This window comes from Rhinolophus hipposideros, assembly GCF_964194185.1.
Source record: "Rhinolophus hipposideros genome assembly, chromosome: 8".
Taxonomy (NCBI): Eukaryota; Metazoa; Chordata; class Mammalia; order Chiroptera; family Rhinolophidae; genus Rhinolophus; species Rhinolophus hipposideros.
In genome coordinates this window covers 25,735,371-25,873,818 of record NC_138054.1, presented here as the reverse complement: position 1 = coordinate 25,873,818, position 138,448 = coordinate 25,735,371, and the positions used below count along the sequence as shown (strand labels likewise).

Here is a 138,448-nt window from a genome sequence, read left to right as displayed (position 1 = left end):
TGCATGCTTGAGGCAGAATTTCTTCGCCAGGAAACTTCTGTTTTTGCTCATATTAAGTAAGGCCTTCAACTGATTAGATGAGGCCTACTCACATTCTCAAGGGTTATCTCCTTTACTCCTTTGTAGATGTTAACACTTCTACAAAATACCTTCACAGCAACAGCTACATTAGCGTTTGATTAAATAATTGGATACCATAGCCTCACCAAGTTGACACATAAGACAAACTATCATACCCCAATATAAAAATAATTACAAAATAGCCATACTTTATTAGGCATTTACTATAAGCCAAGTATAATGCTAGGCACTTCCCAGGAACTGTATTATTTAATACTCAAAACCACTCCAGGAGGTATTACTAATCCTATTATACACATGAAGAAACTGAGGTTCAGAGCAGTGAAGCAATTTGTTTAAAGTCACACAATGAGTAAGCCACGTGGGGCCTCAAACCTAAGCCTGGCTAACTCCTGACAAGTCTATGTTCTAGGAAATCCCTTTGGTCTCTAACAGATCTCCTGTGCTTGCTTAGCTCCGGAGTCTCTAGTGATCATGGAAACTACCTCAAAGCTGCGAGCCACAGGTCTGAACTGGCCAGCACACTCGCTGTGATCCTCAGTTCTAGCTCCCAGTTTCCAAGGCCACACAAATTTCCAAAGAATTCCAGCAGTGAGGTTAAGCAACTTAAGAGTGAGAGGCAGGTCGGCAAGCCTAACCACTCATTCTGGTTTGGAAGGCAACAGCCACACCTGAAGTTTGCTCTTTCCATGTTGGTTTGTCTCACATTGCCCCGATTCAGAGTCCACTACAATATTAGGATTTTGCGGATGAACTCTCTTCACTACTATTTCAATCACTAACTCCTTCAAGTTGGGGACCCACCTCGTCTCAATTTTCTAACCTTTTCCTCTTTTTTTGATTATCAGAAGTCCATTACTCCCATAGTTTATCCTTCACAATCTCTTTCAAAATCCCTCTTCTGAGGAGAAAAATGTTTAAAATTACTCACTTTCTAAGGTTATCTTTCCTAGCAGTATTGATATTTACATTTGAGTAAATCCTTTATATAAATAATTAGATTTCTAATCATGGAATATTGGCCAACAGCTGAAGTGGCATTTACAGTAGTAGCTACGGAGCCTCTCAGTTGCGGTTGTTCTCAATAATTGCTTGTTATCGCTTGCCTGCCTTGTCTAAGTCTAGCTCTATTCAGAAGAAACTCCCTTTGTGTTCAGGTCCTAACCTTTCCCCATATCCATTTCAAGAGATCAACCTGAAAACCAAGAAGATTATAAAACATTAATGTAAGAATGAGGCTTATGTGTATTTCCACCAATACTGCTAATAAGAATGAACATCGAGTATTTCTTTAATTCTCACAGTAACTACTGTTATTATTGCCATTTTACAGATAAAGAATTTGGGGCTCGGAGAGGTAGTGAGTTGTGGAGCTATGTTGAAATCTAGAACTTATTCACTGTAAAATCCAGGACTTCACAAGTACAGCTAAACATCCATCCCAGAGAAACAGGGTACACAGGAATAGAGCATGAAAGCAACATAAATTAGCTATGGAGAGATTTTTCAAAGTTGACTATAAGGTGCGTCAAAATTCCAGTCTTACACAGTCTTTCTAACAGTTACCTACTTTAAAAATGAGATATGTTTCTGCAAAATTCTGGGGACAGGAGAGGGAGTTAAAAAACAAAACAAAACAAAACAAAAAACCCAACCAGTAGATTCTTTAAGGTAATACAAAAAGGCCAACTCTTGTCATATGGATCTTAAATTTCCAAATTATAAAGTTAGGCAGTAGTTACTCTTCCTTTCAAGGCTTGAAAATTTGGGTCAGGCAGTGCTTTACCCTCCACAAAGAACTCTCATTGAGGACTATTTCAGATATCCACTGGGGAGCCCCCTTTCCCCTCAGATAACTCAATTCCCAATTTCTAAGATCTGTAAAATCCAATGTTCCGATCAGGACTTCTGTTAATTCCCAGGAGCTTATGATATCGTGGTCATCTCTGCCTTTGGTTTCTATTTTTGAGCTGTTTTTTTTCCTCTTTCATTAATGCCTTCCCAGAACTCAGCCCTTCATTAGTTTTCACAAGCAATTCACTTCCACCAACATTTTGTGAATTTGAGTAGACCTCACTGAAGATACCATTGTCATGGAGAAGGCCACTTCAATGGCTTCACTCTCCTCTCTTTCCTTTCCCCTTTCTCTCAAGCACCCTACTTCTTTTCAGAAGCAAAAAAAAATTCTTCGCTTGGTTTTCTGAATAATAATTTAGCAAGCTTGGTGCTTGAATCCTTCACACCAGCACCTTATCTAATTATTCCCTCAGGTGTAAAGAAAAGAGCTAGAGTTCTGTCCTGGTTCAAATCCCTTTTGAAGAATAGTTATAAAAGCTGGAGAAGAATTGCAGGAGGCAGTACCAGAGATAAAGTCCAGAAAAAAATTGAATTGTTTTTCTGAGACCCTCTAAGCATAACTTTTTAACATGAGCCCAAAAAAGTGTTTATCATGTAGCACAGTTTAATACTCACCAATGTTATAATTATTTTACAGTTTCTCAAAGATTGGTTTAATTAGTAGAGCAGGTTATATTCTTAAAAGATGGCTACAACAGTCTGTCCCATTCTACATGTGCTTCTAGAACCACGCCACTCTCCTATTAAGAGGTGAGATCCATGTCTCTTCTGTTCTTGAGTGAGCCATTGTGACTTCCTTGAACAGTAGAAATCACACTATGCCCTGCACGTCCACCTTGTTCTCTTGGAACACTCAGTCTTGGAACCTCGCCACCACTCTGTGAAGAAGCCCAAGATGTCACAGCGTCTCACATGGAGAAGAACCAAGCTCCTAACCAATAGCAAGCTCCAATTTATCAGCCATGTGAATGAGCTGTCTCGAATGTGGATCCTTGCAGCCCCAGGTGAGATGGTTTAGTTGATGCCAAATGGAGCAGAGATAAGCTGTCCAAATTGAGCCCTGCTCAAATTGCACATTCGTGAGCAAAACAAGTGAGTGTTATTATTTTAAGACACTGTTTGGAGGTAGATTGTTATATACCAATTGATAAATGGAATGATTAGAATAAATGATCAGAGATTATAGTGTGACTACCATATCATACTCATTTCACTTACTCATTCAATTTATTTCATACCAAGCTCTGTTCTTCATGCAGGGGATATGACATTATACAACATAATGTCCCTTTTCCTGCTTGAAGTAGGGAGGGCAGACCATAAAGAAATTAACAAATAAATTTGTAATTGTTAGGTGGTAGAAAAAGCAGGATATGGGGACTATAGAGTGACGGGGTGTTCTATTTCAGATAGAATGGTTGAAAAGGCATTTCTAAAAAGAATATCATTGAATACAGACTTGAAAGAAGGCAGGCAGCACACCACATGAGTATCTAGGGGATGAGCAGTCATGGCAGAGGGAATCCTTAGTGCAAAAGCTCTGAGACAGAAGTGGCTTAGAGGCCACTGCATTGGAGTAGAATGAGGAAGGGATAGAATGAGAAGAGATGAAGTCAGAGAAGCATGGGAGGGGGCAGAACAAGTGGAGAATAGATTGTAGGAGTCAAGGTTCAAAGCACAGAGACCTGTTAAGAGGTTAATGCAATGATCCAGGTAACAGATGGTGGTAGCTTGGACTAGGGCATGGGAAATGATCATATATATATATGTATATTTATATATGCACATATTGTGGTCACCAGGATGTGGATGTGGAACTTGATTAAAATACAGGCATCAAGTATATCAAGCATGACTCTAATGTTTTCTTGTTATTTGCTCTATAGCAAGTACATTTTATGTTTGTCCTGTTTTCCCCATTAGAAGTCCTGGAATTACTCTGTGTATTCAAACATTCATCTAATGCCTACGATGTCAGTACCAAGTGCCATTTACGACAGACACTGTATCTTTAAGTACAGCCTCTCTGAGGTGCTGACCCCACACAGAAATGCGGAATGACTCAGAGGATTATGACTATCACTTTGAAGTTATCTTTAACAGATATAATTACACCTCTTTTGTGTGCAATATTTCATTGAGGAAGTTGACCCGAGACACAGGGAGAATCTAGAAGTTTTTTGTTTGCTTTCAATAATGTTGGTAAATTGTTCAAGATCCAAACAGCTTTGCTATTATGTGCTAGGGGGAGAATCAGCCACAATACTTTATGGGTTTTTTTCCCCCAAAATACCTTGGTGGGCTTTCATATATCTTGGATCCTCCCTTTATACCCAAAGTAACTGAAGATGGAGACAGATATTATTAGTGTCATTTAACAAGTGGACTCTCAAAAGGATTTATGGAGTTTGTCATTAGTCATTTATTTTAAGCCTTAAAGAACTGGCAAAATAAGACTGGTCATTTTTGATGATTCCAGGAAAGATGTAGACACATAATTTAAATTTCCAGGTAGGTTTCTTACCACCTAAAATACTCCTAGCCTGCTACTCGTTTCCCCTCATTTCATACCCCCTTAATCTTGTGGCAATGAGATTTTTTTTTGATTTTTTTTTTAGGCAAGCAGGATGGATGATAATTACCCTTAAAGCAGCTCTGACCTCTAAAGTTTAGCAATCCCTGGACTTTTCTACCTTTCTCTTAATGACTTGCTATGAACCTAGTCTCCAGGAAACCACCTAAATATTATTGAATCATTTAAGTATTTTCACTTTCATATATAAACTAACCCTCTGATAAAGTGGTGCTTAACTTCCCACATTTGTCCTGAGACTGCCTTCTTTAGGCTTCAAGGGCTTTCCTCCTATTTCTAGTAATATGGGCTTCATCTGGTGAGCAAACTATGTGCCTTAGTTCATACTGATCAGAGTATCGTAAGTCTTCATTTTCTGGAAGTTTGTAATGCTTCAGGTTCAGCCTGACGGTTTAGGAGATGACAATCAATTTACTAGCTGCAATTTCACCTTTATTGTTAAATACAGTTTATTGTAGTTAGTTTAAGCCAAAGAATGTTTACACCCCAAACAAAAATGCATCATGGAATATTCCAAAGTCAAATACACGCACTTAGAAATTTTTAGTCTGAGGTCCATCTTTTAACACAATTTTAAGGCAGGCTCAGATCTGAAAAACAGCACTGATGATAGCCGCCTGTTCCACTGTGATCAGCTGTGGTATCCATGTTTTCATCTGTAAAATTAAGATAATAATCCTATCTACTAGAGTAGCTTTGAGGTAATGTAATAAATGCTTAGTGTAGACTCTGGTACATAGTAAATTCTAGACAGGTATTGCTATTTCTAATATATAGAAATCCTGACACTCCCTTTCTTTCTCCCACTCACTACCTCTCTGGTCAAGTCTAAGTCATCGAGAGGAGGCCAGCAGAGCAGCCCCACTGGGAGGGGCTCGGACATATGGGTCCTGTGATTTTGGATGGGTATGAAGTTTCCAGGTCACTTCCCTTTGACCCAGGCGAGAGGGGTCCTTGCTGTGGCCCTGCACTGGATAACACCCGGCATATCACAAACACACAGAAAAGTAAATTTATTAAAGAATGCATGGCTGTGGCTGCCTTTGTCACAGGAGTTGGCAGCTCTGACAAGAGAGCCTAAGCATCTGCCCTGGTAATCAACACCTTCTAGGCCCCAGGGAAATACTATTCCACATTTCTTGTGTTGAGTCCTGGGAAAAAAAAGGCAATTGTGTCTCAGTGTCATGAAGATTGTGGGTTTGTGCTGTTGGTGGCGTTTGAAATGGACACTGCTGAGAAGTGCAGGAGGCTTTGAGCAATAGAAACTTTTTAGGTAGAAGGCAAAACCAAATTGACTTGTCAAATACTTTCTTTCTGATAATGTGAATGCAAAAGATTTTTGGATAATAAAGTTTCATGTTCGAGAAGAGCCAAGTCTCCATTTTCTTGTTTATCTTTACGTTCCAGGTCCTGGTTCCAGAGGTATTCACCATGTTAAAACAGATTTGATTTAGACATGAGATGCTGTAGAAAAGTAAAGGAAAACAACAGAAGATACTCAAAGAGTAAATCAAAATCTGGAAGGAAAATGAATTTGAATCTGTGCTAGCCAGTTATTTGATATAATATTGCTTGCTTTTAATAATGTTAGTATGTGCTCAAAACCCAAACAGATCTAAATTTTTAAAGGATGAAAATTTTAGACAAAATAATTTTTCTAAATTGAATGAAACCTCATGAGAAATAGTCAACAAATGTAACATTCTAATTAAATGTAAGAAAATTAGAACAAGGAAACAAAAAAGTTTGAATGGCTGTGAAGAAAACTCAGGTAAAAATAAACCTAAAATTTAGAGGTAAGCATCATGGTGGAGTGAGAAAACCCCTTAAAGTTACAACAAGTTGGTCAAGTATAATTCAACAAAGGATTCCCTGCTCAACACACAAACACGTCTAAGAGATCTGGGCATTCAGACATCTGAAGGTGGGTGTATCAGAGCAAACAGAGGAGGCAGGACAGGAAAGGACAGAGACGGAGCCATACACGCAGTGCAATGCTCACTGTGGCTCCAGTGGTAGCAGTGGAAGGTCTGGTTGCAACCCCACTTGGCAGCCTGGAGAAGGACAGAGGGGCTGAGCCAGCATTCTGGCCTGAGTGGCCAGTACACATTGTGGCTGAGCCCAACGACAGTGCACAGAAGCAATGGAAAGGGTGGCAGTTGCAGTTGAGCAGCCGTCTTTACCAGGGGGGAAAAAATCAAAGCCACAAATGTGCAAACCCAACCCCCACCCCCATCCTCCCAGTGCCCATCTGACTCTAGCTGATGTAGCAGCAATGGAGGTATCAGATTACAGTCCTCATTTGACAGCCTAGAGAAGGCCAGAGAGACAGAAGCAATATTCCAACCTAAGTGGCCGGTACACATTGCAGGTAAACCCAACAGCAAAAACAAAGCCGCAAATGCACAAACCTGCCTTCCCTCCCCGCCCCACAAACACACACACCCCTCCCAAACCATAAGTGGAATCGGGCAGAGGCAACAGGGACACCTCAGATAGTACACCAAGGCTGGCAGCCTCTGGTTACAGGGTAGCAGTGCTGGAAACTTACAGTGCCAGAAAGTGAATTTTGAATTTGTGCTATCTAGTTATTTGATATGTATTATTGTTTGTTTTTAATAACGTTAGTACAAGTGTTCAAAACCCAAACAGATCTAAATTTTTAAAGGATGAAAATTTTAGACAAAATACTTTTTCTAAATTGAATAAAACTGCCTGAGAAATGGTCAACAAATGTGACATTCTAATGAAATATAAGAAAATTAGAACAAGGAAACAAAAAAGTTTGAATGTCTGTGAAGAAACTCATGTAAACAGCTGCCACATCCCACTACAAGGATGGTGCCCTGAGACTGAGGTGACCTGGGTCATAGAGATGATGCCCACCCCCTCAGGAAATATGGGACATTTTCCATGGCTGAGGCAAGACCATTGCACTGAGATCCTGGAAGTTCCAGTAGTTCAAGGAAGAGAAAACAAAACTTGTACTATATCACCATCTACTGGAAAACAAGAGAAAGACCTTTACTTAACAACCTACTAACAGTCAAAAGCAATCAAAAAGATTTCAATTCTTCAATGCTCAGGGAGAGAAATAATCCATCAAGTATCATGAACAACCAAGATAATAAGGTAGCTCAGAAAGAAAATGAAAAGTTTCCAGAAGATAAATTCAAAGATATGGAAGACTGAGATTTAAATGATAGAGAATTCAAAATTGCAGTTCCGAAAAAAACTCAACAAGATATAAGAAAACTCATAAAGGCAGTTCAATGAGCTCAGGAATAAAATCAATGAACAAAAGAAGTATTTTATCAAAGAGACTGAAACTATAAAGAAGAACCAAACATAAATTCTGGAACAGAAGAGTTCAATATATGAGATGAAGAATGAATTAGAGAGCTTAGGACTTGTAGCAAACCAGATGGAAGAAAGAATTAGTGATCTTGTAGATAGAAACCTAGAAATGATTCAGAAGGAAAAAGAGAGAGAACTGAGAGTTAAAAAAAAAAAATTAAAGAACTCTATGAGAACTATCTCACTCCATTAGAAAGATCTATGTAAAAATAATGGGTACCAGAAGGCAAAGAGCAAGAGAAGGGAACAGAGAGTCTAATTAAATAAATAATTGATGAGAACTTCCCGAACGTATGGAAAGAGCTGGATCCTTGAATCCAAGAAGCTAACAGAATACCTAATTATCTCAATGCAAAAAGACCTTCTCCAAGGTACATTGTATTAAAACTTTCAAAAGTTAACGACAAATAAAGAATTCTCAAGACATCCGGTGAAAAGAAGACCTATAAAGGAAACCCGATTCAGTTATTATCAGATTTTTCAGCAGAAAACCTACAAGTTAGGAGAGAGTGGAATCAAATATTCAAATACTGAAAGAGACAAATCACCCGCTAAAAATCATATATCCAGCAAAGTTATCCTTTAGATATGAAGGAGAATAAAAGGATTTTCCGGGGGGCCGGGGGGGAGTGAGAGAGAGAGAGAGAAAGAGAGAGAGAGAAAACTGAGGGAATTTACCACCACAAGACCTGCATTATCAGAAATATTGAAAGGAGCTCTTCTATCAGAAACAAAAAGACAAAAGATTACAAAATGGTAAGATGACAGACAGAAGTAAGAAATTGCAACTCGTTTTCAGAAGACAGTATTAAACACTTAAGTATAACATAAAGGTTAAAGAGGGTAAAAGCAATTTTTAAAAAGATTATAGCTTCTGCAATATGGAAACAAAGGCAGGGCATAAAAAGGGATAATTTGTGGCAATAAAAACATAAAAGGGGAGAGGGAAAAGGACTGAACTTACACAGGTGAATGAAGATAAGATGAAATCAAAGAAAAAGGATTATTGTATATATGAAACTTTTTTTTGCATAAAACTAATGGTAACCACAAAACAAAAATTCAGAACTGAGACATGTAACATAAAAAAAAGAGTAAACAGAGAAAAAAAGTAATAAAATGCCACCAAATTAAAACAGCAGACAGAAACACAAGGGAAAAGAAACAATGGAGATACAGAGCAACCAGAAAACAAAAGATAAAATGGCTGTAGGAAGTCCTCATACATAAAATTACCCTAAATGTAAATGGACTGAACTCACCAACTAAAAGGCACAGAGTAGGATTAAAAAATAAGACCCAACTATATATTACCTCTAGGAGGTACTAACCTACTAAGACAAATATAGATTCAAAGAGAAGTGGTGGAAGATGATACTCTAAGCAAATGGCATGATACGCCAAGCAAAAATAGAGAAGAGTAGCTACTTATATCAGACAAAATAAATTTCAAGATAAAAGAAGTAAAAAGAAACAAAGATGGACATGTTATAATGATAAAGGGGAACATCAAGACTACATCACACTTATCAATACATAAGTACCCAACTGGGAGGACCAAAATACATAAAACTATTACTAATAGATATTAATATAAAGGAGAAACCAAAAAAATACAATTATAGTAGGAGACCTATATACCCCATTGACAGCAATGGTTAGATCATACAAACAGAAAATCAATAAGGAAATATCAGTCTTAGATAACACATTTGACCATGGGGACGTAGTTAATATTTACAGAGCTTTCAATCCCCATAAAACAGAATATACATTCTTCTCAAATGCACATGACACATTCCCAAGGATAGACCATATGTTGGGTACAAAACTAATCTCAATAAATTTAAGAAGATTAAAATCACACCAAGCATATTCTCTGAATACAGCTGTATGAAACTGGAAATTAACTGTAAAAAGAAAACTGGGAAAATCTTCCAAAATGTGGAGATTAAACAACATGCTACTGAAAAACTATTGTGTCAAAGAAGAACTAAAAGATAAAAAGATACATAGACTCAAATGAAAATGACAGTATGACATATCAAAATGTTTTGGATGCAGCAAAAATGGTAATAAGCAGGAAGTTTATAGCATTACAGACCTATCTCAAGAAATAAGAAAAATCTCAAATAATCTAACATTTCACTGTAAAGAAGAACAAAGCATGAAATAAGTAGAAGGAAAGAAAAGTTAAAGTACAATTAAACAAAATAGAGGACAAAAAAGACAATAGAAAAAAATTAATGAAACAAAGAGCTGCTTTGAAAAGATAAATAAAACTGACAAACCTCTGGCTAGACTCACTAAGGAAAAGAGAAAAAAACTCAAATAAATAAAATCAGAGATGAAAGAAGAGACGTTACAATGGACACTACAGAAAAACAAAGGATTATACAAGAACACTATGAAAGGCTACATACCACCAAATTCAATAACCTAGAAGAAATGGACAAATTCTTAGAAATACATAACCTTCTTAGACTGAACCATGAACTGGAAAACCTAAATAGACCAATCAACAGTAAGGAAATTGAAACAGTAATAAAAACCTCCCCAAAATACAAAAGTCCAGAACCAGATGGCTTCACTGTTCAATTTTACCAAACTTTCAAAAAAGATTTAACTTCTATCCTTATCAAACTTTTCCAAAAATTGAAGAAGAGGGAATACTTCTTAACTCATTTTTTGAGGTCAACATTACCCTGATGCCAAAACCAGGCAAGAATAAACAAAAAAGGAAATTATATATAAACCAATACCTTTGATGAACATAGATGCAAAAATCCTAAACAAAATACTAGCAAATCAAACACAAGAATACGTTAAAAAGATAATACATCACGATCAAGTGGGGTTCATTCTAGGGACGCAAGAATAATTTAACATATACAAATCAATGTGATACACCACATTAACAAAATAAAAGATAAAGATCATATGATCATATCAATAGGTGCAGAAAAAGCATTTGACAAGATACAACGTCCATTTATCATTCAAACACTCAATAAAATGTGTATAGAAGGAAAGTACTGTAATATAGTAAAAGCTATATATGAAAGACTCTAAGCTAATATCATAGTTGATGGTGAAAAACTGGAAGTTTTTCCTCTATGATCAGGAACAAGACAAGGAGGCCCACTTTTGCCACTGTTATTCAACATAGTACTGGAAGTCCTATATATGATTCCATATATAGAAAACCCTAAAGACTCCACTAGAAGACTATTAAAAACAATGAACAAATATAGTAAAATTGCAGGATTCAGAATCAATGTACAAAAATCCATTGCATTCTTATATACTAACAATGAAATATCAGAAAAAGATAAAGGAAACAATTCCATTTGCAACTGCAACAAAAACAATAAAATACGTAGGAACAAACTTAAAGGAGGTAAAGGACCTATACACTGAAAACTACAAGACATTATTGAAAGAAATTGAAGAAGACACAAAGAAATATAAAGATATGCTGTGTGCAAAGATTGGAAGAATCAACACAGTTAAAATGGCCATATTACTTAAAGTAATACATAGATTTAATGCAATCCTCATCAAATTCCCAATGGCATTTTTCAAAGAAATAGAACAAAAAAAAATCTTCAAATTTGTATGGAACCACAAAAGAACCTGAATGGCGAAAGAAATCCTGAGAAAAAAAGAACCAAGCAGAGGTATTACACTGCCTAACTTCAAATTATATTACAAAGCTACAATAATCAAAACAGTACAGTATTGGCAGAAAAATAGACACAGACCTATGGAACATAATTGACAGCCCAGAAATAAACCCACACATATATGGACAACTAATTTTTAACAAAGGAGCCAAAAACATACAATGGAGAAAGGAAAGCCTCTTCAATAAATGGTGTTGGGGAAATTGGAAAGCCACATGCAAAAGAATGAATCTAGACTGCTTTCTGACACCATATACAAAAATTAACTTGAAATGGATTAAAGATTTGAACATAAGACCTTAAATAATAAAATACATAGAAGAAAACAAGGCACTAAACTTATGGACCTTGGTCTTAGAGAGGTTTTCATGTATTTGACCCCAAAGGCAAGTGAAATAAAAGCAAAAATAAATGAATGGGACTACATCAAACTAAAAAACTTCTGCACAGCAGAGAAACAATCAACAAAATAAAAAGGCAACCAACTGCATAGGAGAAGATATTTGCAAACGATAACTTGATATGGGGCCAATATCCAAAAATATATAAAGAACTCATACAATTCAACAACAACAACAACAAAACCCCCAAACAATTTAATTAAAAATTAGCAGAAGACCTGAAAGGACACTTTTCCCAAGAAGACATACAGACGGCCAATAGACGTATGAAAAGATGTTCAACTTCACTAGCTATAAGGAAAATGCAAATCAAAACTACAATGAGATACCACCTCATGTCTGTTAGAATGGCTATTACCAATAAGACAAGAAATAACAAGTGTTGGAGAGTGTGGAGTAACAAATGTAGAGAAAAGAGAACTCTCATGCACTGCTGGTGGGAATGTAAATTGGTACAGCCATTATGGAAAACAGTATGGAGGTGCTTCCAAAAATTAAGAATAAAGCTACCATATGACCCAGCAATCCCTCTTCTGAGTATCTACCCCCAAAATTTGAAAACATTTATTTGTAAAGATATATGTACCGCTATGTCCACTGCAACATTATTTACATTAGCTAAGACATGGACACAACCTAAGTGTCCTTTGACAAACAACTGGATAAAGAAAATGTGGGATATATATACAATGGAATACTACTCAGCCATAAAAAATGATGGAGTGTTGCCATTTGCAACAACATGGATGGATATTGAAAGTATTATGCTACATAAGTAAAATAAGTCAGATGAAAAGGACAGCACCATGTGATTTCATTCATATGTGGTTTATAAAACAGAAAGCAACAAACAAACAAAACAAACAAACGTAGACATAGACAACAGTATGTAGTTACCAGAGGGGAGTGGGAATTGGGGGAAGATGAAGAGAGTAAAAGGGTCAAATATATGGTGACAGACGGGGACTAGACTTCGGGTAGTAAGCACACAATACAATATATAGATGATGTCTTATAAAACTATATTACCTGAGGGTGGGCCTGGTGCCTCAGGCAGTTGGAGCTCCGTGCTCCTAATGCCAAAGGCTGCCGGTTGGATTCCCACATGGGAGAGGGCTCTCAACCACAAGGCTGATAATTTGACTCCTTGACTCCTGCAAGGGATGGTGGGCTCCGCCCCCTGCAACTAAGATTGAACACGGCACCTTGAACTGAGTTGCCGCTGAGCTGCCGCTGAGCTCCAGGATGGCTCAGTTGGTTGGAGCACGTCCTCTCAACCACAAGGTTGTAGGTTTGACTCCCACAAGGGATGGTGGGCTGCGCCCCCTGGAACTGGCAATGGCAACTGGACCTGGAGCCGAGCTGCGCCCTCCACAACTAAGATTGAAAGGACAACAACTTGACTTGGAAAATATCCTGGAAGTACACACTGTTCCCCAATAAAGTCTTGCTCCCCTTCCCCAATAAAATCTTTAAAAAAAACCAACTATGTAGCTGAAACTTGTATAATTTTAACAACCAATGTTACCCCAATAAATTTAAATAAAGAAATAAATAAACCTAAGACTAATTTCTATAGAGATGGTTTCCTGACCCTGATAGATCAGTGTATAGTCTGATTAAAAAGACATTTGAAGAAATGGAGCAATATGTTGTTATTTGTGTTTTCCTTTACCATACACCAGCATTTAAATGTTGGAAGAATAACAAAACCTGTGTGTGTGGATACTACACTACTGTAAGAGACCGAGAAAAATCGCAAAAAAAATGACAGTGATTTATATGATAACATCAAAATATCTAGCAATAGTTTCTGTGAAAACAATACTTTATAATATATGACACCATACAGTTTGAATTTGACATGTAAAAATTATGGTTCATTTTCAAATCTAATATTGCTTTATGAATTTTATTTAAAATCCAGTTTCTCTTGCTTCATCCCAGCAAACTTTCTCCTAATTGACATTAATACAAATTATTTAAGAACCACAATGACCCAAAAAAGGTTGTCTAATTTGGCATTACTATCTGTAGAACACAAATGATGTGATATCTTGGTGACAACATAATAGAAATTTTGCTGAAATGAAGATACAAAGAGAAACTTTTATGGAATAAATATAATTTACGAATTGTGTGTTTTTCATCAGTAGCGTAGCAACAGAACACCCAGACACGCTTAATCTTAATTATGGTTGGTTGTCCTGATATTCTGCTGACTCTTGGTCCTATTAAAAACCATAGCTTTACACATTTTTCTTTAAGAAACGAAGATTATTCTTCACTAAGGGCTAATTATTTTTTCCTAGATAAAAGTACAGGTTTAAAAACTTTTAAATGTTTCTAATGGATTAATATCAAAAAAGGGGACCCAACCATAAAGTTGTTTACTCTATTTGCTACCCTTCATGTAGAACCAGAAACTGATGTAAAGCAAAAAACAATTGCAAAGAAAAAGATATGTGTGTGTGTGTGTGTGTGTGTGTGTGTGTATTTTTAGGTTTTCTTTCCCCCCACCCTCAACTCCAGTTCAAACCGTTGTTCTCAGTCTGGTTGTGTAGGATGCAGCTCCCTGGCCCATGTTGGTATTATGAGCCTTGCTAGGCAGTCAGTGGACTGATGGTTGGCAGCTCACAGCAGCCGACCACAGCCCAGCTCTAGGAAGAGCCGTTGTGCACAATCTTAGCTGTAGAGGGTGCAGCTCACTGGCCCATGTAGGAATTGAACCGGTGACCTGGGCATTAGGAGCACAGTGCACCAACCACCTGAGCCACAGGGCCACCCAAGAAAAAGACATTTTGAAATAACAAGATGCTTTTTGATTATAATTAAGAAAGTTGGTGGTTTCAATACAAAACCTGCTGATCAGAGTAGTAAGCAGGTACTTCAAAATCATAATATATTGGTAACATCATAGAAATCTTTTCATATTTTGGTATTGTCATCACTACCAGAACTAAAAATTACTGAATTATTTTCTATTTATGACATATATTTGACATATCTGATAACATTAAGTTGTCTTTCATTTCAAATAATAAAAGAAATATTTCCATTCCAATAGGACTCAGTTTTATTTTCACTTTGAAATAATTTCAAAATCACAAATTGGTTTAAGAACAGCACAAAGAATTTCCATCTACCCTTCTCCCAGATTACTCATTGTTAACTTTTTAACACATTTGCCTTGTTTTCTTTCTTTTTATACACACATATGTAACTTTTATCTGAGTCACTTGTTGAGTGTAAGTTGCAGAAATAATACCCATTACTCCAAAATAGTTCAGAGTGTATTTCCTACAGAGCAGTCTCATACATAACCATAGTGTATCTATCAAAATAAAATTAACATTGATCTATTATTACCATCTAATCTACAGACTCCATTTAGATTTCACTGATTGTTCTGAGAATGTCATTTACACAAAAGAAATAAAAAGCCTTCTTTTTCTCTTTTTCCTTGTTCAGGATGCAATCTAAGGTCACACATTGCATACAGTTGTGATATCACTTCGGTCTCTTTCAATCTGGAGTATTTTTTTGGTCTTTCCTTGTCTATCATGATTTTGCCATAAATACAGACCAATTACTTTGTAGAATGTCCCTCAATTTGGGTTTGTTTGCAGTTTCATCATGTATCAGATTAGCTAGACTACGTAATTAGATTAGATAAGATAAATTTGGCACAAAGTGCTTCTGTGTTCTTCTCAGTGTATCATTTCATGCGGAACACAAAGTTGACTTGTCCCAGTACTGGTGATTTTTAACTTTTACCACTTGAGCAGATTAGTTGGTCGAGGGTGCTGGACAAATTCTCCCTACTACCAACTACACGGGCTGTGTCAGCCATACTAGCCACAACCCCCCAGCTGCAACCAAGGGGACAAGATACATATATTTTTAATTTTGTTGTTATACATATTTATAAGGTAAGAAGAAGCAGGTTAAGGAGAATAAAACATTTAATTCAACAATATGTTACTTGATTCATAACTTCTAAATATTCACATGAATGGTATGTGGGTCTCATACGAGTATGTACTCTTGCCCTAAAACATACAAATTTTAGGGGTGGGCCTATTTCCATACAGACTTTCCTTCCTGATGCTCCCACCTCCAATACAAGCAGTGCCTGACCAAGACATTTGGCACCTTTCATAGGCTAATAACTTGATGAACCACCAAGATGAAGGTCTTTAACTTAAGTATTTTCTGTAAAAACGAATTGTATGCGTTTCTTTACATTTCCAAAAGCCCCTTAACAAAGATTGAACCACACTTGCTTGTGAGAATTATTTTAACATTTCTTTTTGCGGGCTCTGTTGGATTTGGGCAGAGTGGATTCAAGCTACATTTTTCTGGCTATCTAAGGATTTACAAATTTAAATCAGAATAAATTGGCATCATAGTTCTGATTTATTCTAGCAGCAGTTTTTGTTTTGGAACCAGTTAGCCTTGTCATCTTGTTTGGCAGATCCTCCTTCCAGTTCTGACACACTGATTCTTTCCTGTTAAACTCATGCACACCCATTTTCCAACAGCGGGTTTATCATTGGGGTGGGGGTACAGAGTTCAAGTTCATTCTGAGGATGCCAATGTTTTAAACTGCTCTGCTGTTACGTAGTTTGCTTTTCCCAGTAGAATCAGTTAATTCCATTATTGGGCAAAATAGGATTTGTTTTCTACTTTCCCGAGACCTCTTGAATTAAAATTGAGGCCAAATTTAAAATGCAGATTCCCAGTCCCCAGAACAGCGAGTCTGATTCAGTAGAGGAGGCTATTCATATATCTTCATTTTAACCAGCACGCAAATAATTCCCATGCAATAGCCCAAAGACCACCCTTGAAATACTGTTAGGTGAGGGACTACTTTCTCTTGAGTGTTTGTTTGTTTGTTTGGTTGGTTGGTTCTCCCCAGTCTCCATGTGGAGAATAGGAAAATGACTTATTCCCTAATTACAATTAGTTTTAAAAGAATTTTAAAAAGGACTTAAACATGTTTAAAACAGTTAAGCTGACTAGATCAGAGCGATGGAGACAAAAGGAAGGAGATGGTCAGGGATCAGGGAAGAAGATGGCGGTAAAGAAGCAGGAAGGAGAGAGCAATAGTTCTCTTACCATTTAACAAATACCAAGCACTTACTGAGTGTCAGCACCGTGCTATGCAGGTACTGGAGATGCAAAGGCCAACTTGACAGCAGGGCCCATCTTCAGGGAGTTTACAATCTAGAGTGGGCCCAAGCAGGTAGGAAGGTACTAGGGGAAGGCAGAAAACGGGCTTCTAACCCAGGCTTCTAACCCAGGCTGGGAGCACTAAGGCAAGGCTTCCTGGCTTGGGCCCAATGTTCGGCACCAGGATGCGTAGTCCAGGAGGTAGAGGCCTGGAGGGGGCAAAAGAGCTCCAGAACGAATTCATTCTATTTAACTTTTAAGCTTTTTCCTGCTTAAAAAGGATTATATGTTATGAAAAAACTTCCTAGCAAAGGAAAGTGAAAGCCTCCTATACGTAATGCCCCCCGCTATTGCTCAAGGTCCACACCTGTCGGATCATTGAGGATTTGTTCCGGGCAAGGAGAGAGCCGGCATGGGTCCTCCAATCAGCAGGGGGCGGCATGCCTAACGCCCGCCGGCCGGCGGATCTCTCTTTCCCACGTCGCTCGCGTGATCGCCGGCGCTACATACTGCGCCTGCGCATAGTCTACGGTCTTTTCTCCCCCGGAGCCGAGCTGGGCCTGCAGGTCTGTGGTGAGCCGCGGACGCGGTGCTCTGTTCACCAGGATGGTGAGTGGGTATCCCGATCTCGAGGCTACAGATGGACGGGGAGGGTCCCTCTCTTTGTTCTAATGCCAGCCTAGGGTCGGTCTCGCATGGCGCAGGAGGCGGATGGCATTCGATTGCCGGCTCTGCCCTGGTCGGACTGCGGCTCCTAGCGTGGTCTTAATGGCTGCCGCCCGGCGCGCAAGCTTGAGAGGAAGGCGTTTGAAGAAAAGCAGGAGTTGGGGCGGCGGGTTGACGAGGGGGCTGAGTTTAGTAGACAGGCTGCGGGGCTAGTGCCGGCCCGTTCGAGGGGGCCCGGTTCAGGCGAGATTGCATCAGTTGGTCTCATGCTAGCGAGGGGATGCCCGAGTGGAGACGGGCTGCAGTTTCTCGGACCCAGCTCCATCCCTGGCTGCTCCGTGGGTCTTCCGGAAGAGCGTTGCGGTCGGCGGGTGTTTCAGAAAGGCTTGTGTTGTTGAGCTGAAGTCACTTTTAAGCCCAAACCGTCAGTACAGCTTGGAGGCCGTGGCGTCTCTGGGCCCGGAAAGGAAGCTCGTTGAGTTTTTGGTGTGCGCCTCCTGCCTCTTTATAGACTGTCGCTGGCACAGGTTTTAAATGATTCTTGGGGTGGGGTGTTGCTTCGTTGGTGGGGTCGGTGCTGTTTTAATCGGGAGTGATTGCTGAAAATGATACTGGCTAGTTCGGGTTTGTGGCAAGTAATTTAGGTTTTTTAAAAACGTCCGTCCATGGAACGTGAGGGAAATAGGTTAGTTTTTCGAAATGGGAAAGTATTCAGAACGGACGGACGTTTGGCAAGATTGAGTGCTTGTCTGGAGCAGGGCTTTGCAAAAGTTTGGCACAAGGATTGGTGTTGGTCTGTGAGGTACAGAAGTTGAGTTGAGAGGAAGCATTCAAAAATTGAAAAACAATGACAATTTTGGAAAATATAAGACGTTGGCCTGAGTTCCGTTTGTTGGTTCATTTCCATTTTTCCCCAGTGATTCGTTTTTACTCTGTTACCAGCATTGACAGGCAAGTAGGAGAAAAAGTGATTCCTTGACTCCAGATGGTTTGAGAAACACTGGATTCTACGAAAGTGACAGCTGTCTATAGATTCACTTTTGAAGTTTAAATGTTATTGGTTACAGCTCAAATGTCAGAAGCATCATCAGCCAAAACATTTATCAAAGTTTTAATAACATTCTTTTTTTCTTAAAGGGATTTGTTAAAGTCGTCAAGAATAAGGCCTACTTCAAGAGATACCAAGTGAAATTTAGAAGACGCCGTGGTATGGTCAGGTTTTCACATTCACAGTCTTTAAAAGAATCCGCTTTGTAGTGGAGTAGACTTTTAAGTTATTTTCTCTTCTTTCAGAGGGTAAAACTGATTACTATGCCCGGAAACGCTTGGTAATCCAGGATAAAAATAAGTACAACACACCCAAATATAGGATGATTGTACGGGTAACCAACAGAGATATCATTTGTCAGGTAAGTTGCGTTCTAGCCTCGAGCAGTGATGGTAAACCCCACCTCCCTTTAACTCACCTTGCTGGAGAAGTACTTGGGAAACAAAACACATGTATGGATTAGAAGGTCCGTCAACTGTAGTGGCTGGCACTCAGAAACATCTGTTAAGTGAGTAGCTCGTTTCTTTTTTGTGGGTCTTAAATTGGAGCCTGGGAAATTGGTACTTAAAAAAAAAAATCACTGAAAATCAGCTGTATTTAGCAATCTTGACCCAGTTTAATCCCATTCATTTTCTAATTGGGGGGAAGGAGGATTAGAGAAATTTATGGTGCTGTGCTATTTTGTGGGGGTGGGTGGGGTGGAAGGATAAATTTGAGAGCAAGTAGAAGGTTCCTACCCATTCCAATTCTAGGAGAAGAATAGAATTTGCCATGGACTAAGTCCTGACTTGCAGTATGGTCTTACATGCCACATACCCACTGCTCTTTGAAGAGGTTGGTAGTTTTGTGAAGATTAGACTCAGGATTGTTCTTATTCCTGCTTATTATTGAAATGGGTTTTAATTATGTGTGAGGGTCTCCCACATAAAACCTCCAGAAAGTGGCAGTTTTCTCCTAGAACGCAATTTGCTAGGCTTTTTTTTACAAGTAGGGAAAATTGTTATACTTGAGATTTGTTGGGCCTTTGCAAGAGTCAGGCATACCATTTGTTGGTTGTGAAGGCAATGCTGGTTGTGAAGGCAAAGTTATCTGAACTCTGGGTGTTGGAAACATTGGACTTAAATATGCTTAGTTTAAAAGATGTTTGAAATAATTGGGGATTCGTTTGACTTTTCAAAGTACCTCTTTAGTTCAGCAGCTACTCCAGCTAAGAGTCTTCAGTGTTTACAAGTAAGGAGCTACAGTATAATTTATTCCACAGGCATTTTAATATTCAATGTGTATGTGGTAATTTTAGCCTTACATATTGTGTCATCAGTCAAACATTTACAGACTCATAAAGTTACCTGCTATAGTTGACCAAGCCATAAACTAGTTGGGGGTGAGTGGGTTTAACAAAGACGAATTTTAATTGATAGAGATCTACGTCTTTATTTTTTTTTCCAAGTCTTTTGTACAAGAAAGCACTTAGGACAAATAAACAGTGAAAGCAGATTACTAACTGGTTTTTCTCTTATTATAGATTGCTTATGCCCGTATAGAAGGAGATATGATAGTTTGTGCAGCTTATGCTCATGAACTCCCCAAGTACGGTGTGAAGGTTGGCCTGACAAATTATGCTGCAGCATATTGTACTGGCCTGCTGCTGGCACGCAGGGTATGTACCGGATTACTGTAATTTATGTGTTTAGAATTAGTTTAGCTCATAGTTTGGTGTTACCTGCAAGATAGATGTTGACACCTGGATAAGTTACCCTCCACTGTAGAATCAAGAGAGTGCCTGGGGCACTCTTTAGGAATCACGAGGAAAGATGATTTTATAAATAGAAGGTTGTGGTTTTATAAATACAAGGTTGTGATTGAGATGGCAGTGCATTTTCTAATAATTTGGGGAAGCAGTTTTTCTGTTATCCGCCAGTTTGTTGGGTATATCTAGACCAATAGAATTTTCTGCAATGGTGGATATCTGTAATCGATGCTGTCTGATATGGTAGCCAGTAGACATAGGTGTCTAGTGCTACTGGTGAACCGAATTTTTAAATTTGAATAGCCACTGTGGCTAGTTAGTGGCTACCTTGTTGGACAGCTCTACTGAAAAGTGTAGATCTTTTGATCTACAAGCAAACATTAAAATGCAGGCTCTCCTCCAGATACTCAGAATCTATATATTTCAATAGGGTGTCCAAGTGATATATAGGCCAATTCCATTTTGAGAAGTAGTATCTTAAATTTTGGAGGAAGGGCAGGCATTGGTGGGGGTTTTTTGTTTTAATCATCTCTGCCCTCGGGGTGGCAGCATTTCCTGTCATGTAGAAAAGATGAAAATGTGCTTTTGCCTTACTCTTTTCTCAATTACTGACCTGGTTTTGCAGTGGGATTTTTAAGCATGCATCATTGTTGAGGACCCAGTTTGAGTGGGGGTGGGGGACAAGGTCATTATGTATGACAGCAGCTTGGTACAAAGGCACTGCTTGTGAAACCATAGTTAGGTGCTAATGTACTAGCAGAAGAATGGCCCAGGTTAACAGTATAGTTGGAGAATAAAGCCACAAAAAGATCTCTTCAGCTCAGGATCCTACTCAGAACTACATGTAATAATATTTAATATTTAATTGTTGAATTCTAGCCAAATATGACTGAAAATATGTGGAGATCCCTAATTGCTGCATAAATCAAGTATGGACATGTAGCAGATTAAAAAGCTATTAAAGTTGTTACAGTTGGTGAAATGGAATGGAATTTCTTTTTGTAGCATTTAAAAATTGGTATTTTAAAATAGATTGGGATAAAGGTATAAGTGAATTGGAAGGAAAGTGTTTGTCAGGTCATTAGAGTTGTGACTTGTGATACTGTTGTTTGCATATATTCAGACAAGTATTTAGTCTGGCTTCTTTGTTAATAGCTTCTCAATAGGTTTGGCATGGACAAGATCTATGAAGGTCAGGTGGAGGTGACTGGAGATGAATACAATGTGGAAAGCATTGATGGTCAACCTGGTGCCTTCACCTGCTATTTGGATGCAGGGCTTGCCAGAACTACTACCGGAAATAAAGTTTTTGGGGCCCTGAAGGGAGCTGTGGACGGAGGCTTATCTATCCCTCACAGGTAATACAGCATTCAAGGGCTCATTGCCTGGACTCCAGTACTTCACTGTTTCTAACTGTTTGGACTGTGGGGATTACTGAATCAATTAAAGTAATAACAGCTATCTTTATGTGCCTGCCGTATGCTAGGTGCTATGCAAAAGGAACCTGGCAGGGCTGGAGGGAACTGGTAATGCATTTTATAAGTAGTAGTAGTAGTTATGGAAAAATGGACTCCAGGAAAAAAAAAAGTTTGAGAGAAAGGCTTCTGACAGATTTCTATACTTTCAACTGGAAATAAGATTGTAGGCCGTTCATTCTTAGAAGCTAAGTAGGTTGTTTTAATTTGGGTGGTCATTTGAATTAATGATTTTTGTTATTGTTGAGTAGAGCCATCTTAAAGTCAGTTATTAGCTTCTTAAGCATATTTTAGTGGTTGCTGATAGAACTTTACATACGCATTTTAAAATATATTTTATTTATATTTAGAAATAAAATGTAATATGGCTGAAACTTACTCTTACAGTGTGAGGGTGGGTTGAGGATCTTTAGTTCTGTTGAAAGGCACCTTGATCTTGAAACACTCCCGTATATCCCGAGGCACCACTGGAATTGTAGGATTTGGGGGAGCAGTTTTCAATCCCTTTTCTATGATAACGAGAACTAACTTTATGGTAGTGAAAAGCCTTGCTTCATTTAATGGTTTTTAAAGGTGCTTGTGGCATGATTTTCTGTCATGGAATTCAGAGATTATTAGCTGCTGGATGATGATATATCCCACTAACTGAGCAGTCAGTAGTTGGTCCTTTGGTTGCATGTGATGCAATTAATTGTTTCAAGACGGGACTGATGGCAGCTACTGAAATGAATTCCTGCTAGTGAACTGATTTCAATCAATATATACTAAAGTATGAAAAACTTTATTTTAGTACCAAACGATTCCCTGGTTATGATTCAGAAAGCAAAGAATTCAATGCAGAAGTACACCGGAAACACATCATGGGCCAGAACGTTGCAGATTATATGCGTTATCTAATGGAAGAAGATGAAGACGCTTATAAGAAACAGTTTTCTCAATACATAAAGAACAACGTAACTCCAGACATGGTAAAAATTTTAACTAAAAATGCCTGTATTGGTATTTATACCTACAGAACTCAGTTTACTACTTGTTTTTGGTGGGTATGTTTTATAGTTTTAACTCGGGTTAACAGTTAAAAGTTGAATGTGGGTGTGTTCATAGGCATAGACAGATTCAAATAAGCTGTCTTTGGCTTTTAAAATGAAATGACATGAAATTGGGGTGTTAAAGGATAAGGCAGTATAATGATCTGGACTTACCAGCATGCTCTTAGGATGCTGAAGGATATCAGATTTCAGGCCTCCAAGTCTAAAGCCTTTGGTGGGTTTTATGCATTTGACTGTTGTGTAGTTACGGATTTCACTCCTGCCGTCATAGTTACAATCTACCCTGCCTGATAGGAGGTGTTAGTTACTAAACTTCACTCATTTTGAGGCCATAGAGAAGAGGTTCTTTCTTCATAGCAAATACCTGCTATGTTCTGGACTTCCTGAGTGTCTCAGGCATGCACACAGAAAGGGAGATGTACAGATTCTGTCACTGGTTCTGCAGGATGCTGAAGAAATAAAGGGAACCATGTTTGCAAAAATGAGCTCAATGTTGGAAAATTTATCGCCCCCAAAGTTGAGTCTCCAGGGCTCTCTCTCAACACATTGGAGTAATTGAAGATGATAGAACCAGTTTTGGAATTGTAGTGAAAGCGTAGAACACAAATCACTGTTATAAAATTATAACAAATATACAATTATATATAGATGCATAGATTATATATTAAGTAATTGGGGTGTTATTTTTTGTTAGTGCATAGTTTCCATTTTGATACTGCTTTGGCTATGAAAATTAATTTTAAAATAGTTTTAATTGGGAAAGGATTCCTTTGTTATTTACGCTTAGTATAGTCTAGGGCTGGATAAGCAGATGGAGTCTTGAGCAAGGAAAAGGGTAGTGTCAGTAATGTAGATGCATGTTAATTTTTGAAGTCATCAAATGGATTTGTTAAATTACGATGGAGTGCTGCTAATAATAGAGTGCTAAAAGTTGGTAGAGAAATTCAACTTTCCAAAGGGATTTAAGTAGTTGTTTCAAATGCAGTGAAAAATTTTGCATTGCCTTCTTTTGCTAAGCTTTACACAAATACATGTAGTAATTATATGTTCTCCACCTTGAATAATTTGAGAGATCTGGATTACCTAACTCATTCTTTAGGGGGCTGTAATTTTTACTAGATTTTGATTGAACGCTCAGGCATTTTACACCTGTCCTTCAAGACTTGATCTTGCACAGGATCATGTCATTTCCAGTTGACCCTTGGACAGCATAGGGAAAGGGGTGCTAAACCCCGCCCCCCCTCCAGCAGTTGAAAATCCACATACAACTTTTGACTCCCCCAGAACTAGCTACAGTTGTCCCTTGGAATCCAGGGAAGATTGGTTCTAGGTCCCTCTGTAGATTGCAAGTACTGTTTTCAATTCGCAGATGGGAAACGGATGGGGGGAGGGTGGACTAGGGAGGGCCAACTGTATATTTATTGGGGGAAAAAAGTCTGTCAGTGGACCTGGGCAGTTCAAACGTGTTCAAGGGTGGACTATTTGGGGGTGGTAATTGAAACAATTCAGAGTTGCAACATAGTTTTTTGATGAGTTTTAGAACACAATTCTCATGAGAAGATACCTAATTGGATAGCCTTTCAGGGTATTCCAGGGAAATTTGGCCCTCTCTCTGGTTGATATTAGTGATTGGTAGTAGTAGTCGTAGTAGATGGTGTAAGAGGTCCCTGGTATGCAGCACTGGATAGCCTGGAAAGCCCTGTCAGACACCAGTGGAAAATGTAAATGGGGAATGTGGGAGGACAAATTCATTGGGCAATTGCTTCTTGGCCCCATACAGTCTTCATCTTAACATCTTAAAAACGTTGTTTTGGTGTGTGTCCTTACTTGAAAGAATTTAGGTCAGTATTTTAAATGAGTATAAGATGTGTTTCTACATAAATCAATTTGCTCTAAACTTGAGTGACTTAAAGATTATCGACAAAGTCCTCAGAAATGCATGAAAATTTTTCTTGAGGAAATTGAGTTTTGTGAATAATGTCAGCTCATGTTGCCTATGGTAAAAATTGGGAATTTCTTAGGAAAAGAAATGTAGAAATTTAAGTAGGTACCAACACTGACCTAGTTTAGTACCTTTTGAGGATCTGGCTTAGGACAAAATAGAGCAAGTGGTACGTTACAGTATGTTGTATTATTTAGGGCATGTGAAATGAAACCAAGTACTGTTTGCTTTGCTTTGTTTCAGATGGAGGAGATGTATAAGAAAGCTCATGCTGGTATACGAGAGAATCCGGTTTATGAGAAGAAGCCTAAGAAAGAAGTTAAAAAGAAGAGGTACGCATGTTACTCATGTCTTTTCAAGAAATAGCGGTTGGGAGGCGTTCCCTGCCTTGTGTCATCTTACTCAGATTCTTAAGGTTGTGCAAACTCGATCACTAACTCTGCATGGTGTTGCAGAAGTGAGGGGAACCAGGTTTGCTAAAGTAATTGTGGTGATAGAAATGTATTAGCCTCAGAAGCCACTGAGGTGGCCCATTCTATCCTAGTACAGTTACTGCTGATACTTAATGATTATAAGCATTGTATTAACATGTCAATTTGATTTCAGCACCTGTGGGGTAATAGAACAGTATCACAGAAATTTGGGGTTTGGGAATGTTAGCTTAAAAATCATAATAAGTACGTGTATTGGAACTTGGATTACTTGACCTCATCTTATTACAGTGTCTATCCTCGTTAGCTATGGTTTTTAAAAATAACATTTTTTCTTACTTTGTTTCGTAGGTGGAACCGTCCCAAAATGTCGCTTGCCCAGAAGAAAGATCGGGTAGCACAGAAGAAGGCAAGTTTCCTCAGAGCTCAGGAACGGGCTGCTGAGAGCTAATAAACCAAACAGTTTTCTATGAAGATTTTTCATATAGACATAAATAAAGTTATTAAGCAATTATTTCTGTGTTATGCTCTTGTTAATTAATCTGTAGGAAATAGCTTGAAATTAACTGCATTTTTCTTCAAGAAACAAGTATAGCTTTTTCCAGCGAAAGATTTCTTGCATATTGACTCATTGGGCTTCTGTTCTCCCTGACAGGAGTTATCCCTCAAATTGTATGATGTGCATCTCTCCTAACAGTCTGGCAACAGACCAACCTTCTACTAGGAAACACTTCTCTCGTTCATTTATTGTATCGAGATGATTAATGGGGAGAAGTTACTTTCAGAGTATGTAATTTTGAAGGAAACAAAACTGGTGCTAATCCATGGCTTTAATTTTTTGTGAGAAAGTTGTCCAGCGAAGGTCACATAGCTAAGATACCCACTGTAACCAGTTGAAATCTGAGCAGGAAATACTGAGTCTTTATTCTATAACATGTTTAATTTCATGGAGATTGAAAGGTATGTGTGAGATCTGAATAAACGAGAGCTCAGGAGCAGATAACCCTTGCATATCTAATTTACATGTGAAAATACTGGATAAATTTACATGCTTCAAGTAGCCCTTTGGCCAACAGGAAATACTGTTTGAAAATGGAAAATTATCACTAAATTTTAAGATTTCAGAGTGCTGCTCTTAATGTCCCACTTGCCCATAACTCAAATTCAAGGTATGTGGAGGGCGGGTGGTTGGCTCAGTTGATTAGAGCGCAGTGCTCATAACACCAAGGTCGCAGGGTTGATTCCTACATGGGTCAGTGAGCTGCACCCTCCACAACTAGATTGAAAAAAACAACAAACAGATGACTTGGAGCTGATGGGTCCTGGAAAAAAACACTGTTCCCCAATTAAAAATAAAAGATGTGAGTCTGGATTGGATCTATGGTCTTAAGATGTCAGTTTTAAAGGACTTAGTTGGCTAGTTGATAACTACTGTTTCCCCGAAAAAGACTGGGTCTTATACCGTATTTCCCCGAAAATTAAGACCAGATCTTACTTTTTTGCTCCAAAAGACTCATTAGGGCGTATTTTCAGGGGATGTGTTATTTTTTCATGTACAACAATCTACATTTATTCAAATATAGTCATGTCATCTGGAGCATTGTCATAACTAAATGAGTCCGTCTGGCTGACGATCTTAACTGGGACTTCCTTTCAGGGAAACATGGTAAGATGACCGTTTGGATGCTCATCCATTTTCAGCCTCTAAAATTGGCAGGTGCATGTTACCAAATAGAACACTACTTTTAAAAGGCTCAGTAAGAGCCATTCAACATTCTGAAGCCAGGTAACATTTGATGTCTTAAATGAATTAAAATGTATTTATAGTACAACAAACCATACTATTAACTGATATCTGTTTATAAAGGAGTGATTTTAATTTACCTGCTTTGCAGTCAATTTCTGTTAATGTGCAAACTTTACCATGCTAAGACATTAGTAAATTAATGTATAAATTTTCTCTTAAACAGCAGCTTCAATGCAAACAATGTTTCCAGCAATGGTATTCTGGCTAACAAACCTACAAAATACTCCCACTGTTGATGTTTATGGAATGAGGCTTTTCACAGCATTAAGTCAGTCAAAATAGTTACACAGTGAATGTACTGGGAAATGTACCAGGGCTTCTAGAAGAGCAGGAATGAAATCTTGGACGTGTTAATCCTATGAATCTCCTGCCATTACTTCAATCGATACGTATTTTACGATGATGGCCTCTTAGGACCTGGGGAAAGGAGTTTTGTGTAATTGGCAGGGATTTGAATCAGAAGCCAAATTTTTTCTTTTTCAGTGGTAAGTTTTCTACAATGGTCACAATGTCCAAAGGAACTATGAGTCATTTGTGTAGGAAATTTTCTTCCACAGTAATGTTTTTAGGTTATTTAGTATCAAAGAGTGTTCCATTTCCATTTGATTTGCTGTGACTTTGAGAGCAATACAAGAATAAAGTTGCTTTTCTAATTCTTCACGAATTTCACCTGGAGCACCTCGAAGTAGGTAGTCTTTGAGTAACTGACAGGCTTTTGCTAAATTTGGTTGTATCACTTCTGCAGTACATTTCATTGTACTCTGGTCACAGCTAGTTCGACAATCTGTGCCATAGACACAGTCCAAATCAGACTCACAGTGACGATCCTTTATAAGTTCTTTCAGGTTTGTCTCTGGCACAATTTTTCTCATGTCCACCATTTTCAAATCATACTTATCATTATAACCTAGGTTTTTGGCACTAGTATCACACATCAGGAAGTTTCCATAGGGGCCGTGGAAAACATCTTCCACAAATTCTAGAAGTCCTATGGCTATTTTAGCCTTTCTGGGCCACGATGGTGTGAACAACTGATCCATACTTCTTCTGAACCCAGATGGAATAAAAAGTTCAATGACCCATGGAAGGCTTATTCCATAAAGAGAGGTATATTCAACACTTTCCATTACATAAAGATCACCACAGAATCCCATTAATTTGGGTGTATGTTCTTTATCTTGAAGTATCACCATGAGAAGAAATTCATTTAATTGAAGAAGTGCCCATGCTGACTTTGCTTCTCCCAAGGAAACCTGACCATCTTTGTCTCCATCAGCCACCGTCAAGATGAGATTAACCAGTTCAGAGAGGTTTCCTTGGTCACCCAATTTTGCCTGTAAAGATAAGAATTTAGTTAATTATACAGAAGGAATGAAAATATCTCATGTAACATACTAACTTCCTTTATTAGCATGCTTAGTAATAATCTTGCTACTGAATCCCCATAAGGAACTTGAATACATCTCCAAATATTTATATTTGTTAAGTGAGTCTGAACTGTTGTACGTAATGGCCAAATATATTTGCTTATTACGAAATGGCCACCCTGTCTGTAAGCCCCTTACACTCCAGATGAATACAGTTAACCAAGACACAAATTATTCTTTGTCTTATTCATTAACTTGCAAAATTGCAGTGCAATGTGCTCATATCCAAAGTTATAAGAAGGGTCAACTGAATATTGTAGTTATCACATTAACAGTTATTTTGTTCAAGTTGTATTGTTCGAAGAATGAAGGTTAAAAAGTATTTTTCTGTGAAGATTCTCTGGGATAAAAGAGTCTGAAAATATAAACTGTCCAAAGAAAGATTGTGAGTGAAAATAGAAGAGCAATAAAAATGAGAAAGATTCTTTCCAAAAGTGTAACTATTTTCATTTTAATATTTCTATTTAATCTGAGTATTCCGTTAAAAAAATAATTTGTAATCTGGGTGTACTAATTTTATTTCACCTTTTAAAAAATTGTGTATCAGTTACATTGCCAAACTATAGAGCAGCCCATCTATTTAATGAACTCCCCTATCTGGACATTTTTAGCTATTGCAATGTTATACATTTTTACTTTTCTTTGAATTATTTACTCAGGATAGAGTCCCTGACACAGGACAAAACAGCAACATTTTTTGTGGTTTAGGATGAGGTCCTGTCAATTCTTCCAGAAGAGTGTACTGCTTCACACTAGCAACATGTTAATGGATAGACTTACTTTAAAGAGACTGTAGACCATTTCCTTGAATTTCTGTACAGTAGTTCCCCTAGTTGGTTTATCAAATAGCACTATTTCTTTTCGTGGTTCCAATTCAGTTCCAAAATCAAGATGAAGCGCTTGTTCCATTTGACATTTCACAACCCCTGGTAGATTATCCCAAATCCCTAAATACATCTATGTGAAAAAGAATAGCAAGTTATGATTTAGGCTGAACAGAAAACTATCGCTATATTTTTAGTGTCCTCTATCAAAATACAAACAACCAATAAAACATTGAGACTGACTGACTTTCTTTTCAAATTGCAAATTTGAAATCATTACTCAAAAGCTTTTTTCCTTAATTTTTTAAATTATAAAATTAATGTATTCCTAAATATATATTTTTGACCATGATTGTCTATTTTATCCATTATTATGGTAAAATATCAAATACATAAAATTTACCATATTAACCATTTTTAGTGTACAGTTCAGGAGTATTGCATTATTGCATTAATGAAGTGCTACCGTCACCATCCTTCAGAACTCTCTTCATCTTGTAAAACTGAAACTCTATACCTATTAAACAATAACTACATTACCTCTTTGCCCCGAGCCCCTGGCATCACCATTCTACTTTCTATCTTTATGATTTTGACTACTCTAAGTATCTCATATAAGTGGAATCACAGAATTTTTGTGACAGCATTATTTCATTTAGCATTATATCCTCAAGGTTCATCTATATTGTGGCATGTGTCAGAATTCCCTTCCTTTTTAAAGTTGAATAACATTCCATTATAGACATATCACATTTTGCATTTCCATTCATCTGCCAATGCACACTTGGGTTGCTTCCATGTTTTAGCTATTGCAAATACTGTTGACATGAACACAGATATACAAATATCTCTTCAAGACCCTGATTTCAATTCTTTAGATATATGTCCGGAAGTGGAATTGCTGGATCATAAGATCATGCTTTTTGTTGTTTTTGTTTTTGTTTTAGGGACTGCCATACTGTTTTCTGTAGTGTCTGTACCATTTTACGGAATCCACCAATAATGCGCAAGGGTTCCAATTTCTCTTCATCCTCACCACACTTATTATAATAGTCGTGTTTTTTTATAATAGTCATCCTAATGGGTGTGAGATGGTATCTCATTGTGGTTTTAATTTGCATTTCCCTCATGATCAGTGATGTTGATCATCTTTTCATGTACTTACTGTTCATTTGCAGATCTTTTTTGGAGAAACATCTATCCAAGTCCTTTGCCCATTTTTTAATCCAGTTGTTTGTTTTTGTTGTTGTTGTGTTTTTAGTTCTCTATATATTATTAGATATTAATCCTTTATCATATATATGATTAGCAAATATTTTCTCTAATCCTGTGAGTTGCCTTTTTTTTTTCAACTTCCAGTATTATTTATTTATCCTGGAATCTGGATACAATTAACTGTAGCAAGACAGTGCTCAATGCTATTTAAGACTCATTTTAGTTTCTTTGAACTACCTCAGTATTTGTAATTGTGAGAATTCACTTTCCAATAACTGGAAAACTAAAATTTGACATACCAACAAATTTACTTAATATTGATGTAACTATACAAAATTTTATATGCAACATGTGAACTGCATTATAGAATTTGGCCTTTGTAAACTAGCTTACACATCAACAAAGTTAGTCTTTGCTTATCTGTCCTAACCTTTGAAGTGTTGCACCAACAGACCCCTCCCACAGCTTTTTACAATGCAGAGATGATTCCTCTCCTTAAGACAAGGTGAAAAACTCAGTTCCCACCCAGAAAAAAAGTTAACCCAGAATTATGAAATTCTAAAGTTTCAGCAGAAATAGGATATGGGCAACTCTTTTTTGTCTTGTACCTAAGTACTACCAGAGGAATTTACAGTGATGACCAAAAGAACACAGGTTTCTTATTAAACTTTGTTTTCCTTGGTCGCAAAATTCTGTGACAGATTTTTGGTCAAGTTGTTTCCAATAAATAGTACTAATTTTTAAAACTAGTAACTTAAAAATGGCCACATACACGCACAAAAACAAATGGTCCACAAAACATTCTCCTTTCCTTCTGAAGGTTTTACGATGCATTGTAATCATTAACCAGTCTTTTACTACTACTGTTAAATGGCCAATTGAGACAAACAGTTCTGAGACTGTTCCTTTGCCACTAAGACTGGGGTGGCAGGTATTGGGATAATATTCATTTAGCCTTCTGAGCTTTCTGGGCAGACTTGGTACCTTGCCAGCTCCAGCTGTCTTCTTGTCCACTGCTTTGATGACACCTTCAGCAACTGTCTGTCTCATGTCACAAATAGCAAAACAGCCCAGAGGAGGGTCGTCAGAGAAGCTCTCAAAACACACGGGCTTGCCAGGAACCATGTCAATGATGGCAGCATCACCAGATTTCAAAAACTTTGGGCCATCTTCCCTCTTTTTATCAGAACAACGATCAATCTTCTTCAGCTCAGCAAATTTGCAAGAAATGTGAGCTGTGTGACAATCCATCACAGGTGAGTATCTGGCCTGGATGGTTCAGGATAATCACCTGAGCCATGAAGCCAGCTGCCTCCATTAGTGGGTCATTTTTGCTGTCAGCGGCCACATTACCACGACGAACATCTTTGACAGACACATTCTTGACACTGAAGCCCACATTGTCCCCAGGAAGAGCTTCACTCAAAGCTTCACGGTGCATTTCCATAGACTTTATTTCAGTTGTGACATTGACTGGAGCCAACGTGACCACCATGCCAGGTTGGAGATCACCAGTTTCCACTCGGCCCACAGGGACTACCGATACCACCAATTTTGCAGACATGCTGGAGGGGCAGACGCAAAGGTTTCTCAGTTGGACAAGTCAGTGACAGAAGCAATCCAGAGCTTCAAGCAGCATGGTTCCACTGGCACTGCCATCTTTACGGATGACTTTCCATCCTTTGAACCAAGCCATATGGTTGGCACTTGGCTCCAGCATGTTGTCACCATTCCAACCAGAAGTTGGCACAAATTCTACTGTATCAGGGTTGTAGCCAATTTTCTTAATGCAGGTGCTGATTTCCTTAATGATTTCCTAGTTTCTCTTCTGGCTGTAGCGGGGCTCAGTGGAAACTGATTTTGTTAAAACCAACAAGTAGTTGTTTCACACCTACTGTGTAAGAAGCCAGAAGGGCATGCTCACAGGATACCTGCTTCACATTCACCAACATCAGCAGCAACAATCAGGACAGCACAGTTAGCCTGAGATGTGCCTGTAATCTTGTTTTTTAATAAAGTCTCTGTTGTGGGGCATCAATGATGGTCACATAATACTTGCTGGTCTCGAATTTCCACAGGGAGTGGGTTCCCTTTTTATTCTACTAATACTGCCTTTTGATGCGCAAATATTTTTAATTTTCATGAAGTCCCAGTTTCTTTATTTTTTCTTTTGTTGCCTATATCTTTGGTGCCATATTAAAGAAACCAAATCCAAAGTCATGAATGAAACTTTTGCCTTATGTTTTCATCTAAGAGTTTTATAGTTTTAATTCTTACATTTAGATCTTTGATCCATTTTGACCTAAATTTTGCATATGGTGTTAGGTAAGAGTCCAACTTCATTCTTTTGAATGTGATGCCCAGTTTTCCCAGCACCATTTGTTGAAAAGACAATCCTTTCCCTATTAAATGGTCTTAGCACCCTTGTTAAATTATTTGACCATATATGTGAAGCTTATTTCTATGCTCTCTATCCTATTCCATTTGTTTATACTATGTCTGTCTTTATTCTGATACCACACTGTTTTAATTACTGTAGCTTTATAGAAAGATTTGAAATCAGGAAGTGTGAGCCCTCCAGTTTTGTAGTTCTTTTTTCAACATTGTTTTAGCTACTCGGAGTCCCTTGAGATTCCGTATTAATTTTAGGATGGGTTTTTCTATTTCTGGAAAAATTGTCATTGGGATTTTGATAGGGATTGCACTGAATCTGTAGATCACTTTAGGTAATATTAACATCTTAATAATATTAAGTATTCCAACCCATGCACATGGGATGTGTTCTACTTGTTTATGTCTTTAATTTCTTGCAGGACTGATTTGAAGTTTTATGTACAAGTCTTTCACCTGCCTGGTTAATTCCGAAGTATTCTTTTTGATGCTATCGTAAATGGAATGGTTTTCTTAATTTACTTTTTGGATTGTTTATTGTTAGTGTATAGACATGCAACTGATTTTTGTGTGTTGACTTTGTTTCCTGCTACTTTGCTGAATTGGCTTATTAATTCTAATTAGTTTTGGATGGAATCTTTAGGTTTTGCTACATTAGATCATACTGTCTGTCAATAGAGATAATTTTACTAATACTTTTCCAATTTAGATGTATTTTATTTCTTTTTCTTGTCTAATCAATCTATCTAGAACTGCTAGTACTATGTTGAATAGAAGTGGTGAAAGTGGGCATCCTTACCTTGTTCCTGATCTTAGAGGAAAAGCTTTCCATCTTTCACCACTGAGTAGGATGTTAGCTGTGGGTTTTTCACATATATAGGTTTTACTATGTTGAGGTATTAGGTTGGTACAAAAGTAATTGTGGTTTTTGCAATTACTTTTAACCTTTTAAACCACAATTACTTTTGCATCAACCTAAGAGTTTTGTTGAGTGTTCTTCATTTATTTAGTATTTTTATCATGAAAGGGTACTAAATTTTGTTAAATACTTGTTCTGCATCACTTGAGATTTACCCTTCATTCTGTTAATCTGGTATATTACATTGATTGATTTTTGTATGTTAAACCATCCTTGCATTACAGGAATAAATCCTAAGTGGTCATGGTACATGATCCTTTTAATACACTGTTGAATTAGATTTGCTAGTATTTTGTTGAGAATTTTTGCACCAATGTTGATAAGGCATATTGATCTTTTAGTTTTCTTTCCTTGTAGTGTCTTTATGTGGCTTTGGTATCAGGGTAATGTGGGCCTTACAGAATGAGTCAAGAAGTATTCTTTCATCTTCAGTATTTTGGAAAAGCTTGAGATGGATTGGTGTTAGTTCTTTAAATGTTTGATAGAACTCACCAGTGAAGCCAACAGGACCAGGGCTTTTCTTGTTGGGAGACTTTTGATTACTGATTCACTCTCCTTACTACTTATACATATATAAATCTATTCAGGTTTTCTATTTCTTGGTAGGTTTTGTGTTTATAGGAATTTGCCCGTTTCATCTAGGTTATCCAATTTGTTGGTGTACATTTGTTCATCATACTTTTATATAATCCCTTTTTATTTCTGCAGAATTGGTAGTGTTGTCACCACTTCATTTCCAATTTTAGTAATTTGAATTCTCTCTCTCTTTCTCTCTCTCTCTCTCAGTCCAAATAGCTAAAGGATGGTCAATTTTGTTGATATTTTCAAAGAACCAACTTTTGGTTCCATTGATGTTTCTCATGAGGTCAGATGCTTTATCTGTCCTGTCCCCCATGATCTCTCCCAATACCTGAAATAGTGCCTAGCATGTAGTAGGTGTTCAAATGTTGGACTTCGTTTCAGAAATCCTCTTAAATACGGTTAGTATCATCAACTTAAAATGTATTTTAAATTTCTATAATTATAAGAGTAATGCATATTTATACAGAAATTTAGGAATAATATAAAGAAAAAAGATGAATTTAAAAAACATGCAATATTCCATTGTCCAAGGATAATCAGTTTTTCTGTTTTTTTATAAACTTGATTTTTTAAAATAAATTTTATTGGGAATATTGGGGAACAGTGTGTTTCTTCAGGGCCCATCAGCTCCAACTCATTGTCCTTCAGTCTAGTTGTGGAGGGCACAGCTCAGCTCCAAGTCCAGTCGCTGTTTTCAATCTTTATTTGCAGGGGGCACAGCCCACCATCCCATGTGGGAATTGAACCGGCAACCTTGTTGTTGAGAGCTCACGCTCTAACCAACTGAGCCATCCTGCCGCCCCTCTGGAAGCTCAGTGGCAGCTCATTGTCTTCAATCTAGTTGTGGAGGGCGCAGCTCACTGGCCCACGTGGGACTTGAACCGGCAACCCTGTTGTTCAGAGCTCGTGCTCTAACCAACTGAGCCATCTAGCCACCCCAAAGGATAATCAGTTTTGATTATCCTTTTCTTCTAGCCCAATAGTACTCTATTGTTTTAATTTATATTTCTTTGATATGATAAGTGAGGTAGAACATTTTTTTCATTATGTTTGTCAACTATTTACAGTTCTTCTTTTGTGAGTGAGCTCACCCTGTCCTTTGCCCATGCCTGTAGTTTAATTCTTCATTCAGGTATCAGCTGAAACATTACCTTAGAAAGGTCTTCCCCGATCACCTCCTCTAAAGCACATCTCCATCATCCCTATCCCCTGCGTTCTTCATCAACTTGCTCTGTTTATATCCTACATGAAACACACCACATCCTGTAATTATCCTGCTTATTTATTCATCAACTGTTTATATTCCCCGCCCCTTTCAGATAATGTAAGATCTATAAAGGAAGTAATTTTATCTATTATAATAACCACTGTATGCCTAGTAACTAAAACAGTGTCTGGAATATACTGGGAATAGAGGATTAATAAATATCTGTAGGATGAGTGAATCAAAGCATATAAAATTAAAGTATATAAAATGTCTTAAAGCTGTGGTTCAAGAATTCTTTTAATCATGCTTTAGTTTAAGGTAAAATCAGAGCATACCATCAATATGGAATGTTTATTTATAATGTCCATACCTGATTGTTCGGCTTGGTAGATAAGCATTTTCCGAAATAAAGAGTTTCTGTTACACAAAGGCTGTTACATGCAGGCCCATCAATCACTCCAGTCTTGTACTTGTCGCACTAAAAACCATGAAATAAAAAAGTAGTTAACAGAAAAAATGTTCACAAGGAGAAATATAATAAGGACACTGTAAAGAGACATTTACATTCTTCAAGAGAAGGCTCCATGAAAAAAACACAACACCTCAGGGTTTGGATTTGAACAGACTTGGATTTGAATCTAAGCTCTGTTCCTTGCTAGCTATATGACAATGAGATATCTTCTTGAAACTAGGGTGCACATAGAATTTTGAGATTATTTTTCCCACTTATCATGGTCTGAGGTGGTATGGTACCTATTCTCTCCAAGAATAGGACACTCTATTTTTTAAAATGGCTCTGGTTTTAAAATAAATTTAAAAATAAAGTTTAAATTACCAAAATGTTTTTAAATAGCAAAATAAAGTTACCTCTGTCCTCCTTGAGATCACTCAAAAACAAGAAAAAATTTAAAAAAATAAACACAAACTCAAAAAAGAAAAAAAGGAAAGAAACACAAACTCTATTTTTGATAAAGTACCAATGTAACCCTAAGTCACAATAAATGAGTGTGGCCTGCCAAATTCAGTGAAAATTACGCCAGAGCCCAGAAGTATTATGCTGAGATTAAATACCTGTGATGACCTCCATTTTCAAAGTTGGCAGAACATTGAAAAGGTGGTACACCTGAGAAAAGAGTTATCATCCTAGTTTGCAATGCAGGTTTAAGGGGCACAAGCTGTGGGAACTTTCAAGGACTCTCTAGTTAGCATTATGAAGTAGCAGGGCAGTGCTGAGTGATAAAATCCTTAAAAATGTTATCAATGTTGGAGGCATTCTGTTAATGTGAAATAGGGGTTGGGAGAGACTATATTGTGAGCATCTCTGTAGTTGCTAGGGAGATATATATGTACAGGCTAAACCAGTGTGAGTATCCCTCCGTCTCACCTTTTTTCTCTCTTTCGCACATACAACACACAGACACATGTTCACTCTGGGCACAACAGCTTCACTACAAGCTCAGTTCATTGACCAAATTGTTTCCTGGGAATACTCAGTAATGAGTAATAATCAAAAGAAAACAACCAAGAGATCTATACAACAAATCTATAAGAAAAAGGAGGAAAGGAATAGAAAAAGCAAATGTCAGATAAATAAATTTTCCAGAAAACTGTTGCCACAAGGCAGACCAAACATATTGCTATGAATTCAAAGGACTTAATTAAACAGTTTAAAATAAGATGTCAAAGCAGAGGAAATGATGACAAGACAACAGAATAAAATGTAAAATAAGCTAGCAGAACTCAGAAAGGAAGAAAAGAAAAAATCCTAAAAATTAAACCCCCATTATAAACAGGGGACATGAGGGGGCAGGCAAAGACAACACAGTAAGACTTATGAGGACTAAGTTGAGAAAAGTGAGCAAAGTGAAATGGAACTTGAAAAAATAAAAAGAAATTTGAGATAAAATTACAGATATAAAAGACAAATGATATTCAGCATGTCCATATGACGGAGAATGGAAAAAGTGGAAAAGAAAAAAACATACTCAAAGTAGAATTCAAGGAAACTTCACATAAGTGAAAGAACACTTTAATCTACAGACTGAAAGGACACACAGTGTCTTAAGAAAACGAACATAGAATGATCTCTGTGACATATCCAATTGAATTTTACTGGACTTCCAAAAATAAATTAATCTTTGAGAATCAGGCAAAAAGATAAAGATGCCTTTAAGGGGAATTAAATCAGATTTGACTCAGATTTTGCCATAGCCATATTCAATGATAGATAACAGTGGTGTGATGCCAGCAAAGTCTTTAATAAAGGAAATGTAACTTGCTTGTCTCCCAATTTTGTCATTTGTAAAAAGGGATGTGAATAGCACTTGACTTACAGCATTATTATGAGGTATAATGAGTATATATAAGCTGTGATTTAATAAGTGCTCAATAATTGCAATTATTATTTTACATAGCCAAACTTTCATTCAAGTAAATAGGCACCAAATATTTTTTAACATAAAAGGATCAGAAAACATAACACCCATTAGGCATTCTTAGAGAATGAAATTTCAGGCAACCCAGAGATGAAGGGAGAAACTAAACATGGTAGCCAGTTGAAATATAAGACTGGGATGAAAACAACCCTGCGGAATCTATTTCATAATAATTGTTAATACAAATATCTGACACTTCCTAGAAGCTGGCTTGTATCAGGCACTGTCCTAGTGCTATACATTTATTATCATGACAACAACCCTGCTATATCCATAGAACCTATTGTATTCATTGTAAAAATATAGAAATGGAAATATTTGCTAAGTAACTTGCTCAAGGTCACACAGCTACAAAATGATAACGCCAAGATTCCAACCTAGGCAGTCTGGTTCCAGAGCTAATTCTCTTGAGCACTATTCTATATTGTTCAGAATGTTAATATTACAAACTATACCAGTAAAAGTAATAAAATTAACAAAAACCAAGAAGAGGAAATGTAAGGTGGTTGGTAGCAAAAGGATGTTGATTTCGTTATTTTTAATATCCAAGGTCAACAGATAACATTTACATCTAATGTATCAAATAATAGAGAAAAAGTATATTCAAAAGTATAGAGATGATTACTAGAAGAACTAATAGTAATAATGATTAAAATAGGTGGAGTAAAGGAGATGGGATGAATGGAAGCATAATAATTTTATCATTGCTTGTTGTGGGGAATAAAAAGATATGGTCTAAAGAAATAGGGAATAAAGTATATTTTTAAAAGTTATAGTTTAAAGCTAACCACTAGAGGAGCTAAAAACATTTGAATAGAAACCTTCCTAAGTTATCAGAAGGAAAACGCATAAAACAAATTCAAGAAATATATACCCTCTAGAGAATGAAATAATATGAACCCTTAAAAACAGAAAATTGGTCATAAAATGTGATACAAAACTAAATCATATCTATAAATGTCAATGGGATAAGTTCACCTATTGTAAGAAAAAATATCCTCAGAAAACAGTGTCAAAGAAGTCGAAAATAAAAGATGGTACACATATATCAATCAGCCAAATGCAAGGTGAAAAAAAATAAGTCACACTCTTATACCAGATGAAGGTGAATTCAGGGGGTCGGGGGTACAGGTAGAAGCATTAAATAAGGCCAAAAAATAAATAAAAGGCTTTCTATAATTATAAAACATACAATCCACAATGAAGACAGTACAGGCATGAATTTCTATAAAGCAAATAAAGTAGCATTAAAATTTATTAAGTGAAATCTATAAGAAATAGAAAAAGAAATAAATACAAAGACATTAGAAGACCCTAATTCACTTTTCTTAGTTCATGGCAGATAAAGAATTTTCTAGAAAAAGGATATAAAAGAGCTAAATAACCTGACTAATAAGGTAGGTCTAATTGCTCTGAGAACAGAGAATAAACTTTTCAAATGCCCATGGAACCTTTACAAAGTCATACCCAAAACTCAATACATTCCACTTAGTAAAAATGGCAGAAACAATGTTTTCCAATCACAATATAATAAAACTTGACATTAACAGAACTCTATCTGGAATATTTTAAATAGTCTTTTAATTCTTGAATCAAAGAGAAAGTGCAAGTTAAAATTTTAAGTATCTAAGAAATAACAATAATGATATATGTTTTAAAAATGTATCAGAAACTAAAGATAAAGATAAAAATAAAATTGAAGAACTGTTTAGAGAAGAATGTAAAGTCTAAATTACATTAACAAATGGCAAAGGACAAAACAGATGAATTAAAAATTCAAGAAATTAGAAAAAATCTAAAGAAAGCAGAAAGAATGAATTAATCAATATAAAATAAAAACAAAAGGCTATGTTCCTGTAGCTGAGAGAATTCCTCTGATATTCATCTCCCAATTTCTTTAGACCTTCTTGATCTTTTCTGGTTTCTGCAATTACCTTTTGTTTGCTTTTTCCTAGAATTCTCCATATGGTTCCCTCAGTCTGATGACATCATGCTGCTCACAGATCAATCTTGCCCAGCTCTGGCTCTTGGGATCTTACAACCTATCAGAGGGCCAACGCTGGGCTTCCTCTTTTGTGGGATACGAAGTCAAAATAATTTCTTGAGGCCTTCATTTTGGCAGCTTAAATTTTTCCACGATCCCAAGGACACAGCCAAAACATGGTAGACTCTCGTAGGTACTCAATACTTGGAGATGGCAACACAGGCTCCTCAGAGGGGCCCACTGGGACCCCTCCGAAAACTTCCTATAGTTTGCTGTGAGAATAAGGATGGCCCTGAAAGAGATCAAGAGTCCTGCCCATGTGTAAAGGTCAGTGCCAACACCCTGGAGCAATTGCCTTCAGCTAACCAAGAAGTTCCCGCATGAGCCCTCAACCGTGCCAGCTTTCTCCTTCAGACCTGGCTGCAACCAAAAATATTAGGTTTTACCTTTAGAAGAGGAGCAGAACAATAGTTTTCAGACTCGTTTTTTTGGGGGGGCAAGTGCAACCACACGGGGAGATGCTCAATACTTTCTTCCCCAGGTCAACTTCTGGAAATTTTTAGGAAATACAGAACTACCTGTTTGGTATCCCTGCTTGGTAACAGATGGCCATCAATTTCATTGGCATGTTTCCTCACTGAGGCAAGGCGGTTGCAGTTATGAGGCCTTACTCAGGAGTGGGAGTAAAACCTCCTGCAGGTATAGTTTAGGATTTCTGAGGAATTAAGATTGTAGAGACCATATCCTTTGACCAAAAAGAAATAAGAAATCCACAATAAAAATAATGTAAAAATAAACACAGGCATGTATGGAAACTAAAAAGCACATTCCTAACTAATTTGTGGTTAAAGGAGAAATCAGATTGGAAATGCAGAATATCTAGAACGGAACAACAAAGGTATACACATCAAAACATGTGGTATGCAGCTAAAGCAGTTCTTAGAGGGAAATTTTCAGCTTTAAATGCAAGGATGAGAAAACAAGACAATATAAAGAGTAAGCACTCAACTAAAAAGGCTTTTGAAAACCCCATTGTTATGATAACAATAACAGAATAAACCCTCAAAAGAGATTAAAAAATGCAGAAATTAATGCAAAAAAGATCAACAGTACTAAACGCTAGTTCTTTGAAAACTTGAACAAAAGAGATAAACCTTTAACAAGACTGATCATGAGAAAAAAGAGGAGGCAGAAATAAAGATTAGAAAAGAAAAGGGTAGTGATAGTGAATAATATAAACAAATCTATGGCAATACATTTGAAATGAACATTATTTCTAGAAAAATGTAAATAACGAAAAAATGGTAAAAGAAGCAACAGAAAATCTGAGTAAGACTAATAAACATTTTTTTAAAAATTGAATCAGTAATGAAAAATCAGTAACGAAAAATATCAGGTGAAGGTACAGTCTAGGAGAACCTCAGGGTACCATCCAGGATGTTTCTAAGAGTGGAAAATGGGTAACAACATAAACGTCCATCAAGAGAATGGCTGTATAAATTGTGGTATATTCATACAATGAAATACTATACAGTAATTAAAATGAAAGAACTTGGCTTGTATGCATCAATGTGGGAAAATGTTGAAAACATTACGTCAAATGGAAAAAGTTGTAGAATGACACGTGCAGTTTAGTATCATTTATTAAAGTTTAGGAACACGGTATATACTATATATTATGCAACACTATATATTATGGACCCATACCCACATAGCGAAAGTATGAAAACAAGGTGGCAAGGACTCACACCAAACTGAAAATGGTGGTTACCTCTGGGGAGGGGAAGAAGGAAATTATCGAGAAAGATAAAGAGAGCTTCAACCGTACTGTAATTTTTTTTTCTTTTTAAAAATGAAGCAAATATAGCAAAAGGTTAAGATTTGTCAGACATGGTAGGTACACAGGTGTTTGTCATATTGTTTCCTATATGTTAACATTGTTCTAAGAGCTTTTCATATACGTATCTCTCTTTAATCTTCGCAACCTCCCTAGGAAAGAGGTATTACCATTATCTCCATTTTAGTGACAAAGAAACTGAGGCAGGAGAGGTTAAGAAGAGGTGAAGACAGAGCAGGTTAGTGGTGGAACTGAAATCTGACTAACCCTGACAGTCTGCCTCCGAGGCCTGCCTATGCTCTTAACCATAGAGGTAAAAGAACCAGAATTGCTTATCTTGGAGAGGAGCATGCAGAGCAGGTTTAAAAATGGCTGGGCCATGTGCCATCCCGTGCTCCGACTAAGGGGCTCTGGTCACCCTCCCTCCCTCGGCACAAGAAATTCAAAGTAGGGCCAGGGGTTCATCTGTCGTTTTCTTAGGCCACACGATCAACTGCATATAAAAAGCACTTGCTGAATGGATGAATGAATCAAGAGCTCTGGGTTTTTATCCAGAAATAGGGCATTTTATTATGAACAACTTCTGGGACAGAACTCATAGAGCTATCCCCTCCAACTGTCCTGATCTTTGCTCCTGAATCTTGGGAACAGGTTATCCATAACTCTGCCCCAGGTCAAGATTTAAATGTGACTATAATGCAGGGGCTCAGCTCCTACTCCCCACACAAGAACGCAGGGCATGGTGAGGCCAAAAAGGAACAACAACGGGGCTCATATACCACTATATTATCGCTGGCGGCTGGGTTGCAGATACAGGAAGCAGGAGCCGCAATCTGCCGTCCGCTTCTCTGCCAACCAACCAACCACCTTGCCAGCATAGCCATGGCAGTTACATTAGTGGCTAATGGCTAACCAGTAACAGCTGATGGCCATCTGATTACAGCTGATGGCCATCCACCACCCAAGCCAGCACCTTTCCACGTGAGGCCGAGAGCCTGGAAACTCTCCACGTGAAGGAGACAGCAAATGCAACGAACAAAAAATGACACTACAATTAATATCATCAGATAATTGTTTCTCAAAATAACAATAACATAGAAGGGAAAACTCAGAGAAAAATAAAGCCTTTCAATTAATAATAAAAGAACCACAGTTAGAGTAGCATATTGAATTATTTATGGGTAAAATGGCATGAGTAGTCTAAATCAGCTTTAAGAAACTGAAGAGAAAAAAATGAATCAACATAGGCAAAATGTTAATCACTAAACTGGGTGATAGGTACATCATAGTTCATTTTAAGATTCTGTCCCCACAGTGACCCTTTGCACAATACCCATCTTCCCGTGAACAATCTTGAGACTGTGTATTTCCTTCCTGAGCCTATATTCTCCCTTCCTTCTTTCCTTAAATTTCCAAATCTAACATCATTTATGTTCATGTTATCTTCCCTGGTAGAAAGTAACATGATTTGAAGGCAGAGACACTGCCATATTCACCTTTGAGCGTCCCCTTCCCCTCTAGCACATAGCACAGAGTTTGGTTTTTAAGTGTCTGGTAAATGTTTATTAAATATCCACCATAAAGAACATAGTAATTTTGATTTTAAAACTTCACTGAGGATAAAATTAATACTTTTCCATAAAATTTAAAACAAACAAACAAGAGCAAACCAAGTATACTGGTAAGCAGTGAAGACAAGCCTGGCATTCAGCGACAAGAATCGCATTCTTGTTTTGAGCACAGGCCTCCAGCCAACCCTGCATCAAAGAGGCAGTCACACACAACAGGCTCTTCCACTTGTGGCTTCCATCACAAACCCAAAGCAAATTTCCTTCATGCTGGTATAAAAAGGATGGTTGACCACACACTGTTTTGTTTCTCAAGCAGGGCCATACACACAAACTACAACCACTGTCAGTAATCTGATCTTCTAACCAAAAAGACGGAGATTATAAAGAACGTTCGACTTTACAGTAGGAAACTCAGCAGAGAACATCAAAAGTTTTCCCACCTCTAAGATTTTATTACTACGATATTTACTATACCCCCTCCTTTGCTTGCACATACCTCATTGTACCTGAAGATGGCACTCCTGGGCTACATTTTTACAAAATCCATCCAAGCTGAAGGAATAACTTCATCAACTATGGAAACTGTACCACAAGGGGCAATAACAATGAACAGATGCATACCTAGTTTTTAAATAATTTCCCAAGATCCTTGTTCTAAAAATGTATTCGGACAATCTGATCAATTTCTCATTACTTAGGAAAAAACAGAAGAGTTGGGTTCTTAATGTTTGAACGTTCTCCAAGCCTCTAGTCAGTATCCTCTCCCATGCCCTAATCAGCTATTTAAAATCTCCACCATCTCTGCATCTCACTGTGTCTTCAATTTCTCATTCTTTCTCCTGACTTCTTTCTCTCGGCCATTAACAATGGTGCTCATCACACTCTCTTTTCCTCTCCCTACACACACACACAAACACACACACACTTTCCACTTTTCCCTTTCCTTTTGTGATAATGTCTCTAATTTATTTTAAAATTCTTCAGCGTACAGTGTGATGTATGTGTGCGTGCGGGTGAGTTTATAGGCCAGGTGCCTCTAATATCCTAATCAGAAATGCAGGAATGTACAGGTGCTCCGCTAGCATTCCAATCAGGTAACAAGAAACCCCTGCTCTGTATCTTGATCAAAATTGATCCATTTCTAAGATTTTTGTTAATTAGCAAATTAGGATTTTATTGGTGAAAACTGTGGCTTGTTAAATAGCATGGCAATGTTAGAAATGGGCTATTGGTGAAATTAAAGGTATTTAAGATATGTGAATTGGCTAAAATACGGTGAGATATTCCCTATCTTTTCACAAAGAGGGTATAAGAACTATAACCTTTGAAGCTAGAACCTTTATCTTTAGGGAGGTACCCAGGGTAATTGTTTTAAAACAGAGACTCTAAACTTTAGGGAGCTTCAGATCTCCTGGAGGTCTTGTTAAAACACACAGCGCTGAACCTCTGTCTCAAAGTTTCTGACTCATTCGGTTTTAGGTAGGGCTGAAAATTTGTATCTGTAGGAAGTTTCCAGGTGATACTAATGCTGCTGCTCAGAGACCACATTTTGAGAATCACCGGTTCAGAATTTCTAATCACAAGGGTAACAGTCCTCTGGAGAATCACTGCTTCTGCCCCTAGTAAATCTTTCATGCAAGTTAACAGAGCACCCAAAAGGACAGTTAGAACTTGAATGAGTTAACAGACAGATGATATGAAGTGTTTTGTTAATATGAAGTGTTATGTGCTAAATAAATGCCTGTATTTGTAGCAGAAATCATTTTCATTTTAACACAGTAATAGGGTTGTGTGGGAGTAGTTAATACTCACTTATATCAAACATTATCATTGGCTACCATTATCTTCAAAATAGAATCTAGGAGCATGCATGACCAAACGAGATTACTTTAAAGTAATTTCCAACCAAAAGGTAGAAGCAACCCAAGGGTCCATCAACGGATGAATAAACACAATGTGGTATATACATACAATGGAATATTATTCAATCTTAAAAAGTAAGGAAATTCTAACACATGTTACAATATGGATGAAACTTCAGGACATAATGCTAAGTGAAATAAGCCAGTCACAAAAAGACAAACAACACTGTGTGATTCCACTTTTGAGGTTTCTAGAGTAATCAAACTCATAGAAACAGAAAGAAGGGTGGATGCCAGGTCCTAGACTGGGGAGGAGAAATGGGAAGTTGTTTAATGGGTACAGAGTCTCAGTTTTTGCAGGATAGAAATGATATGGAGACTGGCTGCACACAATGTGAATGTACTTAACACTGCTAACTGTATACTAAAAATGATTAAGATGCACTATGGAAAACAGTATGGAGGTTTCTCAAAAAATTAAAAACAGAACGACAATATGAGCCAGCAATCCACTTCTGGGTATTTATCCAAAGAAAATAAAAACACTAACTCGAAAAGATATACGCACTCCCGTGTTCACTGCAGCACTATTTACAATAGCCACGATTCTGGTTCTTTGTTTTGTTTTGTTTGTTTTTCGCTAAATCTAGCAACAGTACTCCCAGTCTCAATTATGTGCTTCTTGTTTATTTTTCCATATTCTCTACTATTCTGTAAGCATCTTCAGGACAGGGACACGTCTTATCTCGTATCTCCAGGTCCCAGCACAGGGCTAACAAGCACGTAACTAAAATAACACGGTGTTTGATTGCTGGCTTGTTTCTTTGAAACTGGCTTTCACCCTTAGTCTCTTTATTGCTTTTCAGGAATGATGCAAATAACAACACACCTAACCTCTCTCAGGATCACGGTGACGTGACCACCACCTGATTGGTGTAAGATGCAGCACAACACAGCCAGGCCACCACGAAGGCTGTTATCATTTAACCAGTCAGGTTATCCTTAGAATAAAGCTTATGGATATTAAGATTGGAAATAAACTTGTTCAGTAAGTATTTTTCTGTAAACTCCCAAAGAAAAGATTGGTAACCTAACTCACTATCCTTTTCTTCAGAGGAAAACATTAAGCTCGTACTTTGAAAACAGTGTGTTCCAATTGGATTGGTTCCGTAAATTTTTAAAATATAGGATAAGAGCACAAAATGAACCTCTGGAGTCAATTTATTGATCGTAAGCAAATGCAAAAACTAAATGAAATTGTTAGTTATGTATTGCTATCTAAATGAAAACATGGTTCTAAATATCTTAAATTTAGTGTATGCGAAGACAGTTGTTTTTAAGCAACAAGCTGTCGTCTCTCGAAATTAAATCCTAAAAGCGACTAATAAAATTGAGAGGCTCTTTTATCTTTTAATACTTCCATTTTAAAGCTCCTGCTCATATCATCGTCACAGAAGTTCACCAGAATGGCACAGGGAGTGAGTGATTCCTTCATTAGTGCCCGGGTAGAACGTCACTCTCGATTATGGAGGAACATGTCAGAAATATCAATATTGAACAATGCTGTCCTGAAAAATGTAGAGAAGGAAAATTTCTCTAACTCTCCCACTTTTTTTCTTTTTTAACAAACCCAGCAAATTACAGAGTCAAACTGTGCAAAATTTCTTTATGATTAGGCTCCAAATAGGACTTGCTGAAATAATGAGTGAATTAGTGATTTCTATGATCAGAGAAAATGTACAGTACAATGAGATATACAACATTATAATTAGGTTGGCGGAAAAAAGAGAAAATCACAACTGGAAAAAAAATGGATCCCTCCAAGCTCATCTAATTAAGGTTAGTTAGTGGTTGCCCTCAGTTTTAGAGAGCTGCCTTTAAACAAAGAGCAGAACACAATTCTCATTCCTTACAACTTCCACAAGTTAAACTTGGCTTCCCAGGGTGCACTGCCTCCACTCCATTTCCCTTCTCCGAAGTTTTAAAAGCCTATTATCATTTCACTAGAATCAAGTTCTAAATAATGGATGTGACAGTGGAAAGTTTCATACTTTTATTAAAAACTGAAAACAAGAAACGATTCAAGTTGCAAATCAATTTATAATGTGCTAAATTAATCTCAGTTTTGGCTCCTAGCTCCCTAGAAACTTAAATAAATTAAGAATCTCATTAACTTTATAACATCTTTCAACAAAAATCATCCATTGATTAGAGAAAACATCTCAGGGAAATAACAGTAATAATCTATAGTGATTTCCAATGTGGAAGAAACAGACGATTACTAAAAGACTAATACACAGAGCACGTAACTTATATGAACTACTTATCTGATTTGTTCCACCTTCTAAGTTTTTTTCTTTTTTTTTACAATAAAAGGACAAAGAGGAAAATATATTAATTTACAGGCAGCCAAAAAGACCCAATGACTAATGCATGATTCTGGGAATTCTCAGATCTAATGTTAATCAGCATCTTGCTCTTTGGGATAAAAGTACTAAGGCAAGCCTGGCTTATAATTGGGAGAAAGATGCTCCTCAATGCCTTTCTAAATTCCTTCTATAAGGCCTGGCAGAAGTTCTCCTCTATGAAGACTGTCTCTCCTATTCTACCCACTGTGATCTCTCTTTCACTGAAGCCATCTTTCTTTAAACTTTTGTAGTACAACTATTTGTAGTACAAACTAAATAATTTTAACCTGATGTGATGGCCTTTGGATGTGTCAACTTGGCTATGCTACAATCCACAGTTAAAGAAGCAAACAATAATCTAGGTGTTGTTATGAAGGGATAAATCCACAAGCAATTGACTTCAAGAGATTATCTTAGATAGTCTGGGTGGGCCTGATTCAATTGGTTGAAGGGCCTGAAGAGAATTGCTGAGGCTTCCCTGATGAAGAAATTCCACCTGTGGATGGATAGCAGAGTCAGCCCGTGTCCAGAAGTTCCAGACTGTCCTTTTTGGCAGCCCACCCCATGGATTTCGGACTTGCCTAGCCAGCCCCCACAATTGGGTAATCCAATTCCTTCTAATAAATCTCACCTTTTAAAATTGAGATATAATTGACACACAGCATTATTTTAGTTTCAGGTGTACAACATAATGATTTGATATTTGTATATAACAGGTGCTTTTCGATTTATGATGGGGTTACATCCCGATAAACCCATCATAAATTGGAAATATCATACATCAAAAACGTATTTAATACACTTACCCTACTGAACATCATAGCTTAGCCTAGTGTACCTTAAATGTGCTCAGAACACCTACAATAGCCTACAGTTGGGCAAAAATCATCTAACACAAAGCCTATTTTTATAATCAAGTATTGAATATTATGTGTATCACTTTCACACCATCATACAGTCAAAAAATCATAAGTCAAACCATCATAAATTGGGGATCATCTATAATGTGAAATAATCAGCACAATAAGTCATAAACATTGATCAATATACATAGTTACAAATTTATTTCTTGTGATAACTTTTAAATCTACTCTCTTAGCAACTTTCAAATATACAATACACTATTATTAACCGTTTAATACATGAGCTTATTTTATCCTCACAACCACTAGGTGAGACATATAGCATTATTAATCCCCATTTACAGAGGCTAAATAACTTGCCCAAACTTATATAGCGAAGGAATGGCAAAGGTGGAACTCGAACGTGAAGCTCTTTTATTCCGATGCTTATGCTCTTAACTACTACCATAGTTAATGACCCCTCACACATGTGGAGAGAAAGGGGAAAAGACAGACATACAGAGAAGAAAGCTATGTAAGCCAAGATAGACTATGATTTTTAAACACAAGTAAACTGCTTATCACACTGTCGATCACCTGCCATCCCTAACTCCTAAACAATGATCTCAGCTTGGAGGCAAAGCTCTAAATGGGACAGCCACAGTAATCGTCTGGGAACTTTAAGTGATAAGAAATGGAAGCAGAACACAATTCTAGCTAATTTAATGCTTATCTTACCAACACTTGAAAATGATGAAAAAGTTTTCTGAGATTTAAAAAAGAAAATTGTACTTGCTTTGCGCTTGGGAATTATGTTCTTGAAACTTACCAGAACTGATAGTACTAAGATTAGCAGTGCTAATATTGCATAGAAATTATTTGATTAGAACTAAAAAGCAAGCAGAAAAATATTTTTAAAGTATATATTAAAGCTTCAAAGAGCTAAGAAGATAGTGAGAAATCTGATCAAGACCTGGGAGAGGATAAGATTTGAGAGGTGAGCCCAGGTGGCTACGTTTGCCTGGAGATGTGTGCCCTGAAATATAGTCTTAAGGAAGACAAAAATCTAGGTCAGCTCCTACCAAGGGGATGGCCTTGGTACACCATTCTTAGTGCTGAGCCCCGGAAGGGCGGAACCCCAAGAGTAAAAGTGAGCTAAAAAAACCTCAGAGATGTGATTTGACTTTTATAGCCTCTTTTTCCCTCAGGCATTTTGCTGATACAGGGCATGTTCAGGGGTCTGAGAACCAGTACTGTGCACTGGTAGAGAGCTGCTGCTGGGGATAAGAAACCAGCGAGCTTTTACAGGAACCTCAGGGAGCCTCAAGCATACAACCAGTTACCCTGTTGGGATATTTGCCAAATCCTGAGGGTAAAAATCTCATTGGAAAGTCTTTGAAAAGCAGCGGAGATATTTTGGTAGTCTCACAAGATACACACTAGAGTTATGAACCTGCCAGAGGAAGAAACCCCAATAGATTCCCAGGCTGTCAGTTAAAATTCCTGGGTGGCTATGTTCTTAGAATGGAGATGAGTCCAAGTAGTTTGAACTTTACTGGAGGTGCAACCCAGAGTCTACGTGGCGTAGCCCCTGATTGGGTGAAGGTGATCAGTCACCATTACATCTTCCTGCTACAGGGAAAGGAAACTCCCTCTGCAGGCATTATGTAAAAACTCACAGGGCATGCCAAAAGACAAAATGACATGACCAAAAACAAGAGATAAACGTGAACAATAGAAACAGACCCACAGATGATCCAGATATTGGAGTTATCCAAAAATGATTTTAAAGTAACTATGTTCATGTTCAAATAAATAAGAAAAAAGGTAGAGAAAATAAGTAAAACAATGGATGGTTTCAACGGAGAACAGAAATGTATTTAAGAGAATCAGAAAGACAATATAGCAGTTCCTCAAACAGTTAAATATAGAATTACCCCATGATTCAGCAATTCCGTTTCTAGGTATATACCCAAAAGAACGGAAAGGGACTCAAACAGATTCTGGCACACCAACGTTCATAGCAACATTATTTACAATAGCCAAAAAGTAGAAACAACTCTGTAGCTGACCATTGAGCAACACGGATTTGAACTGTGGACCACTTATATGTAGTTTCTAAAAAGCTTTATATATAATGTTAATATAATATTTGCTTTATGTTTGTTTAATGTTTGCTTTATGTTTGTGTAATGTTTGCTTTTTAGTTCTAATCAAACAATTCCTATGCAGTATTAGTGCTATCTTAGTACCACTGATCTTAGTACTACCAGTTTTGGTAAGTTTCAAGAATATAATTTCCAAATGTTCAACTACAAAAGCCACCTTTAGGAAAAAGATATATTTTTGTCTCAGAAAACTTTTGCATCACTTTCAAGTTTTAGTAAGATAAAGCATTAAATTATGTTAAAATTATGTTCTGCTTCCATTTCTTATCAATTACAGTGAAATTAAGGAAGAAATAATGAGGTACTTCAACTATAACTCACTCATAACAGAACATGTAGCATTATGCTTTACATTTTGAAGGTTATTGTATTAATGTTAGATAAAAGCATATCCATTTCATTTTGGCTTAATTTCTTAGAACAGTATTTCTAGTATCACCAGATGTTACAGGTCTTCCTTGGAGGGCTGTGGTGGGGATGGAATTTTTCCTAATCAAGTATATTTGCTTTCTCTGGAGATGTACAAAGCACATTAGTATATGAAAGACCTTGAGAAGTCCTCAGTAAAGTCAGAGATTTATCTTTGTTTAACCCTCTGTTTGCAAATATATCTGACCATTGAATTCTTTTATCCATGAAATACCTTTTAATATGCCCTAAGGCACCTACTTTGAGAAAGGTAGCCTAGAAGGGAAATAAACATTTCAAATAGTTTTGGTTATTTATATGTTATTATAGTTGATTATATAACTTCTGCTTCTTTTTTCTTCATTGAAGGTGAGTTTTGTGGTGGGTTTTGTTAGCTTTATTAAGTTAAGAAAGTTAAAGAAAGTTAAAACTTTCTTTGTTAGTCTTTGTTGACATAGAGAAGCAGAAAGAGTATGAGCTTCATATAGAAACAGAATTAGGATCAAATTCTGGCTCCACCAACATGCTTGTAAAGTATCCAATACATTGCCTGGCCCCAGAGCTTCCTCCTATCTTAAAATTCCTCAAGGATCTAGAATGGCCATTTGGAATAGACATAAGATTGATAACTTGAGCTTTGATTTGGTACTCTTTTTTACTAATTCCCCTGCTTCCTATCCTTTTTATATAAGTAATTTCTCCCTTGCCTCGTTAAGAGGCTATAATATTCCTAGGGAATAATTTTTTTTTTTATCCTGACTGATAGAGTACCTACAGTTAAATTGATTTTTATTTTCTTAGAACTTTGGAAAGCTCAGGTCTCCCTGTCTTATGTTCCTATAACACTTGCAATTATAATATTTAACTTATTGCAATTATTCATTTTATTCTCTGCTAGACTATAAGTTTGTAAGGTCAGGCTGTCTTATCCCCTACTATATGCACACAACTAGCACCACTGGCCTGTGATCACTCAGTAGTTACAGAATCTTTAATAAGTTATAACAATTGGGATCCCAACAATCATTATTATCAAAAATATAATTCTCATATGAAATGTTTTCATATTATTTATATCAGAAGATATTAGTAGAAAACAAGGAGTTAAATTTTCTCATCCTCAAACATTTAAAATATAAGTACTATGGAACCATAATTATTACTAGAAATCTTAGAATGGTAAAGTGATTTTCCTGAGATATATCTAATCATTAGGATAGAAATTAAATAAGTGTACTTATATGCTTTTTAAATAAATTTCTGGTATTCAGAAATGACTCCATTTATTCAAAAGATGTGCTCTGGAAAGATTGCCTGTCCACAATACTTTCATACTCTAAACATTAAAAAAACTCATCTGATTAAACTGACTTCAAGTATATTTGAAAAAAAATTGCTCTTTGTAATAAGGATGCTCTCATACTAGTCTGTATTAAATATTTAGATTTCTGAATATTAGATTTTTCAAAGTGGGGAATGGTCCTACTTACTTGGTCTTATCAAAATGCTAAGAGGTTCAGCACAACTTGAAGGTCAAATTAACTTTTACTTTTTGAAAGTAATTATTAGTAAATATATAAGTAATAAACATAATGTGTTATTAATGTAACTTATTAATATAGGTTTTTCCATATATTAGGAAATAAACAATACTTACTATTATTTTCTTACAGTCCTTTCCTCTGCAGAGTTCTGTATAGGTGGAGTATTGCACATATATAATCCAGCTTCCAACAAAAACCACCAACCAGGAAAAGAAAAGATATTTCATCCGCACATATGAGAAGCGAGCCTGTGAGTAAAAGAGCACATAACAATCATTCATTCAGCACCAAGTCAGCATTTATTGTCCTAGAACGTGGTTTTTCCCCCTTCTTGGAAGAACTCAATATATATTCTAGGCTTTCATATTACAATTCCTTAGAACAAAGTGCACTTTCACTGAGTCCAAACAGCACTGGTCTTAGAAAAGGAAGCTCCTTGGTCTTGCCAAGGAAAAAGGGAACAAAATACCCTTTAGAATGTATAACCTTTCAAATACCACCAGCATTGAAAGTTATTTGTTAAACACAAGCACGTGCACTATGCTAGCGTGGGACACTGTCAGATCAGGTAAAGAGAGACAGAATTCCGGTTTATACACGCTCACACACAACTGTTTCAAATAAGAATCATAAATTTCTTCATGGATAATTATGATAATAATAACTGTATTAAAAAAAAAAACAAGAACAGAGAATTTGGCTATTTCTGTAATGTCTCACAGTGAGGTACAACCAGAATAAGAAATTAAACTCCTATTTCCCTATTGTATACACTAAGGCCTTACATTCCTCTATTCAACCGACCAAATGCTTCACCTAGTAGATATTCTGGGAAATTGAGAATGTTACAACTATTAAAGGAGAAATGAGTGGAGAAGAAGGTTTAAGATATAAAGAATGCATTACTCTTTGTATGTCAGCTTGTAAAGCTGAATGGCTCTTCTTTGCATTGTTTTGCTCCCAATGCTGTGGTATCTAATTGCAATTTGGGCTAGTTAGTGCCCTTTCTCCATCAGCCTGTCAATAAAAGGTTGCTGCCACCAATCTAATGCCAACAGATGTCCCCAACAGGGGTGCAGTAAAAGAAGAAACTTTACTCAGGTGAATAGTTTGCAAACCAGAGAATGCACCCTCCAGTGGAAATGGAAAGTGTGCTTCCCCTTCACCCAAAGGAGTCTGGCTTATATAGAGAATATGCCCACCCCGGTCCCTGTTTGGTCCATTTTTACACAAATGAGGAATCCAAATTTGCACAGTTTGATTGGTCCAAATAGTACTGTCCTGATTGGTAGGAATCTCATGTCCTGATTGGTCATTATGAAGCTGCTCTGATGGATCAGTAAAGATACAAATGAGGATATAGCTGTGCAGCTCCAATTGGATGGAGCAGATCTCAGCCCATTCGTCGAAATACAATTCCAGGAACACCTTTATAAAGATTCCTGCTCAGACAGCAGGACATCAGTGCAGGAGGCTGGCAGCTCAGTCTGCAGCTTTTCCCTGATAAGCAATGTGTGTGAGAGGCCTCTGTAAACAATGGCTGCTAGATTCTGTTCATAAATTTGGGCCCTGTTAACTACAAGGAGTCCTTTTTGGTAGGTATATTCCTTCTCGGAGTCAATAAACCACATGCATGTATCAAACACTTTAATGTTCAAAAGTGTCAGTTGGTCAAGATAGTTTGACATTTATTTTTTGAATCTGGAGCTCCAATGGTCTGGTTTTATAAACAATAGAGTTTAGAACTATGGTGAGAAATGAGCAGAATAAATTAAAGATATGTAAACAAAAAACAAAAAGCTAGTTTTGCTTTTACAATCACGAGCTAGTTTCTCACACTGGGCAACAGTAGGATACTGTGAGCACTGTGAGCATACAAAGAAGGCAGAAAGAGATGAAAGAGACATAAAAGTGCACCTGCAGAAGACAATGAGAGCAAAGAAAAGACAGACTCAGGAAATACTCAATTCTGTTGGCCCTATTTATGGTTTAGATATCAGTCTTTGTGAGATTAACAGATGGTGAATCCCAGTACCAAAAAGCAACGAATTCACAGCTAAATGATAGGTCTTTGAGCTTTATTTTTTAATTCGATTACAATACAAAAAATGCCTTTCATGCAAGGTGTTTTTGTCTAGTCTAAATTAATCCAGTGAAAAGAAAGTTTAGACAATTCCGAATTAAATCACACAAATGACAATGGGGATATATGCCAAAGGGTTTGTTTGAAAGATATTTAAGATTACCTGGCCTTAATAAAAGGTCTCATCATCAGATAGGAATGGATATGTAATAGTATTATGAAGCTTAAATAAGAATAAATGACACAGTATCTATAGAATCAAGCACATTGCTAGGCACATAAAAAATACTCAACAAATGTTAGCTAAATCAATATGCAAGGCACAGAGCAAAAAGCCAATAATGCTGTCATTATGATTTGGCCACCACCTTCTTTTTGAACTTGCCAAAAAGAAACTGAATCTGAATATGATCAAGCCTTTAGCTCCAACTACCATTTTACAGAAAATACAGGACACAGGAAGAGAAGTGACACCTAAGTAAGTGACACTATTAGGATACAATCAGTAAACTCTAGGCTGTGGGAAATGCTGCAACACAACCCAGTTTCTTCAAGAAATAACTTACAAGAGAGTAAAGACAAGATGGGAACAACTAAAGATTAAAAATAGTTAAAAAAAACAAATAATCACAATATGTGGATCTTTTTTGAGTCCTGACTCAAATGAAAAAATATGTGTGCGTGCGTGTGTGGGGAATGACATTTATGAGACAATGAAAATTTGAAGACTGACAGGATACCTGACGATATTAAGGCATTATTTTAATATTTTAGATAGTAATAGTCTGTCTTAATGTTTAAAGAGCCCTAATCTTTTAGAGATAGACAATGAAATATTTATCAATAAAATGATATCCAGAATTTGCTTAACAATAATATGGGAAGGGAAAAGTATGTGGGGTACGGTTGAAACAAGATTGATATTATATTATACAATAAGACATACTGCCACACCAGGATATCCCCTTCCCACACATTCAGCAAGTATTTATTAATCGTCTACTATGTGCCAGGTACTGCCTTAGGCACTTTCAGCACGTCTCGGATCAGGGTCAAACACATAATAAATCTACCATACAAGTACCCTTAAAATAGTTAAAAGTGTCACTTGAAGGACCATAGCATGGCATGATTTTACTTTTAGAAATCTAATCTTATATTAACATTTTACATGATATTTTTGAGATAGGGTTTTAAAACAAGATTAATTTCAATTAGTAAAAAACATCAGGGAAGACCTTACACTATTTTCTTTTTTCTCTTTTCTTGCCTTGCCCCACAGTAGGGATGTGTCACCAAGTAAAAGGAAACAAAACAGACCTGGTGAGTAGGGTTCTCACCCAGTGTTCGAGATTTAGTCCTGTCTTACCTTCTACGGGACACCCACCTCAAGAAGTCTAGTGATGTCAACTGCCCTTTAGATTCTCCAACAATAATTTTCTCAGGTTTTTGTACAATGTTCAATAAAACTACCACAAAATGCTTTCAAAAGCTTAACAGGTATTGGAAACTAAGACTTTTGTGTATTTCTCCCTCCTGTGTATCCAATTTAATAAATTTGAAATAATTTTGCTTTTCTATGTTGTTCAAATGGCTACATTTTTCTATTTTCTCTGGCATATGTTTAAACTGAAAAACACCCTGTGAACTGGCTTGCCTGCTGAGTGTTCATCATGATACAGAATGCCAAAAATTTGGAGAGGAAGTTAGATTAATGACGTTCCCAGCAGGGCACTGGGCATCACCTCTTGTAGACATAATGACAAAAGCAGTGAAATACATACTTATTGCAGCATGCCATGGAAAATTACTGTAATTTGGGGGTAACACAAAACAGTACAAGGACCTTCATGTGTCCTTTAATATCTGTATATCCTGCTACTTCATATTTAAAAATAATGATTGAAGAAAAACAGCCATGAATGACATCTACAGCTATTAACTAATTTTATTTCCCTGTGTGGCACTCACTAAAATGTTTCCAGTGGTCTGTTCTGTACCAATTACCTATATAATCTAGTCTTTGATTAAGAAATGTAGTTATTGTTTCTGACCTTTTTATTTATGTTGAACTATAGAACCACCTAAAATACTGCCTAACAGCACCTCTATTCTGCTGATTTTGTGCCAAGCTACTAAAGATAAACTGCTTTATTCTAAATTATTCTGAAAAGCACGATAAATATTTTAGTAAATATACTGTGGCAGTAATCCTCAACTGGAGTCAATTTTGCCCCCGAGAGGGCACCTGGCAATGTCTGGAGACAATGTTTGTTTCACAACTGGGAAGTGCTACTAGAATCTTGGGGGTACAGACCCGAGATGCTGCTAAACATCTTACAATGCACAGAAAAGCATCCCCGCCCCTCCCCACACACAATAATTATCTGGTCCCAAATGACAGTAGTGCTCAGGCTGAGAAACACTGTTAACACAAGGTTAGATGATAAAATCAAAACAAAAATGATGGGGTTGAAAGAATCAAATTTATATGACACTATCACTTTTTTAAATTAATCTTTGAGGCATAAATGACTAATTAGAAAAAGATAACATCTGTCTGAAAATAATAGAAGCAGTTCTTTATGACTAAAGTAAATGATTACCAATATTTTATGATAAATAAAGAAAAATCACTGGAGATCGGAAATACATAAATGATGAAACTAACTTTCTCTACCAAGTCCATTCTAAAGAAGAGTGATACTTTTTCTTCTTTTTTTATATCGTTTGAGCTCATTGTGATAACTTCTTATTTCAAAACAAATCTGAATTGATTTTGTTAAATAATTTTATATTAAGTTTCAAAATAGGCATAAAGAGGCAACACATCAAAGTTTAGCCATTTAAGACTATTTCTTATCTAATTCAGAGTCAACATCTTTCATAAATATATAAAGCACAAAGTCCCATTTATTTTACTCCCAAATACTCCCCACGTGGATATTCTTAATCTTGAGAAGTAGGATAGAAAAATATGTGTCTATTATATCTCTACTTTTACTCACAAATATTTTACTTAATATATTTAGTGGACTTGAATACTCAGGAAACATAATGGATAAGGTTATTACTTGCAAAACTCAAATACAATTATTTCATCATTTCATAGAAAAAGCTGAGATATGTTTGTCCATTTTATTCAGATTTTTCAATTATCAGTTACTCTAAAATAATCTTCAAAATTTTTTTCTTCTTGTTATATTGACAACATTGTACCTAGCTGCCTTTTCAGCATAGTTAGAAGTAATCTGGCTGAACAAACTATCGTCAAAATTATTGACAGATATGACTTTTACCCTTTTCTTTAAATAAATTCCTGATATTTATAGTAATACTTTTGAAAATTATGCTAGCTGTAAAAAACAGAAACATGAAGAAACCATTTAATAGGGTAAATATATCTGTGCATCACAAACATGCCGATAAACTTTATTTGGAATAGATCCTATCCCTTCAATTAGAATGCCTCACTGCCAGCTGAAGGGCTACTGGAAAGCTATGAAGAAGAATATCTAAATGTACTGAATTTAAATTATCTCATTAATTTCCACAAACATCGAGGACAACTATGATAATCAAAGACACATTAAAAAAAGAACTTTTATGTCATTCCAAACAAGGAAAACCTTCCTTAAGTTTATGTAAATGAAAAATAGTGAAAAGAAAGGTTCTAAAAATGTGCATGCTTCCAGCTTATCTTGAGCATGAAAATGCATTTTAACCACAAAACTTGAGAGAAGGATTCCTTGTCAAAAGGCATTACTAGTCTAGGAGTCAGAGTTTCAGCATTCTTCATCTTTCTAACAGGTGAATTTTCACATTTATAGAAAGAATCCTACTAGTTCTCTGATCTAAATTGTAAAGGTTTTATTTGCATGAGCATATTCTGTTTTGATTATGGGAACTCTAGAATTAAAATTCCAACAAGAAACAGATAATTTTCACATTTTCTCTGAATCCTGGTTTCATATTTCTTGTACTCAGGAGTTGACAGCATCAAAAATGCTAGAATACCTGGGGAATTAGTTGCATGAAGTGATGTAAGCCATTCAGGACTAAAAAAGAAGGCACACAGAAGGCTTCTAGTGAACAAGCAGACACCCAGAACTACCGAGTAGATGGGAGGGAGGTGTGGCCCCTACAAGCACTCTAAATAAAAGAATCATTGGCGTTTGCAACAGCAGATGAAAAGAATTCAGTCTTTTGGTTCTTCAACATCACAGTGAGAAAGGACAGGCGTTAAAAAAGCTAAATGTTCCAATTTTCTATTACTGTAGACAAACTACCCCAAAACTTAGTGGCTTACAATAATTTATGTCTTTCATGGCGCTGAGGTTTGACTGGACTCAGCCGGTCAGTATCTCGTTTCTCATGCATTTCTTACTAGGACTGGAGTCATGTGATGAAGGACTGACTACCTGGTTTGGACACGCAGATGGCTTCTTTATTCACATGTCCAACCTCTCAGCAGGAATTGCTGGAAGAGCTTCGTGTGGCTCTTCAGAGAATGGTGTTCAGGGTAGTAAGGCTTCTTACACAATGATTGCCTTACCCCAGAGCAAGTGTTCCCAAAGATGGAAGCTGCGTCATTCCCACCACACTCTTGGTTACACAAGGCCACATCAGATTGAACGTAGGGGGATATTACGTAAGGGCATGAATACCAGGAGGGGTCATCTTTATACATGAGCTACCACTCCCTGATAGGATCAGCGAAGCAGGCTCTAGGGTATATAGTTTTAAAAGGTTTATGATGCATATTATTTTACACTGCTTTCCAAAAAACTTGCAACAATTAACATTCACTAGTTTTTCAAATGCACTTATTTTACTTCCCCAGAATTCAATTCTATAGGCAATTACAGTTTTAGTTTCATTTCTTTGACAGTGGCCTCGGCTTTTTTTATATACTCTGAATCTTTAGCACTAGATTTGGTAAAAGCTCTAGTGTACCTAGACCAGTGGGGCACTAAATAGAGCTGGTGAATAACGTCAGGACTTCTAAAATGCAGAATTTCAGGGGTGTATCTGGGAAATTTATTTTAAAGTGATTACAGGACCCAGGAGGGCTAGTTGAATTTTAAAGTACCCCCAAGGCAGGGATGACCTCATCAAATCCAGATATCTAAAGAGCTGCTGTTGTTGATTACTTTAGGCTGGACCTAAAATAACTAGAAGCACTGAGGAATCAAAACAGGCCTTCAGGTTATGTGAGTCCAAGGAATTAGAAATATGGCCTTACACTGCCCATATCAGTCTCGTGGAGAACAGAGAGCTTACAGAAGCATTCCTTATTGGAATAAACAAAACCAACATCTCACTATCCTTTTTTCAGTTTGATAGTAAAATGTTCAGTTTTAAAATTAGCTATTATTTTACAATAGCCTAAAGATCCGTTTGGAATAGTAAGGTCCTATTTTGAAAATATTACAAATCATGCAAACCAGATGGTCATCTCTAATTTGGGGGTTTCTTGGACAGGTGTTAACCTAAAATTGTCTCCCCATTTCTCTTTTTAATTCCAAAGAAAGCTAAAAACAAAACAGACCCTATAGAAAAATGCTTCCGAGGCAAATGACAGCTATTTCGATCACAGCGATTTTTATTTAGAAGAAAAGAAGCTGACTTATAAAGAAAGTGCACTGAACTGAGACGGTCTCTAAATGAAAATGTTTTTGCTGACATTGTGGAGAGAGAGGCATCTACCATACTGGCAGTTATTTACTGCAGCCCCAGTACGTAGAGAAATAATAGGCTTCACTTTGCTGTAGGGGAAAAATGCTGAAAAGTAATTACCTAAAAATCCACATGAAAATATACTAATATTATAGAAATACCTACAGTATTTAGGATAATGAATATCTTGTAAGTCATGTTTGAAGTGACTGTTGCTACCAATCTCTTAACTACAGTAGTTCCCCCTTATCTGGGTTTTGCTTTCTGCTGTTTCATTTACCCACAGCCAACCTCAGTCTGAAAATATTAAATGGAAAATTCCAGAAATAAACAATTGGGAAGTTTTAAATTGTGTGCCTTTCTGAATAGCGTGATGAAATCTTGCAACATCCCACTCTGTCCTGCCCTGGATGTGAATCTTGTCCAGCGTCTCCACACTTTAGATGCGCCCCGTCTTGGTTACCAGATCAATTGCTGTGGTATGGCAGTGCTTGTGTTCAAGTCACCCTTATTTTACTGACAAATGACCCCATAGCACAAAAGGAGTGATGATGGCAGTTTGGATATGCCAAAGAGAAGCCTTAAAGTACTTCCTTTAAGTGAGAAGGTGGAAGTTCTCAACTTAATAGGAAAGAAAAAATAATCCTGTGCTGAGGTTGCTAAGATTGATGGTAAGAACAAATTTTCTACCCATGAAATTGTGAAGGAAAAAGAAATGTGTGCTAGTTTTACTGTTACAACTCAAATTGCAAAAATTAAGGCCACAGTGCATGATAAGTACTGAGTTAAGATGAAAAAGCATTACATTTGTGAGTGGAAGATATGAACAGAAAATGTCTGCTTGATAGCAATGGGTTCCTTAGGAAACCCTGAGCCTATACAAAGACTTTAGCAAGAGATTCCCTGAAAGGAGTGACACCAAGCCACTTAATACAAGTAAGGGACGGTAACACAGATTCAGGAATGGGTTTAGACTGGAAAATATAAAAATTACTGGAGAGAGAGAGAGACCACATTCACATAACTTTTATTAAAGTATGTTGTTATCATTGTGCTATTTTATTATTAGTTGTTGCTAACCCCTCACTGTGCCTAATCTATAGATTAAACTTTATCATAGGTATGAATGCATAGGAAAAAACAGTACATATAGGACTGGGTACTATCCAAAGTTTCAGGCATCCACTGGGGATCTTGGAATGTATCCCCTGCAGATATGGGGGAATTACTATATGCAGCAAACACCTGGAAGCAGAAAGTACCAGTGGATTTTTAAAATTCAGGTCATGCCCACATAACGATGCTCAGGCTGATGACGGACCACATATACAATGGTGGTCCCATAAGATTCAAATGAAAAATTCCTATCGCCTAGTGACGTCATACCATCGTAACACAATGTTACGTGTTTGTTGTGATGCAGGTGTAAACAAATCTGCGCTACAAGGTGTATAAAGGTATAGTGCATACAATTATGATTAGTACGTAACATTTGATAAGTGACTATGTTACTGGTTTACGTATTTATTGTAATACTTTTTATCCTTATTTTAGAGTGTACCCTTTTTACTTACAGAAAAAAGAAGTTTGCTGTAAAACACTGTGCTGTGTTACACCAGCAGCAGCCTCATACATCTCATGTTTACTGCATCTCTTGAATGCATCATTTTCTCTTGTGCTTGATTTGATATCGTGTTGTTTTGTACAGGAACGTGCTGTACGGCTTGTAGCCTAGGAACAATGGGCTATGTACCACATCGCCTACGTGTGTAGTAGGCTATAGCATGTAGGTTTGTGTAAGTGCCTCTATGATGTTCACACAACGACAAAATTGCCTAAGGATGCATTTCTCAGAACGTATCTCCATCATTAGGCGGTGTGTGACTATATACTAAAGACCAAGCTTGACATTATTTTAAGTATTTAGTTTCTCTTCTACCACCCGCTAATTCCTAAAACTACTAGTTATTCATATATGGATCATCATAACACATTATCTGTTAAGAAATATTAAATCAGAGATTATGTGTATATTTTAGCTAGGTATAGAATATATATAGATAGGCATAGAAGCAGAGGTTGTTCAGAGCTAGGAGAGGCCTTGCAGATCACAGTTGGAATCTGTAACTTTATAACTAAGGCTTCAAATGGTTTGGGATTTGTCACATACAACCCAATTAGTAAGTTCTGTGATGTTGGTCAAGTTGCTAAACTTGAGTTTTATTATCTTCATCTATAAAATGCAGATGTTGCATTTTATAGACAAGAAGAAAATATACTTAAAAATTCCTATTTGTAGAAGTATAATAATGTATTTAATATTATAGTGACACATGTATCAGGGATATAAAATCAAAAAATTTTCCCAATAGAGATGCAAATGAAAAAAGTACAGAGATTAGAGGAAAAAGACATAGTACATGGAACCTGGTAGTGTTCTTTTCTCCAAAACAAGTGTCAGATCTAACACTCTTGCTCTTTTCACTGCACCATGTGTCTCTATACAGAATATATGACCCCAAACCAGCCTAGCTGCAAAGAAAAAGGGCCAAGTTACCTGTATGGAGGAGTCAAAATTACCTCTTATCCTTAACGATGATCCTTCTGAATTAGACCTGCAACCCGCAGGATGGACCAGGATAAGCAAGTTCAGATTTGGTTGCCTCTACTGTACCTGTCCTGTGACTAAACAAAAGAGGTCAGCTCTCAGGTTCAGCTAGTTTCTTTGAATGCTTAATATTCAAGTTAATGACAAAATAATTTCTAATCTATATTTTTAATCGCTAGAAGTTTTAAGGTATGATTTAAACAAATTAATCAGGAAAGCAGCATAATAGAAAAATGAAAAGATACTGGCATAGCACAGCCTCTAAATACTAAGATAATTTTTTTTTTAATATTTGGGATATTTCGGAGCTCTTTTGGATATCTCATCTAAATAAAAGTGTAGAGTTCTTTGTAAGTTAAATAAAAATAACTATTTTTCATATTCCACTATGTACATTTATGTATAAAAGGTTCTCAACAGGTATTGATGTATATATATAAAATTATAGTTGACATTCTTTTCCTACCCATTTATACTGAACTTAATAGTAAAATGTTTAGAGCTTACAAAACAGGATAGCTAAGTTAATCACCAGATGCCACCTAGGTTCTTTGCTTTAGAATAGCTCCATGTCAATACTACTAATAAAATAGCTTTGAATATCTTTTTGTGTTTCATTCTGGGATGTTTTTATTTTTGAAAAATGCATTAGAATTTTTTAAAAAATTGGATCAGTTGCATTGACTGGGAAGGGTCACAAGACAAATTTCTAGGGAGATGGAAATGTTCTGTATCTTCATAGGAGTGAAGGTTACATTAGGTAATACATTTGTCAATGCTGATCAAATTATACAACTTAATATCTGAGCAAGTCATTGTATGTAAATTATACTTCAATAAGAAAAAATTTAAAATAAATATAACAGGTACTGAAATAGCATTAGACTAAAAATATCTAAATCTCAAATGTCTAGAGTTAAAAATGAAAAGTCAGTTAGGAAGCAAATGCCCTAGGGTTTTGGCAGTGAGAAATGACAGGAAATGAGGAAGGTTTGAAAGATAGCTAGGAGGTAGAATTAAGAGGATTTCATGGTTAAATGGACATGAATGTGATGGTGAGGGAGAAATCCAGCAACCCCAGTAACTGAATGGATTGTGGTGCCATTTCCTAAAATAGGGAATACTGGAGGACAAAAATGTTAAGGGAAGGATAAATGAATGAGTTCAGTTTGCCCCTGTTGAGACCTGAAGTGTCTGTAAGTCACTTGGGGTGGTATTTAGGAGGCAACTGGATATATGGGTCTGTGGCTGAGAAAACGGGTCAGAGCTACAGGCAGAGGTTTGAGAGTCACAAGAAAGTCTCAGAGGGGACACAGTGAAAGTAGTAAAACCATGGGAGTAGCTGCTACAACTTACAGAAGAAATTCAGGGGGGAAAAAAGGTTTAGGACTGCACCCTGAGAATTTCCCCTAACAGCTGGTTGAAAAATGGAGAATTGACACAGGAAAGCATGGAGGAAGAGACAGGCTGAGAAAAAACCAGAAGAATGTTGTAACGTGGAAATCATGGAAAGAGGATTTCAAGAAGCAGAGAGCAGTTCAATGGTGTCAAATGCTGCTGAGAGGTGACAAAGCTGGGAACTAAAAGGTATCCATTGGATTTGAGGACACAGAAGTCCTGTTGACCTTGAAAGAGTAACATCATGAGAAAGAAGCCAGATTGGAGAAGGTTGAAGAGTAGGACGTCTGAAAATAGACAACCAAGTCAACTTCTCTTAAAGGAAGTTTGACTATGAAGAGGAGGAAAGACAGAGAGCATTCACCAGGCTGGAGGAAGAGGTTTTTTTCAAGCTAAGGGAAACTAGTATATATTTAAATGTGGACAGGAACTCAGGAGAAAGGTGACTGAAGGGAGTCAGGTGTTGACAGATGAACAGCATGAAGTTCCTGAGAAGATTAGAAGAGTGGGGTCCAGAATAAAGAGGAAGAGACAGCAACCTGACTGTGCCCAGAAGAAAGAGGAAAGGATGGGTGCACATGTGTATATCTACGGGTGGGGAGCTGGGATAGTTTCTAGCAGATGACTTCTATTTTCTCTGTGTTTGAGCATAAAGGGAGAGAGAAACCTAAAGCAGAAAAGTTGTTGTAACCTATATTCATTTTTCCATTTAATTTTAAGTGATAAAACATTTCAAACATACAGAAAAAATGTCTGTATAATTAGAGATAGTAATATAAAAGGTAGCTCTGCATCCACTCTAAATGTAAACAGATGTCAAAAGTTTGCCATATTAATTTAAAACACTTTTCTAAGAAGAAATAAAATATTACCACCAGACCTAAACCCTCTCCCCTTACATTCCTCATCTTTCCCTTCATCCTCAGAGAAAATCATTATATGGAAATTGGTGTCTATCATTTCCATGTATGTTTTTGTAGTTTTACGACATAAAATACTGAGTTATGCGTAACACATAGTGTTATGTGCTTTGTGCTTTGTGGCACAAAGATACAATAAAAGCTGCATACCAAAGTGTAGTGGCCAAGAAAACACGCCAAAAGGGCCAGGGCTGGTTCTTTGATTCCATTCCCAGGGTAAAGAGGAAAGAGGATTAGCAGAGATTTCTTTGGGGAGATAAATTGTTTTGCTATGAATACTCTTGGGAGGAATGGGTAGAGTTGATCCTTCCTTGTCTCCAGCCTAGAGAGAGTGGTCTTCCACAGAACAACTCGCTAGCTTAAACTGTACACCCTGGAGTTTGGGAAGTATTTGGACTGGATCCGACATAAACCTGATGAATCTCCAAGTGAAAATGTGCAGATTATCTGCTTGAGGTGGCAGAGCAGAGAGAGGTCACTCAGATTTCAACAAGCCGCAAACTCAGCACCTCCAAAAGGTAGAATAGGATAATTTCCTCGCATCTGTTTTTCAATAACAACAATCCATTTAAATGACTTGAGTACCGGGTTTAGGGGTAAAAAACAAGGATGGGTCGGTTACTTTAGTTGGCACCTCATTTACAAAAAATAAGGAATTAAAGAGTACATTGTCTTCAGAACTTATAAAGTGCTTCAGCATTCCTTACTCTAGCAGAGCATTCCCTTCATACAGTCTGTGTAACTAAACCTGGAGTCTTTGCCTTCTTTGTACCAAATAAATCATGAGTGGTCAGACAGCCCAAATAGTTAAGACATGGGGCAAGATTCCTTCACCATGAATAGGAACCAAAGGCAAACTCCTTTTTGTTCAAAGTTCTTATTGATTCAGAGCAAGTACATACTCAGTTTGGTCAAACATTCTTTTTTCAACACGAGGGTGTTTGAAAAATTTTATCAGTACTTTGCTCTTAAAATTCTCACCTAACCACAAATCCTCTATGCCACAAAGGAATTTAAAGGGCTCTTATTTATTCACCATAAAAACTGTAATTCAGTTTGTCTCAAAGGGCAGTCTATTGATCTTTTGCATCAGAATCAGCTGATAGAATTTTTTTAAATTCAGGGTGCAAAAGCCCTATTCCCAGACCTACTGAATCAGAATCCTTAAGGGGTTAAGCCTGGTAATATGCATTTTAAAAGTTCCCCAGATTATTCATATTAAATTGAGGGTGAACGGGTAATAGACAATAAACAGCTAAATAAATAATAACCTCTCAGGAAACCCGTCTATTATATTGAATATCTATTTTACTGGCAATAGTACCCGGACTAGAGTACATCACTCAAAGTCCCTTTTATTGCAAGATTTCACTAAATAATAAATAATTTATTAATAGATAATTAAAAACTATTGTTAAGAAAAGGAACGCTATCACTCTTAAAAATCTGAACCAATAAGTTAGTTATTTAGAAAATTGGAATTCTATTTGGTTTTTGTCTATTTTGAGATAATTATAGAATCATATGTAGTTTTAGAAATACAGAGATCCCTTTACCCAGTTTTCCCAAAGGTAACATTTTGTAAAATTATAATATCAAAACCAGATTATTGACATTGATATAATCTACTGATTTTATTACGATTTCCTGTTTTACTTGTACTCGATTGTGTGTGTTTGTGCGAACGTATTTAGTTTATGCAATTGTATTATGTGTAGGTTTCTGCATCCACTACTGCAGTCAAATACTCAAGTGCCATCACTACGAGGGTCTCATATTGCCCTTTGATCACCACATCTACCACCACCACCCCCTTCATTCCCTCGCAGCCATTAATCAGTTCTCCATCTCTACAGTTTCAAGAATGTTATATAAATGGGTTCACACAGTATGCAAAGTTGAGGGACTGGCTTTTTTCACTCAGCATAATTCCCTGGAGAATCTTCCAGGTGGTTGTATACATCACTAGTTCCTTCTTTTTCATTGCTGAGTAATATTCTCCAGTATGTACGCACCACAGTTTGTTTAACCATTCGCCTGTTGAAGGACATCTGGGCTGATTCCAGTTGTAGAGTATTACAAATAAAGATGCCACGAACACTCATATTCAGGTTTTTTTCTATGAAAGTAAGCTTTCATTTCTCTGGAATACGTGCCCAAGAGTGTAATCATTGGGTTGTACGGTAGTTATATTTTAAAGGAACTGCCAAACTATTTTCCAGAGTGGCTATATATACCATTTTATTAGGTTGGTGCAAATGTAATTGTGGTTTAAAAGGTTAAAAATAATTGCAAAAGCTGCAATTACTTTTGCACCAACCGAATATGTTCCCACCAGCAATGTATGAGGATCCAGTTTCTCTCATCCCCAATATTTAGTGTTGTCATTGATTTCAATGTTTCAGTCACAACAATGCACACTTTAAAAATGAGTAATGATAGGTATCAATATAAAGATACTTATTACTAAGAGCCCTGGATTTAGGATAAGAACTGCAGTTCCTGTTCCATCCCCAGCACTTACTAACATGGATGAACTTTAACTTAAAACTACCACCTTCAGAAGTAAACCTGGTTCCGATGTGGCTACCCTGCCAATTGGGAGAGAAAGTATAAGTGGAGTGCCAAGGCTAAACGATGACATACCACCACCGGGGCTGGTCAAAAGAGGCACTACACATTGCATACTGCAGATTCAGGCATGGATGAAACGTATTACACCTAGACCCCAGAGGGCAGCTGTTGCAACATCAGGTCATCTTAAAGATTGCAACAATAAATCGTGCAATAAATGCCCTGGGTAAAAAACAAACAAACAAACAAACAAACAACCCCACTCCTACTGTGATAGGTTCATGGATGTTAGTTTTTATATTATGATTCATAGCTTACAAATATGACATACATATTTATTGGCATGTATCAAACACACGTGGAATTTTTCAAAGAAGACAATATACCTCTCATTATAGATCGAAAAAATTCCTTTAGACTTAAAGGGAGATAGGCAGAGAACAAAAGTGTTTTATGAAAATAAAGATAAAATTTTCAAAATACTACAGATTTAGATACCTATAAACATGTTTCACCTACTTGAACCTTCATGCCCCGATGCTCCCTTCACCAAGGCTTAATAAGTCCAAACATCTAGAACTTAGAGTCCAACAGCCTCACTCAAATTTTCTCCAAAACCCAAGTAGGCATGAAAAGCTAAACGTCAGAGACCAGGTTTAGTAATCTAAAGTATGCACTATGTTTTTCTGATATAGCTATACTTAATACATTATATTACCAGCCTCAATATCGTGTACACACACATACAGGCATGCCTTGTTTTATTGTGCTTCATTTTATTACACTTTGCAGATATTTTGTTTTTCTTTTTCAAATTGAAGGTTTGTGGCAACCCTGCATGGAGAAGTCTGGTGGCACCATTTTTCCAACAGCATTTGCTCACCTCATGTCTCTGTGTCACATTTTGGTAATTCTTGCACTATTTCAAACTTTACTATTATTATATTTGTTATGGTGACCTGTGATCAGTGATCTTTGATGTAACTATTGTAATTGCTTTGGGGTACCACAAACCGCACCCATATAAGAAGGTGAACTTAATCAGTAAATGGTGTGTTCTGTTTGCTCCATCGGCCACCACAACCCCCTTGGGCCTCCCTATTTCCTGAGACACAACAATTCGAAATTAGGCCAGTTAATAACCCTACAATGGCCTCTAAGTATTCAAGTGAAAGGAAGAGTCACAGGGCTCTCACTTTAAATCAAAAGCTAGAAATGATTAAGCTTAGTGAGGAAGGCGTGTTGAAAGCTGAGATAGGCTGAAAGCTAGACCTCTTGTGCCAGTTGTGAATGCAAAAGAAGAGTTCTTGAAGGAAATTAAAAAGTGCTACTCCAGTGAACACACGAATGATAAGACAGCGAAACAGCCTTATTGCTGACATGGAGAAAGTTTTAGTGGTCCGGATAGAAGATCAAACCAGCCACAACATTCCCTAAACCAAAGTCTAATCCAGAGCAAGGCCCTCACTCTGAAAGAGGTGAGGACGCTGCAGAAGATAAGTTTGACGCTAGGTTGTTTCACGAGGTTTAAGGAAAGAAGCCCTCTTTATAACATAAAAGTGCAAAGCAGGTGAAGCTACAAGTACTGATGTAGGAGCGATGAGTTACCCAGAAGATCTAGCTAAAATAATGAAGTTGGCTACACTAAACAACAGATTTTCAATGTAGATGAAACAGCCAAACAATTTTTTAATTTTGACTTTTCTTAGTAAGGGGTAAAATTCAGTGCTGACTCACCATAATACTGTGTTTTACACAATTTATTCCTGAGCGAGATAGAGTTACAGGTGGGTCGAGATACTGATCGCCTCAACCTCAGGTCAATCACCTCCAGTGCCCCGTTTACCCTAATGCTTTACAAATGATCATTCTCTTTTGTGCCATGATGTGAAAGAAAAAGGGATGGAGATGAGGAGGGTCCTGGTCTTTTCAATTGTCTCCCTAGTTGAAGAACATTTCTGCTTTGAGACTACTACAACGATGGCTTCTGAGTTAGTACATAAAGGGTAGAAAAAATATCCAATTTATTCTCCCTACTATCAGCCCCTTTGTATCAATTAGGGTGAAAAAAGGGTACTTTGCATGTCCCATAACATATTTTTTTCTAAGTGAATTAAATAATCTCTAAATTTTCTTCTGGTTCCATGAGCTGTAACTAAACTACTTTACCGAATTGACACGTAAGGGCAGGCAACATAATGAAACAATACTGGATATAAGAAGCCCAGAGGCTTCACCTTCTCTGACTCACAGCCCTGCTCTGTTAGAGACTTTCATTTTACCCCACTCTGCCCATCTCCTCTCATGCATATCTTTCTCTTCCGTGCCAGGACCTCCCTCCCATTTGCCAGACTTAGAAAATAAAGGATAAATCAATATTGTAATTCTGGGAAAAGGTAAGATAATTGGCAAGAAGTCCTTAAAACCAGTACACACACAAATGGGATGTCTTCTCATGTAAAACATTGGAATATGCAAAGAATATAACATACATAAAATGCAATCTTACAATCTTTCTGTCATTTGTCTCTCTGACTTCCAATTTGGGAAAGAAAGGAATCGAAAGGGATCAAAAAAAAAAGTGGGAGTAAAAGGCAATTGAGAAGAACAGCAGCAGGTAGCAAACAGTGCCTGACATACACTAGGTGATCAATAAATATCTGTTGAACGAATTGGATTAATGGGCATGAAAGGGAAAAAAAAATGTTTTAAATGTGGCGACGAGGGGAAAAAAACAAGAAAGGTGTTGAACAATGGCTTGAACTAGGTCTTCGAATGGTCAACATTATAATTATCAATCCTATGCGAAGCTCTTTTACACGAACTTTCCCTTGAAACAGGAACAGGAAGCATGAAGAAGGCAGCTAAGGCAGAGAGGCAGGAGGAATACGGACGGCAAAGGAGGTAAGAACAAGAAAGAGAGGTCACACCCAGAAAGTGAGCACACACCACACAGACATTCAGCCTTGGTGATCCTGGTGTTCAAGGCCCAGGTCTCTATTTTTCTTCTTCATCCTCCTTTGCTCTAACAGCCTGCTCTTATGCCACAGCAGCACCCATAGGTTTATATCAAACACCTATATTCAGGGTAGCAGGATTGGGAACGCAGGAGGATGAAATGGCATGCCCTAAATGTATGAGTATCTGTATTTACTTAACTGTTACAGACGTCAGAGCCACTTCAAAGTGACTTACTGAAGGGAGGAAGAAATTCACACACTCACATTTACAATGTCACTCTCTAAAATGTCATTAAGGAAAAATACATATCATTACCAACTGATGAGGGTATAAAAAGCCAAAACACAGGCGAGTGCAGGAAACACTACAGTAACTTCATTTTACTTACAGACAATGGATCTCAAGGCAATTACCAGTTTTCTCTCATAACTGTGAGGACAATATAAGTAAGAATAACTGGCATCTATTCAATGTTCACTACATGCCAAGCATAGTATTAAGAACTGGAAGGGATGTCAAAAGATCATCAGGGAAGTCGCAGACACTGCTGGTAATACGAGTGTAAAAAGGTACAGCCATTTTAGAAAAGTTTGACGGCTCCTCAAAATATTAAACAAAGACTTATATGACCCAGCAATTCCACCCCTACATGTATACCTGCCAAATCCTGAAAACATGTCCACAGAAAAGTTTTTTACAAATGTTCCTAGCAGCATTACTCACAACAGCCAAAATAAAGGGAGAGGGAGGAAATAACCCAAATATCCATCAACTAATGAATGGATAAACAAAACGTGGCATACTATACAATGGAATATTATTTGACCATAAAAAGGAATGAAGTAGCACTGATATGTGCTACAACATGGATGGACCTTGGAATCATTATGCTAAGTAAAGCAGATAGACACAAAAGGCTGCATACTATATGATTCCATTTATATGAAATGGCTAGAACAGGCAAATCCATAGAGATAGAAAGTAGATTAGTGGTTGCCAGGGGCCGGCAGGTGGGAGGAATGTAGGTGGCTGTTTACGGGCACATTTTTTTGGGGGGCGGGGGGGGCACATTTTTTAAATGTTCTAAAAATAGATCATAGTTATGATTGTACAAATCTGTAAATATAATAAAAACTACTGACTGTGTGCTTAAAAAGGGGTGAGCTTTATAGTATGTGAATTTTATCACAATAAAGTGGTTATTAAAAATTATCAGACTTGATCTATCTTTAGTAATATGAATAAATAAACCCCAACAACTTTCTGATTTTGATTAAAGATTTCTAAAAATGGAGTCTACAATCTCCCTCCAAGAGGCCATTCTAATATCATACGCCCTGAGAATGTTCCTTTTTAAAGTTTCCAAAACAGTATAAATTTCCTGCTTTCCTAGGGGGTAATTCTTTTGGCCAATGAAAGAAAGAGGAAAAGGCCTCAGATTCTAGAGTCCTTCCTTCTTTTTGCTGCAAAAGTCTCAGAATGACAATAATATGAATTAACTGACAATCTGAAACTTTAAATTTTGCCAAGTTTAGCTACTGAAAAGACATTCAATAAGTTTAAACATTCACCCATAATTCCACTACACTAGAACAACTATATTTATTATCCCCTTTTCCTTCTAGTTGTCCTCATGTAATTCATTTTCTAAACAGCTATAATCAGTGCATATATAATTTTGTATTATTTTTCTTATTATAGTGTAAACATGCTACGTTGTTAACAGTTTTTTATAACAATCATTTTCAATGTTGTAATAATATTCCACCCAGTTGATGTATCATTTCCCTAATTTTCCCCCTTATGTGGACTTTAAACTCCTTTTTCCCCAATTTTTCTGTGCGTAGACACGCTGTATATAGATTCTAATGTTTTCCTTGTTTTGAATTATTTCCTTAGGTTATTTCTCAGAAGTATAGTTTCTGGGTTATACAGTATGAACATTGTTATGGCTCTTGCTTTCGAAACTAACATGAGCTTTTCAACACAACTTGGCACTGTGGTGTGTAGGTGGTGTGTTGATGTAGATAGAGAGGTTAATGCAACAGAGCTGAAATGGCACTGAAAGCTCTATTATTGAACTTCATTTTTCACAACTGAATCATCTTTACTTTTTAATTATAAAAATACCAAACGCTCATTGTCAAATTTAAATAATTTATAAAGTATACAAAGAGAAAGTCAAAGTTTCCCCCATCCTTCTTTTGGAGGATTGGTGAAAACACCTCAGCTCCTAAATCTGAGTTTACCTAAGTGCGAAATGTGATGTAATGATTAAAGGCTCTAGGATGGTCCGCACAGACACTCCATGGCCTGACAGAAGTCCACACTAGCTCCAGGAGAGGAAAGACTGTCCAAATAGAGGGGTGGGGATGTGAGGACTAGTGGGACAGGGAGAAGATGTTGGGTTAATACATTCCATAAGGAAAAAGGCAGAGGCTGTGGTTTATCTTTGAGAGTAAAAGAGATGAAGGAGAAGCTAAGATAACCCCAGTGTAGTCTGGACTGAGAGGCTTGGTAGAAACACAGGGACTCATTTTATATAAACAACAAACAACCTCTAAGGAAAACTGAATACCTAAAAGTACATAAAAATAAAATGAGTGGAAAATATGTATTAACTAAGGACTTTAACACAGGCTTATGTCCTTAGTAGAGAATAAGAAAATAAATTACAAAGGAAAAATAAAATTGGCTCCTGCTTATACTGTAAAGTTCAAAGATGATTAATTGTTGGTCTAGCCAGGTCACTTCTTGACTATAAACTACAGATCATTTAAAGTTTCTAATTTACAAATATATTCCTCAATTTTACAATTTCTATGCTCAGCTAGATCGGAGCATGGAAATTGTTTTACTTAAGCCAAAAATCAGGTTGTCTCTTTATAACCCCATATTTTTTCCTAATCATTCTTATAACCCATGTCACGATTGTGTTTTATACACCATCTTTACTATTTTAGTTTGCACTACTCTGTAGAAACTGTTTATGTTTCTGTATCCTTAATAAAACCATGAACTTCAGGGAGCATCTTCTTTTCATTCTTATCCACTCATACGAGGAACACTAAAATGTAACTAGGTGACCACAGAACCGTGCTTAATTTTATGATGGAAGAGGATGGAAAATTGCAATACGTGGCTTCACACTTGGATTATTAATACCACCAGCAATACTGGAGACTACCATTCTCTTACTAAAAAGTTGCCCAAACATGAAAGATCTAGCAATTAAAATATTGCCTATCACCCTAGCTTCATCTCCCACCCCCCCCACCCCATGCTACACAACTTTATGCTGCAGAGATACCCACGTACTATTGTTTCTGGAACACATGGCACATCTCTAGGCCTTTGCACATGCTCTTTCTTCTCTCAGCAGGACCTTTCACCCACCTGAGCATCTGGTGTTATCTTTTCATCCTTTATAACTCGTTCATAAGTCACCACTCCCAAACCCTCCGTGTCCACCCTAGGAATTCTATGCTGCTTTCTTCTGTGCTATTAGAGATAGCTGGAACAAACTTCTATTGCTGCACTGCGTGCACCGTAATTAACCTCTTTACATGTATTTATTCCAGGCTCAGTAAAAATTATCCAGACAGGAAAGAATGGAGAAATGGAGGGAGGGAGATTCTGTGACGTCCTTTGTGCAGGAACCATGTCTTATTCATCTCCATATCTCCAATGGGTAGGGAAGTACTGTGGACACATAGTGCTCGTCAAATGTTTGATAAATTGATTTGACATAAATCTTAAAAGAAAAAGAAGTAAACTCCCTTGGCATGAAATTCTTAAAGGGAGAATTACCGTTAATCAAAACCATGTATTATTTGAGCCAATTCAATTGTGGTGCACAAAAGCACACTGGGGCCCAGCTGGAGACTATGGGATCTCAGTGCCAGAGCGAAGCCGGACACTTGGGATCCAAAGATGAGACATGATTCTCTCCCCGAAAAGGGGAGAACCAGGTTCATAAATGATAAAATATCATGTAACATGATTAAAACTACATTCAGGACATGTTCAGAATACCGTAGGACAAAGAAGAGATATATATTATCTAGCTTGAAGTGATGGGTTGGGGTGACAGGAGGGAATTCAGGAAAAGACTTCCTGGAGGAGACAGTCCCTGGGCTCCATCTTAGATGCAAGACATCTTAATGCTTGGTTGGTTGCAACTTTCATGGTCCATGAAAGGGACACCTGCCCTGTGGCTCAAATATCCTCCTAGATAGACTCTAAGGGAAAGTGAATGCTAGCACATAAGCTGGGGTACGAACAATGGGTGGGTGTTGGAGAGGCAGACAATACTGTGTCTTGAACTAGACTAGATAAAGAACCAAATAGAAGAACTGGGTCTCAGAGGACACGGAACATCAGAGCATAGGGGTGGAAGAAGATTTTACCACAGTAACCAGAGTGTAAGCAGAAGAAAAAGGGTGTGGGGTGTGGTGGCCAAGAGAAAAACATTGATGGAACACAGGCTTGGGGAAATAGCTACTCACAAAGTAGCCCAGAGAACTGTATTCCATGGCAGATCTGAGCTATCCCTGGAGACTCTTTGAACTGGTCAGGAAAGTTTGGGGGAAGCCAGAGTTTCCACAATTGGGAGGCTAATGCAGAGCCAGAGAAATGTTTACTTGCTGCGATTATGGACACGTTACTATTATTTTTTTAAATCCCAGGTTACTTTGTCTTATGTTGTTGTGTAAGAAAAGCATGAGATACTATTCCAGCCCACAAGGAGTTTATAATTGTGTTGAGAAAGCAACTGTGTTTTAGTTTTTAAGTGTTATAAAAACATACTTAAGATGGAAAAATTGTGAAGGACTGCCCAGAAAAGGAAGGACTGAAAGTAGATGCAAATATAAGGATATCAGACCAAGTCCTGAGGATATTGACAGAAAAAGTGTGTGTAAAAAAACTTGAAGATGGCATATACAGGCTTACTAATTAGAGAGGAGAGTTTGGTGGTAGAGTAAAAAAAAAAAAAAGACAATTTGCTACATTCTAAGCGCCCACTATGACAGTAGGAGAGTGGGAACCCAGGAACCAGACTCAGATGAGAGAGTGGCTGTGGAGCAAAGTCTTGGGCAGGAGGTCGCAAGAGTGAAAACAGTCTGGAGAAAGATCAGTTTTTCAGGGCTGGGTGGGAGCCAAGAAGTGGATCCCAGTGAAGGGCCTACAAGATTCTGACAAGTCAAGTAGGTCAGGGGAGGTGTGGAAATATTTCCTGAGTCAGGAGTAGCACACACAGAGAATCCTCAAGCAAGAGGAATCCTCAAGCAAGAGGCGAGTTGTTCATGGTCCTCACCCGGAACAGACAGGGGGCTCCCAATGAAAGCACTGGAACGTAATCACCCCGTGTTGCCCAGCAGTGGCAGGCAGGGAATGAGCATGTGGAATTGTCCAGAGCCAGCACGGTAGTAGATTTCTGATTTTCTTTTCAGATATCTGAGAAGGGGTGCTAAAGTGGGCTACTCATTGTTAGCGATGGCGTCTGTTAGGTGTGGGTGTGGCTAAAAGTTTGATCTTGCCTCTACTTTCAAGTATTCACTAAGGTTTTCACTAAGAAAACCTTTTCACTAAGAAGCACAAACAAGCCATCTACAATAGGTACAATACTATTGTACCGCAATAGTATTGTAATAGGGAGGTACCGCAATAGGGAGGTACCGCAGCCCCTTCGCTCTCTAATGATCTTGAAATCCATTCCACTGGAAGGTCATCAGAACGTGGTCTTATTGCTTACCTCCCGTTGGAGGACACGACATGAGGGTATTAAGACCTCACATTTGTCTTACAGTGTGCTTCTAAAATTTGAGTTTTGAAATTGAAAGGTTAATGCTTTAAATGTTCCCTTTTAATGCCTGATCATGGCACTGTACACCAGAAGCTAAACATTAATGAATGCCAACTATAATTTTATATATATAATGTGATGGCTCGGTGTGAGGTCGGAGGATAGTGGATGGGGGGATGGGGAGAGGGGGGTCCACAGTGTGAGGGATATAAATGATGAACGTCTAAGTATTACCTTGTCTTGTACACCTGAAACTAATAAATTAAAAATAAATAAATAAATAATGTTCCCTTTTACATTTAGTTAATACTATACTTTGAACAACATTTGTATTCTCTCATTTCACTGTTTAATGAATCTTAATTATTTTTGGCTCTCTCCACTATTTTGTATTTTTTTGCTCAATGATGGTATGTTCATCAATTTTTCTTTATTTTTTTTATTAAAAACAATAATGTTCATTTCAAAAGCTGAAAAAATATAAGAAAGTAGGAGATTAATCACAGTCTCTTAGTAATCACTTAATTTGTTTAATTAGTATTTCCTTTCAGTCTTTTTTCTGAGAAGTTATTTTATTTTTTTTAACATTATTGTACTGTAATACTGTAATCCTATCTATTTGAACTTCTAAATCTTGTTGTAAATAGTGCCTGAGGGAGAGGATTTTTCAAATGAATTGTTTGTGCCCAATTACACAATTTTGTCCTGGGGGAATAATAACTCATAAGGAAATTATTTGCTTTTAAGTTTAATCCAGATGCCACCGATACACATTCCTGCAGATTCGTCAGTGTGCTCAGTGCTTCAGTGTGGTTTGCTAGGATGTGGATTCTACTCAGAACTTGTGATGGCCTGCTGCTTACTGGTAGTCCTTCAGGAAGTTTTCCAGGCCTTTCAGAACATATCCAGGTTTCTCCAGCTATCCAAAAGTAGAGCATTCCTATGGAATCTTTCGTAAGCCAAATAGCATAAAGTGAAGAAACAATTAATTACCTTGGAATACATCTTGCTAACAGATGGACAAAACAAATAAAGATAAAGCACAGATGCTCACAAATGCAGTCCAAAGCTGTGGTAGCTTGATGCTGAGATGCTGAGTGTAGTTCTCAGGGAAGGAGCTTGGTGGGTCCACTCTCAATGCTGGGGGTGTGTTCTGCCTCTATAACGGCTTACTGCAAAACAAAGACTGACCGCTACTTTCCGCTTTTTGCCTTTTTTCATAACAGCAATAATCCTCTTTGGATTTCTTTTGGTTAGCGAAAACTGGTAGTAATGTAGGTCTTTTGTGAAAACAAAGTGGCAGAAATCGAACTTTTAAAAAGCAAGCGATACCTGTATTGGGTTTGAAGTTCTTCATTTTTGATTTTTCAGTCAACCAAATGTTTTGTGGGTTTTTTCAACAAGGTTATGTGACTTGTAGGCATAGTTTTGAACCCTGGCATACATGAATGTCTGTTACCTGCACGAATAAACAAAATGAAGCTAGGTATAACACCCTCTAGTCACAACCGTTTCCTCTGAAAATTTTGGCTCACTTTCTGACAGTTGATGCTATCCATAGCTAAAATCTTTCCCAGTTTTCATCTCTTTCATTTTTGTCCCTCTGAGTTCCAAGAAAATTTCTTAAATGTTTTCCATATTACTGCTTCAGTAAACCTCATTGTCACTCTTATTTTTCACTGTCTCGAATTTGTATTTAAATTCTGTTCCACATGTTCAGTTTATCTACATCTATCCAGCCTTATTGTCCCCTTTTCATCTCAGTCTATTTATGCTTTTATCCTTAAGCTTTTATGCTTCAGTTACGTAGAGGCAATGTCTTCTTGCATCAACAAAAGACACCAGAAAAGTTTTAATTTTTTTTCATAGTTTTTATAATAAATCATTTTCAGAGTTGCTTCTCCTTTAAATCTTCATAATGATGTTCCCTTTCTCTTGTTCTAAAAGTTTTTAAAGTCCCAGATTGTTATGTGACCTCTCATTTGAGGATGAAAAAGACATCTAGAGCTGTTATTTGACAACAAACAGGGTATGTGGACTGCCACTGGCCCCATTCTGTCAATGTGTGCACTAGTGGATTTCCCGGGCTCTAATCCACAGCTGTCTAGTTGATGAGCACAACCCCTAATCTAATTCCCGGTGTCTAACAGGCTTCCATCTGGTGCAGGTCTGCTAAACTGAGATAAGATCCAACTACCAGGCTTACTGATACGCAAAAATGATGGAATGTTTTTTAAAAAACTCATCAAAATCTCAACTGTATTATTTGACATGCTTTTGATTATGAGTAACAGAAAATCCATCTCTAATTGGTTTCAACAGAAATGGAATCATGGGCTCAAAAAACTGGAAAGTTCTGTATGTACTATGGTAGGCTTTGGTTTAAAAAATACTTTTAATATGGAAAACTTCAAATCTATAAAAAGTAAACAGAATGGTACAATGAACCCCTATGTACCCACCACACAGGTTCAACAATTTAAGATTCTGCCATTCTTGTATCATCACCTATGCCTTCACTCTCTCCCTACCCATACTTGTTATTTTTTTAATGCAAGTTTTTTGGTAACTTCTACAAAAACTGAAATGCACACATCTTAACTACAAAATTTTAACAAATGGCTGCACATCCCATTAAAATACAGAACACTTCCATTTTTCCCAGAAAGTTCTCTCATATCTCTTCCCAGTCAACCCACAATCCCCCACCTCCAGTGCCGGGCAACCTCAGTTCCAATTTTGTTTTTTCCACCAGAGATGTTTTACCTCTTCTACAATTTCATATACATGAAATTATTCAGCATATGCTTTTTAATGTCTGTTTTCTTTCACACAGTATTACGTCTATGAGATTCATCTATGTTGTTGCACACGTCAATAGGTCACTCCTTTTTATTAGCGAGCAGTATTCCATTGTGTGCACATAACCAGAATTGTTTATCTATTTTCCTGTTGATGAACATGTGGGTAATTAGTCTTGTAAACTGTGACAAAAGCTTCTATGAACATCCATGCATAAGTCTTTTTATGATATGTTTTCATCTCTCCTGTATAAATATGTAGAATTACTGGGTCAAAGGATAGGTAAATGTTTAACTTTCTAAGAAACTGCCAAAAAATTTTTCAACCAGTATATGAGAATTCTAGTTGCTTCACATTCTTGCCAGCGTTTGGTATTTTCAGTCTCATCAATTTCAGGCATTCTAAAGAACAGGAAGTATCTCACTATGATTTTATTTTTTGGTAAAGATTTTATTGGGGAAGGGGAACAGGGCTTTATTGGAGAACAGTGTGTACTTCCAGGACTTTTTTCCAAGTCAAGTTGTTGTCCTTTCAGTCTTAGTTGTGGCAGGCGCAGCTCAGCTCCAGGTCCAGTTGCCGTTGCTAGTTGCAGGGAGCACAGCCCACCGTCCCTTGTGGGAGTCGAACCGGCAATCTTGTGGTTGAGAGGACGCACTCCAACCAACTGAGCCATCCTGGAGCTCAGCGGCAGCTCACCTCAAGGTGCTACGTTCAATCTTAGTTGCAGGGGGCAGAGCCCACCATCCCTTGCGAGACTCAAGGAATTGAACCGGCAACCTTGTAGTTGAGAGCCCACTGGCCCATGTGGGAATCGAACCAGCAGCCTTCGGAGTTAGGAGCATGGAGCTCTAACAGCCTGAGCCACCAGGCCAGCCCACACTATGATTTTATTTAGCATTTACTTGATAATCAATGGTGTTTTGTATTTTTATGCTTATTAGCCATTTAGGTGTCTTCTTTTGTAAGTATCTTAAATATTTTAAATTTTTGGAAGCAAGTGTCATGTATTGAGTTGTAAGAGTAATTTATTTTATATTCTTGATACATGTTTTTTTGTGAGATATGTTTTGTGACACCCCTACACCCTAGTTTGTTGGTTACACATTCATATTCATTTCCTTAACTGCATCTTTTGATGGACACAGTTTTTAATTCTGATGAAGTTTAACACATGAATGTTTTCTTTTAATGTTATAGCTTTCTGTGCCTAAGAAAATTCTGCCTGACTTTCAGTTTGCAAAGATATTCTCGTATAACTTTTAAAAAGCTTTATAGTTTTAATTTTTACACTTAGATTTCTGATGCACCTTGAATTAATTTTTGTGTATGGTGTAACGGAGGGATTGCAGTTAATTACTTCTTCCAGATAGCCAGCTGTTCCAACACCATTTCTTCAAAAGAATTTCTTTTCTCCATTAAATTGCTTTGGTGCTTTTAGCAAAAATCAATGACTATACATATGTGTATATTTCTGGAACTGTATTTCTACTTCTCTATGTATCTGTACTTATACCAAAACCATGTGTACTGATTACTGTCACTTTATAACTAAGCACTGAAGTCAGAATAAGTCCTCCAGCTTTGATTTTCTTTTTCAACATTGTTTTGGCTATCCTAGGTACTTTGCATTTCCGTAAATTTAAGAAATCAACTGATCTGTTTTTATTTACAAAACAAATTGGCTGGGATTGATTGGTGTTACATCGTATTTTTGATTAATTCTGAAAGAGTGATATGTTACCAAAATAGAGGACTGACAAGTATACAAGAACATTATATACTTTCATGTATTTATATCTCCTTTAATTTTTCTTATTGATATTTTGAAAGAACCCATTTTGGCTTTATTAACTTTTGCTGTCTATTTTCTATTTAGCTGATACCTGCTATTTTCTTAATTTTCTTCCTTCTTGGGTTTACTTTGCTTATATTTTTTCTATCTTATGGAAAATTACATAAGACATTTTAACCCTTCCTTCTTTTTATTATAAACAATTAAAGCTATAAATTTCCCTCCAAGTAATGTTTTCATTGCATCTTATAAATACTGATTTGTTTATTTTTCATTATCATTCACTTGAAAATACTTTTCCCTGTGATTTCTTTTGATCAATGGATTATTCAGAAATGTATTGTTTAATTTCCAAATCTTTAGGAATTTTCCAGATATCTTTTTGCTATTGATTTTTAATTTAATTCAATTGTGATCAGAGCACATATTCTGTTGGATTTCAATCTTTTGAAACTTATTAAGACTTTTTTCATGGCCCTGTATATAGTCTATCTTAGCAAAATTTACAGGGTACCTGAAAAGATTCTGTACTCTGTAATTGTTGAGTAATGGATTCTATAAATGTTAATTAGGTCAAGGTGGTAACAATGCTTTTTAAATCTTCTATATCTGTAGATTTTTGACCTAGTTGTTCTATTAATTACTCTGAAATGGATGTGCCAATCTCCAACTATGACTGTGGATTTGAATCCTCTTTTCTTTAGTTTTGTCAGTCTTATGCTTCATGCATTTTTATTCTACATTATTAGGCACATTCATATTTGTAATTATGTCTTCCTGATATAAGTTTTTATTATTATAAAGTGTCCCCACTTATTCCTGGTAATATGCTCTGTTTTTAAGACTACTTTTGTTCATTATTAAAATATCAGTCCTAACTGTCTAATGATTCATGTCTGCAATGGTGTATCTTTTCATATTTTTCCATTCTTTCAATTTCAACCTTAATGTTATTTTGTAAAAGATTTTTATTAAGATATAGCTAATGTACAATATTATGTTAATTTCAGATGTACACCATAGTTATTCAACATTTACATAGCTAAAGATGTGATCACCATAAGTCGAGCAACCATCGGACACCGCACGATGCTATCACAACATTACTGACTATATTCCTTATGGTGTATATTATATCCCCATGACCTAGATGTTTTATACCTGGAAATTTGGACCTCTTATTCCCGTTCACCTCCCCTTTTTAATATTTCAATTACAGTTGACATTCATCATTATTTTATGTTAGTTTCAGGTGTACAGCACAGTGGTTACACATTTATATAGTTCATGACGTGATCCCCCTGATTAGCACCCACCTGGCACTATACAGTTATTACCATATTGACTATATTCTCCATGCTTTATTTTACATCCCCATGACTATTTCATAACTACCAACTTGTACTTCTTAATCCGTTCACCTTTTTCATCCTGCCCCCAAAACTCCTCCTATCTGGCAACCATCAGCTTGTTCATTGCATCTGAGTCTGTTCTGTTGTGTTTGTTCATTTATTTTGTTCTTTAGATTCCACATGTGAGATCATATGGTATTTGTCTTGCTCTGTCTGAGTTATTTCACTTAGCATAATACCTTCCCAGTCCATCCATCTGGTCGCACATGGAGGGATTTCATTCCTTTTTATGGCCAAGTAATATTCCATTATGTATATGTACGACTTCTTCTTTATCCAATGGGCACTTTGGTTGCTTTCATATCTTGGCTATTGTAAATAATGCTGCAATGAACATAGAAATGCATATCTTTTCGAATTCGTGGTTTGGATTCTTCAGATAAATACCCAGAAGTGGAATTGTTGGGTCATAAGGTAGTTCTATTTTTAACTTTTTGAGGAACCTCCATACTGTTTTCCATAGTGGTTGCACCATTTGCAAACCCACCAACAGTGCATTAGGGTTCCCTTTTCTCCACATCCTTGCCAACACTTGTGGTTTGCTGATTTATTGATGATAGTCATTCTGACAGGTGTGAAGTGTGGTTTATTTGAGAAATTTGCATTTCGCTGATGATTAGTGGCAATGAGCATCTTTTCATGTCTATTGGCCATATGTATATCCTCTTTGGAGAAACGTCTATTTAGATCCTCTGCTCATTTTTTAACTGGATTGCTTTTTTTCGTGTTAAGTTGCATCACTTCTTCATAAATTTTAAATATTAACCACTATCGGATGTATTACTGGTGAATATCTTCTCTCATTCAGTACGTATGTTGTCTTTTCATTTTGTTGATGGTTTCCTTTGCTGTGCAAAAACTTTTTAATTTGATGTAGTCCCGTTTATTTTTTCTTTTGCCTGAGGCGACATATCAGAAAAAATATTACTATGAGCAATGAGTTAGAATTTATTGCATATGTTTTCTTCTAGGAGTTTTATGGTTTTGGGTCTTACATTTAAGTCTTTAATCCATTTTGAGTTTATTCTTCTATATGGTGTAATTAAGTGGTCTAGTTTCTTTTGTATGTATCTGTCCAGTCTTCCCAACACTATTTATTGAACAGACTATCTTTATTCCATTGTTTATTCTTGCCTCCTTTGTCATAGATTAATTGACCATATAGTCATGGGTTTATTTCTGGACTTTCTATTCTGTTCCATTGATCTATGCATTTGTTTTTATGCCAGTACCATGCTGTTTTGATTATTATAGCCTTGTAGTACAGTTTGATAGCAGATATTGTGATACCTCCAACTTTGTTCTTCTTAAGATTTCTGTGGCTATTCAGGGTCTTCTGTGGTTACAATAAATTTTAGGGTTATTTGTTCTAGTTCTGTGAAAAATTCCATTGGTATTTTGATAGGGATTGCATTGAATCTATAGATTGCTTTGGGTAGTATGGACATTTTAATGATGTTAATTCTTCCTATCCATGAGCATGGTATATGCTTCCATTCACTTGTATATTCTTCAGTTGGAGTGAGTGGAGTTCATCCGGCCAATTAAAATCAGATTTGACTGTGTGCAGGTAGGGCTCAGTTCCAATTCTCTGATTATCACAGGACTGAAGCCTTCTCTCTTTATCTCATGTTGCCCTTAAAACTACAGCTTCTATTCCCCATTGTCCATTTAGCTTTAGCTCTCTTTCATGTCTGGGTATTAGTTTCCTCATTATTTCTGGTATCTGAAGATTTCCTTTTCTTGCTTTCAAGCTCTGTTATGTATTTATTTTTACATAACAATGTAAAAATAATAATGTATTTATTTCCATTTCCTGGAAAATGGAGTTTATATTTTATTGAGCATATGCCTGTATTTGGAGAAGTAAGCAAGAGGCATCTTCTCTTATCAATAAATCCAGCATAAGTAACTTTTGTTAGCCTTCAGGTAAAGTACAAATTCTAACTCATTTAATATACAAGGCTCTTCATGATATTATCTACCCCTTTAGTTTCATGATTCACATTCCACCAGATGCAAACTTTCCTATGACTAAGGAAACAAATCTTTGTAATTTTATGTTCATGCTATGCTGTTTCTTACCTCTATGCCTTTTTAGATGCTATCTGTCTGTACAGAATATCATCTCCTCAAGATGCTCATTCCTTAACACATAAATTTTTATCTAGTAAACTGCTACTCACCCTAAAAAGCTAAAACGAAACATGACCTCTGAGAAGCCTTTTCTGTCACTATTACCCCCTCCCCAATCCAGACTAACATGGTCCTTTCCTGCATCCTAGAACACTCTATACACACTTCTGACAGAACAAATGTCACCCCAATTGTTGATTTCGTTTCCCCATCACTTTTTTAATTGTTAAGTTTTAAGAGTTCTTTGTATAATTCAGATACTAATCCTTTACCAGAAATATGTTTTGAAACTATCTTCCTCCAGTCTGTGACCTGTCTTTTCATTTTCTTAACAGTGTCTTTTGCAGAGCAAAAGTTTAAATTTTAATGAAGTTCAGCTAATCAATGTATTTTCTTTCACAGGTGGTGCTTTTGGTGTTGAATCTAAAAGCTCTCTGCCAAACTCAAAGTCACCTAGATTTTGTACTCTGTTATCTTCTAGAAGTTTTATAGTTTTGTATTTTACATTTAGCTCTGTGATCCATTTTGAGTTCATTTTTGTAAAAGGTGTAAGGTCAGTGTCTAAATTTATTCTTTTGCACATGGACATCCAGTTATTCTAGCACCATTTGTTGAAAACAGTATTTTTCCTCCATTGGATAGCCTTTGTGCTTTTGTGTGGATCAGTACAAAGAGACATACTCTTGAGCAGAGATTTTCAAACCACCGGTAGTGAAATCAACTTATTGGACCAAAATGAGCATTTCAAACAATGAAATAGCCTAGACTAGAGAATATAAGAATGCAGTAAAGGTAAGTAGAAAAGGTAAGTATTGTTACAGAAACTTTTGTTTCGTGTGTGTGTGTGTGTGTGTGTGTGTGTGTGTGTGTGTGTGTGTTGGGTCATGGTATAAAATGTACTTCTTACTACAGATTGTGGTTGAAAACATTTGAAAGTCATAGCTCTAGAGAATCCACTAGAGACAAAAGGACTAATAGATATTAGACTTATTTAATAACTATCTGCCCTAGTCAGAAGTTTTCAGTTACATTTCTAAAATGCAAATATGATGTCATTTTTCTGCTTAAAATCCTTCAGGATCATTCTGAAAGCAATGGAGAGTAAAATGCAGTGATGCAAGAATAAATATAGCAAGATCATTTAGAAAACTCTTGTAATGTACTAGGTAAATTATGATAAAGACCAAAAACAAGGCAGTGGCTTTGGGAATAGAAAGGAGATGGCTCTAAGACCTGGAAAGTAGATATACAGGGAGCACAGATCAGGATATATTGAGAACGAAACCGTAGTAATATTTACCAATCCAGGAAATATAGGAAATGGACTAGTTTTAGAGTAAAAGAAAGTGAGTATGGTTTTAGACGTAATAAATCTAGGATGGTGGTAAGACTTACAAGTGGTAAAGTCCAGAAGGCAGTTAATATACAGGCTTGGAGCTCAGCAAATAAGTAGTAGTTGAAATTATGAATATGAATAATGTCACCTAGGGCAAGCAAACAGAGTAAGAAAAATAAAAGGTAAATAATGAGCATTTAAGTGGTGAATAGAAAATGGTGCCTACACAAAAGAAAACTAAGAAATATTCAGAAAGGTAGAAAGAGAACTAAGAAAGTAGCACCACATAAACTAAGGGAGACAAAACAAGATAATGATTTAAGCCCAAACAGATTAGCCATGTTTCCCCGAAAATAAGACCTAGCCGGACCATCGGTTCTAATGCGTCTTTTGGAGCAAAAATTAATATAAGACCCGGTATTATATTATATTAATTATATAAATTATATTATATTATATTATATTATATTATATTATTATACTCGGTCTTATTTTATAGTAAAATAAGATCGGGTCTTATATTAATTTTTGCTCCAAAAGATGCATTAGAGTTGATTATCCAGCTAGGTCTTATTTTTAGGGAAACACGGTAGTAACAACATAAAATATGAATGAACAAAATGTTCCCGTTAAAAAACAAAGATTAACAGCCTGCTAAAAGACAAAGATTTTTAGACTAGATAAAAACAAAACAAAATCCAATGGTGGGTGATTCATAAGACTCACATGTAATTTAATATTACCAAAAGATTAACGGTAAAAAAATAAGAAAAGTATACAAAGCAAACACAAACTGAAAGAAAGCTGGTGTAGCTACAGCTGGTACTATTCCTGATAATATAGCTATATTAGTATCAGCCAAAATACATTGCAAGGGACACATCCTAGTGATAAAATGTGAAATCATCATGAATATACAGCAGTTTTGGATTACTATGTAAATTATATAACCTCAAGATATAGAAAGCAAAACTAAGAGAAGTGCAAGGAGAAATAGACAAACTCACAATAATGGTGGGTAATTTTAATACCACTCTCAATAACTGATAAAATAGTAGACACAAAAAATCAGTAATATTGGAAAAGATCTGAATAACATGGTAACACCATTAGGAAACTTGACCTAACAGAACACTTCATCCAACACTGCTAAATACATGGTATTTTCAAGCACAGCTGAAACTGTTTTCTTTAGTGGTGAGGCATAAAGAAAGTCTCAACAAAATTCAAAGGGTTCGAATCATACAAATGGAGAAGCAATTAAAGCACTAACAGGGAAATCTATAGCCTTAAGGCATAGGTCAGAAAAGAAGTTTGAAAATTAGAGTCAAGAGATCTAAAGACACCTCACCAAAGAAAATGTACAAATGCAAATAAGCACATGAAAAGATGCTCCGCATCACATGCCATCAGACAAGTGCAAATCAGAACAACAATGAGGTACCACTATGCACTTATCAGAACGGCTAAAATTCAAAATACGGTATCAAATACTGGCGAGGATATGGAGCAACAGGATCGCTCACATTGCTGGTGGGAATGCAAAATAGTACAGGCACTTTGGAAGGCAGTCAGTTTCTCATAAAATAAACATATTCTTACCACACAATCCAGCAATCATGCTCCTATTTACCCAAATGAGCTGAAAACACGTTCACACAAAAACCTGCACACAGATGTTTATAGCAGCTGTAGTCATAATTGCCAAAACTTGGAAGCAAACAAGAAAACCTTCAGTAGGTGAATGGATAAATAAACTATGGTACATCCAGACTGTGGTACATCTTTTTTGCTCGGCCTTAAAAAAAGAAATGAGCTATCGAGTCATAAAAAGCCATGGAGAAACCTTAAATAAATAGCATTAAAAGAAGCCCATCTGAAAAGGCTACATACTATACAATTCCAACTATATGACATTCGGGGAAAGGCAAAACTATGGAGAGAGTAAAAAGAACAGTGGTTGCCAGGGGTTGGGCGAGGGGGAGGGATAAACAGATGAATCATGGAGGCTCTTTAGGGCAGTGAAACTACATTACATGATACTATAATGGGAGGTATGTATCCTTATACATTTGTCCACATCCACATAATGTACAACACCAAGAATGAACTTCAATGTAAACTGTCAACTTTGGGAGATAAGGATGTGTCAATGTAGGTTCATCAGTTGTAACAAATGCACCAGTCTGGTGCAGGGTGTCAACAGTAGAGGTGGCTGTATGTGTCCAGGGCATATGGGAACTCTCTGTACTTTCTAATTAATTTTGCTGTGAATCTAAAACTGCTCTCAAAATAAAAGTCTACTTTTTAAAAATTAAAGAGCTACAGTTGGTTAGAGTGTGGTGCTGATAGCACCAACGCTGCCGGTTCGATCCCTGCATGGGCCACTGTGAGCTGCGCCCTCCTTAAAAAAAAATAAAAAATAAAGAGCTAAATAACGTTCAAGAAGTTATCAAAAGAACAGCAAAACAAATAAACTAAAAAAACGGGGGGAAACCCAAGGAAGAAGAAGGAAGGGAATAATAAAGACAGAAACTAATAAAATAAACAATGACCTAAACTGAAGATCAACAAAATGAAAACTTTATTCCTTAAGAAAAAGTTCCAAAAAGAAACAGAAAATATGAATAGTTTGTATACCTAGAAACTAAGGAAGGAAAAAGTGTCAAGAAAGCATGCATGGTCAGCAGAACCCAGTGCCATAAAAAAGTAAAGCAATATTAGGATTGAAAACTGCCTCATGAATCTGGCAATAAGGAGACCACTGACGGCCTTAGCAAGAACAGTTTAAGTGGAATGGAATGAAGCAGAACAAGTTTCTAAATGTAAAAAAAAAAAAAAAAAAAAAAAATCCTGCACAAGTTAACATTAACACTAATATACACCTGCAAGAAGCCAGATGTTATTTATTTTTACCTTTACAGAGCCTTGCACATAGATGCTCAAAACAATTATTTGCTGAATTAATTCAGCTGAATGGAGAAGAAAGGACCACATATAGAGGGCTTTAAATGCTTGACAGTATTGGAATTGAATTAAGAAGTTTTAAGATTTCTAAACAGATATATAGTAAAAGACAGTCTAAAATGACAAATCTGGCAAGATATTTAATACAATATACATATATCAGAAGTTTTCAATACATGTAAGGAAATACACACAACTAATAGTTCAAATTCATTTCCAGAGTCAGCATATACTGTGGAAGGTTTCCCCGCTTTCTCTTTTCATTTCATTTTGGCTCACCTCCACCTCAAAACATCTTGAAACACAGACAGTATGGAAACAAATGAACATGAGCTGTCTCTGAGAGCATTTAGAATGAAATAGCTCAGCATTCCTTTTCTTTTTCACTAAACCATGCACTGCACCACAAAATTAAACAGACATCTCTAGGGATACATATTTGCCAAGAGTGTTTCTGGCAAAAATAAAACCTGGCTCTTCTCCAGGCTTCTATACATGGACAGTAGTGGCAGCTCTACAGAGGGAGATCGAATGCTGGCTGGCTGGTCTGTGGTTACTTAGTAGTGTCGAGATAAAGAATATTAGGTACAGATCATTTTCATGTCCAAAGACTTCTGACAACAAACTTGCTCTGCCTAATTTCTCACATTCTGCAATAATGACAGTTATTTACCGAAGAGACAGATAATTCTAGCCCTGTCTCCTTATTTTACAGACAAGCAAACAGAAGCCCAGAAAAGGCAGGTCATTTGTCTAAAATCACACAACTAGTTGGTAACAGTACAAAATATAGGTCTGAAGACCCCCCAGTTCAATAATCTTTCAACTTTTCTATTGAACAGTACTACCTTCTTAAATAATGCTAAACAAACCATGTTGCTTGTATCTTAAACTCCTTTTATCTAAGTCATTTCAACACCTTGAAAGTCTTAGGCTCTTTCTGAAACAATATTTTGCCAGAAATGGCAATATGCTTTTATTTTGTGACCCTGTACATAATATTTTTTAAAGGACTGTGTATTTTAAGTCCCTGAGTCACCAAAGTAAAATGAGGTTAGAACTGGTTTAAAAATTATTAAAAACAGAACTAAGAAATTCTGTGTCTTCAAACTTGGTAAGATCCTTTAAAAATTATGGCTCAATATATTTAAAGGTGGCAGGGCACTGGAATCAGGATCATAAGACCAGTAATCAAATCTTAGCTCTGCTATTAGCTGTGTGACTTGAGCCTGTTTCCTCTTCATAAAACAAGCATGTTGAATCAGGATCACTAAAACTAATTCCATCATTTACAATACAATTCCAGAACCTGGAGAATAAAATCTTTATCTTATCCTTATTATCTTTTAACTTATTCAAATAATAGAGCAAAGAAATAAACACATCATTCCATACTTGATTAACTAAACAAGTTAAAACACAGGATGTAATCATCTCTACTATAAAAAAATGTGGTAGATTTGGCTCTATATAGGGTCAGAGAGAAGAACACTATTGTCAGAAAATTGTAGTGCACAGTTGAGGTTATGGTGATTTAGATGACATCTCTCTGGATTCATTTAACTAAGTAGTAGTTTTGAAAACCCAAGTCTAGTTTTTCTGCAGGGGGGGAATATAGAAGGAGAACATAAAAGAAGTCCAAAGTGGTTGTTTTAGTCCAGTTCTGCCAGAACCACTGAGCTCGTATCATGTATCTCTGATCTATCAAGAACCTTGATCTATTGCTTTATTGAATGCTGCTCTATATGGCCCTAGAGGATTTAAGTTTGAGCCTTTTAATGAATAGGTCATCTAGATATTTTTTTTTTAATCTACCGTTAGTAGAAGCAATTTTTACCTTCACTATTCTACTTGACAAAATTGTTATTTCATACAGACTATAGATGTTCATTATATGCAATTCACTATAGTATTCCAGAAAAAAACAAAAATTATAAACAGTCTCTTTACCCACAAACTTCCCGGACCTTACAATTGAGTAGAATAATAAAAATTTGATGACCTCTGAGTTATACTTTTAGAAATAAATTCTTACCATCTTTTCTGTCTAGTTTATGTAATTCCATTTAGGTCCTATGTCTGTTTGCTAATAGAAATCAAACACAAAGTTCATTGTAAAGTGCTTGAAAAGGGGATTAAGGCATTATAAAGAGCTAATCCAATTGATGGTTGTAAAAAGAAGACAATAGGAAAATGTGAGATTATCAAGCTCTATGAGGCGAAACCCCTCCCAGCTCCAGCTCATTCGTCAGACCTAAAATATTTTGTTTTGATTAAACACTGAAGCCTTATATCCCTTTGAGAGAATAAATCATATTTTGGGGCTGTCTGTATCTCTGATTCAGTTTGCCTAGAGCAGTCTTGTAAAGATGGTTGAAACAGAGCAACAAGATTACAAGATTACCAGTTTTATCAAATTATTTATAAAGCTAATTAACTGATCTGAACTTCCGGTTTCTTAACTGTCAAACTGGAACAATATCTGTTTTGAAAATCTTGCAATGCTAGTTACCATGAGGATCAAAATGAAACAGTGTATATGACAGTACTTCGTAAACTGTTTTAGAAATGTAAGGCAACATAACTATTGAGCTTAATTTTTTTTTCTTTTTTAATTTATTGGGGTGACAATTGTTAGTGAAATTACATAATTTCAGGTGTACAATTCTGTATTACATCATCTATAAATCCCACTGTGTGTTCACCACCTAGAGTCAGTTCTCCTTCCATCACCATATATTTAATCCCCCTTATCCTCATCTCCCTCCCCCCACCCCCCTTACCTTCTGAGCTTAATTTTTTTAAAGCTTTCCTATAAAGTTCAAAACTATGTTGTCAGATCTACATGTTTCTCCAATCACTCGAACTTCCTTGTAGCACATTAACTGGTGACTAAACCATTAAGAACAATTTACAAGTATTACTGCACCGTTACTACATGTTATACTTCTGCCTAATTCCAGCACACATGACTTTCAGCTTATGGGGATCTCAACAGAAATCCCCATCTGCTTTATTGTGCTTTATTGGTCAACCAGGAAAAAGAAAGAAGTCGTAAAATGTTCTTTCAGTCTCCTTCTGGGCTAGGATTGGAACATTCTAGTAGTGAATGACCCAACTATTACCAAAGTGTTCATGCTACTTTTCAAAAAATCCCAACAAAGGACACCTGAATATCCAATTGGGGGAAAAAATATCTTAACTTCTAATTACACTTTATACAAAAATCAGATCCTACTGGGCTACAATTTTAAATGTGAAAGATAAGGTAATAAAGCTTTCAGAGAAAAGAAGATAAAATATCTTCGTGACCTTAGAGTATTTGAAGTATTTGTATCCTCTTAATAGGACATAAAAACTCTGGCCATAGAAGGAAAATACTGATAAATCTGATTACAGTAAGAATTTCTGTTCATCAAGAAACAACATTAATGGGCCGGCCCAGTGGCTCAGGCGGTTGGAGCTCCGTGCTCCTAACTCCGAAGGCTGCCGGTTGGATTCCCACATGAGCCAGTGGGCTCTCAACCACAAGGTTGCTGGTTCAACTCCTCGAGTCCCGCAAGGGATGGTGGGCTCCACCCACTGCAACTAAGATTGAACACGGCATCTTGAGCTGAGCTGCCGCTGAGCTCCCAGATGACTCAGTTGGTTGGAGCGCGGGCTCTCAACCACAAGATTGCTGGTTCGACTCCCGCAAGGGATGGTGGGCAGTGCCCCCTGCAACTAGCAATGGCAACTGGACCTGGAGCTGAGCTGCGCCCTCCACAACTAAGACTGAAAGGACAACAACTTGACTTGGAAAAAAGTCCTGAAAGTACACACTGTTCCCCAATAAAGTCCTGTCCCCTTCCCCATTAACAAAGGAAACATTACAACCCACAAACTGACAACCCACAAAAGTGGAAGATATAATAACAAATCTGAAAAATGACAGAGATTAGCAAATTCCTGAAAATCAATAAGAAAATACAGACAACCCAGCTGAAATGTAAAGAAAAGACCTGAACTTGTGTGCTTTCTCAAAAGAGGCTATCCAAATGGTGAATAAACCTGAAAAGATGTCTAACTTCATTAGTCATCAGGGAAATGCAAATTAAAACCACAATGTGATATCATTCTATACCATCAGAATATCTAAAATGAAGAAGGTAATGAAGAAGGTATACGATACCAAGTACTGGTGAGGATATGGAGCAACTAGAGCTCTCATAAATTACTGGTGGTACAAAATAGTACAATCTTTTGGAAAACTGTAATTATTTATTAAAACCAAATGTAGGCATATCTATGATCCAGCAATTCCAGTCCAACACAAACGCTTAGCATGTTTCCCCGAAAATGAGACCTAGCCAGACCATCAGCTCTAATGTGTCTTTTGGAGCAAAAATTAATATAAGACCCAGTCTTATTTAATATAATATAAGACCAGGTATAATATAATGTAATATAATACAAGGTCTTATATTAATTTTTGCTCCAAATGACGCATTAGAGCTGATGGTCTGGCTAGGTCTTATTTTCGGGAAAACATGGTACATATACTCACCAAAAGACAGGTACGAGAATGTCCACAGCTTGAATATTTGTAATAGCTAAAAACTGGAAGTAACCCAAATACCCATTAAAGGTGGAATAAATAAATAAGTAGGGGTATGCTCACACAATAGAATACTATACAGTAATGAGAATGAACATATGTAACTACACATTACAATATGGATGAATCTCACAAATGTAGTGTTAAGCAAAAGAAGCCAGACCCAAAAGATATGAGTCCATTTACATAAAGAACAAAAATAGACAATACTAATCTATTCCATTAGAAGTATAGTGCTTACCGATGCAGGAGATGGTGGTGATAGGAAGTAAACATGAAGGGGGCTTCTAGAGTGCTGATAAGATTGTCAACAAAAGTTCACTGCCACCAATCCAATGCTAACAGGAGTTTCCAATCTGGGGTGTGGTAAAAGGAAAAACTTTATTCAGGTAAAAGGTTGGAAACCAGGGTAACACAGCCTCTGAAGGAAACCAAAAGTGTGCTCCCCCAAGACAAAGGGGAAGTTGGCTTATATAGAGGAAGCTCCTGCCCTGGCCCTTGATTTGGTTCATTTTTATGAAGCTGGAGCATCACCTGGCCGCCTCAAAGGATGACACACCCAAAGGGCAGACAGGGCAGTCACCAGAGCCCTGCTAAAGCAAACCCTGCTCTGTCGGGTCAGCCCCTGCATCACAGCTCCTCCACTGTAGTCAAAGTCAGTCCTCACAACCAATCAGCCCCAAGGTCAATGCCTCCCACTGACATGCAAACAGCAATCAATGCTCAACTACAACAGGAAGGCACACACAACCCACACTAGGGATATACCTGGAGCATCTCACTCAGGTGACCAGGGAGACTGCACCACTGGGCCCCACAGAACACACATTCCATAACGCCACTCTACTAAGACTGGGAGGCATGGCAACCCTACCTAATACGTAAAACAAACACAGGGAGGCAGTGAAAATGGGGAAACAAAGAAACATGTTCCAAATAAAAGAAGAGAACAAAGCTCCAGAAATAGAAATAAACAAAATGGAGACAAGCAATCTAGCAGACGCAGAGTTCCAAACACTTGTTATAAGGATGCTCAATGGTCTCAACGAGAACTTCAACAAAAAGATAGAAAACAAAAATGGAGATAGAACACATAAAAAAGAACCCATTAGGAATAAAGAATACAATAACTGAAATGAAGAATATACCAGATGAAATCAACAGCAGATTAGATGAAGCAGAGGATGGAATCAGCAATTTAGAAGATAAGGTAGCAGACAGCACCCAATCAGAATAGCAAACAGAAAAAAGAATCCAAAAATATGAGGATAGTTTTAGGGGCCTCTGGGACAATATGAACCGTAACAACATTTGCATCATAGGGGTACTCCCAGAAGGAGAGAGAGCAAGGAATTGAGAACCTATGAAAAGAAGTAATAACAGCAAACTTCCCTAACCTGGCAAAGGAAATAGATATACAATCCCAACAAATGCAGGGAGTCCCAAATATGATGAATCCACAGAGGCCCACACCAAGACACATCATAATTAAAATGGAAAGGTTAAAGATAAAGAAAAAATCTTAAAAGCAGCAAAAGAAAAGCAGTTACCTACAAAAGAGCTCCCATAAGACTATAGGCTGATTTCTCAACAGAAATTTTGCAGGCCAGATGGGATTGGCATGAAATACTCAAAGTGATGAAATGTAAGGATCTACAACGAAGATTACTCTACCCAGCAAAGTTATCAGTTAGAATCAAAAGACAGATGAAGAGCTTCCCCGACAAGAAAACGCTAAAGGAGTTTGGCACCACCAAACCAGTATTTCAAAGAATCTTAGAGGGACTTCTTTAAGAAAAAAAAAAAAAAAAAATCAAAAATGTGAATAAAATAGCAATAACTACATATGTATCAATAATTACTTTAAATGTAAATGGATTAAATGCTCCCATCAAAAGACATAGGGTGGCTGAATGGATAAGAAAACAAGACCCTTACATATGCTGCCTTACAAGAGACTCACTTCAGATTGAAAGACACAGACTGAGTGTGAAGGGATGGAAAAAGATATTTCACGGAAATGGAAACAAAAATAGCTGGAATAGCAATACTTATACCTGACAAAATTGACTTTAAAACAAAGGCTATGACAAGAGACAAACAAGGACCCAGTAATCCCACTTCTGGGTATTTATCCAAAGAAATGCAAAATGCTTCGAGGGGAATAGTGCATCCATATGCTCATTGCAGCACTGTTTACAATGGCTAAGATCTGGAGGCAGCCTGGGTGTCTCTCGATGGAAGAATGGATAATGAGAAAGAGATAGATACATACTATGGAATATTGTTCGGCCATGGAACAAAAAGGGTTCTTGCCATCTGTGGCAGCATGGATGGACCTGGAGGATATTGTGCTTAGTGCAGTATGTCAGACATTGAAAGACAGATGCAATATGATTTTGCTTATATGCAGAATCTAAAGAACAAAATAAACAAACAAAACAGAAACACACTCATAGATACACAGAACATTTTGATGGCTACCCAATGGGAGGGGGGTTGGAGGTCAGTGAAAAGGGGGAAGGGATTAAGAAGTGTAAATTGGTTTGTTACACAGTAATCACGGTCATGTAGTCCAGTAGTAGTCACAGTAGTCAAGTAGGGTGTAGCATAAGGAATATAGTCAATAATATTGTAGTAACTATGTGTCAGATGGGTACTAGATTTACCAGGATGATACATGGGAGGGGGTTGGGGGCAGGGTGAAAAAGGTGAAGGGATTAAGAAGCACAAATTGGTAGTTACAAAATAGTCATGGGGACGTAAGTAAAGCACAGGGAATATAGTCAATAATATGGTAATAACTGTATAGTGCCAGGTGTGTACTAGTCAGGGGGATCACTTCTTAAATTATATAAATGTCTATGCTATACACCTGAAATTTATGTAAAATAATATTGAATGTCAACTGTAATTGAAAATTTTAAAAGGCGGGGGGAAATGGTAGAGGGGAATAAGAGGTCCAAATTTCCAACTATAAAACAAACAAATCATGGGGATGTAATGTACAGCAAGGGAATATAGTCAATAATATTGTGATAGCATAGTATGGTGTCAGATGGTTACTGGACTTATCGTGGTGATCACTTCTTTAGGTATATAAATGTTAAATAACTATGGTGTACCCCTGAAACTAATATAATATTGTATGTTAGCTATATTTTGATAAAAATCTTTTAAAAAAACAGAAAATATATAGTACTGTGTTTCCCTGAAAATAAGACCTAGATGGACCATCAGTTCTAATGCATCTTTTGGAGCAAAAATTAATATAAGACCCGGTCTTATTAATATAAGACCGGGTCTTATTTTACTATAAGACTGGGTCTTTATAATATAATATATGAGATGATATATGATATACCAGGTATAATACAATATAATAACAGGTCTTATATTATAATATAATATCATGATATTATGTTATAATATAATATGATACAGAATAAGACTGGGTCTTATACTAATTTTTGCTCCAAAAGACGCATTAGAGCTGATTGTCCAGCCAGGTCTTATTTTCAGGGAAACATGGTAAGTGCTTACCTACACACACACACACACACACACACACAAACACAAAAAAAAAAATCAGCCCCCTTAAATAAATGTCAAAGGATGCTAAAAGGCTAATAATGAAACTAATTTTAAGCTAACAGCATATTAACCTTTACCAAACTCACAGCTTCAGAGAATTAGAGATCTAGTAGTCTACTGGTAGGAATTCATCCTTTTCTGATTTAAAAGAATTAAAAGGGCATTAGAAAATAATTATTTTCTTCTTACTTCCCTTATCATTGCTCTTATTATGAGCTAGCTATACACAGAACAGAGAGCAATACATACATTGTTTCATCTAATCCTAATAACTCCATGAAATTAAAATGTTATTCTTTTTATGACTTTACAGTTAAGAAGTTTTAGGTTGAGCATGTTGTCTAAAGGAAGACATCACATACAGTGTAGAAGGAGGACCTGAATCCTGGTGTGTCTGAGTCCCAAGCTCATGCTCTAAACCACCGTTTAATACTGCCTCGTTGTCGTTGTCTTACTGGGACTTTACAGCATGGGGTGATGATAATCTTCTTTGGCTTTTGCCTAATCACCTTAGAAGGCTCATACATATATATACACAACACTTTCCCCCACAACTTCCTTTAAAGACTCCTAGAGGGACTGGGCTGTTAAGGAGTGAAAGCTGGACATTAACAAGTAAAGACAGAAAGTCCATGCCAGCAGGCCTACAATACAAATGTTTTGAGTTTTTAACAATGGGCTAAATGGGAAACTAGGGAGAGGTCTCAGCAGACTGGTCTCAAATGAGACAATTCATTGAGTGTCTTTACTTAGGCCATAATGGAAGAAGCAGAGATAGACTAAGCAATTCTGTCAAAAATAAAGATCAGTGAGAAGGTTCCTGATTGTGAATAGGTGTCTGCATGTGTTTAAATCTTGCTCTAGAGAATACTATTTCCAAAAATTATGCTAACAAGTGTGGATTATTTAATATGGATACTACCAAAACTTTAATAAAGTTTAGGTTGGTAGAAAAAATATGATGGCCTAGACTGTTGATCTGTACTCAGCTTCTGATCTTTAGTCAGATGTTTCTCTATTCAGAAAAGTATCACTCAGCAGGTACTTTCCCAAGTTGCAGAGGAAATAGGCACTTTTATTCATTCTACGTTGAAAAATCCTACTTTAAAAAGTAACTGTTGGGAGCACCCTTCTAGTTGCTAAATGGGATGCTGCCCCATTCATGAACCACTTAATAAAGATAATTATACTTATTAAAAAAAGTAACTGTCAGTTTCTATCAAAGGTTCATTTGAGTTAAAAATCGCACCTTGACCTGAGGATGATTCTATCACCCTTTATTCAGAAGGAAATTCAAAGTTTATTTTTGAACCACTTGACATGAAGTTCATTTAAAACTTAAATGCCATTCTTTATAATAGAGAGAAAACATATTTGGTAATAATATAAACCTATATACTGAATGAGTATGTTAGAGTTTTTCATACGGTCATAATCAAATTATGAAGTAGGGATACTCCCGACTTCCATCTCTCCCAACACTAGAAGGTAATGCAGTCTCCTGGCGGTGCTGTAGTCTTCACGTTTGAATCTAAGCTAAATCGACCAGCTTGGATGGAGGGCGTCCCATCTAGACAAATATTTACCTCTATCCTCTTGAAAGTATTAATAGACACAGGGGGGAAATTCATATGTGGCTCTCTTTAGTAAATATAGATAGTATCCATTTATATATCCATAGTGGTATTCTATCTGGGCCCTTTTTTCAAATAAAAGTGTAAACTGTTTTCTTATTCAAAGTTCTACAAAAATATTAGAAGAATCTTTTTCACATTAGGTAACATATATATGCCCATTTACTTACTGAAAGTGAAGAAAAAACTCCGTGTAACCCTGTAGTTTGTTAAAGCATTTGTTGATCATCATACATAATAATATTCTATATTCACCATGACAAAAATTTTGAATAACTGGTACATGAGTTTTTAGAAATCCTTATGTAATGGATATGTTAACAGCTCTCAATAAGAAAAAATATGTTGGTTCCTCCAAGGTAATCATAAACATATACCAAGATAAATAGACAATCGATTTAAAGGGATAAATTGGTCATTTCATTAATTGGACTTCAACAAGTTCTTAGAATAGTAGAATCCAACATAGAAAGCCATGATGAGTTTTCTGAAAGTCATTCAAAATTGTATAATTTTTGGATATCATAGCATTTTATGCGGAAGCTAAAGCACTCCTCTTTCAATATTGAAAATATTGTTATTAGGGAAAAATTTGAATTCTCATTAGGAAGGTAAGAATAAACTCCCCTAACAATCATCATCGCTAGTTAATGAAAAAAAAAGGCTAAGAAGGACAAAGGTGCCTGATACAAATCAAACCAAATGCTTGAAATGTCATGCATTTTCTCATTTTTTTTTCTTGAACTTATTTTCCTTTCTACTTTCACCACAAATTGTTTTAATTTTTAATTTGAAAAATTTATAGATTCATAGGAAGGCGCTAAGCAATGCACAGGGAGGTCCCATGTACGCTTCACCCAGCATACCCCAACATCTACATGCTGTATAATTAACAACAGCACAACATCAAAACTAGGAAATTGACATTTGTACAATCCAGAGCTTATTCATATTTCACCAGTACATATGCACTCATTTTGTGTGCATACACGTGTGTCCTCTATGCAATTTTATCACACATGTAACTTAGTGTAACCACCACCACGATCAAGATACTTAACTGTACCATCACTACAGACTCCTTTATACTACCTTTTTATAGCTCAGCCTCCCTATCCCTTTCCAATCCCCTGACCACCACTAATCTGTTTTACATCCCTCTAATTATGTTATTCCACAAATGTTATATAAATGGAACCATGCAATATGTATCCTGTTGAGATTGGCTTTTTATTAAGCATAATTTCCTCCAAGTTCATCTGAGTAGTTGCATGTATAAATAGTTCACTCCTTTTTATTGCTGAGTCATATTCCATGGCTTATTTAATCATTCATCCATTGAAGGCCAGACATCTGGGTTGTTTCCAGACTGGAGCTATTACAAAGTGGCTACAAACATTTATGTATATGTTTATGTGACCATAAGTCTCATAGTTATCTTGGGCCGCCATAACAAAATGCCATAGACTGGGTGGCTTAAGCAACAGAAATTTATTTTCTCACAATTCTAGAGGCTGGAAGTCTCTTCCTGGCTTGCAGGGGAGAGAGAGAGGGAAGGAAAGAGGGGGAGAGAAAGAGAGAGACTGACTGACTTACAGATAGCAATCATACAGGCACAGAGAAAAAGAAATGACGCACCTTCTTATGAGAGCACTAATCCCATCATGAGAGTCTTGCCTTGTGGCCTCATCAAACCTAATTATCTGCAAAGACCTCATCTCCAAACACCACACAATTGGAAGTAACGGCTTCAACATATTAATTTGGGGGTGGGGTGGGATGGGACACAATTCAGTCCATAGCAATAAGTTTTCATTTCTCTAGGATAAATGCCCAGGAGTTTAATTTCAGAGCCATATGGTAGTTGCGTGTTTAGTTTTTTTAAGAAATTGTCAAACTGTTTTCCAGAGTGGCTGTATCATTTTACATCGCTACCATCAATATATGAATGATTCGGTTTCTCTGCATCTTTGTCAACATTTGGTATTGTCACTATTTTTAATTTGAGCCATGCTGATATTTCATTGTGGTTTTGATTTGCATTTCCCTAATGGCTAATGTGGTTGAACATCTTTTCATGTGCTTATTTCCCACATGTATCTCCTCCTTGGTGAAATCTGTGCATGTCGTTTTTCCATTCTTCTAATTGGATTTATTTTTATAGCTCAGTTCTGAGAGTTCTTTATATATTCTAGATACTTATCCTCTGTTAGATATGTGTATTGCAAATATTTTCTCCCAGTCTGTAGCTTGTCTTTTCATCCTCTTAACAAGGTCTTTTGCAAAGGATTTTAATTTGGATGAGATCAAATTAATTAATTTTTCCTTTTATGGATCATGTTTTTCGTGTCAAGTCTAAACTTTTTGCCTAGTCCTAGGCACCAAAGATTTTTTTTTTCCTGTAAGTTTTAGAGTTTTATGTTTTCCATTTATGTCCATGATCCATTTTGAGTTAATTTTTGTATAAGATTTAGGTCATCAAAGTTCTTTTTTTTTTGCCAACGGATAACCAAATGTTCAGCACCACTTAATAAAAAGGCTATGCTTCCTCCATTTGAATTGCTTTTTAAGTCCTTTATCAAAAATTAATTAGTCATATTTATGTGGCTCTATTTCTGGGTTCCCTATTCTATTCCATTGATCTATGTGTCTATCCCTCCACCAGTACTACACTGCCTTGATTAATGAAGCTATACAGTAAGCTTTAAATCAGGAAAAGTGATTCCTCCCACACAAATTATTTTCAATTTTATGTTTGAAAGTCTTTTATTGGCCACTCTATTATATTTTTCCTTATCAAAAATCTGTCTATAAATTAAAAATAAATTTTTCTTTATTTCCTGTAAAAGACTCCCAAGTTTAAAACAATTTCTTCTGTTTTGAGTTCTCTTTATTACAATTATTACTACCCAATCAATTAAAACTACAAATTTTGATTTTAAAAATTCTTAAACATGAGAGGAAACTTTATTAAAGAGATGGGTGAACATTTTCTTTTTCAATTAGTTCACGTTTCCAAGCAGTGATTATTTATTGCCAAAATGAAATCAAGTTCAATTCTATCCCTACTTTTTGTTTTTATAATTTTAAGTGGTGAGCGCCTTTCCACATAAATGAGAAGACGAGAATGGAAGTCTTGTTAGAGCAATTATTTCTTAATTCTTTGAAGTCTTTTGAGCTACGTGACAAACAACAGTAATCTACCATCAAATATATATATATATGTAATATATATATATATATATATATATATATATATATATACTTAATCTATTAGTTAATTAGCAAACAACTCAATTATTTTAGTGAGAGCAAAATATTGGAAACTAGTTGAATCCCGAAAGAAACTGTTATCCAGTCATTCCCTCAGGTAGTGTTACTTAGTCCTTCACTATTTTAACAAAGACACCAGTAATTTCATTTGCTCTGTTTGGCTCCCAGTGGTTTTTACATCCAGGGACCTTCGTAAGATCCAAAATGGATGAGCAGTACGCCTTTCCTTTGTAATAGTGGGAGAAGGGCAACTGGGAAAGAGAAGGTGGCAAAGCGGACCCTGCTGGACATTCTCAGGCAGAACGTTAGAAAAAGGACATGGGGTATTTGAGGATCTACAGATTGGTTCCCTGAAACTATGCATGCCTCACACTCCTTGAAAAGTGTACCCCACTTAAAGACAAAAGCGAAGGTGTATCCGCAGCCCACAGTATCAACACCAGCACAGGGACTGTACGAAGTGAACAGTAAATACTTGTTGATGAGGAAAAGTGCAACAGCAAAATCACAAGCACCAAAATAGCAACACAATATATCAACGGAAGAACTCCATTTGAAAGCTAAGAATCAGACTGAAGCAAATTAAGTTGTTGCTTAACGCATAATAATTAAGGCCTTTAAATTCGCCAGACCATTCTGCTATCACAGACTAAAAAGGCTTGTTTACCCCTTCTCTGTCCTAGGAGAGTAAATTATCTCATGAGTATTTCACCAAAGTGCTACTTAAAAGCTGATGAAATGTTTAAGCAATTCATTACATTAATATAAAAATCTTTTATAGGACAGATGTATAATCAAAACCAAAGCGTGGGGAACACTGAATAAAGTGGAAAGGATATGTGCTCTGGTGGTAATCCCCCAGTTTTTGCCTGGCTGGCTTTGCTTATTAGATCTCAGGTAACCATCCCCTCCACAGCAAAGTTCTCCAACCAATGGCCAACATATATGTTCTGACACTCATTATCACATCACCTAATTATTTGCACTGTGTACATAGCGACCTGAAATTTTTGTTGGTTTTTTAAAATTCATTTATTATTTATCAATGCCCCTCACCAAAAACAAAATGCAAATTCTATGAAAGCAGAGCTCTATCATATCACTGCTACAAGCCCAGTGCTTAACTGTGTAACTGGTACACAGCAGGTAAAAAATATCCTGTTGACTTATAACCTATAGAAATCAGGCACAAAATTGATGCTAATTTAAGACTGTAATCTTTAATTGAGTAGTGTTCTTTTTTTAGTAAAAAAAACTGTTGTCATACAAGATTTTTAATTTAAAAAATAGTATCTTTATGCCTCTAAAGTTATCTACTCTAATTCTCTTGTCTTATTTTATCGAAATAATTTATTAATTATGCAGTACTTAAACAGACCCTGCAGCCATGAAGATAAACAGGGTAAGTAGATAAATATCCAGAAGAAAGACAGTTTAAATTCACATCAGGACTTTCAGTTCAAAATGGTTGATTGAGGATATATAATGTTTACTACTTACTACTTGCAAAACCATACTCAAATAAGGGAGACAGAAGCAGCAATAAACCTCTAATCGCAAAAGGAAAGGGAAGTAGGGGGTTCACCAGCAGATGAAAGATTCAATAAATTTCTAGAATTAAAAAATCAGATGGAATTGTGTTGATGGATGAGAATCAGAGAAAGCCACAGCCCAAAATACTCCACAAGGCAACCTAAAAGGAGCTGGATCAAAACTGCTTCTGGAACTGCTAGAAGGAATCCAGAGAGCCAGTCTGCCCTGGCACACCTGATGGCTCTGGGCTCTGGGCCAGCAGGTACGAGGGAGGGCAGGAGTGAGAAGTGGGCTGAAGACAGTGGGGATAATTGAAAGTCTGTACCGGGAACTGTGTTGGTTGGCACTCCCATCTGCTTCCCCCACCCCCACAGAGAATACAGGCAGCCTGGCATTAAACCTCAGTCAAAAAACCAAATCGCTGGAGGAACAAATGACCTAGAGAAAGCCAAACCTTCTACTGGATGCACAGTCCACCCAGAGCGGAGCACTGCTTTGGCAGGAGGGTCCCCAACCTGAGCACAGGCTCACGGAGAGCAAGCCAGCCAGCCAAGGGCACTGCACTACACAGAGGGCTCAGCCAACCATCCACTCAGGTGATAGATTTAGGGGGAAAAGAGACCACCTTTTAAAATAGCAAAAGAAATCCACACCAGTTCCTCGGTTCTTTCTAAAATGTAAATAGATAACCAAGGATTACCAGGTCTATAGGGGAAATCCAGCGGCATGAACAAGAAGAGCTAAGATAAACATAAAACAAGGAATCCTGAGGGGAACAAATATAATCTAAGATGTAAGAAAACATTTTTTTTTTTTAAAATACCTACTATAATCAAAAGATTCAAGAGGGTATTATATTCATAGAAAATAGGAATCCGAAACCACAAAAAAGAAACGAAGAACTTGGAAGAACTCTTTTAAATTAAATTAAAAATTCTTAGAATTTAAAGAGTGATTAGAAAAGGAAAATCAACAGATGATCTAGAAAACAGAATTGAGAAACTCAGAATGAGAGCATATGGATAAAAAGATGGAATTGATAGAGAAATTATAACAGACATAAAGAGCTAATCCAAGAAGTACAACATTTGACTAGTACGAGCCCCAGAAAGAGGGAACAGGAAAAAGAGACGGGAGAAACTACAAAATAAGTAATAGAATTCCCCAGAAGTAAAGAAGGGAGGCAAGTCTTAAGACTGAAAGGACTCAGTGAGTGCTCAATAAATCTGATGAAAGACCCTCATGTATATGTTTCCTCAAGGAACCTCAAAACAAATATAAAAATGAAACTCAGAACAGAAAAAACAGGTCACCCACAAAGGACTAATCAAACTGACTTCTTGTCAGCAACAGAGGATGTTAGATGACAAGGGAACCACGTTTTCACATTTTCTAAAGCAAATTATTTTCAGCCCAGAATTCTACTCCCAACCTAACTACAAACAAGTACTAAGGTAGAATAAAAACAGTTTTAGACATGACTCAGAAACTTTAATTCCCACGCTTTTTTCTACAGAAATTATTTCAGGATATACTCCAGTAAAATAATGGCATAAATCAGGATACTGGAAGAATCAAGTTCCTGAGAACAATGATTCCAAGCCAGGAGAAGAGTGGAGGGAAATCCTTGGAAGACTGAAGGAAAATCCTTGGAAGAGTGGAGGGAAATCCTTGGAAGGGTGAAGGGAAATCCTTGGAAGACAGCTCTGTAGTAGCCTAGAAAAGCATCTGGTCATGAAGGGGGATTCTACAGAACAGAAAATATAACAGAGTATGGAAAAAGTGAGGCCATGATAAAGGCATATTATGCCAAAAAAGGAGGGAAGAGGAATACAGGGAGGGGAGAAGAAGAAAGGCAATTAGAAACTGCCTGGAAATTAATAAAATAAAAAGGGGGGGGGGATACATTTCAAATATGAAGCAAGCTTACATATACCCTAATTATAAGGAATTGATGGACAAAAAACTATCTAATTGTTATTGATCTTAGAATCTTGACAGCCCAGGAATTACGACCCTGGCTCTGGAGAGCAGAAAATGTAATCCTAGCACACAAACTGACTCTACACTAAGTATTTATAGAATCATGTTTGAGGGGGTACTAAAAATAGAGATGCCCTTCATCTTAGGTCAGAACTAACTTTGATATGGTTGGTCTCAAGTCATAAATTTCAGGACCCTAAGGAAAGGACCAGCTAAAGCTGTTTCATTCTTATTTTCTATAAACGTGGCACCAAATGATAGAGCCAGTTCCTATCTGCAATGCTATCCCTGAAGGTGGGAGCTGTTTTCATTATTCAAAAGATCCAGCACTCCAGAACCAGCTCAGTTCACTTGGATTTGGGGCAGATGACAGAAGAAATACCTGATCCCTACAGCTAAACATAACCAGGTAACCATTCCAAAAAAGAAGGTATACTGGCTGTTCAGAGGAGAAACTGTGGCCCCTGGTGATCTCAAATCATAACCCTGTTACTTCCTTACAGATCCCAAAGACTTGGCTTTAAATTATCATTCTTTAATTGGAATATTAAAAAGCAAGCAAGCATGACGTATAAGCAAAAAGGAGCTTTTTATAGGGAATGTGCAAACATCACGTTCTCTTCCCTACTGGCAGAAATATGGTTTAGCTTCTGGGAAGGGACAAATCTTTGTAATGCTTTGCTTAATAACAAGATGCATGTGTCCTGGTCTGTTAATTCTATATGCCTTCCGGACAAGGAGAAAATAACTTCATGTTGCAGTCAATGGGTCTCAGATTCATAAGGGACAGTTTTCCTTTATGGAAGAGTTAACAAGTCATAATAATGTAATACTATTTATAGTCCTCATCTGTTAGAATCAACATATATGGATACTTAGTTGTGGTAACAGGACAAAATATAAGTTACCAACTTTTATAGTGTAAAAGTGTCGCTGGCAGAAAGTGGGAAAAACAGCTGGAAAAAGGAGCACATGTTGTAATGCCCCTTCTAAAAATGGGGGGGGGAAGCGGGGGAAGGCGGCGGGGGAGGGTCAACAAAGACTGCCAAAAGTGAATGAAATGAGAAATAGTGTTCTCAATATCCAAAGTTACTAAGTAATAGAAGAAGTAAAATTAATAGTACAACTATTAAACACTGGAAGAGACTGAGATGACTGGTGTAAGAAAGCTAAGTACTCATTTGTTAAAGTGGAAAGTCAACAGATATTACCTAAAGTTGATAAATCAAGAAAGAGAGGTAAAAATCTATTATTCAGAGCAGCGGCCCCAAAGCTTTTTGATCAGACAACCCTCTCGGGAAAATATTTTAGAGCACAAATCCCTAACATCTATATATTTACTTACTTTTATAAACTTATGACTATACTAATCTACTACAAATATATTATAACTTACACAAAAATAGAAATTAAAATATATAAGAATATATTTTAAAGGGGGATGCTTAATATAATGAATTATAACAGAAAACAGAAAAATCACCAGCTATTCTGACAGAAATAAACATTTTAAGATATAAAAAAGTACATGAGAATAAAATTTCAAATAATTTCTTCCAGTACCCAAATTCAGTATCCCATAAACTTACCAGGATGTGTATAGTTCCCTTGAGCCACACAGCTCTAGAAGTTAGAGGTACAGCCACCAGGAAATCCAAAAAGTTAAGTGGTTCAAAGAGGCTACCTTTCGGGAGTAAAGGAAGTAGGAGGAAGTGAAAAGGGAGATTTTTTTTTAAAAATATTTTATTGGGGGAGGGGAAAAGGACTTTATTGGGGGAACAGTGTGTACTTCCAGGACTTTTTTCCAAGTCAAGTTGTTGTCCTTTCAGTCTTAGTTGTGGAGGGTGCAGCTCAGCTCCAGGTCCAGTTGCCGTTGCTAGTTGCAGGGGGCACAGCTCACCATCCCTTGGCAGAGTCGAACCAGCAACCTTGTGGTTGAGAGGATGCACTCCAACCAACAACTAAGCCATCCAGCAGGCAGCTCAGCTCAAGGTGCCGTGTTCAATCTCAGTTTCAGGGGGCAGAGCCCACCATCCCTTGCGGGACTCAGGGAATTAAACTAGCAACCTTGTGGTTGAGAGCCCACTGGCCCATGTGGGAATCGAACCGGCAGCCTTCGGAGTTAGGAGCACGGAGCTCTAACCACCTGAGCCACCGGGCCGGCCTGAAAGGGGAGATTTTATTTATTGTATAAACATTTTGCTTCATACAAGGAATTAGTTAATCTAATCAACTCTGTAAAACTCTATGTCTTTTACAAGTGTTTATGCTGATTTATTCATTCAGCATACAGTTACTCAGCATCTACTCTGGGTTAGGGACAGGGAATAGAAAGAGGAGACTGACATGTCCGCTCTCAAGGAGATCAGTTTGGAGCAGAACACGTGAAAAGCACTTATGAAAATTCAGTATCATAAGCACTGTTAAGAGAAGTGTGTGCTGGGTATGATGCACACAGTCTGGGGCACAGAAAAGTACACTCATACTGTGTGGGATGTGAGGGAGGGATCGCTAAAAGGTCACCTCTTCTTTGAGTTGAAACTTAAAAAACAAGTAGAAAACTGAGAATAAACCAGGTGAAGAGGGGTGCAGGGAAATTCAGGAAGGGCATTCTAGGGCAAAGAGAAAATTGTGGGGTAGTCAGGTTGACATGTGAGAGAGAGCATGGAGTGTCTGGGCAACTAGAAGTTTTTCAGGATTGCTAGAGCAAACGGTGCATGAAGTGGTAGCTGCAGGAAGGAAACAGCAAAACAGGAAGGGACCAGAAATAAAGGGCCATGCTGCATAGTCTCCTGAAGGCAATGGGAAGCCACTGGAGGATTTCACCAGCAGGGAGAACAACTTGATCAGATTTGCACTTTGAGGACGATTACTCTGGAAGCAATGTGAAGGATGGGTAAGAAAGGGTAAATGAGGCAGGAAAACTATTCCGGAGGCTACTGAAGTGGGTCTAATTAGACAAAAGGAGAGAATCGTGGTACCAGTAAGAGACAAATGGCCAACAATACAGGAAAAGATTCTCACCATCACTAATCATCAAGGAAATGCTAGTCAAAACCACAATGAGATACCACCTCACACCTGTTACAGTGACTATCATCAAAGATAAAAGTGTTGGCGAGGATGTGGAGACAAGAGAACCTTTGTGCACTGTTGGTGGGAATATAAATTGGTGCAGCCACTATGGAAAACAGTATGGAGGGTCCTCAAAAATTTAAAATAGAACTACCATATGATCCAGCAGTCTTACTTCTGGGTATATATCCAAAGGATATGAAAACAGGATGTCAAAGAGATATATGCACTCCCATGTTCATACCACAATAGCCAACATATGGAAACAACCTAAGTGTCTATCAACAGGTGAATGATAAAAGAAGGTGTGGTGTGTATATGGAATATTATTCAGCCATGAGAAAGAAAGAAATGTGGCCATTTACGACAAAATAAATGGACCAAGAGGGCATTATGCTAAGTGAAATAAGCCAGACAGAAAAAGACAAATACTGCATGGTATCACTTATACGGTTGGAATCTAAAAAAAAAAAAAAGTCAAACTCATAGAAACAAAGAGTAGAAAGAAAAGTAGTTGCCAGGGACTGGGCGGTGGGGGGAGGATTAGGGAGAAAAAATTCTGACACATGCTACAACATGGATGAACCTTGAGGACATTATGCTAAGTGAAATAAGCCAGTCACAAACAAACAAACAAATACTGCATGATTCTACTTATATGAGGTATCTAAAAAAGTCAAACTTACAGAAACAGAAAGTAGAATGTGGTTAGCAGAATCTGGGGTGGGGGGCAGAAACAGGGAGTGGTTCAACAGGCAGAGTTTCAGTTTTGCAAGATAAAAACGTTCTAGACATCTGTCCTCAACAATGTGCATATAGTTAACACAACTGTACTGTACACTTAAAAATACTAAAGATGATTAATTTTATGTGTTTTGGGCCACAATAAAAAAACAAAAGAAAAAAAAACCAACCACAATGCCATGGTAATATCTAAGGAAGATAATTATTTAATTTCATTAAATAGTCAACAAAAAAAACAGAACTACTTATTTTCAAAGAAAAATTCATCCACCAATATTGTTTTTTAAAAACACGTTCACATTACAATATCCTGGTTTTTCTAAACTCATACACTTTTTAGATTAAAAGGTTTTAAAGAAAAATTATTCACAAACTACTTGAATGTCTAGAAATAGATACGCTAAAAATGTAACTTTTTTTCACTCAATGTAAAAAGTAGATATTTAACAGAACAGTACAGTACTGTTTTTAGAGGCAACTTAAAGAAATGAAAACATTAAAATGTCCCTAACTGCTAAAACAGAGAAAACTTCTATAGAGAACATAGAACGACACTATAATCCATCAAGATGAAAGACTTGGGGCACTGGTAAAATGACAACGAAGAAATGCTTTTACTGTCTCTCCAGCCTGAAAGTGAGGGGAAGGTGAACTGTGCCTGAGAATTTATCATTTATTTGAGTTTCTAACAGGGGTAGAGAAGCAACTAATGGTAATAGCAAATGGCTGCATTATAATTCTATGCTTGAATTTAAGACATTATGGGATGTATATGCTGTCTGTATACACACCAGTCTCAGAAAGCTGATCATAGTTCTGGAGATTTTGTTTCAGGCAAAAGCTTAGCTCTGAAGAGCAGGTCTAAAAAAGCTTATGAGAATAGTACCACCTGTGGTCCTCCTCCCTCTAAAGACTTTGGAGAATAGGAACCATCACCTAATTATCCTTAGATTTAAAATAATCCTGGAGGCTAAAAACGGGCAAGAAACCATATTACTCTTACTACAGTATTTGTCAACATTGTCCCTATTACCAGTTAAGCTGTATCAATAACCCTCTCGCACTAAATCCCACAAAATATCCACATTAAGTCATAAAGAACCAAACCATCGACAGCAGTCATGTTTGAAAAATAGGACTAATGTAAGCCCAAGAGCCAGCTATCAGAAATATTAAACAGTGCTAATACTCAAATTAGAACTTGCCATCTATTCATTCATTCATGACAGCCTTACTGAACACATATCAAAACTGCTAAAGCAGTCATTTTTAAGAGGATGCCTCAAGAAATTTAAAACTTTCGCAATCTTAAAGGGCTTAAAATCCTTCAGAAGTAACCAAATATCTGAGACTTCAAATTCCATTAGACTTTCACTAGACTTTTTTTATATGCAACAGGACATGCAGGTAAAATGACGGGAATGGAAAATGCATATAACCTAAGTATAGAGAAATTACCCTAAATTGTCTTAACTTTCATTCTTCAGGACTTAATGATAGTGAGAAGGAAGAAGGTATTTTAAACTATAACCAACAAATTATAGGGCTGCTATGTTATCAGTCCCACTCAGACTATGAGTAAACCCTAAACAAAGTAGATCCTAATTTGTAGAAAACACACTGCTAAAAACAGACAAATGCAGGTGTCTGGGTTGCTACACCCAGCAGGCTGTAAGTAGTACCACAGTAATGGTGAGTGGAAGAAAAACACTGCCTCAACGGGTTACCACATCCAGTTTCTGATCTCAGAGGCAAGATTCTACAATGTTTAATGTACCAAACAACATTTAGCCAAACAAACCAGGAAGTACTATTTGCTAGGTAAGGTTTCAAAAAAATAGCTGGAGAGGATGGAAGCGTAATGTAGTGTGCTCTGAGAGAGACACCTGGCCGGGAGAAGCTTGTTGCGCAGGGGTTTGTTGGCTATCTATTTCAGGTAGGTGTGCCAACACAGCACTCCTCTGGAAGAAGTCCTCCTGCACCCAAAACGCTGGCACAGGTAGCATCTGCAACAAGGGGCAGAGACAAGGACCACATCAACGGGACCAACTCAGTTCCTTTTTTTTTTTACAGCTTTATTGAGGTATATATCATTCACATACCATACAATTTATTCATTTAAAGTATACAATTCAATGATTCTTAGTATAGTCACAGAATTGTACAACCATCACCAGTATCAATTTTGGAACATTTCCATTACCCCAAAAAGAAACTTCATACCTATTTCCCCCCAACCCTCTCAGCACTAGCAACAACTAATTGATTTTCTGTCTTTAAAGATTTGCGTACTCTGGACACTTCATATGAATGGAACCATGTAAATGTGGTCTCTTGTGACTGGCTTTTTTCCTGTATTTAATGTTGTGAAGGTCCATCCATGTTATAGCATGTATCAGTTCTTCATTCCTCCTTATTGATATGCATATTCTACCATATAGATATACCACATCAGTTCTTTTCTTCATAAGCAGTAGAATCTCTTTTGCTATATAAAGAAAGCTATAAACAGTGATTAGGTCCCACATTAGTCCATAAATGCCATTTAATCCATATTATAGCTGAAAATATATCTTTAATTTCATAATACTACAGTTCTCTAGAAGAGTTATCAATTACCACAGTGATGTCTGGATTAATGAAAATATTGGGAATGAAGCTCCTTTATATTTAAGAGAATTGCTTAATTTTTTGTTTTCTTCTAATATGAAAGAGGAAGAAGCAATTGCGAGCCCTAAGGCCTGAACACCTCAGACCAAAACTGTTTTTTGACCCCACCCAGTTGAAGACAAACTGCAAAACTCCAATTATATATGGCTGGTCTTTGTCACCTCCCTCTCTTTTTCCTGGGCCCTTCATCTCTTCCCCCTATCTTTGAAATACAACTCCTCCTGTACTCTTCACTCCTTCCCCTAACCTCAAATAAAACAAGATCTTTTATACCTGTTGACTAATTATAGCCTCACTTTAAATTAAAATAATACATCACATGAAAATGTTACCTAAACCAGATATTTATTTTCTAAGACATTCTTCCAAGACATGAAATGAGAATTAGTTTCCCTCAAATGAAGAATTTCCAATAGGAACAAGCTGGTAAAGGGACAGTTTTTTGTTTTGTTTTTGCAGAGAGACCCTCTCAAATCACAGTAAGCAAAATGGCAAATCAAATTTAGTCAGTCCTCTTGGGGTAATGCACTTCTAGGAGGAGAGTGGGGTGTTATTAATTTCGTTAGGCATGATAATGGTAGTATGATTATGTCTAAAAATATCCTTATCTGCTAGAAATGCATACTGAGGTATTTGGATGAAATGATGTGATATCTGCTTCAAAATACTTTCGGTAATTGGAAGGAGGATATGGGGAGGGGAAATGAAATAAAATACTGATAATTGTTGAGGACAGGTGATAGGTATCTGCGAGTTCATTATTCTTTCCCGCTTTATGTACATATAAATATTTCCATAGTAAAATACTTTTAAAAGAGAGAGATAAACTGTTTTCTTCTAAGGTGGTCTTTTGCTCCTTTCCTTTTCCTTCATATATATATATAGTTGTCACTATATATTTCTGAGATGATTTAATTAATGTTTATGTCCCTGACTAGACTTTAAGCTCCATGAGGACCACAAAGGTATTTGCTTAGCTCCCATAGAATCCCTACCACCTCACAAAGTTTCTGGCATGTGACAGGTATCCAATAGATATTTATTAAGTAAGTGACTGAGTCACTGAAATAAGTCATATCACGCACCTAGGTCAATAAATGCTGAATAAATAAAAGAAAGAGGGAAGTAGAAAGCCAAGGACCTTTGGTTGAAGGAATTCAATATGTTTATCTATCTGTATTTACCAATTAAGTCCACGCTTTTCAATTAAAATTGTAATAAAGGTGTAACAAACCAGATTTTACTTCATCTAGTCCATCCTCACCACTTAGCTGTGACGTACTCAACTATGAACTACAATCTCCACTTTATGATACAGAAACTAAGGAACCAAAAAGTTATGAAACCTTTTCAAGGTCATAATGAACTAGATGCACAAATGAACGCAACTCAGCTCTTATTCTAATGCTTCATGCTGCTCCTAAAGGAACATGATTTTATTCTCAAGAAAAGAAAATAAAAATAAAAAAGGTAAAGTAGTATTTTCACAAACTTCACAACCTTCAATGGTTGTGAAACTGAGTAGCTCCATAATAGTCTCAGTTAAAAATACTTTATTTTGACTTTGCCCAAAACAATTTCAAGTTTGAAGCATCTAATAGTAGAGGAAGTATAAAAAGCAGATGGTGAGGCATTTAGGCAATAGGAACGGAAGAAGATATGACACTTGAGTAATCTGAAGGCCTTTTTTTAAAAAATGGTTGAATTGAAACAGTATGGCAAGGGACAACTAACAAGAAAATTCACAAACAGAATAAATACAAATACCAACACAATGTTTAAAACACCAGTCCCCTGCAATCCCAAGTTTTGCATTTACCTCAAATAATACTATAATCAATAAAGTTTGTTTAGTCATTACTTTATATAGAAATAGCCTACTAAAATATCACTATGCCCCCAAATCCTTTTGAAATGCTTAAAATCTGAGTTTAATTTGGTAACAGATAATGATGTGCACCATCAAAAAGGCAGAAATACCAAACGTTTGCCATTAATGGAAGCATAACTATTTGTAAAACTAATCTTAGCTGATCTACAGGCTTTTGTGCTATAGTGAGAAAAAATGTCACAGCCATATCTTTGGAGAACATTTAGGGCCAAACAAATCACAGTCTGCCACAAAACCTAAAAATTTGAAATAAATAGCTAGTGCTAGTGAAAATCATTTTAAATAGCCCAATAAACTTATTTTGGGATAGAATCTGGAAAGGTATTTTTTTGCTTACATACAAGTACCTGGCGTGGCTTGAATTCTAGACTGGGTTGCTCCATGGTTACTCAAGGCACAAATACTACTGGTGGAGTTGCTGCAACGACTCAGGGCGTTCAGTTTTACTCCTACGCCTTTCCTATCATGGGTTGTCAAATCATGCTTCCAATCTGCAGTACATCACACTCATGGCAGGGTTATGATTTACAACCAAACAAAATGTAAGATTTACTTGCCTCATCATGGTTTCTTCTCAACTTTTTAAATAATTTATAAAAGCACCAGTTGAGCGTGAATCCCGTCCCAAAATAATCTATCAATACCTGTAAGCCTTTTAATGTAAGCGGTAAAGGACTACTGTCCTCTGAATGCAGACAACACTGCTGACCCACGCGAGGCATTGATTTGTAGTTGTTTTTCCAATGGGGTGATGGATTTGCGCTCAGTTACTCACGATGTCTACTAGGTCCCCCTGGTGACCAAGAGTACATGAAGGCAGTAGCGGGGTTCGAAGACAAGACTGGCAGCGGAACAGAGGGTGGAACGGGAAATCATGAAAAATTAACACGCGAGCAGTGCACATGACATGACTGAGAATTACGTTTGCATTTCTGGGGTATTTGAGATCGCCACCAAACACTGTCCCTTGCCTTTTAAAAAGCAAACACCCATCCGACGCACTCCGTCTTCCAAGCCCTCCCTCCCATTTAAATCACGGGTGATAGACCGAATCAAGGGGCTCAGCACGAGGCACACGCCGCTTCTCGGGGTTTGGGGAAACACTGATGTGACAAATTGCCATAACATTCCAAAATATGGAGGAATGACACACCACTTTACCTACCACTGATTGAAGACCTAGGACACAGTCGCGACTACTGGACCTGCGGGGCCCACCAGGGAGGGGGGAGGAGAGCTCTGGACCAGGGAGAAGACGGAGGCACGTCCCGAGCCCAGGCAGCCGAGCACCGGCTGCCAGGGGCGTAGAGTCGCACCCGGGTCACGTCTCGGGGCTCGTGGGATGCGAGGAGTGCGAAGGCGAGCCGGAGCAGAGTGACCCGGCCCCAGAGCCCGGCCGGCCGGGGCGCGGGACGCGCCGGGGCAGCGGCGGGGGGCGCGGGCAGAGCCGCCGTGGGGGCTGCGGCGCCCGGGCGGCGGGGAAGGCGCGCCGCCAGGTGCCGGACGGCAGGGGGCAGCGGGGTTCGAGCGGGCGCAGATCCAGGAAAGGAGGAGGGAGGTGGGCGAGTCCCGCGCGGCGAGGGAGGGCGCGCGGCGGGCTCGCCGCCGGCCTACCTGGAGGTAACAGGGTTTCCTTAGCCAGGCCCCCGGACAGAGACTCCTCGCCATGATAATCACACATCGCCCCGCCGCGCCGCAGTCAGAGGCGGACCCGAGCGCTGGCGACCCGGCTCCCCGCCTTCCCCCGCCTCCCCGCCCCCAGCCCGGCCGGGCCCGCCCACTCCTCCGCCCCCGCCGCGGCGCGCGCCTCGCTCCTCCCGGCTCCGCTGCGGTGACGGCTGCCCGCGGCCCGAGGCCGGGCCTCCTGTTCTGTTCGTCCCGCCGTCGTGGCTGTCAGAGCCGCTGCCGCGGACTCTGCCATAAAGGGGAGTCGCGCCTCGCCTCGGCCGACACAAATCCAACTGAGCCTCGCGCTTAAAGGGGAGGCGTGCGGAGGAGGGAGGGGGCGCCGCTGAAGCCTGGGTGTCACACGCTCCGTGCGGGGCGGGGCGGGCCGGGCGAGGGCTTGCGCCGTGGGGCCGGAGCGTCGACCCCCTCGGACCTTGCGGACCTGGCCGCGGGTTCCTGGCTCCGCCGGGCGTCCTGCCCAGCGGTACTGACGCTCCCTTTGGACTCTGCTCCTTCAGTCCGGACGTGTCTGGCCGGGCTGTATGGAAATTCAAGGGAAACTTGGGGCTCCTTCCCCGGGGACTGCTTCGTTCTCCCTCGCGCGTGGTGGCGGGTGCGGCCCGGGGAGGGGGCGTCCGCCGCAGCCCGAGACACCCCACAGGCTCATCCCAAAGACCGGGATCTGCTCCCGCTGCCGAGCCGACGCGGACAGGGCTCCTCTCTGCGGGACTCAGCGTGCCCACCAAATCGTTAGCCCCCAAGGGCCTTAAACGGTTTTAAAATGTACTTTTAAAAATTTCTGACCTTTTTAGTTTATGTTGTTTTCATACAGCTTCAGAGTTTTCCTGGCCCCACCCAGGAAGGCTGATTCAAAAGAAAAGAAAAATATTACTGAATTAAATACAGTCCCGAAGACAGAAGACCTGGGATGTGGCAAACTACTCAGCTAAGGCTACATAATGCAGGGTGTGGTGTCTTTTTGACAATGAAGGCCAAATAAGGGGAAAAGAGCCACCCTAGTGAGACAACAGCTGTTGATACTAGTGACTTGTAGTGGAGGAAGATGAGTTTTTGCTTCCTTTTATCTCACATACCACCTTTCACATGATGCCAACAAGGTTTAGGTGGCCATTTAGAACTAACTTAGAATTCATCGCGCCTGTTGCTCTGAGAAGTTTGCCCAGAAGCAAACATTTACACACTCTCATGTGGTTTTTACCTGAGCCTTGTTCTGGTGCTTTATGTTTCTGAAAACATAACGTCTTGTCCGCCCCTCCCCAAACCCACACACACACAGGTTTTAAACCTGGACGATATTTTTTTGCTGTCAGATAAACCCATTTTTCATTGATTTTCAGTTTGGGTTAAGAGACTTAAGTATTATAATTTCTGAGTAAGCTATAAGAATGGATCCTACAGGTTTAATTCATTCTTTCATTCATTCAGTAAATAAATATAAATTGATCATCCAGACATTGTTTCAGTGGATTGGATTATATACATGAACAGAACAGACAAAAATCCCTGCCCTCGTTGGTATTACCTTTTTGGGGGTGGGGCAACAGGCAATAAATAATAAATGTAATAAATACGAAAATCAAATAGGATAATAAAGCTGATGGAGTATATGAAAAAAGAAAACAAATCAATGGAGATGAGGAAGACTACAAGTAGAGTAGGTGTGAGGAGGAAGATCAGGAATTACATTTTGGACATATTACATTTGAGATATCTATTAGAAATATCCAAGTGGAGATCTGCAGTGGGCCCTTGTATATGAGTCTGGGGTTAAGGAGAGTGGTCCAAGCTAGAGATATATGAGAGAGCTCAGCATTTAGATACTTAAAGCCCAGAGACTGAACAAGATCACCAAGGGAGTGAGTGTAAATAGAACTAAGGATGCAGCCTTGCAACCTCAAAGCAGGAAAAGTGAATGAGCCAGCAAAAAAATATTGAGAAGGAGCAGCCAGTCAAGCAGGAGAACAAAGAATGAGATGCCTAGAAACCAAGTGAAGGTAGTGTATAAAGGAGGAGTGTCCTGCAAGGCGGCTTATGGGGCCTCTGGTCCGGCTCCCCACATAAGAACCCAAGATATGGCTAGGCCCAAAAGGAACACCCAAGGAGGCATAGATAAGGGAGTCATACCACTATATTCTCTCTGGCAGCAGGGGGAGACACATGCAGTAGTAGCCACATGAACCACAGTCCGTCATTCACTTCTCTGCCTGCTAACCAACTAACCAATCAATGCAGCCCGGCAGTTACATCAGTAGCTGATGGCCAACCAATCACAGTTGATGGTCATTCACTACCCCAGCCAGCACCGCCCCACAGGAGGCCCAGAGCCTGGAAACTGCTCTCTGGGACTCTGTCCCCACAAGAGTGAGTGTTGACGTGTGAGTGAGGACTGAGAATTGACCATTGGGTTTAGTACTATTGGTAACATATCAGTGGAGCAACGGTGAAAACTTGTTTGGAGTGCATTTAAGAAAAAATGGGAGGAGAGAAATTAGAGATGGCTAGCATTATAGTCAATTCTTTTGAGAAGTTCTACTGAAAGGGGGAGCCCAAAAATGGGACAGTAACAGTGGTGGAAGTGGAGTCAAAGTAGGTTGACCAGAAAATTGGGAGAAATATTTGTTTTTGATGAGAAGAATCTGGAAGAGAAGGAAATTTATATGTAGGAGCAAGAAGAGAGAATTGTTGGAGAGGTGCCCTTAAGAAGGAAAGAGAATATAGAATCTAGCACACAAGTGAAGGGATAATCTGTAGACAGGCGCACAGAATGACTGTTCATCTATGGAAACAGGTAGGTGGGTAGGAGCGGTGGTGCAAATCTGGAAGTTCTCTTCTGACTGTTTCAGTTTTCTCAGAGACATAAGAAATAAGGTCATCAGCAGAGAGGAGGTGCAGAAGAGCAATGGAGGCATGAGGAGAGAAGCTAAGGTATGAAATAGTCATCAAGGAGAATGGAAAGATGAATGGGCTAGAAAAAAATACATATGCTTGCTGAGCGTCATAAAGGGCCCACTTGAGTTCACGGTCATGAATTTAAATGGGACAAGTCAGTATGATTGTGCTTTTTTTTCTCCAGCAGTAATCAGTTGCCAGGGTGGAGGCTCAGAATTCTATTTAATCAGGTTTTACCAAGGAAATGAGAGCAAGGAGAAAGGAGCAAGGAAGTTGAGGAGGTAAGAGAGTGATTATGATTCCCATGGAGTTTAAGATAAGGAAAGAGTGGATATAGAGACATTAAGGACAGAAAAAAAGTGCTAGGATCAATGAATTGCAAGTCCTTGTGGGGTTGAGGGACTATTGGAGTCAGAGAACAAGAGGGAATGATCTGGAAAGATAGAAGGTGTATAATAAAGAGTCTGGTTCCATTTTTGATATTTTATGACAGCTTTCAAGCCCCATCACTCCTCTTTTCCCTGTGCCCCATATCTAGGAAAACTGATAAGAAAGTCCAGATGCTCACTCCTTTGGTTCCAAAGGGAAGTTCGAACCATGCAAGACTCAGCCCATGTGGGGGTTTCACCCCCAACCTCAACCACCATAAAACCCTAAGACAATCTCATTTCTCTGCCCCCTCAAGTGATATTCACACCAGCTCAAAACCTCCCCTGCTCTCCCTAGAAAGTTTCTTTATGTGATTAATAAAACTTTTCATACTCTCTTGGTACATGTGTGGCATTAGTCTCAACATCCAAACCAAATTTTAGGTGGAGTCCATCTCACTTTTCCAAGAATGACTACAACAATATGGTAATTAGAGTGGGATGCATGAAATTAAGATGATGGAGACATGATGAAGTTTAGGTGGAGTGAGACAGTGCAGTGAATGGCTGAGGAGTGTGGAATATGGTATCATTGGAAGAAAGTCAATGCGAGAGTGTGATAAGAATTATCTATGTTCATATTGAAAACAAGACTTAGGACAGGAGAGGTGTTGGAGAGTTGCCAGTAGCCAAAAGCTAAAGTCCTTGAGAAACAAGAGTGATTTATGAGTGAGTAGATGATTAGCACAATGAAGAGAGTGGCAACATCAGAGAACATAAGTTAAAACAAATACTGAATAGTGGGAGGAATTAGGAGAGGGGGAGAATGGCCTGAAAGAAACAATGAAGAGCCGGGAAGATCCCTTTCCCACCTCCAAGTCCAGTGGTACAAAGGCTTTGGGAAGGCTGTGGGGACAACAGTATCCATGGAGGATGAGCCAGGTTTGCTTCAGAAAAAGGTGAAAGAAATAGAGAAGAGATTGAGCATACAAAAGGTTTTGCTTATTATAGACTGTGAATTCCAGAGGACACCGTGGAGGAATCTCAGAAGTTGGGGAGTGGTGGGAAAAGGGTTCAAAATAGGCGATATGAAGAGCCTTGAGTGGGTCAGTGGGCGGGAGATGAAGGGTTACCTGGAAGTCTGGGATTTCTTGTGGTAAGGGATATAAACAGGAATAATGACAAAGTTTTAACTAAATGGGAAGAAATGATTGTTCAGTTCCCACTTAAAGTCAACAAGGATTAAATGTAGTTAATGTTTTCTTATTTGAAATGGCAAAATTAGATCATTTTCATTTCAAACTGGGGTCGTTTTCTTGTAGTCACATGTCCCAGGAGCCTGAGAGAAACTTAGGGCTAAAGCAGCCCTCCAGGAGCCAGGGTGGAAAGCTCAACATAGGTGGCTTTGATGAGCCCCCGTACTACTCGGACTTGCACTTTTGGCTTTAAATCTACCTGTATGAGTCCCAAGAGGGATCCAAGCATGTTGGCCTGTGGCAAATTTGGGTAAGAAACTTTCTACCTCTTGATTAGACCCTCCTTCATGCTCTCATTACAGTGGCCCTGCAAATTCTTGATGTCATACACTGGACGTAACAAACATCTAAATTTACCTGTTTGCCTGGCATCTATCCTAATGGAGCTGAAAAGTTTCTGTTTTCTTAAGTAAAAGCCAATTAATCCAAAATTAATTTATATGGTTGTGTTCAAAGGTACTAATTTGTAGCCTCTTAGTCATCATGTGTAATAATACTTTGGCCTTCCAGAGACAAAGGAGTACCTCCAGTGGTATCAAATGTAGAAAAATCAAGATCAGTGGTCTTCAAACTTTTTGTTTGCACACTACCAAAATAATTTTGAAAAATAAATGTACTCCTTCCCCATTTTTAGATCAACATCCAAACTTTTTCTCATAAAATTAAACAATCGTAAAGGAAATGATTGGTGGTATTATGTTGTAAATATTGGCATTTAAAAAAGAAATGGTCACACAACTTTTAAGTATGGAATAAGAGTGGAATATAAATGCAGTGGTGATTTGATACTATTTCAATGGTAAATCAAAAATTGTTTCTTTAGCCATCAAATATGTAGCATTGTTCCCTTTTCTTCTTCTTGAACTTTTGAAATTCTACTTCCCTTATAGAATGCTATCCTCTTAAATATTTTTATGCATTCTAATCTACCTTTCAACCTACCATATTTCTCTGCCATAAAAAATAAAACTATATTTTAATATCTTTCATTTGCATTTTTTAAATGTATTTTAAGTTTTGAATATATAATACTCATGTGGTTCAAAAATAAAAGCTAAATAAAAAGTATACCTTGAGAAGTGTTATTCCCACTCTCATGCCTTTCTGCCTTGTTCCTATCACTCATGGATAATCATTTTTATTAATTTTTTTTATCATCATCATTTTATTTTTTTTTTCTTGACTTTTTTCTTTTTTTTAGTTTTTATTGGGAAATATTGGGAAACTGTGTGCTTCTCCAGCGCCCATCAGCTCCAAGTTGTCCTTCAATCTAGTTGTGGAGGGCGCAGCTCACTGGCCCATGTGGGAATAGAACCAGCAACCCTGTTGTTCAGAGCTTGCGCTCTAACCAACTGAGCTACCGGGTTGCGCTCCATTTCTATTAATTTTTAATGTATTCTTCCAGTGCCAGTGTTCCTTTATGTATATAAATAAAAACAAAATTGAATATGTATTTTTTAAATTGAATATATATTTCATCCTGTTTTTTTACATAAAAGATGAGTACTTTACTACATTTTTTAAAACATTGCAGGATGACAATCCATTAATTAGAATAATGAACAGGTACTAATTAAACCAATATCAAATTGCACTCCCAGTAAGAACCTTTCTTTTCCCTTTTCTCTTGATAGTGGGATTGGACCACAGAACTCAATTCATATTCTTCAAGGATGTTTTAGAAACCTACTGTGCTTTTAGTTCTTTAAATTCAATACCAAAGAAGCAGAGGTTGCAAATGGCAGCTCTAGCCCGGCATGTTTTGTTTCACCCAACATTTACAGGTTGGGACATAAAGATCCATAATTCTGACTCTTTTTGAAAACTAGATAATTGCCTATCCAAGCCTTTCATTCACCCAACAACAATGAGCTGGCACTGAGAACACTTCTTCCTCTATGTGGGGCCTGTTCAGTGCAGTTTACCACAGGCTCCCTCACTCCCTAATTTTCCTGCTCCAGCCCCCAGAATTTATTTATCTTTCCAGTCTGGTCCCTGTAGGCATTTGACTTTGTGACCTCTGAGTTAGCTTCGTCGTGAGTGATTTGGGAAAGTAGACACAATTGGGACCTTCTCTGAAGCTTCAAAATCTGAAGCAAGGAAGGAACCAGGGAAGAGAAGACAGATTAGACTCTGGATTGATGATTCAGTTAAAAAGAACTTGTGTTTTCATAAAATTCCCCAGAGAACAGAATAAAAAAATGAGTTTTGCACTGTTTAACCTACCTCCACTAGATGGTATAGGGTATTGGTAAGGCAAGGTGGTGGCTAAATTTGCACCCCAGGAAAAATGAAATCTGTTGTGATTAGCTCATGAGAACATAGACTAAAACGATACTATGGAAAGGCAATTGGATATTGGAATAAAAAAATACAATGGTTCTGTAATTTTCCACTAACACCACCACCAAATATTATGAATCTATCATGTCCAAAATATTATAAAATAATGTTAAGATGATAGAACACAAGAAACTCAATATGAAGTAGGACAGGTATTTTTTGTATCTGATTTTAATATGGAATATTTCCGAAAAAAAAAGAAATGATTAAAATTTGAGGGCAAATTCTAATTTATTTTTATGTCCCTAATAGCTAGTACAGCACCTGGCCTATAGAAAGTAATTTATAAACATTTATTGAAAGAATGAAAGATTTAATAAATGAGGCTGCAAGGAGGTTAGAAATAGATTTTTAACCATGTTTTTTAACTTGAAAGCAATATTCAAAATCTGAAACAGAATCATGAATGACAATCTTTATTCCATTACTTATTGGTACATTCCCTGAAGAAATATTGGGTTGTTTTGGAATAGTTCCTTAAGAAAAGGAACAGACTACAATAATTTGGTGCTGGATTTTGTCTGACCTGAGGCATAATACTATAATTCTGGGAACTGAAATTCCCTTTAATGAAAATATTGAACTAAAAGACTTATATTAATAATTCACAGTGACTGTAGCAAGCCTGTCAGAAATGATCATATAAAACCTGTCACATGGGAGTTATTAAAAGGGATTACCTTATTATGATGGGTTATGAACAGGTTATAAACAGCAAGGTATAAGCACTTGTCCTGAGACTGAGAATATCTGCAGCCCCTGCCAATAGTCTTAAGGTTTCATATAAACAAATTGTCAATGTCATAATATTCAAATATCATTCCACAATATGGTTTCACTACCCTCTTAATTTTGTGGAAAATGGTATGCCATGCTCTCTACCAAAGGGGAAAATTGCATAGAGATTTCATGCCTCAAGAGATGACCTGGTAGCACTGCCAGATCACTGTTCTCTGCGTGATTTGTGTAGTGTTTAGTGTTTTCTTCCTTTTGAAGACCAGCCCTAAATGTTTCCCAATACTCTTGAACATGGGAATAACCATCCAAATGCAGGAAACATCCAGTTCTCTCAGATCACAGCAGAGATCTTAGAGGACCCACATGTTTCCTCACTGATTACCCCCAGTAAAATCCAGTTAGAACCAATCAATTCAGAAAATGTAATAAGTATTCCAAACTTCTTGTGGAGCACATTTGTTATCTTTCCTGAGGGTGTTTTCTTTTTCTCTTTTTCAGTGTTTGCATATAGAGATTAGGAGCTATCCGGGAGACAGACTCTGTTTGTCTGGTTCTGCCATTTTCTGGCTGTGTGACCTCAGGCAAGTTACTTAAAATCTCTATGCCTCAGTTTCATTTTTATTAACAGATTGATAAACTTCCCTGCAGATTAAATGAGGGTATATGTTTTAAAATTCTTAGTATAATGCCCGGCACAGAGTAATCACTACCCACTATCCACACATAGACGTATAAAACACCATGCTAAAGGCTATGTATGATGATTTTCTTTTTTAGTGAAAAGAGACAATAAAAGGAGTTCTTTTGTTTTTCAATTCCAAGGTGTAATTGGAGAAGTAGATTGGTTTACAACCATTCTTGTGAAACTTGTTGTTGCACAAATTCATGGGGAGCCAGCATCTTCAACAAACCTTCCCCAAAAGCTTTAGGTAAAAACCTATTTTTGAGTTTTAGGGGAATGAGCTTTTCCACACAAATCAGTTTTTTTAGTAAACAATACTCTATGTCCCTTTAAGTACCAACTCTTCTAAAACTTTTGACCATTGTTACATTAATAGAGATCTTTTTGAAGTAAGTCACCCATGTCTCTGTCTTATTAAACAGAATATAATGAACATAATTTAATAATTTCTTGCTGCAATAGTATAATACAATATAAAATCATATATCTAGCATCTCTGGAGCAGGCTGGGTATGGCCTACATACCAGAGAGGGACAGAGAATCAGTCTTGAATATAGCCATTGGGATAGGATCTGAACTTGGGAATACTCACATGCCAACTGGTGTTCAAAATATTTCAAGGTATCAAACCATAGTTCAGAAAAGCAGTTGTCAATGTGTGGCCCAAGGCAGCAGTTGAACACCAAGTCATGTTGGCACAAAATCAAATATCTCATAGGAAGGCAGTACTCTGAGATTCAGACCAGCATGTTGAAGGTGGTAATTGGAAGGTCTGTCCAAAGATTGTCAGGGTCTATAACTGCCATCTGTGTAAAGGGCAGGGCTCTAAACCTAGAGTTGATCAACTGTACAGACTGGCAATTGGAAGATAAATTTTAGACTATGGACCAAGATTAAGGTCTAATTATTAGAATAGTGACACATGGAGAAAGCTACAGTTTAGAACCTTATCAGTGTCAAGGATGACTTGACCACAGGTCACAGACTGGGGGTTTGGAATTGTTTGAAAATCTTTCTCAGGTGAGAAGAGATTGAGTAATTTGCCCAAGGTCAGGTTGTGAAGCTGCACAGCCAGAATTCTTTAAACAGACTGTCTGACTGCCTACCTATTTCTGCTGTTTTGCTCCATTCACTTTAAAATAAAACAAAGGTTATACAGTATTGCAAAGAATAAATCTTTTTGCCATCTATCTATTGTTCTAATAGAGAAAACAAAAGTCCTAGGGAATATGCCACCTTCTTTACTTAGAATGTTAAGCCTCAGGAGAATCAGAAAGAAACCATTATCTTTTTTCAAACCAAAGAAAATATGTCACTTAGTGCTGCAGTTCCTACAGAAGTGCTAGGATTTACAAAACGCAGTTGTTCTCAAGGCTATATTTTAAGTGGTAGATTTGGTGCTCCACCAAACCTTATGTTGAAAAAAAAAATTCAAGCATGCGGGTGCCCCTCATCTCCTTTAGGTTTGTCTTATTGGAGGTGCTAATTAGGAGGGAATGAAGAAACCAAAGAGTGGGTAGGAAGAAACTAAAGAAAGTTTGATTATAAAAAAAACAACAAGTTGAAGTACTAAATCACAGAATCCAATTATTTACTTCATGACTTGGGCTCATTGCATTTGCAGAGACTTGAAGCTACAGTGCAATTTGAATCTGAGTTAACAGTAGAAAGACATATTGGAACATTTACTTACTATTCTGGAAAATATAGAAATGACTGGATTTGTTTTTGTCTAATTCTAAGGAAAATTACAACTGTGCAATTCTAGAGTTACATAATCCATAAATTTTCAAGGGACAAGAGTGAATTACATATTTATTTACAAGAAAAACATATTGTTGGTATGAAACGGCTTGCTACATGTGTACCTTCAGAATTAACTCTTAAATTCCTACAACCTCTCAAAAAGGAGGCAGTGTATCCCTTTGAAAATGGCACAATTCAATTAGATTACTTAAACATTGGTTTCAAATTTTAAAAATAAATTTTTCAAATTTTAAAAATAAATTCTCTATTATAAGTGTTTGTGAATGTTAAAATATTTTACCCATTTAAAAACAAATCTAAATTCATATGTTCAAAATTTGGTAATAAGCTAAAAGCATTTAGTTCAAAGGAACCAAATTTTCTTGATATGAAAAATAGAAAATTATTAAGAATCAATGATCTATCAGTGTTCCTAGTTTTTAATTCTTCTTAGATGATTATTTTATTACTTGTATCACCAACAATAAACACCTTTCTGTTTGAATTCAAATCTTTTAAACTGTATGTTCTCTGTTTTTGCCTTCCTGAGATTCATATCTAAAAAAGGCTAAGCAATCCTCCACTTTACTCTTGCATTTCCTTTTTCCAAAGGGTATTTCCTTTTGATTGCTCCACCTTAAGCTCTAAAAATGTCAGTTCTGGGACTGAGAACAATGGTGGTGCTTTGCAAAAACAGGTTAAAAAAAATCAAACAGGTAAGGGAAGCTGGCAGTGAATATCTGGTAGGCAGTGGGCCATTAGGCATAGAAAAACAGGAGTTGAGAAGTGCACAAGAACTGAAGAACAGGAAAGATCAGTGATCCAGAAGCCACAGGCAGGCAGAATTTAGAGTGCGCCAGAAGCTAGACAAACAGATAGCAATTAAGTTGACCAGAAATCCCAAAGGAGTGTTTTAGGAGACCAGGAATGCCAAAAACCGGCAGGTGTTTAGAATCCCTGTGAGTAAAAGGGTGGTCAGGAGGTAAGAGCACAGTCTCTGCAAGAGGTTTGGACAGCAGAAGTCAAGCACCGAGGCAAAGAAGTCTTCAAATAAAATCTTTCTTATTTTATTTGCCACCTTGATTTTTAGGCCAAATGGCATCCAGTTTGGTACTGTCAGGAGAAGTAGAAAAAAGGAAACCTTAGTTGCCCAGGCAATATGGAGTTGGGCCAACCAGAGTAAGTCCTCCCTTTTCCTTCTGTTAACTAAATATTTGACTCTATGACTAGATTGCTGGCTAATTTTCTTCACTTTTGGACACTTTTATCCAGATAAGAGTTCACAGCACTCTGTTGCTTTCTTCCTAAGTAATGTGGAGTTCTTAATCATTCCCACAGATGCGACACTGATTCAACTTGGCAAGAGACTTACAGCGTCTCAGGACAAGTTGAGAACTGAAAATAGATCCTGCTCGTTGACTCAGCAGTATTGGAGAGCTTGCTTCTTAATAATCCCACAGCAAGTTCGAACCTGTTGTCTCTAGGACATCCTATTCCATCCAAGTGTGGGTCTGATTTTGTTCCAAAGGTGGTTTTCTTCTTAAAACAGAAGTATTGACAGCTGGTACCATGTTATATTCTCCCTCTTTCCAGGATGCCAACTAAATTCTACAGATATGAAAATATGGTGACATTTCCTTTCTCTTTATAAAGAACAGGTCTTTCAGAACCCCCCCCTCACACCCCCCCCCCCAGCCCCGTCAAGGCCATCTGAGGAAAAGGGATATTTCATCTCTGTAGGCAGAAGAATTTGTCTGTTTCACTTCCTTCTTTTAAGATAGGGACCAGCTCATGATGTTACTTTGATAGATAAATGACATTCTGCTCATGCCTTACCTGACTGGGTTGATAACAGAAGCTGAGGTATTTCCTTAGAACAGAAGGGTCCAAACTTTTTTCAACGTTTTTCACCAAGGGCCATATGCGGTAAAATACACAAACAGCGGGGCCACTCACTCGAGGTGAAGTGCGTATTACCTCACCTGGTTTATGTAAGTAAACTAAACATATTTTTGGAATTTGCTGCGGGCCAATTAACAATGGATTACAGACCACAGTTGGCCCCCCCTGCCTTAGAAGATAAGATTTCTTTTACATTAGGTTCAGGGACTGAGAACTGGTAGACCCAGTTTTTCCATTCCTCCCTCATCTTCAGAGTCACTACAAGGTCTGATAGGCAATCTTGGGTCATATTCAGTCTTGTGGAGACCCCAGTGGTGAGTGGTATTTATATGGATTTGGATCAGACTACCTGAGTTTGAATCCCAGATCTATAATTTTCTAGCTGTATGTTCTTGGGTAAGTTACCCAATTTCTCTGGTCCCTAGTTTTCTCATCTTTAAGAGATAGAAAGTCATACTTAAGTCATAGGCTTGTTGTGTGGATTAAATACACCTGAAAGTGATTTGCATATCGTAGGTTTTCTGCGGACATTAACAAAACTATTAAGTAAAAGCTTTGGTACCTGAAGAAGATGGGGCAGACACCAGTTCCTCCAGGTTACACATCACAAGACTACTTACATCTGAGACTGTTTTTTTATGGTACATAATTTGATTTTCAAAAAACCCCCAAATTCCCCAAGGGCTCTTTTCCCGTAGATGGCTTTCTCTTGAGTAAATGGAAATTTCCAGTATGCTAGTCCCTAGAGAAAGTTTACCTTAAATTCCCTTGTGACTTTAATGGTAGGTAGCTTGGTGTCACCATGCGCTTAACAATCAGAGTTTTACACACAAGAAAACAGGCTTAGAAAGGTGGGATCATTTATCACAGTTCACATGGTTAGTCATTATTTAAAATGGCTCTTGAGGTTAGTGGCATTCCATCTGTCTATCCCTGTTGCCTCAGCTGCCACTATTGTCCCTCAAATGTCTGCATTCAGCCACAGGGCTCTTCTTTTAGCTCCTCCATTGCACTGTGTTCCCTCCTACTGCATGCCTTTTCTGTTCCCACTTCCCCAAATGCTTCTTGCCTCCCCTTTGTCTCTAGTTATCCTTCAGAAACTCCTAGTTATCCTTCAGATCTCAATTCAAAGAAATGGCCCCTGACTCACAAGACAAGTTCTGAGTCCACATCATACTATATGTTCTCAGAGCCTGTTTATGACCGGTAATTATTACTACATTCGTGGGATTATTTGATTAATGTCTTTCTTCACTTGTACATTATAAACTCTATGAGGGCACAGGCCTTGTCTATTTTTTCTTTACCATTGTATCCACGGAACATAATTGCGTGCCTGGTACATAGTAAACAAGTAATAAACATTTAAATAAATGAATAAATTAACTGAATCTAGAGTTCTAGATAATGTTGACTTCATAGAGGTCTGTAACTCTCATGGTCATTCTAGACCTCTGACAACAGGGTTGGGTGCTGACACTGAGAACACTGAGGTTAATGTGATATAATCATAAACCTGTAGAACACTTTGGGATTCAGGTTTGAATCATGTGAGATTTAGCAGATTACATGCTTCAAAGATAAAGTGGATCCCTTAGTACCTTTTATTCCCCCCTCCTCAAAAAAAAGATATTTGAGGTCATTTATATAAATACGTAAGCTATACCAATAAAAATGTACAAGTATAAATGAGGAAAGGGGGCAAGGGAAGATAAAAAGGAATACAAATATAATACGTAGGGTTAAAAATTAATGTGAAATGTAATATAATATATTATAATATAATGCAATATAATTTCCAGGCACTAAAAATTCATGCATGAACTTGTATAAAAGCACTGAAAAACACAAAAATTTGGCTCAGAGTTTCTTAGTCCACAACGGGAAACAAAACTACTACTACAAAGTTCACAGTGTCCACTAGCTAAAAGAGGACCAGATGCTCAGGAAGAAAGAGCTTCTCCTATATTGTTGTGATATCTAGATAAATAAAATGCCTGTCAGTGTAGACCCAAGACAAAAAAGGCAAAATGTAAGTCGAAAAGGGCCACTTCATGAGGGAGCAGGGTACCTAGACAGTGTAGCCCAGGAAATCTCTCCAAGGATAGGCTCTACCTCCAGACCTGACAAAATTGAGAATGACTAAAGAATAGGTCCTTTCCCATCAAGCAGTTCTCCCTAAATATGTTTTTACTACTAAACTTTTGCCAATAATTCAACACCAGATAATTCAAGATTATACTTTCTCAGAAGAAACTGAAGTGTAAAAGTTCTATGGTGTAGTTAAGCATAATCAACCTAAAATTGATACCCTCTATAAAAGGAAAGCACCTAACCAGTAGGCATACCTAAATAGAGAGCCACCTAACTTCCACCTAGAGGTGGACTAAAAAACACAGGGCCAAGATGTTCCTCAATTTTTTTTTCTGGGAGTGGGGGTGGTAGTTCATTTTAACACACTCACAATGGGCACACAGCATGAAATCTCAGCGGGCTGGGGGTGGGGGAGAAAGTTTTAATTACAAAAGTAAGAAACACCTGTGAAATATTCAAACCACACAGAAAGTCTTCCTACCCGCATCCTCTATTCTTGCTGCCACTGGGTAAGCACCAGAGATGGTTTCTTGTAACTCTTTCCAGACCATTGTTTATGTACAACCTTAACCCTCCTTATGGAGGGAGGGGAGGAGTGGGAAGATGGGGTGGGGGCAGGGAGACTGATGCCCCAAACACTATTATACAATGACTTCCTTTTTTCATGGAGAGCAGATGAGGTGAACAGAATGTTAACTGCTGTCTGTTATTCTTAATCAAGGTATACCAAGATGTGTGTGGTCATTCCAGGAAGATAGTACTCATATCTGTAACAAAGGAGAATTTATGGAGCACCCATAAATACTCTTCTTTAAGCATTTAAGTATAAAAAGCAATGCTTGCTTTTGTGTTTCTACAAAAGTCTGGGAAAAACGTGTCTGTCCCTCAGGGTCTCAAGTAAAAAGTCAAGGTTGGCCATCATCATAGGGTCACAAATTATGCCCTGAGGGAATTAATAGACAGCATCAGAACATCTTCCCAGCTTTGAAACTTACACGCTCACTCGGTTCAGGAAAGGTTTAAAAGAGGGAGAGATGTTCCTGTTGTTGGTACTCATTGCCTAGTGAGCAGAGCTCATGCTGGGGCCCAATCTTTCTCAGATCTTTGAGCAAGATCACCTTCAGGCAGATGGGCAGGAGTATATGGTTGGTATCAGGACAATGCTTGGTTGGACTACAAAAGAACACACACACACACACACACACATACACACACACACACACACACACACCCATTGCCTGAAGTAAAAACCAAAAACTCTCTTGGAATCCTCTGATTTTTGTCTTGTGATTCTTTTAAAGTAAAAATAGGGTCCTAGATAAGGACCCAGCCCTCCAACCCTCCTCCCATTCAGCAACCATCAAAATGTTCTATTATATGAGTCTGTTTCTGTTTTCTTTGTTCGTTTATTTTGTTCTTTAGATTTTCTTCTTCTTCTTAAAGAAGTCCCCTTAACATTTCTTGTGATACTGGTTTGGTAGTGAGGAACTCTTTTTCTTTTTCTTGTCTGGGAAGTTCTTTATCTGTTCTTTGATTTTAAATGATAGCTTTGCTGGGTAAAGTAAACTTCGTTGTATGTCCTTACTTTTCATCACTTTGAATATTTCCTGCCAATCCCTCTGGCCTGCAAAGATTCTGTTGAGAAATCAGCTGACAGTTTTATGGTAGCTCCCTTGTAAGTAACTGCCTTTCTCTTGATGCTTTTACGATTCTTTATCTTTAACCTTTGGCATTTTAATTATGATGTGTCTTGCTGTGGGTCTCTTTGGGTTCATCTTGTTTGGGACTCTGTGCACTTCCTGGGCTTATATGTCTATTTCTTTCAACAGGTTAGAGAAGTTTTCCATCATTATTTTTTCAAATAGGCCCTCAATTCCTTGCTCTCTCTCCCCTCCTTCTCATACTCCTATGATGCATATTTTTGTGTGTTTGATGTTGTCCCAGAGACGCCTTAAACTATCTTCATTTTTGGATTTTTTTCTTTTTGCTGTTCTGATTGGGTGTTTTCTGCTACCTTATCTTCTTTTTTTTTAATTTACTGGGGTGACAATTGTTAGTGAAGTTACATAGATTTCAGGTGTACAATTCTGAATTACATCATCTATAAATCCCATTGTGTGTTCACCACCCAGAGTCAGTTCTCCTTCCATCACCATATATTTGATTCCCCTTACCCTCATCTCCCTCCCCCATCCCCCTTATGCTACTTATCTTCTAAATTGCTGATTCAAATATCTGCTTTATCTAATCTACTGTAGATTCCCTCTAATGTATTCTTCATTTCAGTTATTGTATTCTTCATTTCTGATTGATTCTTTTTTAGGTTTTCTATCTCCATTTTTATGCTTCCTATCTCTTTGTTGAAGTTCTCCCTGAGATCATTTAGCATCCTTATAACCAGTGTTTGGAACTCTGCATCTGATAGATTGCTTGCCTCCATTTGTCTAGTTCTTTTTCTGGAGTTTTCTCCTATTTTTTCATTTGGGATTTAGTTCTTTGTTTTTTCATTTTGGCTGCCTCCCTGTGTTTGTTTCTATGTTAGGCAAAATGTATCTCCCAGTCTTAGCTGGATGGCCTTATGTAGTACATGTCCTGTGGGGCCCAGGGGCACAGTCTCCCTAGTCACCTGAGCCGGGTGCTGCGAGTGTCCCTTGTGTAGGTTGTGTTTGCCTTCCTGTTGTAGTTGAGCCTTGGTTGCTGTTTGCATATCAGTGGGAGAGATTCATCCTCAGGCTGATTTGTTGTGAGGACTGGCTCTGACTACAATAGCAGAGCTGTTGTGTAGGGGCTGACCCTATATAGCAGGATTCACTTTAGCGGGGCTCTTGTGCCTGCCCAGTCTGCCATTTGCGTGTGTTGTCTGTGAAGGTGGCCTGGTGGTGCTCCAGTGGGGTCTGAAGCCTGCCACTTGGTGTGTGGGGCCGGGGCTTCCTGGGAGAGGACTGGCTGCAGGCCAAATTCAGCCTCCATTGTGCCCTGAGCTGGGCCACTTGGTATGAGCTACACAGCAATCTGCAGATATCTTCCACCTGTGCTGGGTTTGGAAGTGCCTAGGGTAGACTAAGTTGTGAATTAAGGCCAGCTGCCACTAGTGCCTGGCTTGAGGCTGCTTAGCAAGAGGTATAGGGCACATCGAGGCTAGATACTACTTGTTTGGGGTTTGTGAACCTTTGAGAGATTTTATAAAAGCCCACAGCATAAGCCAAGACAGGAAATTTGTATGGAAAATCCACTGGAAGTGTCTTGGATGGGCCCCGCAAGTTGGGTGGGGCAGGGTCTCAGGGAATCCCCAGGGTGGGGCAAATGGTGTTAGCCAGGTTGATGGAGACTCAGATATGGCAGATGCCTGTGTCTGCATTCTGGGAGAGGAAAGGGCTCGACAGAGAAACGCTGGCTTCTGCCAGCACTTTTTTCTGGGAGAAAACTGCCCCTCCAGCCCTTGCCCTGAAGCCAGACAATGCAGTTCCTCTCCGGATGTCCCTGTCACCTTTCAAGCTGCTGCCCCAGTGCTGGAGCTCAGAGCAAGTGAGTCCATCAGCGAGTAAGTCTATGCATGAGCCCTTTAAGAGGAATACCTGGGACTCTAGCCACACTGCGTCTCACTCAGCCACAGTCTTTGCTGGTTTTCACAGCCAGAAATTGTGTGGACTTCTCTTCCCGGCACTGGAACCCTGGGCTGGGGAGCCTGGTGTAGGGCTGGGACTCTTTGCTCCCCAGGAGGGACCTCTGCAGCTGAGATATCCCTCCTGATTTTTAACCACCGCACATTGCTGTGGAAAAAGCCTGTTCAGCATCTCCAACCCTCCTACCAATCTTGGTGTGGCTTCATCTGTATGTCCTTAGTTATAGGGCTTCAGTTCAGCTAGACTTCAATGATGGTTGCTCTGTAGTTTAGCTGTAATTTTGATGTGGTTGTGAGAGGGCTCAAACACAGCATTTATCTACTTTGCCATCTTGACCAGAAATCTCTATATTTAACTTTTTAAAAGACTTAGAAGACTTCCAAATTGGTTGATACTGTTTTATATTCCCACTGGCAGTGTATGAAGCTCCAGTTTCTCTATATCCTTGCCAATATATTGTCTGTCTTTTTATTATAGTGGCTGCACAGCAGTATCTTATTGAGGTTTTAATTTGCATTCCCATAATGACTAATCATGAGCATCTTTTTATGTGCTTATTTGCCATTTGTATATCTTCTTTGGTGAAGATATTCAAATCTTTTACCCATTTTTTTTATTGGACGGTTTGTCTTCTTTTTGAGTTGTAAAAGTTTTTTTTATGTAGTCTGAATACAAGTCATTTATAAGATATATGCTTTAAAAAATGTTTTGTAGTCAGTGGCTTGTCTTTTCATTCTCTTAACGATGTCTTTTGAAGAGCAGATGTTTTTCATTTTGATGAAGTCTATTTTATTAATTTTTTTAATGGATTGTGCTTTTAGTCTAAAAAATCTTTACCTAACCTAAGATCACAAAGATTTTATCCTTTTTTTCAGAAGTTTCATAGTTTTAGGTTTATGTTTAGGCTACGATCCACTTTGAGTTAATTTTTGCATATGATATGAGGTGTGGATTGAAGTACATTGTTTGGCATCTGTATATACAATTGTTTCAACATCATTTTTTGAAAAGACTGTCTTTATACATTTGTTGGAAATCAGTTGTCCATAATATGTGGGTCTTTTTCTCAAAGTCTCTTTACTATTGTATTGATTTATTTGTCTAGTTTTACTCACTACCACACAATCTTGAATACTCTAGCTTTATAAGTCTTGAAATCAGATAGTGTTTGCCTTCCACCTTTTTTTCTTTTTAAAATTATTTTGGCTATCAAAGGATTTTTGCATTGCTACATGAATTTTAGAGTTAGCGTATTAACTTACATGAACAAGCCTACTGGGACTTTGATTGGAATTTCAGTGAATCTTTAGAACAAATTGGGAAGAACTGATATCTAAACAATATTTAGTTTTATGACCCACATACAAGGTATAGCTCTCCATTTATTTAGTTATTCTTTCATTTCTTTCAACAATGTTTTATAGTTTTCATTGTATAAATCTTTCACACCTCATGTCAGATTTATCCCTAAGTGTTTCATATTGATCTTCTCAAAGAACCAGCTTTTGGTTTCACTAAATTTTCTTTATTGTGTTTTATTTTACTTTTTTATTTTCATCTTTCTTATTCCCATTCTGTTTATTCTGGGCTTAATTTGCTTTTTTTTTTCTTTCTAGTTTCTTAAGGTAGTTTCTTAAGTTTCAAAGGCATTTTATTTGGGTGTTTGTTGTTGTTGCTGTTTCTGGCAGAAAGTAAATCTAGTTTCTTTATTCCCATCAGGAGTGGACACAGAAGTTAGGTTTAATTAATAGTAGTCAGCTCTTCATCAAACTTTTATTCATCACTGAACCCAGATCTTTCCTTCCATCCTTTTTAGGCCTACAGATTCTATATCTGCCATTTGATACCATTACCATTGAATAAGCATCAGACTTCTGTAATTGTTTTATTTGTTTTTCATTTGTTTCTTTGAACAAAATTAGAATATAATTAATAGTTCTTTCTGAGTGAAAAACCTCTCCTTTTATATTCTACGGTTTTTCTTTGTATTTTGTGGTCTTAGAACTCAAAGTATTTCGGGGGATTGAGGTCTATAACAGCATGCTTGGCAATCTAAGGAAAGAAATTATGTTGTGTGTTTTTTTTAATTTAAGGATCTAATGACACCCCAGGGTTTACCCACATGTGCTCAAGAGGAGTAAGTGATGGCTTCCATAGCTCAATGGGATAATAATGATGTTATCTAGGGTTCTGAATACCCAGTTTGGGCTGAACTCTGCAATTTGGCACTCCTCCCTGGAGATAGCTTTATGATTCAGAGGAAATTAGTGGGATGGATGGATCCTGCTGATGGAGGAATATTTTTCCTGTGATTCCCCAAATGATGTAGATGATGTTGGATCTGCCAGCAGTTTCTGGGTGGAGGCCGGGATTGTGTCTTGTGAGACTGAAGAATGGAAACACAGACCCAGGAGAGGCAAAGAGTTTTAAAAAGAGGATAGTTTATTGAAAGCAAAGAGTCAGAGCTCCCGAGCGGGAGGGGGTTCCGAATGGGGGTAGCCCATGACTGAGGCAAAAGCTCTTACTTTTATACCTTCCCTTGCCTGTTTGGGGATGGGGAGCTCTTTGAAGAAGGGAATTGTTTGAAGAAGGAAACTGGTGCCTTCTAATGAAATTCGTCTACCAGGTTTGTCCTGCTTGCCCATCTAAAGGAATTAACAAAGTAACTCACTCTTATCTATCAGATCTGCTCCATTTGTCAGGCTAAAAGGAATTTTATGATTAACCTCAAGGCCTTGTTACATTTTGTCCTGGAGCGAAGGAGTGATTTCAAAGCCTGGAGTTTTAGGATATGGCTGTCTTTTATTTGTTCCACCAGGGACCTCCTTGTCTACCTAGGGACATGCTAAGTATCCTGTCTCACTGCTACATCTGAAAGTCTTTCTCGTTTTAAAATATGTCCACAAATTCTTTGATATTGCTTCTAAAAAGTTGAATATATAATAATCAACATGTCAATTCCAAGACTAGGCCAGCCCTATAAGACATTGCAGTTGCAGCTTCTGTCTGGGTTACTCTCTCTCAGGTCATTCATTCTGGGGGAAACCAGTTACCATGTTGTGGGAAAGCGCCACTGTACAAGGAACTGAGCCAACAACCATGTGAGTGAGCTATCTTGGGAGCAGACCCTCAGCTCCATTCAAGTCTTCAAATAACATCTTGACTGCAATGTCATAAGAAATGCTAAGCCAGATCCACCCTGCTAAAGCTGTTCCTGGATTCTGATCTTTGAAACTGTGTGAGATATTAAATGCTGCTTTAACTGCTGATTTTGGGGTGATCTATTATAGATAGATAGATGATAGATGATAGATAGATAATAGATAAGATAGATAGATAGATAGATAGGCAGCAATAGATAACTAATACAAATTCATTGTGAAATAGAAGTTTCTGGGATTTAAGATAAATCATAGCAGATTTCTAGAACTCAGAAGTTACCAAGGTAAAGATTCTTTGCAAGATTCTATAAATAGCTCTAAGAACTTTGATGGACAACAACAACAATGACAAGTTCAGAGGGTCCAAGGACATCAGGGGACAAGTGCATCAACAATGAAGTTTTCCATGGTAAGTAATTGGTTGTAGGGAAGTGATCTAGGGAAGTGCCAGAGATTATTTATGGTGACAAAGAGCCACACAGGTTTTAGAGAGTTCAAGAGAGGCAAGGTGAAGGTTTTGGAGCTCAGAAGTTAGAGGACTCCTTTCTGGAGCAACGAAAAAGAGAAGTTTTCTTTGTTTTCTCCCATTTAATTTAACACTAATCCATTCAGAAAATACAGATCGACAAAAAGAAGAATATAAAAACCACCATATAGAAATCATCTCTGTTAGCATTTTTGGTATGTTACTCTAACAAATACAGACAGACAGACAGACAAGCAGACAGACTTAGCTGGTATTTCAGTTACTCCTTTAGAAGGTCATTTTGGTATTCTTTGTGCTTGGCTATATCTGAATGGTGTATGTGGTATGTGATTTGACCAGCGGAACCCATGGTCATAGATCTATCCTTGCACCTTTGCTCTAAAGAAGGTCCCCTGGTTAGATATGCGTGAAGGATTCTATGACAATGGAGCAAGCATTTCATACGCCCCTGCATAGTAGTCCTGGCTGAGGCTCTGTGGGCTGGAAAAACAAAGTCATACCTGTAATAAGTATTATCTTTGTGAGAGGGAACTGCTACCCTTTTCAGAATAGGAGAGTTCCAATGTCCAGGATGATTTCCTTGAGGAATACTATTATATTAGGGGCTTAGTGTTGAACTCTGCTACTGACAAGATAGACATTCAGAGGCAGCAGGAATTAGATTGGTCTTGCTGAAAAATGTTACTAGTCCATGCTGTTGGGCTCGTATGAAACCCCCATCTCTGCTACATGATCATTGCATTCACACATTCATCGTGTCAGCTCTGGGATTGCTGCTGACAAAATCTGGTGAATATCAATTGGCTGAGCCATTTTGTCTACTTGTTTAGTATCCGGTAGATACTTTCTGGTGGGTGTGGGTGTTAACATGTGATACAAAAATCTTCACATTTTATACTTCTCCCACATCGAATACATATTCCTCTACCCAGACCTCTTTGTCTCTGTTTTTCCAGTCCTTTTCATTCCAGGCCTGCAACCAGACAGCCACGCCATTGCCCGTGACCCAGAAATCTATGTGTGTTTTTAGCTCAGGTCATTTCTCCTTCCACCAAAGCAGAT

General features: G+C 37.5%; 2 protein-coding genes across 7 annotated transcripts; one reads left to right on the top strand and one right to left on the bottom strand.

The window, feature by feature from the left end:
* Window positions 1-17,641: 17,641 nt before the first annotated feature.
* On the top strand, window positions 17,642-26,098 carry RPL5 (ribosomal protein L5). The gene is made up of 8 exons (XM_081057810.1): window positions 17,642-17,759; window positions 18,954-19,023; window positions 19,110-19,225; window positions 20,387-20,521; window positions 21,767-21,969; window positions 22,877-23,054; window positions 25,321-25,409; window positions 25,860-26,098. The coding sequence occupies exons 1-8, from the start codon at window positions 17,757-17,759 to the stop codon at window positions 25,957-25,959; spliced, it is 894 nt and encodes a 297-aa protein (XP_080913936.1). The 5' UTR covers window positions 17,642-17,756; the 3' UTR covers window positions 25,960-26,098.
* Window positions 26,099-27,364: 1,266 nt separating this feature from the next.
* DIPK1A (divergent protein kinase domain 1A) lies at window positions 27,365-116,169 on the bottom strand. 6 transcript variants are annotated; one of them, XM_081057806.1, is made up of 5 exons: window positions 116,022-116,169; window positions 53,053-53,187; window positions 36,251-36,358; window positions 29,523-29,699; window positions 27,365-28,649 (listed from the first exon to the last, which is right to left on the bottom strand). In XM_081057806.1, the coding sequence occupies exons 1-5, from the start codon at window positions 116,073-116,075 to the stop codon at window positions 27,837-27,839; spliced, it is 1,287 nt and encodes a 428-aa protein (XP_080913932.1). In that variant the 5' UTR covers window positions 116,076-116,169; the 3' UTR covers window positions 27,365-27,836. The 6 variants fall into 6 exon arrangements, with proteins under 6 accessions (XP_080913932.1, XP_080913933.1, XP_080913929.1 ...); XM_081057807.1 differs by lacking the exon at window positions 116,022-116,169 and adding an exon at window positions 115,573-115,706; XM_081057803.1 differs by lacking the exon at window positions 116,022-116,169 and adding an exon at window positions 94,252-94,370.
* Window positions 116,170-138,448: the final 22,279 nt, after the last annotated feature.

What these genes read in the sequence shown, in the direction of transcription:
- RPL5 (XM_081057810.1), top strand. An exon ending in GGCTTATCTATCCCTCACAG is followed by an intron (nt 21,970 to 22,876) that starts GTAATACAGCAT and finishes ACTTTATTTTAG; the next exon opens with TACCAAACGATTCCCTGGTT. An exon ending in ACAACGTAACTCCAGACATG is followed by an intron (nt 23,055 to 25,320) that starts GTAAAAATTTTA and finishes GCTTTGTTTCAG; the next exon opens with ATGGAGGAGATGTATAAGAA.
- DIPK1A (XM_081057806.1), bottom strand. Translation starts at nt 116,075, where the DNA reads ATGGCGAGGAGTCTCTGTCCGGGGGCCTGGCTAAGGAAACCCTGTTAC. An exon ending in CTACCAAGCCGAACAATCAG is followed by an intron (nt 29,700 to 36,250) that starts GTATGGACATTA and finishes TTTTTCACATAG; the next exon opens with ATGTATTTAGGGATTTGGGA. An exon ending in TGGTCTACAGTCTCTTTAAA is followed by an intron (nt 28,650 to 29,522) that starts GTAAGTCTATCC and finishes TTATCTTTACAG; the next exon opens with GCAAAATTGGGTGACCAAGG.